This window comes from Pseudorasbora parva, chromosome 1 (genome assembly GCF_024679245.1).
Source record: "Pseudorasbora parva isolate DD20220531a chromosome 1, ASM2467924v1, whole genome shotgun sequence".
NCBI classification, from domain to species: domain Eukaryota; kingdom Metazoa; phylum Chordata; class Actinopteri; order Cypriniformes; family Gobionidae; genus Pseudorasbora; species Pseudorasbora parva.
The window spans coordinates 68,625,584-68,732,338 of NC_090172.1; the positions used below are offsets into that span (position 1 = coordinate 68,625,584).

The window sequence follows — 106,755 nt, forward strand, 5'->3', positions numbered from 1 at the left end:
GCTAAAATAAATGATTTGGTTGGTTTAGCAAGAAATTCTCACGCATAATACAATATGTTGTAAGTCCACATTAAAGGATGAGGAGTATAAACTAAACTACAAACAGAGTAACATTTCTGACCAAAAGAAATCCTTGCAGAAACCCCTGAATCTAGTCAAATAGCAGATGCGTGTGTGTTGTACTTTACCCAGTAAGATCCACAGGCACTTGAAGAGGCTCATCATGGCTGAATAAAGGCGTCTGTCTTTCTTTTAGGGATGGAGAGCGAGAGTTTTATATATGTTTTATGGAGGATAATCCATTTAAATGTGCATCACATGATCAGCTGTCTCTCCTCCCTTCCATCATTCACTCTCTCTCTCTCTCTCTCTCTCTCTCTCTCTCTCTCTCTCTCTCTCTCTCTCTCTCTCTCTCTCTCTCTCTCTCTCTCTCTCTCTCTCTCTGTCTCTCTCTCTGCCTCTCTCTCTGCCTTTTTAAAAAGAACACTTAATTTGATGTACTAAAATATATAATAACTTATAATGACAATAAAAATGACAATAAAAATGACAAAAACACAGACAATTACTCAAATTAAAATGTAAACATAAAAAACTAGTACAAAATATTAATACAAATGATAAATAATTAATATTGAACCAACTTCATTAAATTGTAACAATATTGACTATGAGTCTAATGTCTCGGGGAATAATTAACTCAAAAGGGATTCAATATTAATGAATTTATGAATATAATTAGCTAGTCGTTCGTTACGTTATTTAAATTTTCCGATAAGGAAAATGTTTAATTAAATACAAGTAACCTTTACGGAATTGCTTGAAATTATCTTACTAAGTTTGTCCTGCAAATTAGTTATAGACTTTCAAATCAATTCTCAATAAGGGATTACTGCTTTACGAGCGCATAAGAAACATTAACTTTACTGATCAGGACAAATTAATATTTTAATATGTTCGTACAGTTTATGTTACTAAAATAGTAGCATAAGGCAGCTTTAGGTAACGTTAGGATCTTAAGTTTCATTGACTTTGTGTATGTGGAAGAGTAACAGATTCAATTCAAAAATGTCTTTTGGAAGTTTAATAAACACAGACTAAAGATAACACTACAATTCACACAGAAAGTACATACTAAATATGCATAAAGAGAGTAGAAATATAGATAGTAAACGAAAAGAATATGGTACCTAAACGAAAAGAATGAAAGGAAACAAAAAAAAGAGAGAGAGAGAGAAGAGAGGAGAGAGAGAGAGAGAAGAGAGAGAGAGAGAGAGAGAGAGAGAGAGAGAGAGAGAGAGAGAGAGAGAGAGAGAGAGAGAGAGAGAGAGAGAGAGAGAGAGAGAGAGAGAGAGACAGCGTTCACTTCAGTTCGTTACACAGAGCCCTCACGGAGTTAAACTCGTCCCAAACGGGAATAACACAACCTTTTTAACAGCAGTTTGGATTGTAGAAATAAGAATACTTGCTTTGGTTTTGGCTTCTCGCGTGTGTGCGTGTATTCTGAGTTCAAATGTCCTGCGTGTCCGGTGGTTCTTTTCGAGGTCGGTTTGGTGTGGCGGGTCTCTTGGAAGTGTGCTGAATTCTCCTCTCTGAAGAATGCCCTCGGGGGCTGGAGAGCGGGTGGCGGATTGCCTGCGGCGGTGGCGATGCAATGCAAAAGGCAACGAAGTGAGGGTCACATTGGTACTTGTAGATCAGGTAGAGTTCCATCCATCCATTTCCTGGATGGTCCAATCGATCTGAGCATTTTCGGCGCAAAACAAAGTTCTTTGTTCGGCTGAGTTCCTCCTCCTGGCTATTATCCGGGGAAGACATGCTCATGCATTTTTCCTTACAACGCTGGTATTTTTGTAATAATGCATGTTCTGTAAATTCTTTTACAAGATTCGGTAGGATCGCATTTTTCTGATTACAAGGATACCATGGATCACAAGTCTGAGATCTGGGAATACACAAATACATAACATCAAACTTTAACAGGTGTTTCCCTTTACTAAAAAATATTAAACAGCTCTTAATTAAAAAAAATTACTCTCCTGATCCATACCTATGCAATGTATGCTGGGAACTGGAAATACACTGCTCAGTTTCAGTCAGTGTGAACATGAACAACAACATGAATAATTTGTGTAGTCCCAAATAGTTTAGGTTAACTTAACATTTTACCAATTGAACTGCATTTTAATGTAAAATTGAGTGCAAATGGAAATTAAGTAAAAGAACTAAAGATTTGTGTTGTTTTAAATAAACTGACCAAACAGCTTGAATTATTAGATTAGATTAGATACAGCTATTACTATAAACATAATTATTAAGAATAGCAGTGTAGCAATTATTTTGTTGATTGTGGTTTTGGCTTTTCTCTTCACTGCTCTACACAGTCCTCAGCTGACTAATCGCTTTCCACTCGATTTCCTACCTGTGGCAGTGAGTTATATAAATGTCTTGAAGTTCACTGGTACTGTTCTACTTTCTGATTAAATGCTAATTAGTATTTTGCATTTCCCCACAAGTTCCAGTGTCACGACATCAGAGTACATTCCCTTCGGCAATGCACCTGTAGAACAATCTCTTATGCAAGTCCTTCTGCCATATTTACATAATTTACATAATCTTAAAGATGGTTTCTTCTGGATACTGGGTGATATTTGTCATCACAAAATGTACGTACAGGGGTTTTGTGTATGGTTCTGATTTGGAGACTAAAACTTCTAGGGCAGCATCGTTTGTTTTGCAAATTGGTCTTAAAACTGACAGAAGGAACACACTTAATGCAAATGATCCAAATATTTTGTTTATTATGATAAAATAAGTAATTTGTTCAATAAATAGGTGTTTAATTTTTTTTAAAGATTCTGAAAGCATTGCTTTATATTATCTTTACAAATGATTAATATGATGCTTTTATTATACAAACATGATCCCAAGTTGGGACATGTTTCAATATATTATTCAGAATACAGCATACATGCCATATCAAATTATTGTGGCGTATAAACTCCAAAATTAATCCAAATGCCGCGGCAGGCTAAGACGTGGGTTAACACTGAAGACGCGTCACGCTGACCCATTGCTCAGGATGTTAAGTCTTTATTGCACTATTACCAATGTTGGGCAGTAGCGTCGCTACAAGTAGTGATGCTACTAGCTTAACTACATTTTTCAGTAGCGTGGTGGTAGCGTCGCTGTTTTCTCAATGAAATAGCTTTTCAGTAGCGAAGCTCTTCTGTTAATCATGTAGTGCGGTAGCGTCCACACAAGCTAACGTTACATTTTCCCAAGCATTTCTGAAGATCAAGCTCAAATTGGAAACACAACTGATAAGAACGCGGATATACTTCACTTTCTATTTTCCTTTCTGCCTCGCGCAGACGCGCACAGATGCGCGCGCGAGCCTTTCAAAGTACTCCTTTGGCAGTGAGCGCGTAAAGACAGGATAGGCGCGTGCACATTCGCACTATCTAGTTGACTTTTTTCCCCCTTAGCGCTCAATTCGCTGTTGCACGCGGATCATCCGCGCGGTGACAAAAGAGAAACGGCAACGATTTAAAATCCATTGTGTCTCTTGAATAAACACCTCTTGTTAAAAGTATCGGGGTCCAGCCTGGCCACCTCTGGATATGAATGAATGAATGAAACTTGTTTCATGTGTGTGGGAGACACACACACACACACACACACACACACACACACACACACACACACACACACACACACACACACACACACACACACACACACACACACACACACACACAGGCTAGGCTACATGTTTTGTTTTTCACCATGTTGGTACTGTTTTGAGCAGGTCTTAATTATTTTGCTACTGTACTTTCTGGACTGGACTTTTTTTGTACAAGTTGAGTTGTAAATTAACTTACAGTTTGTCCTGCAAAAGTGCCCAAATCTAAATCGAGCATAAATGCAAACACACAGTTGTGTATGCATATCATACAGATGAACATACACACACCAGGGGCCTATTGCACAAAACTAGGATAAGGGATTAAGCTGGAATATTTTAGTGATCCTGGCTCAATTTATCCGTTAATATATAGGCTACAGTTATCTTCCATTATCGTTATCGTTCTTGGTATGAGTTTGCCTTCAGGGTATGTTTACATGACAGCTGTGTACTAAATTTTGCATAAAAATGACAATATCACCAAGATATCCCGGCTTAATCCCTTAGTTTTGTGCAATAGGCCCTTGGTTTTGTTAATAATATGGATCACATGTTTTTGTTGCCGAAATTTTTTTTTAACTTTTAAAAAAATGTGTGTCTATATGCTTGACTTTTATTGATCAATGAAATAGCATTGATTGGAATGAAGTGGGTTCAATATAAAATTAAATAAATAAAAAGTAGCTTAGATGTAGTAAACTACTTTTGTGAAGTTGCTGTAGCTTAGCTTGCTACATTTCCCAGGGGGGTAGCTTCAGTGTAGTGAAGCTTAATTTAATGTAGAGTAACTGGTAGCTTAGCTCACTACATTTTCCAAGTAGCTTGCCCAACACTGACTATTTCGCAAGGAACAAACACTTACTTGATAGATGTTCTTCATGTATCACACAAGTATACTTAAGACAGTGCATTCATAAGATGTTGATGAGTAAGGTGACGGTCAACAGAAAGTTTCTCTCCATGCTCACCCCGCCGCCATGATCCAAACCCCCATTTCCTACACAGGTGAGCACACACACTAATAAAGACACCCCGCCCCCAGTGGCTCCCACAGTAACCGATGACATCAATTAGTGCATGCACACACAACAGCATAGAAAAAGAGGAAATTTTATAAAAGAAATCCAACCCAATGTATGGCTCCTACATTCCGGCCCCACATTATTCATGGTAATAATTAACCACCATCATCCCGTGGGAGACAGACATTCAAAATCCAACAATGTCAATAATGTAATGACCACCATATCCAAAGATCTTCACTGCCCCTCTGCTTCCTGCAAAAGGCAGACTTTGGTTATCGGCCTGTCCAGATAGCTGGTTCTAGTTTTAATCCGTACACGTCACACCAACCCATTCTTGTCCGGAACAGTATCCACAATTCTTCCTGTAAGCCAAGCATTATAAACCATATCATCCACTAACACCACAAGATCTCCTGGAGCAAAGTTTCTTTTGGCAGTATTCCACTTCTGGCGCTCTTGAAGTCCAGAGAGGTACTCCTTCACCCAGCACTTCCAGAACAAATCTGACATATACTGCACTTGTTTCCAATGACGACGACTGTAAACATCAAAAAATGGTGGCAACAACAGCTGCGATTTAAGCAAAAGTAAATGGTTTGGGGTTAATGCCCTCATAGACAGAACACCCTTTAGTACTCGAACCTTGACATCTTCCATCTGGACCTGTAGCTCCTTCTCCAGCTACTCAGCACCTAGGTCAGATTCAGAAAGGGTTTCTACAAGCAACTTTCGATGTCGCACCAGAGAAAGAAGCAAAGTCTTAAACTTGAGAAACCAACCAACAGCCCTTTTAAGACGAAGCCAAGAGGAAAAATAACCAATGAGCTTCTCCATCGGACTGACCTGCTCAACTTGTGCAGCGTTCACCATCACAACCTTGACCTCCGGGTCTTCAACAAGAGGGTATTCTAAGGTCTCAGGATTTTCGGGCCACCTGCTCTCAGGCTCATGGAGAAATTCTGGACCACAGAGCCATGCACCAGTCTTAACAATGACTGAACTTTAACACCTCTTGAGGCTAAATCCGCAGGGTTGGTTGACGTTTTTACGTACCTCCACTGAGATATGTTAGACAACTTCAATATTTCAGACACTCTGTTTGCGATAAAGATTTTAAACCTGGATGTCTTATTTTTGATGTATTATAAAACAGAAGTGCTGTCTGTCCAAAAGACTGACTCCAGGAGGTCCATTTGCAGCTCTTTCCGCCACAACTTGTCCATCCTGCTAGCCACCACCGCAGCAGCCAGCTCCATATGGTGAATCGTGACAAGTTTAAGAGGACCTACTCGTGCCTTTCCCATTACAAATGCAGTGTGTTCGCCCACTATCATGATGGATCAGCAGATAAGTCACTGTTCCAAATCCTTCCTCACTTGCATCTGCAAAGTGGTGAAGTTGAGCAGAAACAAGATGACCACAGTCCACAGGTTTTAAACACCTACTGACCTTCCAATTTTCAAGATAACGAAGGTCTTCCAGCCAAGCCATCCAAGCTTCAACGACAGAAGAGGGCAAATGATCGTCCCATCCCAAACGTCTCCTGCAAAGGTTTTGGAGGATTTTCTTGGCGGACAAAACAACAGGTGCCAAAAACCCAAGAGGGTCGTAAATTTAACCAATCACGGACAACATTCCTCTTCTCGTGAGAGGGTGGTTTCTGAGGGTGATTTTAAACTTAAACGAGTCAGATTGAACACACCACTGTACCCCCCAAGACACACTCTACAGGCAAAGCATCGCAATCCAAATCCAAATCTTTCACCCCTTTGGCTTGTTCCTCCTGAAGAATAGTAGTGAGGACGGTGCGTTGATTACTGGTCCATTTAGTGAGCTTAAAGCCACCTTCAGCACACAAAGCCCTAAGCTCTCGACATAGCAACACTGCGTCCTCTTCAGAGCCAACCGATACCAAACAATCGTCAACATAGAAATGGTGCAAGATAGTGTTAACAGCCATGGGACTGAAACACTTTTGATTATCTTCGGCACACTTCCTCAAGGGGAAACAGGCACAACTAGGAGAGGAAGTAGCACCGAACAGATGTGCCGTCATTCTGTACTCCACTAGCTCATGACTGCAATCTCCATCAGGCCACCACAGAAATCTCAAGTCAGAGTCTTCAGCCGGACCCCCGGGCCTGATAAAACATGGCCTCAATATCTGCCATGAGCACCACAGGTTCTTTGCGGAATCTTGTGAGGACTCCCACCAACAAGTTTGTGAGATCTGGCCCTTGAAGAAGCTATGAGTTCAATGACATAACCTGAATTGTGACCCCACAATCAAAAACTACCCGCAGTTTTTTCTTTTTAAAATGATATACCCCATGATGGGGTATATACCACACCCTTCCATCACAATGGGCCAGCGGCTCTGTTGGAACTCTCTCTGCATAGCCGTTAGCCAGCATCCCAGAAATGAATTGTGATGTAATCGGAGTGAAAAGATGGATCTTTACTCAACCGCCTTTTAAAACTTAATGCACGCAGTTCTGCAACTGTTTTCAACTATTTTTGTCTTACCGGCAAAACAATATAATGATGACCATTAACAAGCTTTGTAGACTCTGAGACAGACTCGATGAAGCACTTATCCTCCCTTGACAGAACAGATTGTTCATCCTGCAGATTTTCAGGGAAGCCCACCTTCAGTTGCTTCTCCCAAAGCTCATCAAGCCTCGCCATCGAGATCTGATTGACTGTGATGTCAGGCTGCAAACAATGATCACTAATCTGACAATCTCAAAGCGGGCCATTCACTGTCCAACCCAGGATGGTCTTAATCGCATAAGGGCCCCCATTCACTGCACAAACCACCTCCCACGGCTCCAGAGCTTGAGGAACGCTAGTGTCGATCAGAAGGTCCACATCAGCATAGATCTCTGGTATTTTTATGTGTCTCAAATGTTGCCACCTTTGAAGATCTTTTAAGCGGGAATATTACCTTGATGAACAGGCATACTTCTTTGCGTAAAAATCTCCAGCAGGCGACAAAAGTTGTCTGAATCCAGCCCAGCGACTTCCAAGTCCGACAACTTGTAACTGTCCACCACTTTCTCTTGTCTCATAGTTCTAAGGAGAATTCCCAGCTTCTTTCCTGTAAGATTGAGACGGTTCATGAGTCGCTCTGTACAAAATGAGGCAGTGCTCCCAGGATCCAAAAACGCATACGTGACCAAGATCTCTTGCCCTCTTGAAAATAGAGGGAGTACAGTCCTGCTTACCGGCCCCAGTAAAACGTCTAGACTGAACAGACACCACAGCACCTTCCTCAGCCATTTCCAAGCCAACATTCGAACTATTTTGTTTTGCTTTGGGATAAATATGCAACAATGTAGGATGCTTATAATTGCCTACTCTACACATCAGACGTTTTCTGCAGTCTTTACCCATGTGCCCAACGCACAGATATCCCTGTGATAGCACATACTGTTCTCCTTCAAAAAAGACATTTTTTCATCTTGTCCCTTTATCTAAAAGAAGACAAACATCAAAAGAATGTCCAGCTCCACAAAACAAACAGACCTTCACTGGTGAGTTCTTCTCCCTTCTGTTTCCAGATTCCATCTTACTTACAACAGGTGCTACAGCTGTGGCAAAACTACTGCCTCTAGCCTTTGAAGTTTGAGATTTGACCATTTTGGATTCCCTTCCTCCTGTTACAGGTGCATCTTGTATATTACCAAAAAGTGGGTCACTTGCTAACTTGACATGCCTCTCAACAAACTCCACAATGTCTGAAAAAGCAGCTCTATGGAAAAACTTCTCCTGAATATCGCAGGCCACAATTCTCCATCGATCTCGCAGCTTATACTGCAGCTTTTTCATAATAGTTTGCATATTTGCAGGCACATTCAGGTCACTTACGGCGACTCCCATAGAGTTGCAACAATAGCGCATAGGCCTGTAAAGATTGGATATCTTCAGCTTTAACCATCGGCAATAAAAGCACCTTATCCATATAGGCAGATGATATTTTGAACGGATCGCCAAAATGCTCCTGAAGTAGTGAATTTCCCTAATGTATCCATGGGATGGAGGCAGATGCTGACAACTTCGGATCAAATCCCTAGGCTGACATTTCCTATACTGCTCAAGGTAATACAAACAGTCCTCATGACTTTGTGTTCTCCCTTCAGTATTATGTTTAAATCCCCTTACAAACGTTTGATACTGTAGTGGATCTCCGTCGAAAACTTGTAGGTATCGCTTAGGTAAGAGAAAAACTGATTGTTGTCCAACCAATAAAGACGTAATTCGATTTTGCTTTTCCAAAACTGTGAGAAAACGCTGATCAGGATTACTCACCGTTACAGGTGCAGCTCCATACTGAGAGGGAGTAACTGATGGACGAAAAACACCTTCTGACGGAGTGGGCAGACCAGCTCCATTCACAGCAACAGGCACTGGGCAGAGTGCGCAGATTGGACGGACCAGCCCTAGTCACAGCAACAGCGGGCAGAGTATGCTTGCTTTGTGTCTTGGGCCTCACAGAAGCACCACCTTTAAGCAAAGCTTCACCTGCAACCCCTGCAGCTGGTGGTTGGGTATTGAACTTAGGCACAAATGTCGCAGCGTCATGGCTTAGCTCTGTTCTTTTCCCCTTTTTCAAATAGGAATTCATCCCATCTGAAAGACCAGAAAAACGAGAGACATGAGATCCTTCTGAAGTCTTAAACACACTTACTTTGGCCATAGATGCTGCCAGCTCCATGTCCAGATCCAATTCCTCCTTCTTTCTCCTCAACAGCTCCTGCTGTTCCTCCAGGACATGCTTCTGACTCAGCAAATTCTGACGAGCCAAAAGAGCAGCCATTTCAGCCTCAGCCCTTAATCTGGATGATGATATAGTGGACATAAATTTACTCATCACTGTACTACATTTCTTCGATCTCACTGACACATTGGAAACACTATCACTTGGCATAATGTCATCTTCAACAGCATTTCCCTCATTGTCATTAGGAACAGTAGGTCCTAAACATGGAATAACAACACCCTCTGCTGGTGCATCTAGTGCCTCCAGCAACCATTTATTTGTCTCCTCCACAAAGGCAATTTTATGTTCTGTAACACTTTCAAACCAAGCATTTTGTTTTTCTTGTTCTTCAGGTGGCAGCATAGGAACTACAGCACCATGAAGATGACATGCTTCTTCAAACAAGTTCGATATATTCTCAAGACATGACTGAATTTTTTCAGCATTCCCAGCACTTTGCATTAAGGCCTTAATTTATCTTATTACACCTTTAATCTTTCTTACTTTTACTTGTCGTTCTTCTTGAAGCCTTTCCACTTTGTGTTCAAAAGCCTTGGGTGTAAGTGTTATTTGTCTCTTATTTAATTCTTTTACCACATCCAACCTGGTATCCTTTAACTCCATTTTTCATCTACAAAATAATCCAATAATCACCAAAATATCTGATAATGACATTAAACAGTGTGCCCTTTAATAGTTTATGTTTCCACGTGATCAAGATACTATACGTTGTCTTTTATTCCCTCTAAATTATCCCCAGAGGCTAAGCTAAACTCAACCCTAGTCTTCTGTGCATACTAGTATTTATGTACCTACATACCGATTTTCTCGAACCAGACGGACCGTCTTAGAACCAGAACTACGGCGGCACTCCCAAGCACACATTTGGGTGGCAGTGGCTCAGTGGTTCATGTAGATTGTCTACAAACCGAAAGGTTGGTGGTTCGATCCCTGGTTCCGCCTGACCAAGTGTCGAGGTGTCCTTGAGCAAGACACCTAACCCCAGCTGCTCCCGATGAGCTGGATGGTGCCTTACATGGTTGACATCGCCGTCGGTGTGTGAATGGGTGAATGTGAGGCAATATGTAAAGCGCTTTGGATGGCCATAGGGTCTGTTAAAAGCGCTATATAAATGCAGTCCATTTACCATTTACAATGCTTCACCAACTTGACGTACGAACAAAAAGACTACAAAAAGTCCCAAAAACAAACAATCACCTTATGCAAAAGTACTGCTAAATGCTAAAAGCATTTATTGACAACCAATCCACAAATGTTTATGAAAGTAATGTACCTTTCAATCATCGCAGCAAATTTATGAATGAATGGAGCTGCCCGTGGAGGAGGGGGTACTGTCACAACCTCACAGCCATCAGACACTGCCACGCCCACTCATTCACCATCAACAGAATTCTAAACACCCGTGTCACCACACTTCTAAGTAGGGCTGGGCGATATGGCCCCAAAAAAAAATCCCCGATTTTTTCACCAAAAATTCGATTTACGATTTAAAACGATTTTTTTCCCCTCCTACTTAAAATCAGTCTGCAGATGACAAAGAAATTGTTCAAAACAAGTTTTAACTTTATTTTGTTTAGGTAAAATTAAATATTTGCAGCTTGGTAGAAGTGCCACCTGGGGTGCAAAACTTTCAGCATGTGAATAACCCCCAACTATTCCACAGTATTAATTTTTACAAACCATCACATTAAAAATAACATTACAATCGGATATCTAGAGCTTTGAAGTGCTGGAAATAAGTGTGAAGCTCTTGAAAACCATTGGAAAGTGCTTGAATTTCAATCTCAAAAGGTTGTACGAATCCTGAGATAAATAATGACAACAACAACAACATTAAATCCATGTGGTTTTACTACAGTACAATCGTGGTAAATGTTGGTGTTTTGTGACTGAAACCCCTGACCTTCGCTCAGCTCTGTTTGATCTGATATCTGTGGTTTATAACAGAATTCTGCGCCGACCGCTTCCACTAGATCACAGTAGCGATGGTGTGTTGATTTAAACGGTCTCTCACTGGATCACCAGCGCTGTATGTCGTGTCTGTCACGAGATTGGCCCGTGTGTGAGCTCGCGCTGCGTTCGTGTCAGCGCAGCTTTAAATGAGTATAGCGCCTACCGCGGTTCCGTTCAGACTTTGTCTGTTCACACCGTTCACACTTTGCAGCGGGGTATTGTTAATTGTTCTGTGAAAAACTGAACCAATTACGAATGACACGGTATGTTGTTAGACGCGATCCTTGTTGTTTGTGTACCTCTGTGGCAAACGCGCGCGGGGAGGGCTGAGCCATTACGGGAGCTCAGAGGGGAGCGTCGGCGGATTTGAAAGAGAAAACCGATTTTCATTCACAAAAATCGTCGTAAACTAAAAACTCGAATTAATTCATAAAATCGATTTATCGCCCAGCCCTACTTCTAAGTCTCACCTGTGTCTGTAACCTCTGTTAATAAACTTTGCGCTAACACTTATCCATATGTGTCCTCGTCTGTGTCTGACAGTGCATGTCTCAATTCTTTCAGATTGCATAATTCAGGGAGAAATTAATAAAAATGGCCTATATGACAAAATATTTTGTAAACGTGATAATATATCAATATTTTTCCAAATTTGAGCACTTTTGAACTAAGATCTAAACTGAAAGCTGTTCTTTGCGATTAATAACAAAGATGCTTAGTCAGTCAGTCACTAGTGCCCTCCCCCCCCCCCCACACACACACAAAAAGGCTCATCATCTGTCCAATTACATATTATTGTTATTGCCATTATCATTATTATTTTAATGCCCATTTATGTTCTACTCAGAATTTTTTTTTATAGATGGGGCTATATTTTTGCGGGGGGCCTGGGGGTTTCTTTCCCGAAATATTTTTTTATTTTTATTTCATAGATGTGATTTCCTGCATTATGGTGCGTTTGAGGCCATGTCCCTTGCCTATACCAATAAAAGAACTCAAACCAGTCAATATCAATAGTCTAATAAAAAAGACCATAGAAATCGACAGTTTCACAGGTAATGATAATGAACAAGTTGCATGTTTATTATGCTCCGTGTACAGATAGAAAAAGTGGATTTATGAAGATTTTAATTCATTTCATAAAACTTGATGATGATGATCGTCCATTTGTTATACCTTTCCGACAACGTTAAGTCGTCTCACCCGACAACCGCGACAATCTCCTTCTAGTGCCGTTCGTGCAGGCTCAGCTCAGGTGCCGGTCGCGTGCACAGCCCCGTAAATAGAGTTTGCCCTGCCCGTACTGACTTTCACTTTCGGACGGTTGCCCGAATATGGAAGTGAATGAGGCTTCGCTGATTTTTTAGTTTTGTTTTGTATCTAGGCTTAGGTGAAATTCTGCATCCATTGTATGATTTTTTTATTTTATTTTTTCATCCTCGGAAGGGAAACGTGAGTTGAGAAGGGCATATGGGCAGTTGCCTGGGCAACCTGAGCAACCCCCCTGTGCACGTCCCTGATCTTCACTAGTCTCCCTTTCCTGATATGGCTGTGGATTTATGCAATAAGGTTCTACCTGTGTTTAAGTTTGTAGAACAAAGGAGTTTCTTCTTTATTGGTCAGCTCTGTCATTACAACCCCTAATTTTTATTAAGCTGGCATGGCAGAGATAGAAGATGTGTCCTTCCGCATGTAGGTACCACATTCTAAAAAATGCTGGGTTAAAAAAAAAAAAGTTGGGTTGAAAATGGACAAACCCAGAAATTGGGTTGTTTGAACCCAGTGAATGGACCCATTCGAACAACCCAATTTCTGGGTTTGTCCATTTTCATTCCAACTTGAGTTGTTTTTAACCCAGCATTCTTTAGAGTGCAGGAATTCATTTTATATATATATATATATATATATATATATATATATATATATATATATATATATATATATATATATATATATATATATATATATATATATATATTTGACCATTTCCAGGAATCCGAAGTTTAAATTTTCATCAATATGGTGATGAACCTTGTAGTAATGTAATGTAATGTTTTTATTTTTTTATTGCATTGTAATCAACTATGGTTGTATTAAATGTTATATGCTCTATAAATAAGACTTGACTAGACGGCTTGAAGAACGTATCCAAATGTTTCCCCGTCATCACTTCCTCCCTCCACATTGAGCTGTAAATTAAAAGTTAATTATTATTATAAAGACATAATTTCTCATTTCTTTGTAGTTTATGTTTAATGAACTGACATTGTTGTTCAGTTTTATAGTGTTTCTTTTATGAACACACTCACCGGGTGCAGCTTCCTTCCGCTTCACTTCCTGTTTGGGCAGTTGAGTCCAGCGCAGCTTCACACCAGAAATCCCTCTTCCCGCCAGAACAGATTCCAGCTGAAACAAGTACATCTCTTAAAACCTCTATGAATTCGCTCAGATTTCTCTCTCTCTCTCTCTCTCTCTGTCTCTCTCTCTCTCTCTCTCTCTCTCTCTCTCTCTCTCTCTCTCTCTCTCTCTCTCTCTCTCTCTCTCTCTCTCTCACCTGTGTCAGGAGTCGGGCTCTCGCTGCGGCATCAGACAGACTCGAGCTGGACTTCAGTTTGAGCTTCACAGACGTTTGCTTTAAACAAGGACCTGAAAGGGATAGTTCACCCAAAAATGAAAATTCTTCCATAATTTACTCACCCTCAAGTTGTTCCAAACATGCATGAAGGTATTTCTTTTGCTAAACAGAAAGGAAGATATTTGGAAGAATGTTTCTAACCAAGCAAATCTCGGCAGGCATTGACTATCATAGTGGGGAAAAAAATACTATGGTAGTCAATGGCTGTCGAGATCTGCTTGATTGCAAACATTCTTCCAAATATCTTCCTGTGTTTAGCAGATTAAATAAATGCATACAGGTGAGTAAATCTTCAACAAAACTACACAAATTAAAACAAAATATGACCGAGATGCCATTAAATACAGGTTCACTTGCAGTGAGGATGAACATGGTTTAGTTTCGACCACATATGTTTTTTTGATTGCTTAGATCATGTGTCACCAATAAAGAAATCAGTAATTAATGAAACGTTTGTTTGTTCAGACCTTCTCCATAGACCTGCACCTCACAAAGAGTGAGAATCCTTGAATCTCCAGGAATGATCAGATTCACATATCGACCCTCCATATCATTACAAGTGTAGGTGGACGAATCACCAGCTGGAATACTAGAAATCACAGCACATCTACAGAGAGACAGATAAAACTTTATTTAGACTTTATTCTTTCTTCACTTGTGTTTTCAGCCTTGAGGAATCAGGGATTTCTGTGGATATTAAGCCACTGAAAGAGGGTCTCACACAGGATTGTTGTTGCCGTTGTTATCCAAAGAGTTTCCGATGCGAATCTCTGCTCCATTTATTTGTTCCGGACAGCAATCTTTTCTGTTAGTGACGACCACTCTACTAACTCTGTAAATATGACCCAGATCCAGCCTCCACCACGGGTTAGTCTGAATATTGGTTGACGAGCACGCTAACGATGGTTGTGGGAAAACACCTGGATTAAAATCAATGGCCTGTTCAGCGATCCAGCTGCCAACGGTTGATGATTGTGTAACATTTCCTCCTGCAGCCAAATTACCTGAAAAATAACAGTATCAAGAAATATTTTATTTTATAAGCGTTTATTTTTTTAGGAATGCATTTCTACCAGATCTGTCTGGTTCTACAGTAGACTAGAACTACACTCTATAACTATATTAAAATCAGTCAAAGGCTAACGAGAATGGCTTCAAAAAGTCAAATTCCCCTGAAAATGGGTTTAGACCAGATTGTTATGAATTACCTAGATTAACCACATAGACTTTCACCTCAGCGAGAGTAAGGATCCTAGAAGTTCCATGAATAATCACAAATACATATCGTCCCTCCATCCTATTACACGAGTAGCTGTAGGAAGCTCCTGCTGGGATAGTAGAAATTACAGCACATCTGGAGAAACACAATAGAGTGAGTTTTAATTATGAATCTTTACTTATTATATTTTTTCTAAATTAGTTTTGTATATTGTATGGTTTGATATTTTCCCCAGCTTGTACACCATATATTTGATTTTATACTTTTTTTTTATTTCTTTCTTTGTAGCTTAGCTGCAAATGCAATTGAAACATGCAAGTATTTGCCATAATTAAGTTTGTTAGTTTGCCGACTGGCGGCTACAATGCTCAAGTGGTTCAAGAGTTAATTTCTGGAGCTGAAGTCTCAGCAGGAGTTGTTGGGCTACTTGAAGTTTTGTGCAGGTAAAGGTTTACTTTCAAGAGTATAACCTTGGTCATGCTTTTGTTCCTTCCCTCGTCAGGCCACCACAGAGCAAGGGTGTGTTCGCTTGCAGGGCTCGATATTAAGCATGTTCATGTGCTTGTCTTTTGGACAAATAAATTGTACATTCACTTGTCCCACTCAGCCAATCATCGCATTTTCAATGGTGTCATCTCATCATCCCCACTTCTGATTTCTCCAGGCAGCTGGTGTGTAGTCATGCAAGCCAAAGCCTGATACCTCACACTTCATTCAACCGAATTGTTGTAATGGCCACATTCTAAGTAACGATACAATCGCTGTCTATTTTGTGGTTTCAAGCCAATGTGTACATAGAGACTGTCTTGTTTCTTATGGTCTTTCATTGTTCTTTCTGTGTTCTAGACAGAACTGTTTTGGTGGCATAAGCAGTCCATGGTTGTTCACACCTTGGTCTCAGGCACGGAAGGCTGAGGTGAACAATGGACAACTGGTGATGAAATTAGCCTGTGATCAATAGGACAATGATGTCCTCATTCTTTCCATTACCCTCTGACAATCTAAAAACTAGTTTGTCGTTTTCTTTGTTGAGTGTTTTATCACATGCTTTTGTCTTCTTACGAAGGGATGTGTGGACAAAGATATTTTTGTTGTGAAGTGGGAAATCTAGTTTTAAAACAGGCTGGCTTGGGAACTAGAGTGGTTACATATTTTATAGGTGTGTGGTGGAGAGTATTCTCACCTCATGTGTTACAGTTTGGATAGGTTGGACTGGTCTGTTACAGATAAGAAGGCCCTGCAGCATGTGGTCAAGTTGGCAGAGAAAACTATGGGGTGCAGTTTCCCGGCAATCTGTGACATATACACTCCCCTAAAGGATTATTAGGAACACCATTCTTATACTGTGTTTGACCCCCTTTCTCCTTCAGAACTGCCTTCATACATGGCATCTATTCAAGAAGGTGCTGAAAGCATTCTTTAGATATGTTGGCCCATATTGATAGGAGAGCATCTTGCAGTTGATGGAGATTTGTGGGATGCACATCCAGGGCACGAAGCTCGCGTTCCACCACATCCCAAAGATGCTCTAATGGGTTGAGATCTGGTGACTGTGGCGGCCATTTTAGTACAGTCAACTCATTGTCATGTTCAAGAAACCAATTTGAAAGGATTCAAGCTGTGTGACATGGTGCATTATCCTGCTGGATGTAGCCATCAGAGGATGGGGACATGGTGGTCATAAAGGGATGGACATGGTCAGAAACAATGCTCAGGTAGGCTGTGGCATTTAAACGATGCCCAATTGGCACTAAGGGGCCTAAAGTGTGCCAAGAATACATCCCCCACACCATTACACCACCACCACCAGCCTGCACAGTGGTAACAAGGCATGATGGATCCATGTTCTCATTCTGTTCACGCCAATTCTGACTCTACCATCTGAATGTCTCAACAGAAATCGAGACTCCTCAGAACAGGCAACATTTTTCCAGTCTTCAACTGTATAATTTTGGTGAGTTTGTGCAAATTGTCGCCTCTTTTTCCTATTTCTAGTGGAGATAAGTGGTATCCAGTGGGGTCTTCTGCTGTTGTAGCTCACGGCCTCAAGGCTGTGCGTGTTGTGGCTTCACAAATGTTTGCTTTTCAGTAAAAGTTGCTCTTCTATCAGATTCTCAGACAGGAGGCTGTGAAGCATCAGAACTAGAACAACCAGGTCAAACAACAGCTTCTTTCCAGACGCTGTTAGACTTATCAACTCTGCCACACCACAGAGCTGGAAAACGTAACATTTTTGTGTCATAAATTATGTTGCATTAATTATATTTTTGAGTGTTTTTTAACCGTACCCCAGTTCCAAATTCTGTTCCTGCTTGTACCATGTTTTTGGAATGAAAATTAAAAACCGTATCGATTTGAAGAACGCTTTACATTACTGTCAAAAGTGTTTCAAAGAAGTCCCTTATGCTCACTGAGGCTGCATGTATTTAATCAAATACAACGGAACCAGTAAAATTGCAAAATATTACTTGGTTTTCAAATAACGTATTTCAGTGCAAAAGTAATTTATTCCTATGAATAAAGCTGAATTTTACTTTAGAAATCATTAAAATACTTGAATAATACTTATTTTAATTTTATGAAAAATGTAATAGATGCAAATAAACGCTATTCAGTTTGTCTTTCTATTAAAATAATCATAAAAAAGTATCTTTCCATAAATATCAAGCAGCAAATATGATTTTCAACATAGACAATATTTTTCTTAAGCAGAAAGCCAGAATTTGAGAATGATTTGTGAAGGATCATGTGACACTGAAGACTGGAGAAATTATGATACATTCATCTTTGATCACAGGAATAAATTACACTGTACTATATATTCACATAGAGAACAGATTATTTCCACTGGAGAATATTTCACTGTTTTAAATATGTTATAAATAATCCCAGTAGTGCTGAAAAAACTGACATTGTGAAAACAGAGATAAAAAAAAGTTTGCCAAAGTCTCTGATTCATATCAACATGATGTTTTGTATAACCGGTTAGAGTTATAATCAGTGAACAGTGGAGGCAAACAGTTAAGTGGTTCTAAAGATGCTTTATAATAATCTAAACCAGATTACCAGCCAACTGGACAGCATTTCTGTAAATAAGAATATATCAGAGAGACTCACATGGGGTTGCTGACAACATCTGAAGAAACGTTTCCGACCCGAATCTCTGCCCCGTTTATCCTCTCACTCCAGGTGTTTCTGTTAGTGAGGACCACTCTGTTCACGGTGTACACCTTCAGCAGATCCAGCCTCCACCACGGGTTGGTTTGTATCATTGTATGCATGCAGGTGGAAGGATTCATATCCAGAGCCTTTTGGGGATACCAGTCATAATATAATGACGACTGGCTGGGTGTGCCCCATCCTGCTGCATTCACTGGTAGATGTTCATGGGAAAAACAGTGTGTATTGTGAAAAGTGCTGCACAAATTAAACTGACTTGACTTACAGGTTTAGAGGGTTTTACATTTGCATGTAGTCATTTACTGTAGCAAGCACTATGACAAATAGACCACAAATAAACATTACCTGTCATGTTGGATTGATGGAAGAAATGAAAAATCAGGTTTGCAGTAGTAAAGCATTTTAATGAAAAAATTATTCAGCTTCTCGAAATTCCAGCCCGCCAAGCTCGGCACTCATTTGGGAGCTATTTAGCAGGAGTCTGTCCTATGCTCTTTAGTCTTTTAGGGGATACTCTGGGTTCAGGCCAAATTCCGAGCTCGAAGCCCTCCCCCCAGGACAGCACGCCAAATACGCATTTAAATATACACTCCATAAATTATATTTCAGTGTGAACTTGTGAATCCAAAACAACGAAAAAATAGGGGGGTGTTTCCCTCCTTCCATCACGGGCTTTCTGATGACTCAGTATAAACAGGAAGCGCATTACAGGATACGCAAGGTGTCAGTCAAAGCACCCCCGGTTTTCATTGGTCAGTCAACACCTAGCCAATGCTTTGTCAGCAAAGTTTTGTTTATAATGATTGAATTGTTACTTTTTTTAATCTTTAAATCCGTTGGTATTTAAATTTCCTTTGCATGCACTTTTTAAGTTCATTAGTTTTCATTGCCCTAAAATGTTACACAGGAGCACAAACTTACTATCAGATGTAGTGTTTAATTCAGGAAACTTACCTTCTATTTCATCTGCCTTGATTTGAGCTAAGAAAACCCCTTAAAAAGACAAAAAGAGAATGTTTTAAGTAAAATTTAAGTAAAATCAAGTCACCTTCATTTATATAGAACACTGATTGGTTCAAAGCAGCTTCACAGTAATAAACAGGAAAGTAACAGAATCAATTATGCAAATGTCACCAAATATGAGATAAACTCTAATTCTGCTGTAAATGATTACACATTCTCTTTCTGGATGAGTGAACGCTGGCACAACTTGCTGCCGCTGCTCGCCCTTAGCTCACCTGTTCTGGTTTGTACCTCTTCTGCCGTCTTTACTGGACATCGAAGCTGTTTTAAAATTACAATGTGGGCTTGTAGGACATACATTCTGCTTGTCTGTGTCTGGCTCTTCTTACTACCTGTTCACCTGCTAGTGACGGGTCTGCTTCAATATTCCGCTAGTGATCTGCGCCGGCTGCGCTGTCATCTGCCTGGACCTGTGCCAGAGGCTCTCCACCTTCATCCAGACATCGCCTTCCAGCCTCTCCCGAGATATATCCACAGACGATCCTGCCGGAACTTCCACCACAACAACTCAACAATAATACAATCCATCTGGTCCAGCTTTCATCCCCCTCAAAGTCCCACAAACCAGGCTGTCGACCACAGCGTTAGCCTAAGTAGCTCGGTCGGCTAGCACCACCACCAGCTGTGACAACATTGCACTCAAATTTGCTCTGCTCAACATTCGTTCACTGACAGACAAGGGACATCTTATCCAGGACCGTATCTCTGATAGTAAGCTAGACTTTTTTTGTTTAACTGAAACATGGCAACAGCCAAATGACTTTACACAACTGAATGAATCCACTCCTAGTGGGTTTGTTTACATCTGTCAACCTCGTGGCTCGGGCCAGGGAGGAGGTCTTTCGATAATTTATCATGAGAAGTGGAAAGTCTCGCCGTTGACTGTTCCTGTTTTTAGCTTGTTTGAATCTGCTGTCTGTGTGTTATCTGGCCCCACTCCAACCATCATCGCTACTGTCTACCGCCCCCCCAAATCAAATAGTGAATTCTTAAATGACTTTGCTGCTTTTCTTACTCATCTATCCTCTATCATCAAACATAATACTGCTGGGTGATTTTAATATCCACATGGACAATATCAATCTGCCTCTTACTAAAGACTTCTCCTTCCGCTTAGAGAGCTTTGGATGCCAGCAATACATAACTTTTTCCACACACTCAAAAGGACATATTCTGGCTGTTGAACTTCCCATAACTGACCATTTTCACATCTTATCCACTGTGAAATTCACTGTCTCTATCTCTAAAGTACCACACCTTATCTCATTCAGGAATATAAAGAAAATCAACTCTACCATGCTCACTTTAAGTGTTCACTCCTTCTGCTCGCCTAACACTTACAATTCATTCACCCCTGATGATCTGGTTTCTTATTACAACACTGGACTCCAAAATATTCTTAATTCCCTTGTCCCATTAAAAAACAGATCTGTTTCTTTTTCTGTGTCTGCCCCATGGTTCACCCCCGATCTTCATCTCATGAAAGTTAAAGGTCGCCAACTTGAACGTCTCTACAGGAAAACTGGTCTCACTATTCACAAAGAAATGTACAATAATCACATTTTACGTTATAAGGACTCCATTGCTAGCACTAAAACCCACTACTACTCCAGTATAATCAGGGTTTTCTCCCCCCTCACTTGGATACAACCAATGTTTGCAATTCTATTATGTCGTATTTCACTGAAAAATTCTAAAATATTCACCAGACCCTTGGATTTATCCCCCAACTAAGCAACTCTAAGCAAGATTTTGACCCATCCATACATTCATTATCTTCTTTCCACCTCCCAACTATCTCTGAAATCACTGAACTCATTAAAACATCAAAGGCTTCTCCTTGTCAACTTGACCCATTTCCCACACAACTTCTTAAAGCCTTCTTCTTGTCTTCCGTCGCTGGTTCCCCACATTTCTGCTATCATTCACTCCTCTCTCACCACTGGAATGGTTCCTACATCGTTCTAAACTGCTGTCATTACTCCAATAAAAACACTTAAAGAATATGGTGCCAACCCATCCAAATTCAACAATTTCCGTCCTATATCAAATTTTCCATTCATTAAAAAAATTCTTGAAAAAAACAGTTGCCACTCAAATCCATTTCCATATATCCGTTCAGTCTGTTCCATATATATATATATATATATTTATATAATAACATGTATGAACAGTTCCAGTCTGGTTTTCCCCTCCACAGCACTGAAACAGCACTAATTAAAATCACCAATGATCTCCTAATGACAGCTGATTCTGGACTCCTTATCATTCTCATCAACCTGAGTTCTGCTTTTGATACCATCTGTCACACAATCCTACTCATTAGGTTAGTTTCTATTGGCACCACCCAGAGTCCGTTAGACTGGTTCACATCCTATCTATCTGGCCACACTCTGTTCAGTTTAAGTCTTTTAAATCCAGTCCCTCCATTGTCACTTCAGGTGATCCCCGGGGCTATGTCCTAAGGGGCCCTTACTTTTCATAATTTATCTCCTTCCCCTAGGCAATATTTTTCGCAAATTTAATATGCAATTCCACTGTTATACTGATGACACGAAGCTCTACCTTTCGACCAAACCCTCATCCACTCTCCCACCTACCTCTATTACTGAGAGCATTTCTGAAATATAAACCTGGTTTACACAAAATTTCCTCCAATTAAATAGTGATAAATCAGGTTATACTCATTGGCACAAAATCCACCTTATTGGAAACCAACAGTTTTTCTCTCACTATTGATAACTCCTCAGTTTCACCCTCCCCACAGGTAAAGAGTCTGGGTGTCATCCTTGATGGCACATTATCTTTTCATTCTAGCATCAATAACATTACACGGTCTGAATACTTTCATCAATGAAACATTAATCGCCTCCGCCCCTCCCTTACGCCCCACACAGCTGTCCTTGTCCATAGTCTTGTCGCTTCCCGTTTGGACTACTGCAACTCTCTCCTTTTTGGTCTCCCTCAAAAATCTCTTTATAAACTTCAACTGGTCCAGAATGCAGTTGCTCGCATAATAACCAGAACCCTCTCCATTCACCACATCACTCCTGTTCTCCAACAGCTTCACTGGCTCCCGGTCCAATTCCGTATTCAATAAAAAAAATTATTCTCGTAACATTCAAAGCCACCCACAGCCTATCACCCCCAAATTTGTCTAATCTTTTTCAGGTTCAAACCCCTACCCGCTCTCTTAGATCTTCTTCCTCCTTACACTTGTTTGTTCCCCCTGTCCGTCTCACTACTATGGGGAGCAGAGCTTTCAGCCACTCTGCTCCCCGACTTTGGAATTCACTACCGGCGGAACTCAGAAACATTGATTCATTCATTTCAGTTGTTCTTTTTTATTTACTTATTTATATTCTTAAATGTATTATTGTATCTTTGCACGATGTCCTTGAGTGCCGAGAAAGGCACCTTTAAATAAAATGTATTATCATTATTATTATTGTTATTATTAAAAATAAAATGGAACTTGTCTTATATTTGGCTTTATATATATATATATATATATATATATATATATATATATATATATATATATATATATATATATATATCTGGGTTTCCGTTGTCCGGTAATTACCGGACATTGGCCGGAAAAAAAATTAAATGTCCGACAAAATTAAATATTTTCGGTCAAATTGTCCGATTAAAACTGCCTAATAATCCCGGCCGCGCCCCCGCCCCCCTAACACAATCTGAATCGACCGTTTGAAAGTTTTTAAACAACATCGCATGCTGCATTTCAAAAAAAGCGCACGCCTAACGGCTATAATTAATATAGACAACGAACTATATATAAAGACGTTTCAAATATGGCCAGGCCCAGGCAGACTAGCCTTAAAAGTTTTTTTCAAAGGCCAGACGCGAAGGGGGATACTGAATCAGGAACGCCTGAAGCCTCAGATGTCCAGAGCCAGACAGCTCCGCCACCACTGGAGAAAAAGCCGAAGTGTAGGGCATATCGGTCGGAATGGAGTGAGAAGTTCCCATGGCTAAGATGTGAGGTAGTTGATGGTAACGAAAAAATGTTCTGTTCGCGCTGCGAAAAGGCAGGACGACGCAACGGATTCACAAGAGGGTCAAATAATTTGAGAATGTCTGCTCTCATTGAACATAGTCAGAGCAATGACCATGTTGCGGCGCACAATTTAACGCCACAGCAGGTTGCGATGAAAGGCCACTGTGACAAGGCCACGGAAACATCTAAGAAAAAACTATGCTCTCAGCTCAAAATTGTATTCCACATGGCAAAACACGATCTCCCATCTAACCATTTTGTAGCACAGACTGAGCTACTGCAAGCTCTCGAGGCTCCAGATTTTGTCACCACCGATGGCATTTATTGCCACAGCGACTCTGTTGATGATATGGAAAAGGCATTAGAACACGTCGTGGTGGAACAGATCCGTGAAAAACTGAAAAACAGTGACTTCATTGGAATAATAATTGATGAAACTGTAAATATCACTGTGAACAAAAAGTTAATAATATATCTAAAACTGGAAATAAAAGGAAAGGTGGAGACATGCTTTCTTGGAAATTATGATGTGGACTCCGGGACAGCAAGATGCATTTATGATCGCGTTGTTGCGGTGCTTCGCGAAATGGATATAGCACTGTCCCGTGTCATTGGCCTGGGTTCAGATGGTGCAAGTGTAATGATGGGAAGGCATGGTGGGGTGGGTGCTTTGTTTAAGCAAGCAAATCCCTTTTCTATCCAGGTGCACTGCGTTGCCCACAGGGCTGCACTTGCTGCGCTGGACGCAGAGAAAGCTGTGGAAAACATCAGAGCTTACAAAAACACGATCTCCTCGGTGTACTCCTTCTACAGACACTCTGCCACCAGAACAGCCCGGCTCCGTCAATTAACAGCTGCACTCAGTGATGAGGACATGGTCAGCCTCAAGCAGCCGTGTGCAGTCCGCTGGCTATCCCTACACAGGGCTGTGGAGGCCATGAAGCACAACTGGGCAGCTGTGGCAATGGAAATTAATGAAGAGGCAGTGGGAGGAAATACCCAAGCACAAGGGCTGCTTGGTCAAATCCAGACATACAGCTTCATAGCCCTGACTCACGCACTGGCCGATCTACTACCTGTGATGACAAAACTGAATTTAGTTTTTCAGAAAGACAACGTCAATCTTTCCAGCATCCGACCAATAGTGCAAGCATCTGTCGCGGCCTTTACACACTTACGAGATGTCCCCGGTCCAGAAGAGGAAACATTCCAGGCAGGATTTAAAGACGGCACGTACAAGGATGTCAAAGTGACTAATTCAAGCGACCGCTCCATTCAAGCTTTCAAAAAAGCAAGAGAACGCTATGTTCAACATCTGATAGATGCCTTGCTAGATCGGTTCCCCGAGGATTGCATGGATCTACTTCACTGCCTCGATGCCCTTCTGAACCCCTCTAGATATCCGCAGACACATAGTGGTAAGTAGGAGATGTTGATGTGGGTCATTCTACAGAAATGTCCACTTATGGTATGGCAACTGGCAAGGTGTCTTAAACTGTATTTGTTTTTCTAACATTTAAACTTTCACCACATTATTAGATTAATAAAAATGTAAAATATATAAATAAAAAATTATATTTTTGTGCATTTATTTAAAGACTTTTATTTAAGTAACTTTTGTCACTGGTGTTACCATACTTTGGCATACTTTTAGCTAAAGGTTTTTATTAAATATTATTTTCATTTTTTTCAGCATAATGTAGTCAGAGTTAACGAAAAATAATAATACAACAAATATGGAGAGATAATGTTTTATTTATTTTAATCAGGGTTGTTAAAAGTGTGCTTGAATGAGGTTAGTTCGTTTGCGCAACCATATAACAATAAAACTATTTGAAAATCGGTTCAAATTAATGATGCAATCCTTTAAATCTTAACTTTTGAGTGTAGTAGAATTAAACGGATGTAAAATTATTATGTCGTCACATTAAATACATATTGTATTTAATGTGACAGAAATAAAAAGAATATTTTATAGTTTAAATATGGGATATAATGGGAATTCTATAGAATTAATAAAAATCAAATAGCCTATTGATGGCGCAAGAAGGTGTAATTTTTCAAATAACATTGTTTTATTTTAAAATGTAAAGAAATTGTAACCCTAAAGTGTTTTTAAGTATGATATTTTTGTAAAGGCTAGGGCCAGAAAAATTGACTTTTCCACAGAATGACCCATACAGGCCTATTTATAATAAACGCAGCATTCTTTTGAAGGCCTATAATTTTAATATCGTTCTCACCTATATTATCTTATAGCTCTCCAAGAATATGCAGAACCAGCGATCAGAAGGATTGTTTGCCATTTTACAAGCCTTGAGTCTGCGGACACCGCTCCTCTTATCGATGCCGTAAGCCTGCGACGTGATGCCCTCGCTGTCATGACAGCGCTCCGTGGCTATGGAGGATTGCATTTCTCCACAGCCTGCGAAGTCCTCATATGTGATTTCAGCGAAATATATCCAGAGTGGACCAAGCTCGCCAAGATAGCCTGTGTAATCCCTGTCTCGAGTGTTCCTGCAGAGAGGGGGTTCTCGCTGCAGAATCGGATCAAGACGAAGCAGCGAAGTCGCCTTGCGGAGAACAAGGTTACGCGGCTTATGCGCATTGCAAGTTGTGGAGAGACACTGGGAACTTTTGATTTTAAGTCGGCAGCTGCACAATTCAGCACTGCAAAAAAGCGTAAAAAGTAGCCAAAAAAATGACGCGAGACAATGTTATAGGCCTAGTCATTTGTTTGTTCAAGTTCATTTGACAAGGAGTCATTTCTCACAGTGGCCAATTTAAATGTTACCAACTAAATGAGACACTGATTTTATAATTAAATTTGCTTGACATTGTAAAAACAATGCTATATTCGGATATTTTATGTGGGAAAGGGGGTTGGTTTGTTAAACTATGAAATGTGAAACCATAGTAAAAAAAATATATATGATTTTTTCGTCTATTTGAAAGTTAGGCTAATAAACATGTTGCATATACGGCCTGATTATGTCATTTTTTTAAGTTACATAAACTGCTTTCAGTGTTCTTTCAACGTGACTAATTAAAAGGCGATATTTGATATTTGACCGGCATATCATTAAAATGTCCGGAAAACGAAACCTCTGCCGGTCACTTTGACCGGCACCATTTTTTTCTAGCGGAAACTCTGATATATATATATATATATATATATATATATATATATATATATATATATATATATATATATATATATATAAAGCCAAATATAAGACAAGTTCTATATATATATACAGTCTTGTTTAAAATAATAGCAGTACAATGTGACTAACCAGAATAATCAAGGTTTTTAGTATATTTTTTATTGCTACGTGGCAAACAAGTTACCAGTAGGTTCAGTAGATTCTCAGAAAACAAATGAGACCCAGCATTCATGATATGCACGCTCTTAAGGCTGTGCAATTGGGCAATTAGTTGAAAGGGGTGTGTTCAAAAAAATAACAGTGTCTACCTTTGACTGTACAAACTCAAAACTATTTTGTACAAACATTTTTTTTTCTGGGATTTAGCAATCCTGTGAATCAATAAACTAATATTTAGTTGTATGACCACAGTTTTTTAAAACTGCTTGACATCTGTGTGGCATGGAGTCAACCAACTTGTGGCACCTCTCAGCTGTTATTCCACTCCATGATTCTTTAACAACATTCCACAATTCATTCACATTTCTTGATTTTGCTTCAGAAACAGCATTTTTGATATCACCCCACAAGTTCTCAATTGGATTAAGGTCTGGAGATTGGGCTGGCCACTCCATAACATTAATTTTGTTGGTTTGGAACCAAGACTTTGCCCGTTTACTAGTGTGTTTTGGGTCATTGTCTTGTTGAAACAACCATTTCAAGGGCATGTCCTCTTCAGCATAGGCCAACATGACCTCTTCAAGTATTTTAACATATGCAAACTGATCCATGATCCCTGGTATGCGATAAATAGGCCCAACACCATAGTAGGAGAAACATGCCCATATCATGATGCTTGCACCTCCATGCTTCACTGTCTTCACTGTGTACTGTGGTTTGAATTCAGAGTTTGGGGGTCGTCTCACAAACTGCCTGTGGCCCTTGGACCCAAAAAGAACAATTTTACTCTCATCAGTCCACAAAATGTTCCTCCATTTCTCTTTAGGCCAGTTGATGTGTTCTTTGGCAAATTGTAACCTCTTCTGCACATGCCTTTTTTTTAACAGAGGGACTTTGCGGGGGATTCTTGAAAATAGATTAGCTTCACACAGACGTCTTCTAACTGTCACAGTACTTACAGGTAACTCCAGACTGTCTTTGATCATCCTGGAGGTGATCATTGGCTGAGCCTTTGCCATTCTGGTTATTCTTCTATCCATTTTGATGGTTGTCTTCCGTTTTCTTCCACGTCTCTCTGGTTTTGCTCTCCATTTTAAGGCATTGGAGATCATTTTAGCTGAACAGCCTATCATTTTTTGCACCTCTTTATAGGTTTTCCCCTCTCTAATCAACTTTTTAATCAAAGTACGCTGTTCTTCTGAACAATGTCTTGAAAGACCCATTTTCCTCAGCTTTCAAATGCATGTTCAACAAGTGTTGGCTTCATCCTTAAATAGGGGCCACCTGATTCACACCTGTTTCTTCACAAAATTGATGACCTCAGTGATTGAATGCCACACTGCTATTTTTTTGAACACACCCCTTTCAACTAATTGCCCAATTGCACAGCCTTAAGAGCGTGCATATCATGAATGCTGGGTCTTGTTTGTTTTCTGACAATCTCCTGAACCTACTGGTAACTTGTTTGCCACGTAGCAATAAAAAATATACTAAAAACCTTGATTATTCTGGTTAGTCACATTGTACTGCTATTATTTTGAACAAGACTGTATATATATATGTATTAGGGGTGTAACGGTTCACAAAATTCACGGTTCGGTTCGATACGATACACTGGTGTCACGGTTCGGTAGGGTTCGGTATGAAGGGGGGAGTGGGCCGACACCCTTGCCTCTTCATCATATGCATCTTCATCATATGCATCTTATCCTTTTGAATGATTTTTAATAACCTCATGAATTAAATAATCAATTATCCTTTCAAAATAATGAATTATTGACAATCAATTTTATGTGATCATTAATACATTTAACTATTATTTAATATGATTTTGACTCTATGTCTGCTGTATGGTTTCTAAGTTGCTTTCCAGAGACGGTCTGACAAAGACAGTCTGACCCCTATCTATGTGCCCTGACATAGATAGCCTGACCTCTATCTCTGGGTCCTGACCAACAGGGCCTTGGAGAGAAAGTTAGAACTTCCAAGAGGTGAATCCTGCCTGTTGTTAGTAACCCCAGGACAGGATGGGGTGGGAGGATTTGAGTCTCCCAATTGTGATTTTCTTCCCATCTATATAGTGTGATTTTCCCCATTGATAGAAGTACATTTTTGTCTTTATATTTCTTTATATCTCTTTATAGAATGAGGTAGATGATATTAGTCATACTTTTCTTTCTGGAGATGTGTTTGTCATGTGGTGTTGATATCTTGTCCTGTTGATAAGCTCACTGCTGCGCTAACCTTGGAGGAGAGATGTGCCCTAGAGTCTTGTGTGTGTGTGTTACATGTTCTGTGCAGGTCTATGGAATGTATTAGACCTCTTTTCTCACACCCTAGACCTCTTGGTGTCTTTCTAGGACTCCCCTGAAGTCAACACTACCCCAATCTTGGGATTGTCTGATGTATACATCCTGATTAACAACAACAACATCTCCTATCTATTCTCGTGTGACACATTGTTTAGACTTTATGCCAATCAGTAATATTCCATGTGTTTGTAATTATGTAAATCATGCCCTTGAAATTGGTATAACTGGTGTGGTAATTTTGTGTAGAGTAGAGTCTGGCCTGACACCGCCCTGAGAGACTCTGAAGCTGACTCTACTGATGAAACTGCAAACTATTCTTCAGTAAAGTTCTCTCCGATGATTGAACATCCTGACTCCTGGTCTTCATTTCGCATATCTGGTCTATGGGTCAAAACTGTAACCCCTAACAGGTACGTTTTAGATACAGCAAAAAAAAAAGGCAGATAAATTACCTTTTTTTATTTTTTTAAACTAACAAAGTATGAATATTTTTTTTTTTTTTTTTTTTTTTACATTGAACAAAAATGGAGCTATACTTTACCCATCTTCTATGTAGTTACAGCCCTTGACGTCCAGCCGTCTGTTGTCAGAGCAACCGCTGTTGCTTTGGCCAATTGGTTCCCTATTTGGGCTTTTGTTTTTTAGTACAAAGCAGGGAATTACTGGCTGAAATGGGCTCGTGAAGGAACATCGTTTTGGTTATTGGCTTCCTTGTTGAACGCATATTATATTTTACATACTTTTTTATTTTCCAAATCTAATTAATTAGACCAAGAACCGTTCTTTACATAATCCGTACCGCGTACCGAACGGTTCAATACGAATACGCGTATCGTTACACCCCTAATATATATATATATATATATAAATATGGAGCCCCTAAAGGAACATTGTGATGGAAAAAATATATGTTGACGAAAATGAAGAGATATTGTATCTTAGTTTTTATTTTATGCAAAACATTTTAGTCTTTTTGTCAACAATAATGCATGCTAATTTAGTCTTAGTCAGCGTTTTTGGACATTGGTGCAGTCTCGTCATCGCCTCATCTTAGTCATGGAAAAAATGTTTGTTGATGGACATATTTCGTCTCGTCTGATGAAATTATCACTACATCACTGTTGAATCACACAAAAAGGATTAAAAATACACCAAACACAACTGTTTATCTTACACACTCTTACAGATGTCAGGAAAACCTCTGTACGTCACGAGGGGCGTGTGCTTAATTTTCCAGGAATCAAATGGTTACGCAAACAAAAATACCATGTAATGCACACGAGATTATGCTAATCCACACATGGGCATATTCGTCATTGCAGATGCTACTTGTTAGATGACAACACGAGACTCCTCCCATTGGTGTTTTTTTTACCAAACAGATTTGCCTATGCATAATCATGTGTCACCAGAAGAGCATGTCATCTTTCAATCTTTTCTAAAATTCCGTGGCTAGTTTCCATCAGAAATCTTCTGGGCTGATCTCATTCCAGACACTCTACTAAATACATTGATGTGTCACATTTCATTGAATAATGCGCTAGATGCGGATAGTTCATTGAACAAACAGGACAGCCCCCTCGTGATTAGCAGATTTCAGGATGTACACAACAGATGTTTTATAGCTTTTTACCAGTTTGCTTGTTTCTGGACACACATTTTCTCTGAACATCGTATACTGGACTTTTCCCATGGGAAAAAAAGTGGATTTCACCATTATTCTTGCGAAATATTACATTTCCCTTTGTTCTCGGATCACATTGTTTACCTTCTACAGAATGACAAAAAAAACTGTTGCAAAGTTATCTCGATTGTATAATGCTTATACAGAGATGAATCTGAAGTTTTGTATCTTTCAAACAATGCACTGATTGACCTTATTACTTGACAAAATGATATTGTAAATAAGCGTTCAATGTAAACAATATCAAACGCGAGCCGTATATGATCTTTGACAAGTAAGGAGTTAATATGTGCTAGCAAAGTAAATAGGGTCAATTTTGATTTCATGAGGACGTTAAGAAAGAAAAGGTAAATTGGGTAATATTCAGTGTTCTCTAGAATGAGTTATTTCTGTTAGTGATCTACATTCTGTTTCCAGACTCATCTTTCAGAAACACCCAAGATTTTAGAAAAGATGTTTCACTTACCCAGTAAAAGTGAGAGAGTCCTGAAGAAAACCCTCATATTCACTTCTCGATTCTTTCTGCTTTTATTTGAGCATTGAATGAGAGTTGTTCCTGGGAGAGGGAGAGGGAGAGGGAGAGAGAAGGAGAGAGAGGGAGAGAGAGAGAGAGAGAGAGAGAGAGAGAGAGAGAGAGAGAATGAATAATGCAAACATTCAGCTTTACATACCAGTGTAACTTCAGTCAGTCATGACTGAAAGTCATGACATGATCATATTTCTCCTCCTCCATTCCCACATCTCTCTGTCTCTCTCATTGACTGGAGCTGTAACATTTCTCAGACAAAAAAAACGGTATTATTTTGAAATAAATCATCTTACAAATCCACGTATAAACAATCGAACAAGCTAACATATGAATGCCAAAATAGTCTGTACCAGTACCAATAATTTCTTATCCAAACCAAGTCAGGTTAAAAATGTCACAATGATTTGTCATAAGAGACAACTACTAGTACCATGTATGACCCTAACCCTACCCTTTGTCTATAAGTCATGTAACCTTTATTTACATAGCAATTTTTTTTTATTTTTAAAAAAGCTGCTTTACAGTGGTAACATGAAAATAATGGAACTAAGTTTGTTTTTGCTGTACAAGATTAGATAAGATTAGATCTTTATTGTCATTGTAAATGTTTATACAATGAAATTATGTTGGAACAATCTAATTTGCAGCATAAAAACAATTAATACAAAAATATTCATTCAGTCCATAATATAATACACTAAAAGCACAAGTTATTGCACAAAGATCATGCGTGTCCCGAGCCCATTAGCCAAATTTTAAGACACATTTTTACCCATGCGGATCATTCATTAATGCACATGGTCCAATAATTTCTAATATAGTCCGTTATTGCACATAGCCCAGGTATGACAGCTTTATCTGCATATTTATTTATGTGAATGTTGTATACATTCATATAAATGTGTCTAGGTCTGTCAAAATAACAACGATAAATAAACGATTTTAATAATTAACGATAAATTGGCCAAAAAATGATTGCGATAAACGATAATATTGTCGTTCTGGGACCATTTTCATCTAAAATAATGATAATGGCATAAAAATGCAGGTACACCTTTTCAAAGTTCAGTAAACTTTAATTTCTAAAGACTATTTCACACAAAAAATAAAAAATAAAAAATAACCACAATAAATGAACAAAACAACCAAAAACAATAAAAGCATGGACTCTCAGTCTGTTTAAAAAAATGCATTTAAATAAGTACCAAAAACAATAAATAAAATGGATGAAAACTGCAGCGGATGATTGTGTTTTAGGAGCATATTAGCGGCAGCATGGTTCACAAAACCCAAGGTTCGGTTCGTATCACGGTTTTAGGGTCACGGTTTTCCGTTCTGTACGATTCTTGTTGTTTTTTTTCTTTTAATCCAGAAATGTACTTCAGCATATGATATATTAATTATCCACAATTTAGGATACAGTATTATTATTATTATTATTATTATTATTATTATTATTATTATTTTTATATCATAGCCTAATCATGCACAGACTGAACTTGACCATCTCTGAGGAAAGTGATATTTTGATACAGCGAGAGAGAAGGCATTGATGATGCTTTTCATTTATTTGGCAAAAAAAGGAGAATGTGTATTGCTATATCTACAGGAACTTGTGCCTTTTTATCACACAAAGATTGAACCGAAGAATTAACTTGTGTTGGTATGTGTTCGCGGAGTTCTTAATCTACCTGAGGGGAGGGTAGTGAAAAAGTAGTTTCCAGGGTGTGAGGGGTCCTGCTGGATATTTGTGGCCCGTGTGAGAAGACAGTTTGAATAGATGTCACTTAAATTTGAAAGTGGGGAGCCGACAATCCTTTCGGCGGTCTTTACAACCCGCTGCAGGTCTTTTTTCCGTAATGGTGTAGCTGGAATACCACACAGTACAGCAATAAGTTAGAACACTTTCTATCGTGCAGCGGTAGAAGCTGATCAGCAGCCTCTGGGGAAGTGTGTTGCGTCTCAGGATCCTTAGAAAGGATAGTCTTTACTGGGCTCTCTTAACCATGCAGTTGTGTGTTTAAAGTCTAGGTCAGGTCCTCAGTAATATGAACTCCCAGAAACTTAAAACTTGAGCCTGTCTCTACCTCCTCTCCATTAATACACAGACCACTATGGGATTTTTTTTTGTTACTTTGCCTGAAATCTTTTTTTTTTTTTTTTTTTGTATTATGAGGTCGTTTTCCTTGCACCAAGTAGTTAGTATCTGGACCTCCTCTCTGCATGCAATTTCATTATTGTTGGTTATGAGACCCACTATAGTTGTATCGTCTGCACATTTGATGAGAGTATTTGAATAATGGCAGGAGGTACAGTCGTAGGTGAACAGAGTACAGTGCTGGACTGAGAACACAGCTTTAGGGGACCCCAGTGCTAACAATGATGTTATGAGAGCAGTGGTGGTCCAACCTGATGTGCTGGGGTCTATTAGTGAGAACATTTTCAATCCAGTGGCAGAGAAGGGCTCCCAGACCCAGTCTTTGCAGTTTGTTGACCAGTTTTATTGGATTGATGGTATTAAACGCAGAAGAGTAGTCCACAAACAACATCCTGACGTAGCTGTTGGGATTTTCCAAGTGTGTAAGAGCTGCGTGCAGTGCAATTGAGATAGTATTGTCTGCTGATCTGTTGTTCCTATAAGCAAACTGATTTTTGTCATTATCAGAAGGGATACATGATTTAATGTGAGACAAAACCAGTCTCTCAAAGCATTTCATAATCACCGGGGTAAGAGCCGGGGTACAAACGCTCTGGAGAAAACAGTGATGTTGATGTTCTGCTCAGTTCAGTTCCCGTTTGAAAGGGATCTCTCACTGCGTCCTGAGACACTATGAGGAAACGATTCAGTGTGACTGGTATCTGAAACAACTGTAAAATCACAACAATCATTTGGCTGGCAACAGCCTATGACATCATACTAGTACAAGAAGTATATAAGGGGCAGTTAGAGTACTTTGCTCACAGTGTCTGGTCAGATGGTCAAGGGACTCCCTTAAGACTTCTCTGGTAGATCAGTTTTTCTAGAGCTGTAGGTACTCCCTCGTTTGAGAGGATCGCCCTATTGAGAACCCGCTCGCTGAGTTTGGTCTACAAGGTCGAGAAAACCCTGTGGTAGATCAGCACCTGTTAGAGCTGGAGGTATTCTCATTAGGGACCCAATGTAGAGTACCTATAGTGCTTTAAAAAAGCCTCCCCAGGATGCCCATCTCTTTGTCTGGTGAACTGGTTACTGCATCTTCTGTAGTCAACCTCTTCTGGCTATCTCTCACCTCGAGGCAAGTAATGAAAAGAGGCTCTTCTCAGGAAACAGACAGGTTGTTAGCTAGACTAAGTCACAGTTCTGACTAGGGGGGTCCATGGTTAACCGATTAACCGTTAAAAATTGCGTAACCGAGTGAAACATTTTGCTCGGTTAAGTGGCGTCAATGACGTGCTTTGAATTTAGTTGTAATATATTTTTGCACCACTAGAGACCGCTAGAGCGCTCCCAGACATTTGTAATATCTACAAGAAGAAGTCATGACCAGCTTAGTTTCGAAGCGCGCAAAGAAAAGTACAGCGTGGGAGCACTTTAAAATTGAGAGTGACGGGGCAAAATGTAAGTATTGCAATGCAGTGCTTACCGCATTTTTCAGGCTATAAGTCGCTCCGGACTCTGGAGTATACGTCGCATCAGTCAAAAAATGCGTCATGAAGAGGAAAATAACATAAGTCACACTGGACTATAAGTCGCATTAGGGCCGAAGCAGAGCGGGAGCCGCGCGCACTGTGCATAACGGAGCAGAAGAAAGAAAGTTTGAAGTGAAGGACTAGCGAAAAGCAGACGTTACTTTAACTGTAATGAAGAAAACAAAAAAAAATAATCGCGGACTGAAAGCAAAATGGCCAGAGCTGAAGGAACAAGTCCACAGATGCTTGAACTCTCTGCCGGGAGAGGCTCAGCCGCGCGAGTCAAACGCTGTGGGAATCGTTCTCCGCTGCATATTTTACTACATGCCCTAATCAGGCAGGCCACTTGCATTGTTCGTGAACTGGAGCGCATCTCATCCTAATTTAACGAAACTCAGCGTAGGCCTCACAGACATGAAATATATCTTAAGAAAGCTTGAAATGTCTTTTAACAAATTAAAACGAAAATAAATAGGATACTCTGATTAGGTAATCCATGATGTGCATTTCTCTCTATAGGCGCGTTCACTACGGAGATGGCGGTCGTCAAATTAATAAACTAAAAATAATAACCCTGACGCACACTATGGTTTACCGAGTATTAACCTCTAAGGGCTTCGGTTAACGGTTAATGAAAAACTTGAAAACGTGCAGCCCTAGTTCTGACCGGGTGACTCTGGGTGTTTGGCCTTAGGCCTGTCATGTTGGTAAATTTTCGGCTGGAAAATCTGTTATTTAAAATTGATTAGACTCACTTAGCATGTTTGAAGCATGTTTTGACAATATGCATGCCAAGTCATTTGCTTATGTCAAAAAATCATGAATGTAAATCTACATGTAAATCTTCCCAAATTTCTCTCTGTGCTGGCATCTTTGTGCTGGTTTGGTGTGTAGCAACGTCAGCATTAAGGCCAATGTAATGAGTTTTGAGTGATTTTCAAGATTTATCCAAATTAACCTGGCAAGAATTGTATTTATTATTTATAATGTCTGATTACGGTGTTCTTTTTTTATGCCTTTTTTGTGCCCCAATAGACTTGGCTGTCATTTGCATAGGCAGACAACTGTGATGCCTGTATGTAAATTAAGTTTGCATCATCTTTTCTTTGGAAAGAAGCTAAGGAAATGACTTTATGTAGATTAGATGTTGTGACATGTTGGCGGAACAAAGATCGACAGTGAAGTGGGTGTATCCATTTGGAGCAAAAAGGTTTTTTTTTTTTGGTCAAATTTTTGTCTCTTGGCTTTTATCAAGCTTAATATGTGATCCTCATTAATGTGTGTTTTTCATAATTGTAGATTATTTTAGTTTTTTTGTCTTTGAGATGTAAAGTCAGTAATTGTAAAACAGAATTTGACCTCACTTCAGTCATTCAATATTAGTATATTTAACGTATCTTCTCAATATTAATCGAATACATTCAAATTAGTTTCAATATTTTTTTCACATGCCATCTGTTTTTAATTTTAAATGCTGTTCTGAACAAATTCTTTGTTTTGATTATAGTTTTAGTGTCTTGTGAAATACTATCTTGATATGATGTTTTACAAAAGCAAAATAAAATTCTACATTAAAGAGCTAACCTCATATTACAAACTCAGATGATAGATATCAGTAGCACCAAGTAAATTTTGATAACCAGGTTTCCTCGAGTTCAGTCCTGGAGAGCCCCTGCCCTGCAGAGTTTACTTCCAACCCAATCAAAAACACCTGATCAAGCTAGTCAAGGGCTGTGTCCAAAAACTGGAAAAGGCTGCAATGAGGACACATTTCAAGATAGGAAGGCATCAAGGCAAGTTTGAATCCAATGTTAGCATCATGCTCTGCCTCCTGAGAGACCTTCATCTGATCGATTTTTGAAGGCATCATAAATGTATGCTATCCCACAATCCTATGCGTTCCATTCGGTGACAGTTCGAGAGAAAGGTGTCATCTGAAAGTTGCGGTTACTGGTCAGTTTGTTTGTAAATGTTAAAAAAAGTTTATGACCATTTTCCACTTCTGATGTCATTTATAGTGAGGGATTACTACTGTAGTAATTCAATATTTGTTTAGTTCTCACCAAAGCTTGCTTTTTGCTGTAGAACATTCAACTTAGAAATAAGTTTGTTTTTTTTAGGTAACTTTGTGTGATTTTGCTACCTTACATATAATTGCCTGAGAAGCAGCAAGACAACAAGTGTGGTTTCAGCATCATTTCCCCTAATGGAAAGACAAATAATAGTTTTGAAATGGTCTTAATTTAATGCAGAGGTGGCCCAACGTTGGTCCTGGAGAGCCCCACAGTCCTGTAGAGTTTTGCTCCAACCCTGTTAAAATCTCTCTGGCCTGTAGCTTTCTGGTAACTCTTAAAACCTTGCATTTATTATATTTAGACCAAATATGGTTCATGTTGTCACAAGCAAATTTTTTAAGTTAACTCTTTCTTTTTAACGGTTTGTCAAAAAAAAAAAGAAAGAAAAAAAAAAAGAAGAAATTCATAAAATCAGTCTTGTAAGATTCATGGCAACATGCCGAGTCAAATGATGTCTTATTTTCCCATATTAGCCATTTTGGCTGTCTGCCATTTTCAATTGCGCTAAAATGCTCTATTTTAAGAATGCATTGATGGATTGTTACAAATCTTGGTATGGTTCATCAGCATGATGCACTAAAGGAGCCTGAGAAATTTTGGATCAGCACCACCTTGTGGAAAAATCATAGCTTTGGGTGTGCTCAACTTATTTTCATGGGAGTGAATTGTTTGTCTCCTGAATCTTTGCCAAGTCCAGCGATACCACACATGCCAGGTTTCACCTCATGGTTTGTGTAACGTGTAATTTGTAATTTAGCACTTAAAAACATTTGAGAATATCTTTGAAACCTTTTGAGAATATCTTTGAATCTGTTTGAAATATCTTTGACATCAGGCTTGTGAGTGTTGGTAGTAAAGCCCCATAGGTGCACTCATCCCCTTGTAAGATATCTAGTGCTACGGTCAGGGGCTTTATGACAGTGCAGTACCATATATTGGTTATACATATACTTGTAGTACTGTATTAGTACTATATACTTTTCATTGAGGCATTTGATTCCCAGCTTTACACACAGGGGATTTAGCTCATTCATTGGAATTGTGATGATTCTGGAAATGGCCTCGTATAAGGAATTACACCTTGTGGATGTGGGTACCATTAGTTTCCTGTGGCTGACTTCCTCCACCTGTTCAGAGGCTAATGCTGATCAACTTGCTTTAGAGCAGAGCATTTTGAAATACTACTCCTATATACAGCCTTGGTGTCTGCACAGGAATTTAGATGTTTGTCAACACCGCTTGTTGAAATGAGGTTAATTGTATGGGATGCAAACCTGTGGTGTGGAGGGAGGCTAAACTGATTGTACTAGCTGTTGGATTGCCTCGCAGTAAGTCTTGACACGTTAAGGGTCGATAGGCAATCGCTTCTCTGTACTCCTCAAACTCAGTAGAAGCATCTCTTTGGATGCTTGGAACAGGGGCATGTGCCATTTCCCTAGCAACAGAGTAGCATGCCTGAGAATTCCAGCAACCTTTACCCTCCTTGTCTTTGCTTCTAGGAGCTCTATTGCCTCGTTATCTTGCTTCGATTTCACCACCATTTTGTCACTCTGAAAAGGCAGCACGTCCATCTGCCAAAGTTTCTCAACATTCCTCATCAACTCTTTTGTCTGCGGTGAAACACTGGTAAGGAGACATTGTCATGCGCATGCCATCCACTGGATAAGATGAGTAGTGTTACGTCCACAGGGACGTAGGGATTTATTTTATTTTCTTCATTTGTGTGGATTCTATTTTGTGCTTGTTCTGTTGTTCTTGCTCCTCCCACTGTCTGCTTGACAGGCACATGAGTGTCACCTGAATCCTGTTCCAGATCGTTAAGTGGAGAACAAAGGAACCCAGAGATTTCCAGTCAGGGAGAGAGACTGATGCTGCGTCCCAATTCGCCTACTTATACTACGTCCTAAAAGTATGTACTCTTTTTGTGAAGAAAAAGTATATACTTTTGAGTGTGTAGCAGAAAAGTATGCAAGCTTCGGGACATACTACTTCGCCATCTTTAACGGACTCTGTCGCTTAGTTACGTGCATCCCGTCACCGTTTATCTGCCCTGTCAATCATCGTCAGATTCGTCACAGTTCAAATCCTTCACATTCAGTTTAATCTCCTACCGTATCGGAGAGAAATGTAGCCGCTCGTTGATCTGCCATTTGTGGGTCTTTAATGCAGAGACTCTCCTCATGTATTTACAGTTTAAATATAATGATGCATTTAAAAGTTAATGGCCAAACGTGTCATTTCAAAAGTTCTCAATGCTGCTGCGGGTGAAATATAATGTGACAACACTGAATAAATATATTTTTGTCAGGTTAAATATTGATAGTTGGTCACTCAAACCCCTTTATCTAAACTTCTCTACTTAACCGTCGAACTCGCACATCCGTCATGTTTGTAGTTTTTTTTAACGCTTTTTATCCGCGTTTGTAGTTCTAATCGAATCCTCGTCCAACTCGCAATGGGTTGTGGGCAATATCAGCCGTTAGAGTGCCCATCGATCCATACTGTGAATTCGGACCGGAAATAGTAAACCATCCGGGAATCTTTGGAATACTCTTTTCAACATACTACGATTTGGGACATACTAATTCTATTTTTGAATACTATTTAGGATGGATAGTATGCGAATTGGGACGCAGGGTGAGGTTTTTCCTCTGCGGGAGGGACTGTCATCTTCTGATCCCAGTGCTGTTGTGTGCTTATATGGTGTATAGTGTTTTGCCTGTAGTGTCAGGTAAAGAGCTGTGAAGTGTCTCAGCTAAGTTGTGTATAACCAGTATAGCAAGGTGAGCTGTTATGTGTTACAGCTAAAATTTGCACTCCTAACCCTTAACTCAATCTGAGCAGTGTAAATCAATGTGAGCTGTCTGTGAACATCAGCATTCTATTTTTATTTCCTTAATTTTCTCACTGCAGGGAGGTGGAAGCCTTTTGCTTTAAGACCCACATTTTCTCCTGTTTTTGGTGTAGTAAGGGAGTTAGGTAATTGTTTCTGTATTTTCTTTTATTCCTTTATGGGAGGTAAGTTATCCTTAATCTTGAGTAAGACTGTGTTGTTTTGGCATCTCCCCTCCTGAAGTCTTGTCTGTTAATGCTCATTGTTAATTTAATAAATCTTGTTATTTTGAAACTGGTGTCATTGAGCCATGTGTGTCTGCCCTGGGACCTGGAGATGGCAGTTCTCTCATCCTCTCCCCGCAACTTTTTGTTACCCTCCTCTCCTGCCCCTAGACTAGAAGGGAGGATCGTAACAGTAGGCCCATGGAGCATCCAACTCAGTCATGAATAGATAGCTGCCAGTCCTCCTGGAGGGCCCAACCTCACTTGCTCAACTGGAGTGAGTAGATGGGGTTGATCCGCTCCTATCAATACGAGTGGCTTGCCATGCTCAAGTGGTTTGATAGGTAGTCCTGCCAGGTGCTTCCTCTTCAGCATGGAAACGGGATAGGAATGATCTGCCAAACTAAGACGTGGTGAAGTAAATGCCACTGTAAGCCTAAAGCAGCTTCTGGGATGTGCAAGGGGTGATATGCAGAATGAGACAGATGATCCCTTCAAAGTTTGGACATTTCGTTCTATTGTTGCAAAGGACAAGATCCTCTTCTGATCCATCATCCAATACTGCGTAGGTGTCAAAAGTACAGTCCTTGTTTCGAAGAAGCATTCTCACAACATTTAATAGGACACAATTGGAAGCTGATGGTCGGTCCAGGTAAAGAACCTCTGTACTAGAGTTCACCAAACAACTCTCTTCTTTGGGTGTCTCTGCTGCTAGACAGGTGTTCACATTATGAAGGATTCTCAAGTGCTTTCCCTGGCAAATGAGTCTTTTGAGATCACACTGTGCACATTGATGGGACCTTCCACATCTCCAGCATCTCTTATTTGCCATTGATCCACGCTATAACTTCTTCTCTTGTGAGCTTCTGAATATTTGGGCACTTATTCAGAAAGTGTTCTGAACTCTCACAATATGGGCAGTATGGCTTCATCTTGCCTCTCATTTTGGACTCTGAGGAGCTCTGACTCTCTTGCTACATGGTCTTACCATCCAGGGAGCTTTCTGCCCCATGTACAACAGTAGCTGTTAGTCTAACATGTCGTTTCCCAAATACCTATACCCTTAGACCCGGGTGTTGGATGGGATGTCATAGCCCTGAAACCACAGCTCATACTAGAGCCACTCTGCCATGTCAAGCAGGGTACTAGTAGAGCCAGGTCGATGGAACATTTGGTGGCGGAAATTCGTTCTCAGCTCAGGCAGAAGTTACGCGGGTAACCGTGCAACATGCGAGCCGCATCTTAGCTCATCTTCCTCATTAGGTCCCAGGGTCTTCAAAAGGGTCTGACAGCAGCATGGACATCATCTTCAAGGTTGTGAGATGTGGCTGCCCAAACTTCTCATCCAATGTTATCATTATTTTAATACATTTTCTATGTAAAGCCCTTTGAATTGCCTTTGTTTATGCAATGTGCTATAAGTATATATAAACTTTTCTTGCCTTGCCTTCAAGGCCGTGCGATGAACGCAACAAACCTGTCCAACATCATCTGCTGGTGCAATGGTGTAAACCACCCCACCCTCCTTAGGTGCCTTAACGACCTGATACACCACTGAGCTCCACAGATCCTACATTTTGTTGTGCCATTCTCTCATACATCAACTAGCTGGCCCTCCCCCAGTGGTGAATCATAGACGATGTGCTGGATAGATGCACTTTTATGGACTTCATAAATGAGAAAAAAGATTGTCATATACACCTAAAATGACTTGAGGGTGAGTAAATCATGTACTATTTTTCATTTTTAGGGGGAACTATCCCTTTAAGTTTGTAGAAAAAAAGGAGTATCTTCTTTATTGGTCAGCTCTGTCCTTACAAACCCTAGTTTTAAGCAGGCATGACAGAGACAGGAGATGTCTCCTTCCACATATTTAGGCACCAGGATCCATTTATGAATAAATAGCAACTGCTTTAAATTGTCAAATTAAGTTTAACTTAAATAATATCACTTAATGCAATACAGATTTCTTTAAAGCAAATTCAGTGTTTGGGAATTTTCAGGAATCAGTAGTTCAATTTTCCCCCCCCTCCCCCCCTCTCCCCCTAACCCCCCCCCACCACACACCCACACCACCCCCCCACCCCCCACCCTTCCCCCCCCCCCAGCCGACCAACCCCCCAACAAGTCTCCACTTCTTCACAGACCACCTTCCACCCCCCCCAACACTTTATGTGATCAACATTAAAGGAACAGATAATATTCAAGTAATGTAACGTCTCTCTTTATTTCTCTTTATTTTTATTGTAAAGCACTTTGGATCAACTATGGTTGTATTAAACTTTATATGTTCTATAAATAAGACAAGACTTGATGGCTTGAAGAATTGATCCAAAAGATTTCCCATCATCACTTCCTCCCTCCACATTGAGCTGTAAAGTAAAGGTTCATTACATTATAAAGATGTTGTTTCCCAATTAATTTGTAGCGTATTTTGAATTAACTGTCATTCTTCTGTTTTGATAGTGTTTTTTATTTTTATTTTTTTTGTTTTTTTATATTGAACGCACTCACCGGGTGCCGCTTCCTTTCGCATCACTGCCTGTTTGGGCAGTTGAGACCAGCGCAGCTTCACGCCAGAAATCCCTCTTCCCGCCAGAACAGATTCCAGCTGAAACAGGCGCATCTCTTTAAACCTTTTTGAATTTGCTCAGATTTCGGTGTTCTCTCTCTCTCTCTCTCTCTCTCTCTCTCTCTCTCTCTCTCTCTCTCTCTCTCTCTCTCTCTCTCTCTCTCTCTCTCTCTCTCTCTCTCTCTTTCTCTCTCACCTGTGTCAGGAGCCGGGCTCTCGCTGCGGCATCAGACAGACTCAAGCTGGACTTCAATTTGAGCTTCACAAACCTTTGCTGTAAACAAGGACCTGAAAGGGATAGTTCACCCAAAAATGAACATTCTGTCATCATTTACTCACCCTCAAGTTGTTAAAAACCTGTATGAATTTCTTTCTTCTACTAAATGCAAAAATATATATTTGGAAGATTATGTTTACTATAGGGGTGACCCCTAATAGTCGAAGATTCGATATGCAGGACCGGATTCGATCACTGATCTCATGGTCGAATCTTCGCGGGTGTTATGAAACGAGGATCATACCATTTTGGCAATATGGGGGTGCTCAATATTAGTGTTATAAAGACGTGTCGCGGCGGTGAGCGATCGCCCCTTTAAGGGCACTGAGCTTCGCACCGGACCCGCGCGCCTTTAAAAATCAAACACAAATACACCGACAGCGGCATTCGACACGCTGTTCGCGGCGATTAAATGTATATTTCCCTCAAATCGTGAATGCACATACTGATTTCACCCTGTGCTACAAGATACACTCATCGTGCAGCTCTTCTGTCAGAAGTCGATTCAAAATTGAGCTCACGCGGATATAATGTTCACGTCTGCCTGCATGGTGTGAGAGACGGCGCTGAGCTTCAGTCCGGTGTGCGACCCCCTATAGGCACAATTGGCTTAAGAATGTGCATATAAACGCACTCAAAGTGTTCTTTTCCTCTCTAGGCAGGTATTTTTTTAGGTTTATTTATCAAAATGTTCTTTTATATTTATATATTTGTGTGATGTTCTGTGTTTCGATCGGCATTTAAATGTTATGAGAGAACGGTTCATTTACGAATGTGTAGTGTAGCCTAGTTTTGATCACTTTATTAAAAGTGGTGGCTGTGTGCCGTGTGTAAAGTAAAATAAAAATAGTCTTAGCCTCCTGCTGACTAGTGTCCTGCCCTTCCCAACCCGTTTATACCGTTTATTGTTTTCTGGTCTATGGTTTACACACACCGATGATTCGACTATTGGTCGACCATAGAGAGATTCGAAAATTATGATTCGAATGTGTAAATCCTTAGTCGGAGACACCCCTAGTTTACTATATCATAATAAAAATTGTATTACACACACACACACAGATATATATATCAATCGTAGTTGAGGGGTGGGATACTATGGTAGTCAATGGCTGCCGATATCTGCTTGGTTACAAACATTCTTATAAATATCTTCTTTATTTAGAATAATTTAGAATAAATCCATACAGGTAAGTAAATCATCAACAAAACTACACAAAGTAAAACAAAATATGACCCAGACACCATAAAATACAGGTTCACTTGCAGTGAGGATGAACATGGTTTAGTGTCGACTATGTGTGTTTTATTGACTGCTGAGAGCATGTATAATCATTAAAGAAATCAATAATAAATGAAAAGTTAGTTTGTTCAGACCTTCTCCATAGACCTCCACCTCACACAGAGTGAGAACCCTTGAATCTCCAGGAATGATCAGATTGACATATCGACCCTCCATATCGTTACAAGTGTAGGTGGACGAATCACCAGCTGGAATACTAGAAATCACAGCACATCTACAGAGAGACAGAGAAAATGTCATTTAGACTTTATTCTTTCTGCACTTGTGTTTTCAGCCTTGAGGAATCAGGGATTTCTGTGGATATTAAGCCACTGAAAGAGGGTCTCACACAGGATTGTTGTTGCCGTTGTTCTCCAAAGAGTTTCCGATGCGAATCTCTGCTCCATTTATTTGTTCCGGACAGCAGTCGTTTCGGTTAGTGACAACCACATTACTAACTCTGTAAATATGACGCAGATCCAGTCTCCACCACGGGTTAGTCTGAATATTGGTTGATGAGCACGCTAACGATGGTTGTGTGAAACCTGGTTTGGAATCAATGGCCTTTTCAGCGATCCAGTTGCCAATGGTTGATGACTGTGTAACGTTTCCCCCTGCTGCCAAATTAGCTGTGAAATAAGTACAGTATTAAGATATATTTTATTTTATAAGTTTTTACTTTATTTTAGGGATGCACTTACAGTGGGTACAGAAAGTATTCAGACCCCCCTTACATTTTTCACTGTTATATTGCAGTCATTTGCTAAAATAATTAGTTAAAAATGTATGCAGAGCACCCCATATTGGCAGAAAAACACAAAAGACCTGAAATATTTCAGTTGGTGTGCAATGAATCTAAAATACATGAATGTTTAATTTTTATCATTACATTATGGAAAATAATGAACTTTATCACAATATGCTAATTTTTTGAGAAGGACCTTGTGTGTGTGTGTGTGTGTGTGTGTGTGTGTGTGTGTGTGTGTGTGTGTGTGTGTGTGTATGTATGTATTCATATATGTATATATATATATATATATATATATATATATATATATATATATATATATATATATATATATATATATAAATAATATTATTTATTTATTTATTTATTTTGAAAATTGGAAAAAATCCTGGGATATATTACTTTTAAAATAAAGTTTTTATAGTTTATTATTATTATTACATTAGTGTTACTATTAATATTATTACATAGAGACGTATCTACATTCTACTGTAACAGTATTTATATTCTTTGGAATGAAAAGTGAGTCATAAATAAAATCTATTATTATTATTATTTGTCAAAACAAACCAGACTTTTATTTTAACAGGTTGCCATGAATACCTATGAGTTTCTGTATGTTTATGATATGATGGTAGATTTTCTCAAATTAAACTGTAAAATGAAGTATACTGTATGCTATAATGAAGACTTCGTTTTTATCATGAGATATTAGTTTAGCTTGTCAATGTCTCGTTTTAGTCACAGAAAAAGTGGCCATTGACGAATATTTTTTGCCATCATATGGCATAACAAAATTAACACTGCTATCCGGGCTACCAGATCTGACAGTTGGAAGATATTTTAATAAATGTTATATTAGGAATAAATCAAATATTTGATTAGTTATACAACACATTTTTCCTGTGATAACTATGAAGAAAACCGATTGTAGGCTTACTGTACAAAAATACAGATACAAATAATTTTTTATTTGTTACAGATATTGTCTTCCCTGCACACCTTGTGTAATAAATAATAAAGGGACATATTTTGTTTGTTTGTTCAGACCTTCTCCATAGACCTCCACCTCACACAATGTGAGAAACTTTGAATTTCCAGGAATGATCAGATTCACATATCGACCCTCCATGCCGTTACAAGTGTAGGTGGCCGAAACACCAGCTGGAATACTAGAAATCACAGCACATCTACAGAGAGACAGAGAAAACTTCATTTAGACTTTATTCTTTCTGCACTTGTGTTTTCAGCCTTGAGGAATCAGGGATTTCTGTGGATATTAAGCCACTGAAAGAGGGTCTCACACAGGATTGTTGTTGCCGTTGTTCTCCAAAGAGTTTCCGATCCGAATCTCTGCTCCATTTATTCGTTCTGGACAGCAATCTTTTCTGTTAGTGACGACTACTCTACTAACTCTAAAAGTATTATGAAGATCCAGCCTCCACCACGGGTTAGTCTGAATATTGGTTGACGAGCACGCTAACGATGGTTGTATGAAACCTGGATTTAAATCAATGGCCTGTTCAACGATCCAGCTGCCAATGGTTGATGACTGTGTGACGCTTCCTCCTGCTGCCAAATTACCTGTAAAATAAGAGTATAAGAACTATTTATTTCATAAATATTTAGTTAATTTTACGAATGCATTTCTACCAGATCTGTCTGGTTCTAGACTAGAACTACACTCTATATTAAAAACCACTGGAATGGAATGAGAATGGCTTCAAAAAGTTAAATTCCCATGGAAAAGGGTTTAGACCAGGTTGTTATGAATTACCTGGATAAACCACATAGACTTTCACCTCAGCGAGAGAAAGAATCTTAGAAGTTCCAGGAATATCCACAGATACATATCGTCCCTCCATCCTATTACACGAGTAGCTGTAGGAAGCTCCTGCTGGGATACTAGAAATTATAGCACATCTGGAGAAACACAATAGAGTGAGTTTTAATAATGACTCTTCACTTATCTTTTATCTAAATTAATACTGCATATTGTATAGTTTGATATTTTCCCTAACTTATACACCATACAATCTTATAAGCTAAGATGCAAATCCAATTGAAACGTGCAAGTATTTGCAATAATTAATTCATTTTGTTATAATAGATGGTTGAATTGTTTAAAGATACCAATATTGGTGCCATTATTCATTTGAACAGTTTATCAATATGGTCTCATCAGTGTTTACTATTTAGATTATACTGTAATGAAATACAACACAGAGAATGTATTTCTTTATTCTGAAACAATGTTAGTGTTGTATTTTACTGTAGGTGGCTAAATTAATTATGTAATCATAGAAGGAGTTTCCTTGTGCTGCCGCCTCAGAAAACAAATGCTGTCAACAGTCTGATCTTTACTACATTTTATCAGGTATGTAAACCAGTGTTTTCTGCACTGATTATTGCCATTTAATTAACAACAATTTGCCTGAGCAATGAATTGGTGTTCCCGGTCTGCACTGAATAAAAAGACCCTGTACCACAAAATAATGGCAAGAAAAGGCTTAGTCGTTTTCCTCACATGCTTAGTTGCTTTCCTCACGCAAAGAAAGTGAACAACATGATGAACAAATTACTCTTATGGCCAACTTCATTTTAGTAAATTAAAAACACAGCATTTGTGTAGTCCAACTCATGAACAAATGACACTTTTGAGTTAAGTTTCCAACAGTTGCAGTGCTAAGTGATCCACAGGACCTTTTGGAGGCAGACTGGAGGTTTACAATAATGAGTCAAGCAGGTCAAATGTTGACTTCTGGAGCTAAAGTCTCAGCAGGAGCGGTTGGACTGCTTTAAGGTCTATGCGGGTGAAGGTTTACTTGCAACCATGGTCGTGCTGTTGTTCCTTCCCTTGTCAGGCCAGAAACTCAGAACAAGAGTGTGTTTACTTGGCTTTTATTCCTTCCAGTTTGGGAGGGGATTACTAATTCCCACCTGCCTACTGTAGTGGTGTGATTGGGTAGTAGCATTTCAAGTGTCTGTCCATCACATCCCACCTTTCCATCCTTTAGAGCTTGCTGCATTGTCTGAAAATACACAGTTGAACCTTGGAAAGCTTTATTTATTTTCCAGACCTTTCTCAGAGTCTTTGTAGCAGTGTTCTGAACTCAACAAACTGTTCGAGCTATCACCAACCAATGTCCATTTCTGTGTCAGTAGGAGAGATTACATTGACTGTTATATATGGTTTGATGAGAACAACTTAGAAGTTCAGGAGCTGCTGTCAAGGAAGATATCAGCACACAAGGCCCACCTGGCTAAACAAAAAGCAGACTTCCACCTGGAATGCAGCATCCTCCAGCGTAAGCTTCGGGAGATTCAAAATGAATGGTGGACCAACCTTGCAGTAAGGACTCAGCTTTGTGATGATACTGGTGATTACAGCAGATTATACAAAGCTCTAAAAGCAGTATATGGTCCATTGTTCCAAACCTTGAGCCCCCTAAAGAGTGCAGATGGAAAACAAATGCTCACTGAAAAGCACTCTATCCTGAACCATATCTGTCCGTGACGTTACCCATAGAATTCTGAAGAGCAGTTCTGAAGAAGTAAGTAGAGACGAGCTGGCCATTGCCATCTTGCCAGCACGTCATCACATGTCTCCCCCGGATAACAATCCGGATGACAATGGGCAAAGATCCAGGACATGAGCAGAGCTGAGGTGAGGTGACGCAATGACTAAAATACAGGGGATAAATGGCTATTCACCTGTCACTCAATGTGAACACGCCCTTAATTATGCAGAACTTTAAGGCTTTATATTATGGAAACGAATGAGTTATAAAAAATAAAATAAATCTGCGGTAAAGTTGAGAATTTTTACATTGGGCTCAATTAGATAATGCTCCCTTCTGGAGCCTGTCTCTAGTGGCCAGTCGATGAATTGCAGTTTAAATTACTTCCATATTTACCTCAAGGTAAAACTCCACTGGGCAAGACACGTTTCCTGGATGGAGAACCACCGCCCTTATATTAGTATAATTTCTATAATTTTTGTTTTTTAAGGGTGGGGGTGTTACGTGATTTAATTTGTTTCCCTCCCCTCCTTTTTTATTGGTCACTGTGTTTCACCCCTTTGCTATGGTTTGTTTCTCTCACTTTTCTGTTCTACACTGTCGCTCAGTTCTAGGTGCTGTGATTGGTTGTGTCTTAAGATCATTCATTGTCAAGGACATGGAAATGGACCAATCATTAACTGTGCTTCTTGACAAAGGACACCTGGTGGAACGGAAGAGGGGGGCAGAGCTTGAGGTGTGTTTTTTGGCTTTGCCATTTGATCAATGCTACTGACTTAGTGATGGTTCGCTTGTTGTGTTTTTTTTCTAGAGAACGTCGTACCTATTCGATACTGTGCTGGCCAAGACAGTAGAGAAAAGGAAAGTACACCACATGACTTATATCTAACATACACATAGAGTTCCCTGTTAAGCACATTAGGTAAGGAGCAGACCCCAGAGCCCAGAATAAAAAGAGTGTTTATATTAAATTATGTGCAGCTTCTTCATACCTCTATACCAACATAGCATTCAGGTCATGATCCTCAAGGTACAACTCTGCTGGGTAGGGCATGTTTCCTGGACGGAGAACCACCACCTACCAAAGATCGTGCTGTACAGGGAGTTGTCCACAAGTTACCGCAACATTGTGGCACCACAAAAGCTGTACAAGACTTCCTGAAGAAGTCCCTCTGCTTGCTCCATCGATCCCCTTCAGTGGGCAACACAAGCAGCTGATTGTGACTCCGGGAGGTGCACAGTACTTCAGGCCACCTCCTTCTTTGAAGATACCCATAGGGCCACTATTGAGGACAAAAGGAAATTAAGGAAGAACTGTGTCTCTCAGTACCCATCCTGGACCAGACCTTGACCTGCAGCCGCTGTGGCAGGACCTGCCTGTCCCACATAGGCCTCGTCAGCCACCAGCGTGCCTGTAGAAGATGTGGATGTGCTTCCTAAATCTTCATTCATGAAGCCAAGCCATGATGATGACACGGTTACCTTGATGAATAAGGAGACGTATAGGTCATGTGCTTTACAGTTGCCTGTCCATGTTGCGGTTTCAAGCCAATGTGTGCTTAGAGACTGTCTTTTTCTTTGAGCCTCTCATTGTTCTTACTGTGTTCTAGAAAAAAACTGGTTTGGTGGCCATAGGCTGTCCATGGTGATTTACACATTAGTCTCAGGCATGGAAGGCTCAGGTGAACAATGGACAACTTGTGATGAAATTAGCCTACGATGAGTGGGACAATGATGTCCTCATTCTTCCCAGTACCTTCTGACAATCTTGATCAAAACAAAGAGATGTGTGGACACAGGGATTCTTGTTGTGAAGTGGGACCTCTAGTTTTAAAACAGGCTGGCTTGGGAACTACAGTTCTTAGATATTTTATAGGTGTGTGGTTTATAACCAGTCAGACTTATGATCAGTGAACAGTAGAGGCAAACAATTAACTAGTTCTAAAGATGCTTTATAATCTAAACCGTTACCAGCCAACTGCACAGAATCTCTGGAAATAAGAATATATCAGAGAGACTCACATGGGGTTGCTGAAAACATTTGAAGAAATGTTTCCAATTCTAATCTCTGCCCCGTTAATCCTGTCGCTGGCGACGTCTCTGTTTGTGATGACCACTCTGTTCACGGTATACACCTTCAGCAGATCCAGCTTCCACCATGGATCGCTTTGTAATTGTGTATGCGTGCAAGTGGAGGGATTCATATCCAGAGCGTTTTGGGGATACCAGCTGCTATATAGTGACGACTGGCTGGCTGTGCCCCATCCTGCTGCATTTACTGGAATATGTTCAAGGGAAAAAAACTGTGAATTGTGTAAAGTGCTATACAAATAAAACTGACTTTTTTTACGGGTTTAGAGGGTTTTACATTCTCATGTAATCATTTACTGTAGCAAACACTATGACAATGTCATCAAACAAACAGGGAAAATAGACCACAAATATCATTAACGGTTGGGTTGATGGAAGAAATGAAAGAGCAGATTTGCAGCAGTAAAGTATTTTAACTCTTTCCCGCCAGCGTTTTTAAAAGAAGTTGCCAGCCACCGCCAGGGTTTTTGACAATTTTCACTAAAATGTAATAACCCATAGCATATTTTGTTTAATGAATATCTGAGCATGCATTATATCAAAATAAAGTTAATCTGTTTTATTCTAGCGACATGCATTCCTTTTTTATCAACACTTGAATATGGGTAGGTTTCATAAAAAAAGTCTTACTCGCGTGTGTTTTGATCAGGAGATGCTGTACTCATTCAGAAGATGTGCAATAGTGCCCCCTAGTGTCTAACAGTGAAAACACGGAAAATTCCTTTATTGGCCTGAAAGCGTTTTCTCACAAATAAGGGAAATTTCTGTGTTTGGCGAAGAAAGAGTTAATGACTAAACAAAATAACACTCAAGCTATTTCAGCAATCTTGTAAAACATTAACATAACATCACACTATAGATGAGAACAGACAACCAATATTTGGGAATTTTAAAATATCCAGGTACTTTAGATTTTTTTTCAAAACTACTTTTCAGAACTAGTCATATGTCTTTGGCCCAATCGGTACTAAACCAGTTCAGAAATATTGGTTGCTAAGGGGAGCCAAAATGTTCAATGTGGTTGACTCATTAACGAAATAAGATATTTTCACTAAACTTTGGACAGGTGTATGCGTTCATTCTGATATCACAAGAAAAACGAATTGACGATCGACCACTTCGATCAACAAAAAAAACATGAATATTGCTATAACCACACAACCACTCAGTTATTGTCATGTCTGTTGGACAACACATTTCTAGCATTCCATAGCAACAAGAGGACCATTACTAGTACCATCCAATCCATGCTAGTTTCTGGCTTGCCTGAACACAGAGGTCATTTCTTACTCCTTTGTCATGTCTAATTTCCATACTGTCGTCACTATCGACTATCTCAGAATATCCCCACTCTGATCCACAGGAGTGGGTGTGTTTGTACTTTTATCTACTTTTGTTTTATAAAAAAAATTTCACTTTGCACAGAGCTTTTTAAGTTCATGAGTTTTCATTGTGTCTGAAAATGTAGAGCCCTAAAAATGTTACACAGCAGCACAAACTAACTAACAGAAGATGTTTAATTCATGAAACTCACTTTCTTTTTCATCGGCCTCGATCTGAGCTGAGAAAAACCCTTAAAATGAGAGAAACAGAATGTGCAGTATTAGTAAACTTAAATTTAAGTAAAATCAAGACACCTTCATTTATATAGCACTTTATATACAACACTGACTATTTCAAAGCAGCCTCACAGTAATAAACAGGAAAATAACAGAATCAATGATGCAAATTCACCAAATATAAGACAAACTCAAATTAAAATAAATGAGTTAAATTGGAACTTATATTTGGCTTCATTTTTAAAGGGGTACTTCAGCGCTGGGAAGATGAATCTGTATTTAAACTGGGTCATCAATATAGTAGAAATGTGAAATTATTTTTGAATTTGGTGTCTTCTAGACTGAGAAAAGACAGAAAATGTATTTTTGTCCCATGGGGATGAAAGACTGCAATTCCCAGAATGCTTCGCTGCCCTGTGAGGCCATTTCCAACGCCAACAACTTCATTACTGTGACTGAGTTAGAGACACTACAATTAAAAACTGAACGTATGTGTTCAATATAACGAATGAGTCACCGCGCGAGTCTCACAGCACTGAGCACTAACTGCAGGAGTGATGAGAGCTGAGGTAATCGCGACTACACTCGCGGCATACATTCACAACACGAGTTCAGTCTGGCGCGTTTTCAGTTCATGCCTTTGCAAGCTTAACTTTCATAGAAATGAATTTGAGAAGTTAAAAGACTTACATTGCTCACCATAGCTCCGTTTAAATGATCCTGTCTGCAAGCTGAGCTCTCCCTGCAAGCTGAGTGTAATCTCCCATCCCCCATACGCAGATTCAAAACATGCGGAAATGGCTCCCTCTGCTGGCTGTAGTCTTTAGCCTTTGGGCAAACATTCCTCCTATGATGCAAAAATCGTCATTTTGCATCATAGGAGGAATTTTTCCAGAAATAAAATGCATAAATCTCTCGTCTCGGGGAGATATGAGAGGGGAAAGCACAATAATTTGAATATTCTCCAGGGTTTCTACTGATACAAAGCCATATGCTAATCGCTGAAGTAACCCTTTAACATTGTGATGCAAAAAAAAAAAAAAAAAAATATATATATATATATATATATATATATATATATATATATATATATATATATATAGAATAATATGAATCCCTGTTAAAACAATGCAATCTCATTTCAAACACCCACATGATCTCATTCCTAAATGACAGTGATTCTCCTGTGTCTATTAAACCTTTGACAAAATCACACCGGAATATATTCAGATCTGTGTTTCCAACCTTAGAGTCTCACTTACTCTGTTACAAATATTAAAATGATCACAGAAGAACTGGGATGAAAGTTTATATTTTGAAATTAACACTGATGTATATGGTTGCGATCAAAATAGAGCAAATCAACATTTGAAAGTAGCGTGTTGCTTCAAACAATGATTGTATCGATTACACCATTACATTAGTAGCTGGCGACGGGTGTTAAAAATGTATTTGTCATTGAATCATTCAGTCAGAGATTCGTTCAATAACACTTACTCATCTGGTATAATGAAACAAGTGAAGTCTTTAGGAGTGAAGGAATCATTGAATCATTCATTAAATAGACTTCAACAATTAACATTTTGTTAGAACCCCTTGTAAATGACATGCTTAAGAATGAAAATGTCAATTGGGTATTATTAAGTATTCTCTAGAATAAATTATTTCTTTTAGTGATCTATTGTTTCCAGACTCATCTTTCAGAAATGGCCAACATATTAGAAAAGATGCACTTACCCAGTAAAAGTGACAGAGTCCTATAGAAAACCCTCATGTTCACTTCTCGATTCTTTCTGCTTTTATTTGAGCATTGAATGAAAATTGTTCCTGGGAGACAGAGAGAGAGAGAAAGAGAGAGAGAGAGAATGAATGATGCAAAAGTTTAGCTTTACATACTAGTGTGACTTCAGTCAGTCATGTCACATGATTATATTTCTCCTGCTCTTTTTCCATATTTCCTCCATTCCCATGTCTTTCTCATTGACTGGAGCTGGAATATTTCTCAGTCAAAAAAACTATTATTTTTAAAATAAATAATCTTACAAATCCATGTATAAACAAGCGAACAAGCCATCATATGAATATCAAAATGGTATCAAAGTTTAAACCAAGTCAGGTTAAAAATGGCACCTGGAGACCTAGGTATAAATAGCATTGACCCTAACCCTACCCTTTAAATATAAGTCGTCACCTTTATTTACATAGCGCTTTTTACAATGCAGATTGTTTCAAAGCTACTTCACTATGGAACTACCTTTGTCTCAATAAAACTGAACAAACGTTTTTCAGAAACTATCAAAAATATGCCATTACAAAAGAAGAAAAACACATTGAAAATGAAAGAACTCAGTCGCACAAATGTTACAGGATATTCAGTATGCTTCATTCTTTGTTAATGTTTTTCAAAGATTCGTTTTCGCAAATTGTGGATTGTGAATGCATTGCCAAAGATGTTTCTCATTTTTTCGTTTGCTGTTTTTGACACAAACCTCTCGTGGGGGCGGGCTTAACAGTGATCTACTCTGATTGGATAAAGAGCTTTTGATGGACAGGTGGAATTATTTTGCGGTGCTTTGTAATAGGCTTGTTCATAAAGATGAGCTCTCAGGAGAGACATGGAGCAGCGATGGCTTCATCTTCATCATCATCTTCACCCGCTTGTTCTTCAAGGCAGCAATAAGTTTGTGTTATTGAAGTAACCAATAATATCGATAAAAGTTGTATCAATGTACTGTACAGTGTGCAACAGTTTTTTGCAGGTTATTGATATACTGTAACAACTCAGACCCTGAACAGTTCATCCCTCCACCAGAGGGAGCCATCACCAAGTTCTAGTGACACTTCCTGTCTGTAGCCTCACTTCCTGTTTGTAGCTTTAAAGCCATGTGCTTCAGTGAACTCATTGGGAAGTATTGCCAGTTTATTCTGCCTTACCAAGCGGTTACCATTGTCATTTGTCTTTTCTACTGTTTTGACCTGTTTGCCTGTTCACTGGATTTTCCTTTTGACTAACGTTTGGAGTTTGTTTGCTGTCTGCCTGCCGATTGAGTTTCTGACCCCTGCCTGTACTTTGATCACGTCCTTGCCTGCCGTTTTGAGTTGTGATATCTGTTCCTTACTCTTTGACAATAAAGTCCCTCTGCAACATGGATTCTAATCTGCCTTCAGCTATGGGTTCGTTACATATACATAACTTAGGCGTAATTTGCACCAGGGGGTGTGCGAGAGGAAAAATGTAATGGCGGCCTGTTTTTTTAATAGGATTTTCCATACAATAAAAAAAAAGTCAACGTGATCGCAGAAGATTTGGTTTCAAAGTGAATTGTAAACGTGCCTATTTAACTGAGTTTATCATGGTGTGTTGTTGTGTTTTTTATTAAGAATAATAGGCTAATGAACCCACAGTTCAAGCAACCCGCCCTCGAATCGGCGCTAACTCTAAACCGAAACTAAAATCTGCTAGGCCTCACTGAGCGCGCATTTACTGACGAGCTGCCATTCACAGTGTGCGCGTACGGGCGCGGTTTCAGTTCATGCATATGGAAGCTTAACTTTCATAGGAATTCATTGAAAGTACTCGATTTGCTCCGCTCTATTATTAATACCGGAGCAGCCATGTGCATGTTTCTTTCGGTTAGATAGAATTAGTGATTCAAAAGCCCAGTCGGTGATGCCGGTATTACCGGTGTTGTCACGCGTTGATTAAATAACGTGGGAAAATTTCCACACCGTCACATATCTATGGGTGCCAACTCGTTTCATTCATTCCAAACGTATATATATATATATATATATATATATATATATATATATATATATATATATGCTTAACTGGCTGAAATCAAGGAAACTGTCAAGTGGGACAGTTAGTGACGAAGGAGGAGAGGGACCAAGAGAGAGTGAGGATTTAGAGGCAAAAGAGACGGTGAGAATAGTGGAACATTTTATGTTTGATGTTGCACTTGAAAAGTGTCAGATTGATCCTCGTGTTTATTTATTTTATCTATATTGGACTTATTCTCTTTAATGTTGTGGATTGTTTGTAATAGGGCTGGGCGATATGGAGCAAAAAATATATCTCGATATATTTTGCTATATCTCGATATACGATATATATCTAAATATCTTTACAGGAAAAATAACCCACTAAAAACTACAGCAAAAACAAATATGCCAAATAACACAAATTCTTTTCTTTTTTTATTGAAGTGCAAAGAGGTAGTCAGTTCATGTAGGAACAAAGTGCTTTTGCAACATTTAAAAAAAAACTCCCTGATTACATAAATAATAATAATTTAACTGTAAAAGAAAATAAATAATATTGCCTTCTTTTCATTTATTTCATGCTTTCAAAAGATGAATCAAAGACTCCCTTTTTTACACTTAACAGTAAAACAGTAAGCATTTTGCAGAAAGATGGGGGCATGACTGAGATATAAATAAACTGATTTTGTCATAACACCATTTCCTGTTAAATTTGTATCAAAATTCAAACAGTGATGTTTGTCATGAGTTTGACCAAATTCAAACTCATCATGCGGATCATGTAGGCTACACATGAGCTGAATTTCACTTCTTTTCCAGTTACAGAACGAAATATGAATGTCAGAAGGTAGGCTATATGATAATATGATACAGTACAACTTACAGAAGAGCACTGTGTCTCAGGACACCCGGGATGTCGCGTTTTTCCCTCTTGGTTAAAACGTGAATAGACCTGTTCATCATAATCCCGTGATAAAGCTGACAAAATAATCATAGTAATGATATTGCAATACTTTTTAAATGTTTTCAAATGATATGCAATCATTTTGACATTTTAACTGAAAACCATGCGATCAGTTAGACACAAATCATAAACTGGCATGATTGCGACTGAGAGTGCGTCTCGGTCTCGCACCAGTGTCAATCACCTGACTGTGGGTGAAACTTGCGCTTTGAACTATGATGAACATTAATATTTCTTTATAAATTTTAGCAAGCAGTTGTGTTAGAAGGAAAACATGGTCTCTTAACTGAGTCCTGAACAACGCGCGCGCTTCTCAACATGATAACTAATCCTCACCTGGTTGCGGAAGCAGCCGTGTTCAATGAGACGACACGCGAGGGGACGGGGAACAAAAGCAAGAGGCGGGAGGCGCGTGAGCGGGAGCGAGCACAGCACAGGGAAGGCAAACAAGCAAAGTGGCGGAATCAGAATTAAATATAAAAAATATATCGATATATACGATATGTCCAAATCCATATCGAGTTGAAAAAATATCTCGATATATTTTAAATATCGAGATATCGCCCACCCCTAGTTTGTAACTTCATTGCAATTTAATTCAATGTACTGTCGTTCTTATTTCTATAACCGTTGTGTTATGATGATGATAATGATGATGATGATGACGCTAGCTCCACAGTCATTGAATATGCCTAGCGGTCTGTTGCTGCAATGTTTCTTTTATGCGGCTGAAAATAAATGTGCTTTCTGTTACTGAAGCTGTGTCTTGTCACATCCTCTTAAAAGTGGAAGCTTGTGCATAGCTTTGTTTCATTATATTGAAACGTTTTTGATGTAGTTATTGTCATTCGTGTTCTGGTTATTTGCCCATGATTAAACATGAGTCTTTATATGGCAATTAAACAAATCTTTGTTGTTTTTTTTTTTGTTTTTTTTTGAAGTAGGTATTGGGGGTGCGCGAACCCATTTGGGACATAGAAGGGGGTGCACAGGTAAAAAAGTTTGGGAATCGCTGATTTAGATATTCTAGGTATTATCAACTGGCCAGAAGTTTGAGACCGCAATAGATGTGATGGAGTATAATGTGTTAAGAGTTTGCTTAAGTCCCAGGGAGCTTAACCATTTAGTGCTTTGTAAGTAATAAGTACCATTTTAAAATGTATGCAATGTTTAAAAGGAGCCAATGCAGTGTTGACAGAACTGGGCTAATATGATCATACAGGTCCTTCTAAAAAAATAGCATATTGTGATAAAGTTCATTATTTTCATTTTTTTTAAAAATAGAAATTAAACTTTCATATATTTTAGACTCAGTGCACACCAACTGAAATATTTAAGGTCTTTTATTGTTTTAATACTGATGATTTTGGCATACAGCTCATGAAAATCCTAAATTCCTATCTCAAAAAATTAGCATATCATGAAAAGGTTCTCTAAACAAGCTATTAACCTGATCATCTAACTCAACAAATTAACTCTAAACACCTGCAAAAGATTCCTGAGGCTTTTAAAAACTCCCAGCCTGGTTCGTTAATCAAAACCGCAATCATGGGTAAGACTGCCGACCTGACTGCTGTCCAGAAGGCCATCATTGACACCCTCAAGCGAGAGGGGAAGACACAGAAAGACATTTCTGAACGAATAGGCTGTTCCCAGAGTGCTGTATCAAGGCACCGCAGTGGGAGGTCTGTGGGAAGGAAAAAGTGTGGCAAAAAAACGCTGCACAACGAGAAGAGGTGACCAGACCCTGAGGAAGATTGTGGAGAAGGACAGATTCCAGACCTTGGGGGACCTGCGGAAGCAGTGGACTGAGTCTGGAGTAGAAACATCCAGAGCCACCGTGCACAGGCGTGTTCAGGAAATGGGCTACAGGTGCCGTATTCCCCAGGTCAAGCCACTTTTGAACCAGGAACAGCGGCAGAAGCGCCTGACCTGGGCTACAGAGAAGCAGCACTACAGAGAAGCAGCTGGACTGGTGCTCAGTGGTCCAAAGTACTTTTTTTGGATGAAAGCAAATTTTGCATGTCATTCGGAAATCAAGGTGCCAGAGTCTGGAGGAAGACTGGGGAGAAGGAGATGCCATAATACCTGAAGTCCAGTGTCAAGTCCCCACAGTCAGTGATGGTCTGGGGTGCCATGTCAGCTGCTTGTGTTGGCCCACTGTGTTTTATCAAGGGCAGGGTCAATGCAGCTCGCTATCAGGAGATTTTGGAGCACTTCATGCTTCCATCTGCTGAAAAGCTTTATGGAGAGATTTCGTTTTTCAGCACGACCTGGCACCTGCTCACAGTGCCAAAACCACTGGTAAATGGTTTACTGACCATGGTATTACTGTACTCAATTGGCTTGCCAACTCTCCTGACCTGAACCCCATAGAGAATCTGTGGGATATTGTGAAGAGAAAGTTGAGAGACGCAAGACCCAACACTCTGGATGAGCTTAAGGCCGCTATCGAAGCATCCTGGGCCTCTATAACACCTCAGCAGTGCCGCAGGCTGATCGCCTCCATGCCACGCCGCATTGAAGCAGTCATTTCTGCAAAAGGATTCCCGACCAAGTATTGAGTGCATAACTGAACATAATTATTTGAAGGTTGAGGTTTTTTTAAATATTAAAAACACTTTTCTTTTATTGGTCGGATGAAATATGCAAATTTTTTGAGATTGAGAATTTGGGGTTTTCATGAGCTGTATGCCAAAATCATCAGTATTAAAACAATAAAAGACCTGAAATATTTCAGTTGGTGTGCAATGAATCTAAAATATATGAAAGTTTAATTTTTATCATTACATTATGGAAAATAATGAACTTTATGTTCATAACAGGGCTTTTTTAAAATGAGAAACTGGAATCAAAGAGCACACCCAGGTTCCTCAATGATGACGAAGGCTTCATAGAGCAGTCATCAAGTGTTAGACAGTATTGTAGATTACTACTTGTGGAGTTTTTTCGTCCAATAATTAACAATTATTTTTTTTTGTAATTAAGTTGCAGGAAATTACTATTCATCCATTTTTTATATCAGCTATGCATTCTGTTAATCTTGTGAATTGGTAAGTTTCATCAGTGCATGAAGAAATATAGAGCTGAGTATCGTCAGCTGGTAATGGGAGATATTATTGGTAACCGATAACGGTCAGATGAGTACGATTTAAACCATGCCATTGCAATTCCACTAATGCCAACATCATTTCCGATTCTATTCAAAAGAATATTGTGATCGATAGTATCGAATGCAGTGCTAAGATCGAGTAACACTAATAGAGAGATACAACCACGATCAGATGATAAGAGTAAATCATTTGTAACTCTGATAAGAGCAGTCTCAGTACTATGATACGGTCTAAATCCTGACTGGAAATCCTCACAGATACCAATTCTTTCTAAAGAGGAACATAATTGTGAAGACACAGCCTTTTCTAGTATTTTTGACAGAAACTGTAGATTTGAGATTGGCCTGTAATTGACTAATTCTTTAGGATCAAGTTGTGTTTTTTCAACTTTAAAGTTTTTGGTACATTTCCCTAATGTCAGGGATGAAGCAGAATAACTTGCCTTGTTTGTAAGGGTTTGGAAAGCACTATGTTGAGTCTTGCTCTCCTTCTGTAGTAAACCTCATTTGGGTACCTCTCATGAGGCAAGTAATCGTAAGAGGGGCTCTGGGGGTTTGACTTATTCCCCTTTTCCACCAAGGCAGTGCTGGTGTTAAATCAGAGCCAGAGCCTAGTTTCAAATCAGATCTTTGTGTTTCCACACCCAAAGCACCAGCTCCGAGCCAGGAAAAGTTGTTCTTAAGTAGCACCAAAACATTGCTGGGCTAGAACTAAGAACAGATTACGTCAGGCGCGGGCTCAACAAGATGAACACAAACTTGAGATCCGCTACATTTTAAATAGCAGCTAATGGAGCTAAAAGCTGCTTCTCATTTGTATTCACAGTCTATACAAATTACTGCGAATGCGGTATAATAATGCGGGTTGGTCTGCACAGCGTTGATGGATTAGATAGAACATGCCTGGTGTGTGTGTGTGTGTATTTATGTTTCCCACTACCCCTAGCAGTAGAGTCCTGCAGCCAGCCTGCAATGGGTCGAGTACCCGCAGGCATAAAAGTGGCAAGTCCTCTCATGAGGGAACTCGGAGGCTACACCAATAAAGGACGAGAAGTCACCAGATCTGGATTTGACGTTGAGTTGTGATTGTTTTATTATGTGTGTGTGTGGCTGTGGTCCGTGAGGGGCTCTCTGCGTTACTTTCATTTTGTTTGGTTAAGTCTTTTAAATGTTCGCCGGTTCTTGAAAAACGATCAAAACGATTCGGTCCTCCTTCTTCCCAGCCGAACATACTGTATTACTATTTCTATGTCCAAATCACCATTGCACACACACGCAACAACAATATGCCATTTGACCCATCACGTCACCACTACTGCGACTTCTGTTGATGCCTCTCGTAGCCCAGTTGAAGCGAGCGTTGCAGGAGTAGCAATGGATGAAGTAAAAGTAAAGTTGCTGAGTAGAGTATATAAAATTGTTGACAACGAGTCTATAAAGACACTTTAGTCTGTTTCTTTAACCCATTCAAGACACTGTTGTGATAAAAAAATTAAGCATTTTTATTGGAATGATTTAAGCGTATGATTTATTGGGGGCACAGATCGGGTAACGGGCCAAATATTAACGGGTCTGGGATGGACCCATGCAGGACTCTGGTATGACGTAAGACCTGGCTCTGTTGTGGCTCTTAGCAAACGGTTCTCAGAAAGCTCTCAAGTCGAACCAACTATGAACTGAGTCTAGAACTGGCTCCGAACTAGCACCCAGTTCATTCAGTGGAAAAGAGGTATTAGTGTACCATAAGAGTGACTGGCCAGGGCTCATTTCAGCCCCTAACCATATTCCCTTAAATGAATAACTTCCTAGTAAATATGCTGGTTCCAAGCCTTTGAGCAGCTTTTAACAAGTCCTTCTTTTATTTTACGGAGGCAATTTCTCGTTGAGGCTTGATAGCTCGGGGGGTGACCTTGAGAAACTATGGGGAAATGATAATGCAACAGCAATGCAGGCAAATCGGTAATATAGTTGAATATTTAGTCTATCTGGCTTCTGTGTTGTGTGTCTGTGTGTTCATGTAAATTTGAGATATATATCTTTTTTTTATTATTGATTAGACTCACTTAGCATGTTTGAAGCAAGTTTCGACAACATGCACAGCAAGTTTTCTTGAAGTAATTTGCTTATGTCAAAAAAACCATGAATGTAAATCTGCATGTAAATTTTCCCAAATTTCTCTCTGTGCTGGAATTCTTTGGTTTGGTGTGTAGCGATGCCAGCAGTAAGGCCAGTGTTGATGATTTTTGAAGATTGGTTGATTTTCAAGATCCACCTACATTAATCTGGCAAGAATTTTATTTATTTATAATAATGTCTGATAATGGTGTTCTTTTTTTGTGCCCCGATAGACTTGGTTGTCATTTGAATAGGCAGACAACTGTGATGACTATATGTAAATTAAGTTTGCATCATCTATTCTTTGGAAAAAAGCTAAGGAAATTACTTTATGTAGATGGGGTGTTGTGAAATATTGGTGAAACAAAGATGGGCAGAGAAGTGACTGTTTGCACTCCGACCACAAATAATTTTTAGTTGGTCAAATTTTTGTCTCTTTGCTTTTATCAAGCTCCATGTGTGTTTTAATGATTGAAGATTCTACTTGTTTGTTGTCTTTAAGAAATAAAGTCAGTAATTGTACAAGGAATTTGACCTCACTTCAGTCATTCAGTATTAGTATATTTAGCGTAACTTCTCAAGATTAATTGAAAACATTAAACTTAGTTTGAATACTTTTAAACATGCCATCTGGTTTTAATTTTAAATGCTGTTCTGAACAAGTTCTTTATTTTGATATAGTTTGAGTGTCTTCTGCAATATGTTAAGAACATGTTTTACAAAAGCAAAATAATATTCTACCTAAAAGAACTAACTTCATATTACAAACCCAGATATCAGTAGCAACAAGTCAGTCTTGAAAACCTGGGTTCCTCAAACCCAGTCCTGGAGAGCCACTGCCCTGCAGAGTTTACTTCCTACCCAATCAAACACACCGGAACAAGCTAGACAAGAACTGCGTCCAAAAACTGGAAAATGCTGCCCTGAGGACACATTTCACGATAGGAAGGCATCAAGCCAAGTTCTAGTCCAATGTGAGCTTCACGCTCTGCCTCCTGAGACACCTTCATCTGATTAATTTTTGAAGGGAGCATAGATGTGTTATCCCACAATCCTGTGTTCCATTCGGTGACAGTTACTTGTCAGTTTGTGTGTAAATGTAAGTTTTGGACCAACGTTTTCCACCAATGATGTCATTTATAAATAAAAAAAAGACTACTGTAGTAATTAAAGTAAATTCTTCAGCACTGGTAAGATGAATCTGTATTTAAACTAGGTCATTAATGTAGTAGAAATGTGATTTTTTTTTTTGTGTCTTCTAGACTGAGAAAAGACAGAAAATGTATTTTTATCTCGTGTGGATGAAAGACAACAATTTCCACAATGCTTGGCTGCCCTGTGAGGCCACCGCTACTGGTTTACTATGACTGGATCACTTCCCATCTTGTTTCTTTTCATAAAATCAGTTCAGTTGGAGAACAGACAGTACAATTAAATATTGAACATGTCTGTTCAATATAATGAGTAAGTTGCCAAGCAACTGTCACAGCACTAACGCTGCAGGAGTCAGATTACATTCAGCTTGATAAACGAGCTGAATGAGCTCTCGTGATGAGAGCTGAGGTAATAGCGACCACACCCACGTCAGTAGTACACAGTTCGTGTTCAGTCTACCACTTTTCAGTTCATGTCTTTGGAAGCTTAACTTTCATAGGAATTAATTTGAGAAAATGAAACGCTGACTTTGCTCTGCATAGCTCCATTTACATGAATGCCTGCAGCTGCTAGCTGAGCGGTGAGTGCGATCTCCCATCCCCCATATGCGGGTTGAAAACATTCGGAAATGGCTCCCTCTGCTGTCTGTAGTCTTTAGCCTTTGGCCTAAAATTCCTCAGATGATGCAAATATTGTCAATTGGCACCATCAGAGGAACTTTTCCAGAAATAAAATGCATAAATCTTTTGTCTCAGGGGGATATGAGGTGGGGTAAGTACAATCATTTGAATATACTCCAGGGTTTTTACTGATACAAAGCCATATGCTAATCGCTGAAGTAACCCTTTAAATATTTGTTTAGTTCTCAACAAAGCTCACTTTATTTTGCTGTAGATCATTAAACTATTACGCTGCCTCATGAGTCTGTCCGTAATTTCTCCTGCCTGTAGCTTTCTGGTAACTCTTAACACCTTGATTTATCGTATTTAGACCAAATATGGTACATGTTGTCACAAGCATATTTTTGAAGTTAACTCCTGAATGGTTCTTGAGTTGAATAGTGATGATGATGATTATTATTTTTTTTTCTTTTAATTGAGTTTTAATATATATATATATATATATATATATATATATATATATATATATATATATATATATATATATTAGTGCTGGGCAATGATTAAAATGTTTCATCTTAATTAATCGCATGATTTTCTGTGATTAATCGTGATTAATCATAAATTAATCAAAAATCAATAATGAATACAAAAGTGCTGCTATATGAACAAAAGGGCAATAACATATGGTTTGCAAATGCTTTAAACAAATAAGGTGCTTTTTAAGTAACAGTTACTATATTTCTTGTAAATATCAACTTAAACATAAATTAAATTAAATTAAATTAAATTAAATTAAATTAAATTAAATTAAATTAAATTGGTGGCATACATATATAGATTCTGTAGTAATATTCTCATCAGTGTTCTGTCAGCTTTTACATAGGCCTACTTAAATCTGCATATTTGTAATATTCACCCCAGGGTGTTATTTAATTTTATAAAGGCCATTTTCTAAAATTGTATTAAATCTATGCATCATCTTTCAAGTCTTACATTTGATTAATAAATTCATTTATAATAGTAAAGACACTGTAGACTGTTTCCAATCAAATTAAATAATTTAAACTGCAAACATGCAATCATACTTTTAAACCAATAACCGCCAATAGGGGGCAGCAAGTGATCGTCTTCATAAGTGAGTCATTGAGTCGTTCATTCAAATTATTAATTCAAAACACTGAATCATTTAGTAACAAAACACTGCGCTGAGTTTTGCTTTTGGAACTATTTTCGTCTGTGAAATCATGGGTGAAATGGAACAAAAAAGGTTATTTGGATCTAAATTTGAAATACCATAATATTAATTAGGCTACTTGTTTATTGAAATAGGCTACACCATTCATGCTACACAATTCACGATTGCAAAGTCGACTTGTGTTATTAGCAATATCATAAATCATAAATATCAACACTACAAAAAAACTCAGTTTTACCCCAGTATGTTTCTTCTGTCAGCTTATTTTGCTACTCACTTTTTTGATTTCTCCACGAATGTCTCTAAAAAAGAGACAGGCAGCGTGAGCCTCAACGTGACTTTGTTACCAGAGGCACAGAGGTACTCCATTATCAATCACTGTTTACATTGACTATAATAATAACAACAACAATAACAACATAAAAATCTGCATCATTCTTTCTGCATTTGTTTCTGGTTATTTTAATATTTTATTTGTCCTATTTGTCTACTACTACACTCTTTTAGGTGTAAAAGAGTTTGGATAGTTGTTAATATGGGGCGGCAGTGGTTCAGTGGTTCATGTAGGTTGTCTACAAACCAGAAGGTTGGTGGTTCGATCCCCGGTTCCACCTGACCTGAAGTGTCGAGGTGTCCATGAGCAAGACACCAAACCCCAAACTGCTCCCGACGAGCTGGATGGCGTCTTGCATGGCAGACACCGCCGTCGGCGTATGAATGAGTGTATGGATGGGTGAATGTGAGGCAACATGTAAAGCGCTTTGGATGGCCATAGGGTCTGTTGAAAGCGCTATATAAAAAGCAGTCCATTTACCATTTAATATGGGAATTATTATTATTATTATTATTAGAGAGAGAGAGAGAGAGAGAGAGAGAGAGAGAGAGAGAGAGAGAGAGAGAGAGAAAGAAAGGGAGAGAGACAGAGACTCTGAGGCAACCAGGACTGTACACTGTTTTCATACTACTCACACTAGCTCAGCATAAGATCTGGCTAAAAAATTAAAATTGTTTTCAAATATGACATCAGGCATTATTCTTTTAACTCTATCCTTAGACAGAGATCACATTTTTAATTAATCATAATCCACCTATAATTAATGCACAATTATCATCTGGTGGAATAGATGTAAAGACCTTACTGAAAAAAATGATATTACCAAAGCTAGGGGCATCCATATTAACAAGAATAACTTGCTTGTCGAGCAAAGCGGCCTGTGACGATAACGTAGCGACCAGAAGAGTCACTGATAACCTTTTCACTGGTGAATGAAATGGTCTTCTAGATGAATATAGTCGACCCTCTGCCTTTTGCATTAAAGCTCGAATGGAATACCTTTCCTCCCCAACTCCGTCTGAGTACACATCTGAATAAGGAATATGGGTCTGTCCATATCTGCCATAGGCGAGACAAAACCTTATTTCTTTTAATAGCGTTGTTGATACCTTTCATGTTGGTATCTCCCAGGACGGAGAACTGCAACACACAGGTTGTTGATTCGTGTTTCAACTTTGGGTTTGATGTGCCCTCTCCTCTACAAAACCCGGACGGCCATTTTGAGTCCATCTCGGCACGCCACCGCCCACCAGAGGGTCCGTCTTTTCCGATTGTGTCTGGAACCGAGGCACGGGGAGGACGTACCGTCCGGGGCCCAAAACAAAGCTCAGAAGCCCCTGGAGAAAAAGCCTCCTTGAAAATGTACAGAGTCCAAAAACCGAACTCGGCAAAAATCTCCAGAGCTTTTTGCCGAGTTCGGCTTTCGGACTCTGTCCGTTTTCTATATGGACCCACGCGTTTCTTGCCGGGTCGTTCCTGAAAGTCTCTACCCACAGTGCACCTCTTTCTACGGGCTTTCCGGCAAGTCATTCCCTTGGTGCATTTCCTGGGTCCCACTGTGTTTGGACATCAAGGTTTGCCCTCTCCCTGACAAAACCCTGTCTGACTTTGCTTGCACCCACCCTCCAGTGGGGCCACCGATCTGACCCTGCCCAAGATGAGGCACCCTCCCTGGGCAGGCCGGGGAGGTCTGATAGCATGGAGCCTCTCACTGAGTTCAGCTTTCTTTGTTCATTTTCAAGGAGGCTTTTTCTCCAGGGGCTTCTAAACTATATTTTTCGGTCCCCAGAAGGTACGGCTATAGGAAAATGTATTAGCAGGTAATTCCTGGAAGTCTCAGCCTGTGCACAGCATGACAAATCTGGGCTTTGTTCATGGCCATTCCCTCTGCCTTTTTTATGCATTTCCTCACCTTTTTGTGCCTTTCTTGAATGCGACTACCATTCGATTTCATCTTTGCGACAGGCATATATGGGGGGTCCCAATAAAATCACGCCACTCGGCTGTCTTCCAGTGCCCTGCGTAAATGCGAGTGCCCTGTTGTAAGACCAGCCGAAGGTGGATTTTTAACCCCAGGGTGGCAAGCTTGCCAAGGAAAAGACACCTGTTCAAGGAGGCTTACGGTGGAAATACACATGTGGAGGTTGCGGGGAGGGAATCATGCACATGGAGGCACCTGCCTGGCATGAGGGTCTGAGCGAGTGGGCAGACTTACTAGTGCGGCATGGACAGTGTTGGAGGAGCTCAGGGCATCCGGAAAGCTCACCTGAGAAAAATATCACACATATCCAGTCCGTGGCGTGAAATGGAGAGCAAGCGAAGGCACCTGAGCCTAATCCATTACCAGCCACTAGTAGAGGCGAGTACATAGTCGGACACAGGCTCCACTTGGACATTGTAGAATCTGGCAAATGTGTTTGGTGTCGCCCAGCCTGCAGCTCTGCAGATGTCTGTTAGCAAGGGGCTGTGCGCTAAAGACCAAGAGGAGATCACAATCTGGATGGCAGCACTTGCAGGTTCACATCCAGGTCCATGAGCGGTGTGGTGGGAACCTTGGGCACATATCCAGACCGGGGTCTCAGAATCACGTGAGAGTTAGCTGGCCGGAATATTAGGCACACTTCATCAACTGAAAATGTCTGCAGGTCCCCTCTTGATGGATGCCAACGCGATCAGAAGCACTGTCTTTATTGAATGGGAACTTAAGCTTGACTGACCACAATGGCTCTATGGGAGCCCTCTGAAGAGCATCTAAAACTACTGCGAGATCCCAAGAGCATACGAGGGGAATTCAAGGAGGATTTAGTCTCCTGGCTCCACTCAGGAACCTGATGACCAGGTCGTGTTGACTTACCTTTTTGTTCTGCAAGAGTGTCTGGTGGGCAGATATAGCGGCCACATATACCTTCAGGGTGGACGGAGACTTGTATCATATATATATCCTAATAATTATGTGTAATAATAATTTTAAAGATAAAAGAAGGGAACTTAGAGTGATCATTAGGAAATCTAGGCAACTATATAAAGATAAAATGGAGAAACAGTTTGTAATTGATGATGCTCGTAAAGCATGGAGTAGTTTAAATAATATGATCGGTAGAGACACCCAGAGACAACACAACATAATGGTCTATCTGTGAATGAGTTAAATCAGTTTTAAAGTCGGTTTGATAAAACCATATAAGCCAAGACAAATAACTAGCTATGTTAAGAATACAATTATTCTTACGGAGGAGATGATGTTGTGGCAAATTCTAAGTCCCAGTTGTCTTCAATATGTCAATGACAATCTCACTGAGTCGAAGTTCCAGGTCTCAGGAAGGTAAACTGTATTGTATGAACAACAAAGTGAGATGCCAGCTGAACATCTGACCATCTCATTCTTAGCTCACACTTTTATACAGTTCTAACTCATGAATTCATTGCAGGTGCGTTACTCCCCACATTCTGTCATAGTTGGTCCATTCATAAGCTTATCTAGCCTTCTTTTTAATGGTGGCCGACTGCCATTTGTTTTTCTTTCACATCCAATAGACATCATTCTATTTATCTTTCTTGATAGTCACCTCATAGTTTTTCCACAATTATATACATAAACCATTTTCTTCTAAGGGGCCGCTGGGCAAAGTTACTTTAGTTAATTTCCTCTACAATGGCTGGCTGTTTGGCAAGGGTAAATCCCTACAAGGCACCTAGCCTAGACGGTCTAAGAGGAAGGGCTGTAGTAAGGTGCATTTACCTAATGCATAACTTAAAGGTGTTTTAACTAAATTATTCCAACTCTTGCTTAACACATACCATCCCACTGTCTTGGAAAAAACTACAATCATCCCTGTGCCAAAAAAATAGCAAACCTGTATCATCTAATGATTTTAGACCTATTGCACATACCAGCATTCTATGTAAATGCATGGAGAGGGTAGTGTTGCAGTTTGCTGCAACACTACCCTTTAACCTCTTGTTAAAAATGTACAGAGTCCAAAAGCCGAACTCGGCAAAAATCTCCAGAGCTTTTCGCCGAGTTCGGCTTTCAGACTCTGTCCGTTTTCTTTATGGACCCACGCGTTTCTTGGCGGGTCGTTCCTGAAAGTCTCTACCCACAGTGCACCTCTTTCTACGGGCTTTCCGGCAAGTCATTCCCATGGTCCATTTCCTGGGTCCTGGGTTTGGACATCAAGATTTGCCCTCTCCCTGACAAAACCCTGTCTGTTTTGCAGTTTGCATATAAAGCACAGGATGCCATTTTAACGTCTTAAGGTCTGCGAGGACGTGGACGCACTGAAGCTCTCTTTCTTAAATTAGTTCAAAATTACTATCAAATGTAAGTAATTACCTTGACAAACTATGCACCATTAAAAAGATCTAAGACTTAAGTTTATTTTATTTTTACCTCTGTTTTATTCTCGAAGTCTTATAGTGACCGTAATGTGTTAATATGTGCCAGGAGTTATGAATATGATCATCGGCGTTGGTAACTTTTGATTATAATATGCGCGTCATTTGCTCCCATTCATAAAAAACTCCTCTGTGGTCGCCATGAAGACTCGACAAAACAACATCCCTCAGGGCTTTTACTTCAAATGTGTGCAGATGTGGAGAAATATTGATAGATTCTCATATGTTTAAGTCAAATTTCTATACAGAGAAGTATTATTTATTCAATCTTTATCCAAAATCCACGGATGTATCATTATGAGCGCAGTATACTCTGATGTGTTTTTTCAGCTCTTAGTGGCAGCCGGAGGGAGCTGGCAAGCTGTGCTTGTGAACATTCAGTCCAAATATAGCACATGAAGAACAGACAAACCATGTGACATTCCAGGAAGTTACCTGACATAAACAAAGCTGCCAGAGATTGTCAGATCGCTATTTCATGCAGATAGACACCTTTGAAGACAATAAACACACAATCATGACAATTTTGGTTGTTTGATTTGTTGGTTCTGTGTTCTTTATGCCATTTTAGTGGTTTCATAATAGATTATATTTATAATGCAATGCTATTCCACATAGCTTTTAGCATTGTATATTTTCTGTCAGATTTTTTGACCCGAAGCTAGATGAAATCACAGATTGTTATATAAAACACTCAACTTATAAAGTGATATAAAGTAAGTTTTGAATAAAACATGATTTTAATCTTATAAATTGTTGTTTTGCTGGTGTGCTAAGCTATCATGCTAGCTTGCCCTAGATGCACCTGCCACTGAGCAAATACTTTATTTTATGAACATTTTTTAAATGTAAAACTACTGAAATGCTTATTTGGACGAAATACATTTGATAGAGTCTCAGTGAGGGTAAAGTGAGAGGTTTGATTTAGAAATGAGGTTTGAATAGAACAGTTTGAATAGAGAGTCGTTAGTAAATACAATGCAGACAAAGGAATAATAATTAGAGCCAAAACCATTCCACAGATGTGTGAATGTGTCCTGGGGAGACAAACTGAATGGGGCAGTTTGCACCTCTAAACAATAGAGGCAATACACTGAATAAAAGCTCAGAAAACAGTACTGTATATAAGGGTTAAATACTGTATTTTTGTTTTGGAATACCTGCTCTATCAAACTCTAAAGAGATGCTCCTGTCTAGACCTGCATCTTTTATGTGCCTGGTTATATCTGTACTGTAAACAAAATATAACCTTATTACAAAACTTAACATTATTATTGCAGTACAGTGTAGTATAGTACACTATATACTAGATTAAAGATACATATGTCATACCGCATTTCGGCTGGTGGTTGCTCATTGATCACAGGAGTCATCAGGGATGGCTTTAAAGGATATCCTGAATCACCTAGCAGCCAATCATTTTGTCCACTTTCGTCCAGATATGCATTGATGTCACTGCAGTAAATGCTTTTGTGTTAAGGACTTTGTTAAAATAAGTTCATCATATGATCGTAATAGTATATTGTCAGGACCTGCTGAAAACAACATTTTAACTATTTCAAATAATTGTAATTAATTTAGTAAAGAGTTGATATTGTATATTGAGCATGATTGTAAAAAAAGAAAAGAAAAAAAAGTAAACCCCAGTGTTTATTATTTTAAATTGGCAAGAAATGTTTGGCTTTGGCACCACTAAATTAATGGATAGATTATACTAATTATATTATTGTAATGGAATCTGTAATCACACCCTAACCTAACCTCTATTAAAAATGAAGGCATTGTGTGATGAACCAGGCCACTTTGCCACCAAATGTCTTATAATCATATTGTGACCACCTATGGCCTGGACATTGAGAGCATGATACCCTTATTGGCACACATACGGCACCTAATTTTCTCACTAGGGGCTTTCATTGGAAACAGTGAGGCATCTATTACTTGCCCAGAAAAACACTCACCAGCTCATCTTCCCTTGGAAACCGGATGTTGGTATTCACTAAAACACTAGTTTCCCTGCAGGCCACTTCTGTAAGATTTTTAGATACACCAGGTTGTGATATTTTTGCTATAGGAGTGACCTCACTTTGAAAATTGCCTTTTGCAAAAACACTTAAGGTTAAGTCACCTGAAGAGTGACCGGTAATGCTCTGTGATGGCTCGTTGGCCTCTGTAATGTTGGTCGCAATTTGTCAACTAACTGTCATATCAATTAAATCATCCATAGTTTCAATTTTCACATGCAACTTTATGGTGATCAACATTAAAGAACAGAGAATTTTCAAGCAATGTAATTTTTATTTTATTGTAAAGCACTTTGGATTAACTACGGTTGTATTAAACTTTATATGCTCTATAAATAAGACTTGACGGCTTGAAGAACTGATCCAAAAGATTTCCCGTCATCACTTCCTCCCTCCACATCGAGCTGTAAATTAAAAGTTCATTACATTATAAAGACGTTGTTTCCTGTTTCATTTGTAGTCTATTTTGTATTAATTGACATTCTTGTTCAGTTTTCCAGTGTTTCTTTTATGAACACACTCACTTGGTGCAGCTTCCTTCTGCATCGCTTCCTGTTTGGGCAGTTGAGACCAGCGCAGCTTCACACCAGAAATCCCTCTTCCCGCCAGAACAGATTCCAGCTGAAACAAGCACATCTCTTAAAACCTCCATTAATTTGCTCAGATTTCTATGTGTTTCTCTCTCTCTCTCTCTCTCTCTCTCTTTCTCTCTCTCTCTCTCTCTCTCACCTGCGTCAGGAGCTGGGCTCTCGCTGCAGCATCAGACAGACTCGAGCTGGACTTCAGTTTGAGCTTCACAAACGTTTGCTTTAAACAAGGACCTGAAAGGGATAGTTCACCCAAAATCATATAGTCATCATTTACTCACCCTCAAGTTGTTTCTATCCTCTATGAATTTCTTTCTTCTGCTGAACACAAGGGAAGATATATGGAAGAATGTTCATAACCAAAGAGATTTCAGAGACCGCTATGATGATTTACTGAACCACTTGAAGGTGAGTAAATGATGATGTAATTTTCTGACATATTCCTTGCAAAACACCACACGTTCTCTATAGTTTTGATCACTGGCTCTGATGTGTCACAGACAGCAAATAACGGCATTAAATCATGCATTTTAAGGAATCCTAAAATACATCATTGTATCTTTTTGTTTTTGGCATCAAATGTTGTAAATCTGTAATATCTACATTCTGTCTATATACATATCTTATTCTGGTGCAGATTTACCTATCCCTTATAATTAAACAGATGCTACAATAGTGGGAAAATCATCAACAAAACTACACAAAGGAAAACAAAATATGACCCAGACACCATTAAATACAGGTTCACACAGTGAGAATGAACATGATTTAGTGTCGAACACGTGTTTTATTGACTGCTGAGAGCATGCATATTCAATAATAAATTGTCATATAACAGTTTGTTTGTTCATACCTTCTCCATAGACCTCCACCTCACACAGAGTGAGAATCCTTGAATCTCCAGGAATGATCAGATTCACATATCGACCCTCCATATCGTTACAAGTGTAGTTTGACAAAACACCAGCTGGAATACTAGAAATCACAGCACATCTACAGAGAGACAGAGAAAACTTCATTAAGACTTTATTCTTCCTGCACTTGTGTTGATGAATCAGGTATTTCTATGGATATTAAGCAACTGAAAGAGGGTCTCACACAGGATTGTTGTTGCCATTGTTCTCCAAAGAGTTTCCGATTCGAATCTCTGCTCCATTCATATGTTCTGGACAGCAGTCGTTTCTGTTAGTGACGAGCACGTTACTAACTCTGTAAATATGACGCAGATCCAGCCTCCACCACGGGTCAGTCTGATTAGTAGTTGACGAGCACGCTAACTGTGGTTGTGTGAAACCTGGTTTGGAATCAATGGCCTGTCCTGCGATCCAGCTGCCATAGGTTGATGACTGTGTAACGTTTCCTCCTTTTGCTAGATTATCTGTAAAATATCAGTATGAAGATTTATTTTATAAGTGTTAACTTCATTTTCGGAATGCACCTCTACCAGATTATACCAGACTAGAACCAGACTGTCTGAAATCCACTATAATTTATCGTAACGTCAATTATGTGGATCTATAACTGTTTTCCACAGTACATTTTCCAAGATAAGATACCTACTAACACTTCGGCACTTGACTTCATTTCTACTCTTCTAAGATAAAATAAAGTATATGTGACTGTGTTGATGTTGATGGAAATAATTCAGCAAAGAATTAGGTGGATGGTCTCTCAAATATTCTTTATTGGCCTGGAAAATTCGGAGAAAAACACATGGCCAAAAGGCTGGTTAACCCTTAAAGACCTAGAACATTTTTGGGGCGTCTGACCTGCCTCTACTTTTCTTTGTTTTTCTCACCCATTCTAGCAGTTAGCATCAAGTGCTATTTATTATTTTAAACAGGAGAACATTAAGTTTCCATCTAGCTCATTTGATTTTCCCAATTTTACATTTATTTATTATGAGAATGGATTAAATGAATATAATTTCAAGAAAAACAGCAGCAAAAATTTGGTATAACTCAAACAGAACTTAATGAAGTTTGGATGTTTTCCTTTAGAAAGTTAGACTTTTGTCTACATGTAACAATCCCTCAGCAAGTTATAGCCATTTATCATAACATTATTCTAAGTGTTTCTAGGTTTTTGAGTGAAAACAGGTGTATTTTATTTACTGACAATGTGTCCTAAAAAGTTCAAGTAGTAAATAGAAAGATTGTTATATAATAACAACACTGAAACAAACATTTTTCTTTAGAGAAATATATTAGAATTTGAACATGAAAAACAAATGCAAACAAATTGTGACAACAAACAGAAATAAAATAAAGGTCCCTCTAAAAAAAATAGCCTATTGTGATAAAGTTCATTATTTTCCATAATGTAATGATAAAAAATTAACTTTCATATATTTTAGATGCATTGCACACCAACTGAAATATTTCAGGTCTTTTATTGTTTTAATACTGATGATTTTGGCATACAGCTCATGAAAACCCCAAAAATTTGCATATTTCATCAGACCAATAAAATAAAAGTTTTTTTTAATACAAAAAAGTAAACCTTCAAATAATTATGTTCAGTTCTGCACTCAATACTTGGTGGGGAATCCTTTTGCAGAAATGACTGCTTCAGTGCGGCGTGGCATGTAGGCGATCAGCCTGTGGCACTGCTGAGGTGTTATGGAGGCCCAGGATGCTTCGATAGCGGCCTTAAGCTCATCCAGAGTGTTGGGTCTTGCGTCTCTCAACTTTCTCTTCACAATATCCCACAGATTCTCTATGGGGTTCAGGTCAGGAGAGTTGGCAGGCCAATTGAGCACAGTAATACCATGGTCAGTAAACCATTTACCAGTGGTTTTGGCACTGTGAGCAGGTGCCAGGTCGTGTTGAAAGACGAAATCTTCATCTCCATAAAGCTTTTCAGCAAATGGAAGCATGAAGTGCTCAAAAATCTCCTGATAGCGAGCTGCATTGACCCTGCCCTTGATAAAACACAGTGGGCCAACACCAGCAGCTGACATGGCACCCCAGACCATCACTGACTGTGGGGACTTGACACTGGACTTCAGGTATTTTGGCTTTATTTTTCTTCCCCCCAGTCTTCCTCCAGACTCTGGCACCTTGATTTCTGAATGACATGCAAAATTTGCTTTCATCCGAACAAAGTACTTTGGACCACTGAGCAGCAGTCCAGTGCTGCTTCTCTGCACCTCTTCTCGTTGTGCAGCGGTTTTTGCCACACTTTTTCCTTCCAACAGACTTCCCACTGAGGTGCCTTGATACAGCACTCTGGGAACAGCCTATTCGTTCAGAAATTTCTTTCTGTGTCTTCCCCTCTCGCTTGAGGGTGTCAATGATGGCCTTCTGGAGAGCAGTCAGGTCAGCAGTCTTACCCATGATTGCGGTTTTGAGTAATGAACCAGGCTGGGAGTTGTTAAAAGCCTCAGGAATCTTTTGCAGGTGTTTAGAGTTAATTAGTTGATTCAGATGATTAGGTTAATAGCTCGTTTAGAGAATCTTTTTATGATATGCTAATTTTTTTTAGATTTTGGGTTTTCATGAGCTGTATGCCAAAATCATCAGTATTAAAACAATAAAAGACCTGAAATATTTCAGTTGGTGTGCAATGAATCTAAAATATATGAAAGTTAAATTTTTGTCATTACATTATGGAAAATAATGAACTTTTATCACATATGCTAATTTTTTGAGAAGGGCCTGTATACTGAGGCTAGGTTTACATGTGGGCGGCTGTTTTCATAAATGGACATTCCTACCTCTCCACATAAATGGACATTCCTACCTCTCCACACATAATCTTCTCAAACACAATTTGAGGAAAATATACTGAGTGAAAACAGTGTAAAACACAAACTACATACAAATAGAGAAATATACTGACAGCAGAGCTAGAGAGAACTGCTGTGGCTGAGTCGTTTCTGCTGCAGTTTCATATTAAAAGTTAAAAATAAAAGTGTCATGTTGAATGTTAGATGATGTATGAAGGGGATTGCACACAGTGAACACTAATTGACCTCTAGAGTGTGTTTTCTATTCATATTTTTGTGTATTTAATAGTTTTATTTCTGTTTTAATGAACTCGATCTTTGCATGTGCACCATTTTCCATGTGCTTCCTTACAAGTGAAATATGTTTTGAATAGATGGAGCTGAAGCACTCTTTATCTCTCTTCACTGCTCTAGGTAATTGTTTTTGTGAAATGGTATTTAAGAATTTACTGTTTTGTAGAGCATGTTGTTTTATTATTATATTAATTTTTTATTTTTTATTTCTATTAATTTTACTCTGTTTAATGTAAAGTCGGGACTTGAAGTCAAACCCTCTATCCAGGTCTTCGGATCCGATATTTAGAAGATATTTAATAAATGTTATATTCGTAATATATAAAATATTTTACTAGTTATACAACCCATATTTGTTCAGTGATGACTACGAAGAAAACAGATTCAGATTCAGAACAGGTTGTGGGCTAATTGTACAAAAAACAGATACAAATAATTTTGCAGTTGTTACAAATATTGTATTTGCTGCACACCATCTATAATCAATCTTAAATGTTTGTTTGTGTGATAATACCTTTTCCATAGACCTCCACCTCACAAAGATTGAGATACCTTGAATATCCAGGAATGATCAGATTCACATATCGACCCTCCATTTCGTTACAAGTGTAGGTGGACGGAACACCAGCTGGAATACTAGAAATCACAGCACATCTACAGAGAGACAGAGAAAACTTCATTTAGACTTTATTCTTTCTGCACTTGTGTTTTCAGCCTTGAGGAATCAGGGATTTCTATGGATATTAAGCCACTGAAAGAGGGTCTCACACAGGATTGTTGTTGCCGTTGTTATTCAAAGAGTTTCCGATGCGAATCTCAGCTCCATTTATATGTTCCGGACAGCAGTCTTGTCTGTAAGTGACGATCACTCTACTAACTCTGTAAGTATTACGCAGATCCAGCCTCCACCACGGGTTAGTCTGAGTATGGGTTGATGAGCACGCTAACGATGGTTGTATGAAACCTGGATTGAAATCAATGGCCTGTCCTGCGATCCAGCTGCCATATGTTGATGACTGTATGACGCTTCCTCCTGCTGCCAAATTACCTGTAAAATATCAGTATTAAGATATATTTTATTTTACAAATGTTTACTTCATTTTAGGAACACATTTCTGTCTTCTCATTTTCTCTCTTGTTCAAGACTAGAACTACACTCTATAAATATATTAAAATCAGTTTTAATGCAACGAGAATGGCTTCAAAAAGTCAAATTCCCATGGAAAAGGGTTTAGACCAGGTTGTTATGAATTACCTGGATAAACCACATAGACTTTCACCTCAGCAAGAGCAAGAATCTTAGAAGTTCCAGGAATAACCACGAATACATATCGTCCCTCCATCCTATCACACAAGTAGCTGTAGGAAGCTCCTGCTGAGATATTAGAAATTACAGCACATCTGGAGAAACACAATAGAGTGTTAGTTTGAATTCTGAACACATATTTTTTCTAAATTATTACTGTATACTGAATGGTTTGATATTTTCCCTACATTTCCCTTATATGCCATATGATGTTTTACATTGTGTGTTCTTTTTGCAGCTTTGTTTGTATTTGCCATGCTAAGTAAAGCATTTGCCATGCTAATTAAGTTTGTTACAAATAGAAAATAGTTTTTTTAATCAATCTTGCATGTGTGACTATTCAGAGAGAAAACAGCATTATTGAATTTTGTAATGTTATGAATGTTCTTGTAACCAAGAAAACCACCAATATTGGTGCCATTATTCATGTTAGCAGTTGATCTCAGTATGGTGTCATCAGTGTTTAATCTTTAGAAGGTTAAATTGATAGAGTATAACCTTGGTCGTGTTGTTGTTCCTTTCCGCATCAGGTCAACAGGGTGTGTTTGCTTGGGAAAGCTTTTTCCCCTCGGTGGAGATCACGCTCAGAGCGGGGTGGGAATTGCGTTCATGGGGGCACTGTGGTGCGATCGAATAGGGCACTTTCACTTTCTTCTTTTTACCCTCCATGCATGCCACTGGTCTTATCACATCTTTTTTTCTTCTTACAAAAAGGTTGTGTGGACAAAAGGATTATTGTTGCGAAGTGGGACCTCTAGAACCACCATGCCATTAATTTGATCAAAAATACAAGAGGCCAGTTTGAATCATTCAGATGGATCTTTCATTGAACTGAATCAATGTCGGAAAACACGTACTGAAGTAGGCCTTAAGTATGTTGGTATTCTTTGCTTAACAGAAGAAAACTGCACTGGTATTTAGTTATTTATAAGGCCATTTTGGAGATGTTGCCATCATATCGTTGCCGTCTCATAAAACTTTTTAAAATTCGCTCTCAAAGTTGTTTTCTCTCTGTTTCTTTTGTTTGATCTGAATTAGGCAAAAAGGCTTTTATGTATGCAGCTCCTACTGACTGGAATCTTCTGCAATCGAAATTGAAATTACAAAATTTGCCGTCATTAGATAATTTTAAAACAGTTATTCGACAAATGGACACTGATTTAACGATATTTTGCTATTTGTAGTGTATTTTAGTCTGTGTTATAATATTTTGTGATGAAACTGATATATGCCTGCCGATTTTGGCCAGGACACTCCTGTGAAAGAGATTATTAGAGTCTTTTCTGGTTAAGCAAAGTTAAAAAGGCAATACAATAGGTCATCCAGATCAAGGGGAATGGGAGGGTCATCAGCTAGATTGGCACATCAACTGCCTCGTGTTGATGGCCGCATTTCTGGCCCTGAAATACTTTCTCAACTAATTTGGGGCTGTCATATCGTAGTGCAAGTAGATAATACAGCTATAGTTTCATGTATAAATCACCAGGGAGGTCTGTGCTCTCGCTCTTCTGTTCAGAAAGCAGAAATATTTTTCTCTGGGCCCTGGACAAGCTCCTGTCACTCAAAGCAGTGCACATTCAGGGGCAGTTGAATGTGGGAGCAGATTTACTGGCCAGACAGAATTACAGATGGGAGATGCAGATCTGGACCAGATTTTACAGGCAGAAATGGACCTCATAGGCCTAATATTGCAAATTATATATTGCCAACCGTTTCTATTAGCAATAACATTAAACAATGTGTTAAATTGTTGCTAGTTGAAAACCAAGGGGGGGAGAGAGAGAGAGAGAGAGAGAGAGAGAGAGAGAGAGAGAGAGAGAGAGAGAGAGAGAGAGAGAGAGAGAGAGAGAGAGAGCGCAACATGACAGTCCCTGCTTAACCCTCTGGACCCTATGGCTAATTTGTGGCTCTGAAGAAGTTTGACATATCAAGATTTCTTCAATGAACTCAAGAAGGTGTTTGATCACACTGCTTCAGGCAGAGACGCGGCATGTCTTCTGGCAGAGCCGTGAAAGGGTGAACGAACTGTAACAGACTATTCAATAAAATTTCGTACATTGGCGGCAGAGTGTGGCTGGAATGCCGAAGCTCAGTTGTACATGTTTCTACATGGACTTTCTGAGCAGATAAAGGACGAGATTTACGTTTTGGAATTACCCGCCGGGGTGGATAAACTGAACAATCTGGCTATTCAAAAGACTAAGCTTCGTCAACGTGATCGTTGATCGTTTTTTTCTTGGAGTATTGTTATGCTTCTTGTTTAATGTCTGCTTGTTCTTCTATGTCTTGTTTTGTCTTTCAGGATGAACACGCGGATTTATCTAACGTGCCACGTGAGTATCTTGACCTGAAGGAAGTGTTCAGTAAGTCCCGGGCTGCTTCTCTCCCTCCACATCGTGTGTCTCCAGGTATGTCTCCGCCTAAAGGCAATTTATACTCACTTTCTGTTCCAGAAAGGGAGGCCATGGAGAAATACATTTCTGATTCTCTGGCATCCGGGTTCTCTGCGACCGTGCATTGACTACTGAGGGTTGAACAACATCATGGTAAACAATACCTATCCTTTGCCGTTGATGACTTCAGCCTTCAAGCGGTAACAGGGAGCATCCGTCTTCACAAAATTGGACTTAGGCAATGCTTATCATTTGGTCTGCATAAGGAAGGGGGATGAATGGAATACTGCTTTAAACACCCCTAGGTGGCATTTTGAATATTTGGTCTAACTCCCCTGTCTTCCAGGCACTCATGAATGATGTGCTAAAAGAGATATGGTAGATCAGTTCATATATGTTTACCTGGATGACATATTGATATTTTCTTCTTCTTTTCAGGAACACGTTCAGCACGTCAGGCGAGTTAGAGGCTGTTCGAGAATGGGCTTTTTGTCAAGGCGGAGACATGTTCATGCACAGTCAGTTCCGTTTTTGGGTTACATAGTCTCCTCTGAGGTTATGCGCATGGACCCTGACAAGGTTAAGCCTGACCCGTAAGGCCCTACAGTGATTAGATGCACCCTTTTGCGTTCTTTTCTCATCACTTATCATCTGCTAAGCGTTATTTTGGCATTGCTAACAGAGAGTTACTGGCAGTCAAGTTAGCGTTGGAAGAGTAGCGCCATTGGCTAGAGTATTTGGGGTTACCTTTTATCATCTGGACCGACCGAAGACCTTGGGAGTGTGCTGTGATGTTTGGTCTCTCAGAATCCTTCCTCCTGGAGCCAGAAACTCTCATGGGTGGAGTATGCACACAATTTGTTACCAGTGTCTTCCATGGGCCCATCTCCTTTTGAGTGTAGCATAGGGTACCAGCCACTTAGCCACCAAGTCGCGGTCCCCTCCGTTCACAAATTCGTCCAGAGGTGCTTGGATTAGAGCCTGCGAGACTCTCCTTCAAGTGGGAGTGTGCACGAAGGCTCAGGCCGATCACCACTGGTCTAGGCCTCCCATTTGCGTCGTTGCTTCAAATTTTTGGCTGTGTATAAGCCCTCACATCTAGTCCAAACTAGGGATGGGTATCGTAAAGGTTTCAACGGTATTTCTACTCTTACCGATAGCGCTTATCGATCTTTAACAGTATTCTTATCGGTTCTTTTTTATACTTTTTTATAATAAACAGAAAAATTAAGAACATAAATAACATTTATAATCTGCTTTATAATCTGAAAACATAAAATATCTATAGCAAAATAAACTGTAATGTTTGAACAAAACGAAGCAAAACATCGAACAAGAACAAAGATGCAAAAGTACAAACAAAGGGTCCAATAAATACAATAAATACAGAATAAAACAATGATACAAATTAAATACTGTGATTTAATCTCAGGAAGGTCTAGCATTACTGTTCAGGTAATGGTGTACAAAAGACATTGAATAAAGTAATCAAATATAAAATAACACTGTATCGTTTTCACTGAACAAATTAATAGTTTCATGCTTTATAAAGCTACAAGAATCATTCTCATTGTCTTTTGTTGTTTGATTCACATTAATGGCATAATTGTCAGGGTTTATTAGACGCTACCCCTTTCAGACCGAATGCAGATCTAATAATATACATAATATATTATTCCCAACTATTAATGCCCATTTAAGACATAAACTGTGTTTAAGGGAATATTCTCTAAGCTGTCATTTGACATAGGGTGTTTGTTGTGGGTATTTGATGGATTAGACACGCAAACGAAGCCTTAAGTACTATAATGTGCAAGTTGCGGTCGGTAAAAGCGCACACGCATAAGCCACCTAGAAGTTGAAAACTCTTGCATGGATTATTGTGGTTTTTATAGCCAAATATATATATATATATATATATATATATAAACACATCCAGCAATTTAGCAACACTAGAGACTGTATTTTACAATAATCACTGAAATTTATCTGAGAAGAAGAAAGCACACTCACAGCATTTGCTGTCTGAGAGCATTTGACTGGGAATGTGACTCAGGGGGTTTGTTAGTCTCTCGGCAGTAGCAAAAAGAGTGTACGTGTTGTTTACGTTTCTCTTTATAATATTTGAGAAGAAGTTCTGTCTAACTTTGCCTAGTTCCACATTGAAAGCATGAAGGCTGTCTTTATAGATGTTATTATGGACTACAAGTTTTGTCTTCTGCTTTTGTTTGCCATCATCATAGTAACCCCAAGTGTTATCTTTTATTTTCATGTGTGTCTGAATCAAATTGAAAACATTTTACGTTCCTGTCAAAAGTGTTTCAAAGGAGTCTTTTATGCTCACTGTGGCTGCATGCATTTAATCAAATACAACAAAACCAGTAAAATTGCAAAATATTACTACATTTTCAAATAACTGTTTTCAGTGTAAATGTATTGTAAATATAATTGTGATTATAATTGTGGTATAATTGTAAACCTGTGATTAAAGCTGCACTTTCCTTCAGAAATCATTTAAATACTTTAATAATGCTTTAATTTAATAATAAATGAGATGGAAATAAATGCTGTTCATTTTAACTTTGTATTGAAATAATCCTGAAAAAAGTATCATAATTTCCACAAATATTAAGCAACAAAAACCTTCAACATTGATTTAAATCATATTTTTTTTCTTGAGCAGCTAATTAGAATATGAGAATGATTTCTGAAAGATTATGTGAAGCTGAATAATAGAGGAATAATGTTGAAAATTCAACTTTGATCACAGGAATAAATTACACTTTACTATATATTCACAATGAAAACAGAGATTAAAAAAAACAGTTTGCTGAATTCTCTGATTCATATCAACATGATGTTCTGTACAACTGGTCAGAGTTATGATCAGTGAACAGTGGAGGCAAACAGTTAACTGGTTCTAAATATGATTTATAATAAGCTAGATAGTTATAAGGCAACTGGACAGAATCTCTGTAAATAAGAATGTATTAGAGAGACTCACATGGGGTTGCTGAAAACATCTGGAGAAACGTTTCCGACCCGAATCTCTGCCCAGTTTAATCTCTCGCTGCAGCAGTCTTGTCTGTTGGTGATGACCACTCTGTTCACGGTGTACACCTTCAGCAGATCCAGCTTCCACCATGGGTTGGTTTGTGCCGGTATATACGTAAAGGTGGAGGGATTCAAATCCAGAGCTTTTTGGGGATACCAGTCATAATATACCGCCGACTGACTGGCTGTGCCCCATCCTGCTGCGTTCACTGGAATATTTTCAAAGGGAAAAACAATGTGAATTGTGGAAAGTGCTGTACAAATGAAACTGACTTGACTTACACGTTTATATGTTTTTTACAATCACTTTTACTGTAGCAAACACTGTGACAACATGTCATCAATCAAACAGGTAAAATAGACCAAGAATATCCATTACCTGTCACGCTGGGTTGATGGAATAAATGAAAGAGCAGGTTTTCAGCAGTAAATTGTTTTAATGACAAAACAAAATATCACTCAAGCTATTTCAACAATCCTGAAAATGTAAACATAACCTCACACTAGAGATGAGATCAGATAACCAAGGATATGTCACGGTTCATGGATTCCCTGTCTCACTCTTGGGTGCGTGTTGAATGTAGGTGAGGGCGGAGCCTGGGATTGGCTCATCACGCACCTGTGGCTGATCACCTGCACCAGCTGCAACTCATCCCCTTCACCCTATTTAGTCTCTCTGTTTCTCTCTTGTCTTTGTCAGAGCGTTGTTGGATGTTTCCCCTTGTGTCTCCGTGTTGGTTATCGTTTCCCCCTTCCGTGAAACGCTGGATCCCTTCCCGGATTACCTCTACCGATCTCCCGAGTCACAGCTGCTCACAGCCTGCCCGTGTCACCAACAGAGCCTCTCTCACTGCTCCGTCTTACCCGGACTTCTTCAGTGTTCTGAGTTTTGACTTCTGTGACACTATCTGTCTTATTAAACTGAGTTACTTGCAATTGAATCCTGCCTCTGTGAATCCGTTACAGAACGCTCTGACCAACCATGGATTCAGCGAGTATCAACGCCCTACTGACCAGCAGCAACGAGAGACTGGACCAGCAGGAGGCGAACTTAACTGCCACAGGACAGGCAGTACACACTTTGGTGGCACGGGTGGCCGAGCTGACCCAACAGATGCAACAACTCGTCGGTCCCACTGTGCCCGACCCACCGCCGACCCCCCACACACCATCCGCATCGCGGCAACCGGAACCACGTCTGCCTACCCCTGAGAGTTATGCCGGTGAGAGCAATTATTGCAGAGCCTTCCTTACCAAGTGTTCCTTGTTTTTCGCTCTTCAACCGCAGACTTTCAACACGGAGAGATCCAAGGTGGCATTCGTCCTCACCCTGCTCTCCGGACGAGCCGCACTTTGAGGAACGGCGGTGTGGGAAAATCAACATCCTTGCAGCTCCTCGTTCCAGACGCTGGCGGCGGAGATGAGAAGGGTGTTTGACCGAGCGGTAACCGGAAGAGAAGCGGCACGTCAACTCGCAGAGCTCCGTCAAGGTAACCGCTCGGTCTCGGATTATTCCATCGAGTTCCGCACCCTGGCCGCCGAGTGCAAGTGGAACGAGGAGGCACAGTGGGACATGTTCCTGCATGGGCTGGCTGACCGCATCCAGAAAGAGATTTTCATGATCGACCTTCCGGAGAAGATTGACGGACTGATCGAACTGGCGTTGAGGGTGGACGCTCGTCTGAGTCGGCTGAGATCCAGGATGGAGTTTCAGCACAAGAGTGTCGAATGCCCTCAGGCCAACGCTGCGGATGCGGTCAGCTACACCTTCGACCCGGAGCCCATGCAGGTGGGTCGAGCTCGGCTCTCCCGGGAGGAGAGAGCGAGACGGAGATCCCGTGGTCTTTGCCTCTACTGCGGCGGGACCGGACACCTGCTAGACTCCTGCCCGGTAAGAGGACCACGCCCGGCGGTAAGGAGAAGGCTACTGTCGGGCGGGATCTCCGTGGAAAAGACCTCATCCTCCACTCTCCTTCCGGTGAGATTGCTGTGGGCAGCCCAGGAATTTTCCAGCCCAGCACTCCTCGACTCGGGAGCGGAGGGTAACTTTCTTGACTCTGCCCTTGCACACAAACTCAAAATACCCACCATTGCACTTAAGAACACCATCTCTGTCAACGCACTCAACGGACAAGTTCTCCCTGACATTTCATTCACCACTGAACCACTTACACTGATCACGTCTGGCAACCACACTGAACTCATTTCATTTTTTATCCTGGACTCCCCTTTGGCTCCCATTGTCCTCGGTCACCCTTGGCTGGAGTTACATAACCCAAGGGTTGACTGGGGACAAAACTCTGTGTCTGCGTGGAGTGATAAGTGTTATGAGTCTTGTTTGGTGTCTGCTTGTTCGTCTGTGTCTTGTTCTGTTTTTCAGAGTGAGACGGTGAATCTATCTAACGTGCCTCCGGAGTACCTCGACCTGAAGGAAGTGTTCAGTAAGTCCCGAGCTGCTTCTCTTCCTCCGCATCGTCCCTATGACTGTGCTATAGATTTACTCCCAGGTAAGTCTCCGCCTAAGGGCAAACTATACTCTCTTTCTATTCCAGAGAGGGAGGCCATGGAGAAATATATTTCTGATTCTCTAGCCTCCAAATTCATCCGCCCTTCCTCTTCTCCAGCGGGGGCGGGGTTCTTCTTCGTGGGGAAGAAGGATGGTTCTCTGCGACCTTGCATTGATTACCGAGGGCTGAATAACATCACGGTAAAGAATACCTATCCTTTGCCGTTGATGTCTTCAGCTTTCGAGAGGTTACAGGGAGCATCCGTCTTCACGAAGTTGGACTTACGTAACGCTTATCATTTGGTTCGCATCAGGGAGGGGGATGAATGGAAAACCGCATTTAACACCCCCAGGGGGCATTTTGAATATTTGGTCATGCCTTTCGGCCTTTCCAACTCCCCAGCGGTTTTCCAGGCACTCGTCAATGATGTGTTGAGAGACATGGTCGACCAATTCATATATGTCTACCTGGATGACATTTTGATTTTTTCTTCGTCTCTCCAGGAACATGTTCGACACGTCAGACGAGTGCTTCAGAGGTTGCTAGAGAATGGGCTTTTTGTCAAGGCGGAGAAATGCGCTTTTCATGCACAGTCTGTTCCTTTTTTAGGGTACATCGTGTCATCGGAGGGAATGCGCATGGATCCCGACAAGGTTAAGGCTGTGATGGATTGGCCAAGTCCAGATTCCCGTAAGGCCCTACAGAGGTTTCTGGGGTTCGCCAATTTCTATCGGCGTTTTATTCGCAATTTCAGCCAACTAGCCGCACCTCTGACTGCCTTGACCTCTCCCCGAACGACGTTCAGGTGGTCCGATACAGCCGAGGCTGTATTCGCCAAACTGAAAAGCCGCTTTGTTTCGGCTCCCATCTTAGTCGCCCCTGATTCCACACGTCAGTTCGTGGTAGAGGTCGACGCGTCAGAGGTGGGGGTAGGAGCGGTTCTTTCACAGCGCTCTCCCTCAGATGACAAGATGCACCCGTGCGCGTTTTTCTCCCATCGTCTTTCTCCTGCCGAACGCAATTATGACATTGGTAACAGAGAGTTGTTGGCCGTCAAGTTAGCGTTGGAGGAGTGGCGTCATTGGCTTGAAGGGTCGGGGGTACCTTTTATTGTATGGACGGATCATAAGAACCTTGAATATATTAGATCTGCTAAAAGACTCAACTCCAGGCAGGCTCGGTGGGCACTTTTTTTCGGACGTTTTGACTTTGTTCTCTCGTACCGCCCCGGGTCTAAAAACATCAAACCCGACTCTTTATCTCGTATTTTTGATGCTTCCGAACGCCCGGTTACTCCCGAGTGTATTTTGCCAGAGAAGATAGTTATCTCTACACTCACATGGGAGATCGAATCGAAGGTCAAAGTGGCCTTAGAAGGGGTAACGCCCCCGCCCGGCGGCCCACCGAGTTGTTTGTTCGTTCCGGAGGGGTTAAGATCCGAGGTCCTCAAATGGGGTCACTGCTCCAACATTGCTTGTCATCCAGGGGTAAACCGCACTTGCAGTTTAGTAAAGCAACGATTTTGGTGGCCACTTATGGCTCGCGACATTCGCAGTTTTGTTTTGGCTTGCTCGGTCTGTGCGGTTGGTAAGACATCTAACCAACCTCCCCATGGGTTACTTCAGCCGTTGTCTGTTCCTTCGAGACCCTGGTCCCACATCGCTCTAGATTTTGTTACCGCCCTCCCGCCCTCCCAGGGCAAGACGGTCGTTTTGACCGTCGTGGACCGATTCTCGAAGGCAGCACATTTCATTCCCTTGCCCAAATTACCCTCAGCCAAGGAGACAGCGGTATCTGTAGTAGACCACGTCTTTCGGTTACATGGCCTCCCGATGGACGTGGTCTCTGACAGAGGTTCCCAATTTGTGTCCAAATTTTGGCAGGAGTTTTGTAAATTACTAGGAGCCACGGTTAGTCTGTCTTCGGGTTATCACCCCCAAAGCAACGGTCAGACCGAGAGAGCCAATCAGGATCTGGAAAGAGTGTTGCGATGTTTGGTATCCAAGAATCCTTCATCCTGGAGCCAGCAACTCTCTATGGTTGAGTACGCTCATAACTCGTTACCAGTGTCATCTACGGGCCTTTCGCCATTTGAGTGTAGTGTAGGTTACCAGCCACCTATTTTTCCTAGTCTGGATTCCGAGGTCGCGGTCCCCTCTGTTCACGCCTTTATCCAGAGGTGTCATCGCACATGGACCAGAGCCCATGAGACTCTGCTCCAGGTGGGAGCGCGCACCAAGGCTAAAGCCGATCGCCACCGGTCTAAGCCTCCCGTTTACGTCGTGGGTCAAAAAGTGTGGCTTTCTACCAAGAACATTCCTCTCCGCTCCGTATCTAATAAACTTGCTCCCAAATTTATCGGCCCGTTCACTGTCACCAAGATCATTAGTCCGGTGACAGTCCGCCTCAAACTCCCTCCGGCGTACAGGAGGATTCATCCCGCCTTCCATGTATCCAAAATCAAGCCTGTTTTTCACTCCCACCTTAATCCGCCAGTCCCGGTTCCCCCACCGCCGCGACTCGTAGATGGGGAACCAACGTATTCGGTTAATCGCATTCTGGATTCTAGACGGAGGGGACGCGGTTTCCAGTACTTGGTGGACTGGGAAGGTTACGGTCCGGAGGAGAGAAGTTGGGTTCCTGCTAGGGACATTCTGGATCACTCCCTTATTGATGATTACAATCAACAGGTAAGGTCGGCTGGGAGCGTCAGGGGACGCTCCTAGGGGGAGGGGTACTGTCACGGTTCATGGATTCCCTGTCTCACTCTTGGGTGCGTGTTGAATGTAGGTGAGGGCGGAGCCTGGGATTGGCTCATCACGCACCTGTGGCTGATCACCTGCACCAGCTGCAACTCATCACCTTCACCCTATTTAGTCTCTCTGTTTCTCTCTTGTCTTTGTCAGAGCGTTGTTGGATGTTTCCCCTTGTGTCTCCGTGTTGGTTATCGTTTCCCCCTTCCGTGAAACGCTGGATCCCTTCCCGGATTACCTCTACCGATCTCCCGAGTCACAGCTGCTCACAGCCTGCCCGTGTCACCAACAGAGCCTCTCTCACTGCTCCGTCTTACCCGGACTTCTTCAGTGTTCTGAGTTTTGACTTCTGTGACACTATCTGTCTTATTAAACTGAGTTACTTGCAATTGAATCCTGCCTCTGTGAATCCGTTACAGGATATTTCTGTATTTTCAAATTGTCTGGTATTTTTGGATTGTTGTGAAAAACGTACTTTTGCAAACTAGTCCTATGTGTTTGGCCCAATCGGAACTAAACCGGTGCAGATATATTATCTGGAGAGTGAATAGCAATAATTATAAAAAAAGAGGAAAAAAAAGAAATTCCAATTCATGGTTGCTAAGGAGAGCTAAAATGGTCAATGTGGCTGGGGCCACCTTTACTAAAGAGCTATAACTCATGAACAGAACAATATTTTCACTAAACTTGGGACACGTGTATGGGCTTATGCTGATGTCACAAGAAAGAAATGTGATGACTGACCATTTGGTGGCGCTATAACAGGAAAAAAATGAAAAGGCTATAACTGTCACAACCGCACTTCCTGCACCATCAGACACGGACACTTACGCCATGCCCGCTTTTTCACAATCACCGGAATTATGATCACCTCTGCATCATAACCAGAGCCATATTTAAGCACGCTACACACTATCACTCAGTGTCTGGTCTTGCACCAAACCCCATCTGTTACCAGCGTCTACATACCATTGTTTCTACTTACCTGTTCCTGTCCTCATCTCCTGCTAATCAGTAGGAAACTAATCAGTTATCAGTCATTCTGTGTTCTATGTGTCAAGATATCCTCCTGTGTTCTGCTTGTGTCCGATGCTTCTGTATAATAAACTGTTTCACGTTGTACTTACCTCAGTGTCCTTGTCTGTGTCTGACAGAAGACCAGACCAAATGTCTGTTCATGATCAACTCTTCAACATTCGTCAGGGAAAGAGAGAGACTGCTGGTTCCTACACTTTACGTTTCCGCACTCTGGCATATATTAGCGGTTGGAATGAATCTGCCCTCATCACAGCATTCCGCCAATGCTTTCTAGATTAGGTAAAACAACTAATCGTCATTTATGAAGATTCCATGGGTCTTGAGTTATTAATCCAGAAAACTGTCCGAGTATCACAACGTCTATCAGCCTGTGGTCTCACCGGGCCCGCTGCCAATCATCTGCCTGTCCAAACATCTGTTGCACCTCCAGCACCTGAACCCATGCAGATTGCCATTCACCATCTCACCACTACCAACCCCACATCCACTGGTCTTTAGGAGAAATCCTCAAATGGGGTGAGAATTGTTTCCAGAACTGCATAATGTGTCCAATCAAAGTCAAACCCAAATCCTCTTCAGTCTACCAACAGCTTCCAGTGCTTCTGCTTACCAGGCGGTCCAGGATGTGTTCAGTAAGCGGAAAGACCACATGTCCACCTCATCGGCCATGAGACTGCGCCATCAACCTCCTGCCTGGGGCTACCTTACCCAAAGGCTGCATCTATCCACTGTCCATCCCGCAGCAGCAGGCCATGGGAGGAGTACCTGCACGAAGCGCTACATCAAGGGTTCATAAGACCATCTACCTCCCTGCCGCTTCAAGCTTCTTATTTGTGGTAAAAAAGGACAGGCTTGCGGCCGTGCATTGATTATCGTTATCTCAACTCACAAACCGTTAAATTTAGCTTTCCCTTTCCTCTGGTCCCTGCGGCCCTGGAGCAACTCCGAGGTGCCACCATCTTCTCCAAGCTCGACTTAAGGATCGCCTATATCATCATTCACATCCGGAAGAGTGACAAGTGGAAGACCGCCTTCATCAAATTTATCAAATGTTAAACACACCAGGTAAGCGGTGAGCGCCCTCTTTGTATTTCTTTGTTCTTATTTAGTGTAGGTTTAGTTATGGCGTCGGATACGCTGAAGATTTCGGTTTTACTTTCTACATTTTTCTTTGGTTAGAAGGTTAGTGGGTTTTGGGGAATTTAGTTTAGGAACTCTTTTTGTTTTATTCCTTTCTCTAATTTGGCGCCACCACGTTCCTTTTTCCCCATTAGTTTATTTGTATCTTTACTTTATATTCCATTTAATGCATTGTAAATAGCGCATATACACTAATTAGTGGCTTCGGCTTTTGGAATTAATAAACCAATTGGTACCATCAATTTCTGTGTCTGGTCTCTTCTGCTGCCCGCTCCACTAAATATATTTTAATATTTAAATGTTACGTGCTAACCCTAGACCTTTAAAAGTTCGTAACACCCCTTCTGGGCACTACGAGTACAGGGTAATGCCGTATGGGTTGTCCAACTCACCTTCCGTCTTCTGGAACTTCTGGAACAATCACTGGAATTCCGATCACCTGTGGATCATTACCAGCTCCACATATAAGCACGCCATACACTATCACTCATTGTCTGGTCTTGCAACGTACCCCGCCTGTTACCAGCTTCTACATACCAGTATTTCTACTTACCTGTTCCTGTCCTCATCATCGTCCTCATCTACTATCTCGTCTTCATCGTCAGCATCGTCTTTACCATCTGCAAAGGAAAGTAATCAGTTATCAGTCCTTCTGTGTTCTACGTGTCAAGATATCTTTCTGTGTTCTGCTTGTTTCCGATACCTCTGTTTAATAAACTGTTTCACATTGCACTTACCTCTGTGTCTGACAGTAACCACCCAACCATGAGTCAGAATGACTTGAAGATTGGCTTGCAGTGTCTTTGTCTGGGGTGCCATGATAGTCTACGAGGACATTGGCATATCTAAAAAAAACTTGGTATGCGTAATTGGCACAATACTCTGAAGAAGCCTGGAAAGTTTTAAATCAGCAGAGAACAGTATGATTTAGCACTTAAAAAAACTTTTGTGAATATTTTCAAAACTGTTAGTCTGATTGAGAGGAAGCCACCGCAGACTTTAAAAAACAAAACAAAACAAAAAAACATCGATAGGTTACCAATAATGCCCAAATGTCAAAATGTTGATAGGAAATGACAAAAAAATCCAATCAATGTTGCCCATGGGTAATTTTTATGCTCTAATAAATATAAGTGTCTATAATCTCAAAAATAAATCTGCCCATTTAAAACAAATTTGACACACATATGTATGGGCATACTCTGAGGACATCTATAAAAAGTGGTAGAGATCAGGCAAGAGGTGGTGCTATAACTGTCGACAAATCTTAAAAGACAAAATAATCTTTTTCTTTAGTAACTTGCCTGTATTGGCTGTAAATGGTCTTTTTGATCTATGATCTAATATTATGTTTATTTGGATCCCCATTGGCCACTAACTAGGCATTGGCTGCTCTATCTGGAGTCCTAACAAATACACAACTACATTAAACCAACAACAATAAAAAGTCAAGTCAATGAAATGTACAACCCAAAATTCATTCCACATACCAAAATCAACAATGTACTATATATTGTGCCATTAAATAATCCTTTAAATATTTGTATAACTCTTTTTACTTGTTAATATGTAATATCTGATGGTAAATCATTCCATATTTTCATTCCTCTCTACATTACAGTCTGTTATTTTCCAGTGATTTTCAAAACAGGAAGTAAAAAACATCCCTTTGATTGATGCCTGGTGGTAAAATCATTACTACTATACAAATGTTGACAGTACAGGACATTAGGAACTCTAGACACAGAAATATTTCTTATAAAACAAAGCAAGCAGACACTAGTCATATTCTTCACTGCGGGGAGCAGCAGTGGCTCAGTGGTTCATGTAGGTTGGCTACAAAATGGAAAGTTCAATCCCCGGTTCCACATGACCAAGTTTTGAGGTGTCCATGAGCAAGACCCCTAACCCCAGCTGCTCACAATGGGTGTATGAATGAGGGAATGAATGGGTGAATGTGAGGCAAAATGTAAAGCGCTTTGGTGACCATAGGTTTGTTAAAAGCACTATATAAATGCAGTCCATTTACCATTTTGTCAAAAATTGTAGAACCCTAAAAATGTTATCCAGTGACACACACACAAAAAAACAAACAGAAGAGTAATGGTGTTTAATTCATGAAATCTCACCTTCTTTTTCATATGCCTTGATTTGAGCTGAGAAAAACCCTTAAAATGAGAAACACAGAATGATGGCCAGTATTAGTAGACTTGCGCTTAAATTTAAGTAAAATCAAGTCACCTTCATTTATACAGCATTTTATATACAACACTGTTTGTTTCAAAGCAACTTCACAATAATAAACAGGGAACAAGAAATGTTGTTCCCTAAAGTAATAACAGTATGATCCTTTAGGGGCTCCATACAAAATGAAGCCACTTGTAAGACAAGTTCCAATTTACAGCAGAATTTGAGTGTGTCTCATATTGGGGGACATTTGTATCATTGTTTGTTGTTTTTATTTATTTTTCCTTCATCATGTCTTTTTATTGGCTCTGTATATATTTTTTTTGTATATTTAGAGCTGCAGTATTAGTCAGTAAAACAATGCAATCTCGTTTCAAACACCCACATGATCTAATTCCTAAATGACAGTGATTCTCCTGTGTCTATTAAACCTTTGACAAAATCACACTGGAATATTCAGATCTGTGTTTCCAACCTTAAAGTCTCGCTAACTCTGTTACAAATAGTGCAATAATCACAGAAGAACTGGAATAAAAGTTCATACTTTGATTAACTTGTGTAAGAAACTTCAAACAATGATTCCGGTATCGATTACACCATTACATCAGTAGGTGATGACAAGTGAGTGTTAAAAATGTATTTGTCATTGAATCATTCAGTCAGAGATTTGTTCAATAACACTTACTCATCTGGTATAATGGAACAAGTGAAGTCTTTAGGAGTGAAGGAATCATTGAATCATTCATTTAAGAGATTGCAGAACATTTTGTCAGATCACTTAATAAATTACATGTTATATTGCTCAGTTGTTCGTGAGATAAGTATACTATTTTGTTAGATTTACACTTTAAGAAAGAAAAGGTAAATTGGTTAATATTCAGTGTTCTCTAGAATGAGTTATTTCTGTAAGTGATCTTCATTCTGGTTCCAGCCTCATCTTTCAGAAACGCCCAAGAAAAGATGTTTCACTTACCCAGTAAAAGTGACAGAGTCCTGAAGAAAACCCTCATTTTCACTTCTTGATTCTTTCTGCTTTTATTTGAGCATTGAATGAAAGTTGTTCCTTGGAAAGAGAAAGAGAGCGAGAGAATGAATGATGCAAAAGTTCACCTTTATATACCAGTGTGATTTCTGTCAGTCGTGTCACATGATTATATTTCTCCTCCTCCGTTCCCATATTTCTCTGTCTTTCTCATTGATTGGAGCTGGAACATTTTTCAGACAGGGTATTATTTTTCAAATGAATAATCTTACAAATCCACATATAAACAAGTGTACAAGCTACCATATGAATATCAAAATAGTCTGTACCAATGCAGTACCAATAATCTTATCCAAACCAAGGCAGGTTAAAAATAGCACATTGACTTGTAATGAGACAACTACTAGTACCAGGTATAAAAAGCAATGACCCTTACCCTACCCTTTAACTATAAGTTAAGTCACCCTTATTTACATAGCACTTTTTACAATGCAGATTGTTTCAAAGCTCCTTTACAGTGATAAATGGAAAATAATGCAAAAAAGTTTGTTTCGGCTCTACAGCCACTCTGGAGAAAACAGTGATGTTGTTGTGCTGCTCAGTTCAGTTCCCTTTCGAAAGGGATCTCTCACTGCGTCCTGAGACACTATGAGGAAACGATTCAGCGTGACTGGTATCTAAAGCAACTGTAAAATCACGGCAATCGGATTGGCCAGTAACAGCCTATGACATCATACTAGTGCCACCAGGAAGTATGTAAGGGGCAGTTAGACTACTTTGCTCGCTGCGTCTGTTGAGAAGGTAGAGGCAGGGCTGGACTGGACTGGGGCTAAAATTAGGCCCTGGCAAACCCATCCCAATCGGCCCATGAGTTCCCTGTGAATGTTTTTGCTGGGGTTGGGACCTTAAATTGGAGTAAATAAATAAAACTAGGACAAGGACAAATAATGATAGATATTATCGAATTTGCTGCAAATGCAGATAAACATAATATTGCTTTTTTTGTCACACACTAATGCACTTGACAGTAAAGCACTGATGAATTTGAGCTAGGATACAGTAAAATACATTTACTGCTTTTAAATACTGTCATCATTTACTCACTCTCGTGTAGTTCCAAACCTGCATGACTTCTGTGAAACACAAAAGTAGGCCTAGATATTTTGAAGAATGTTGGCATCCAAGACATTTTGGTTAGGCTACCATTTGAATATTGTATGAACAAAAAACTTTATTTTATTTTATGCTACACAGAAATAAATTCATTTAGGTTTGCAATGACATTAGGGTAAGTAAATTATCACACATTTTTAGTTGAACTACCCCTTTAAAAACAATCATATTTTTCAAGAGTTATCACATAATTTAAATTAGACACTGTGATCTATCTTTCATGAGGCTATCATTGAAATAATTTAATTACATTTCATTAGATCTATTAAAAAAGTTTTGAAGAGGAAAAAAATGCTTTGTCCTTAATTCATGGGATCCAGACTTTTTATAGACTGTAGTTTAACTGTAGACCAGTTTCATTTAAATGTAAGATCATGGTAGTCACAGGGTAAAAAACATCAACCCGATCACACATAAATGCGTATAAATAGTACGAGTGTGCAATGTCGTGGAATGTATACGCCAAAACTCATTTTGGCGTGCATATGATACGCTGTTTTTCGCGTGCATATGATACGCACTTTATGGCGTATATATGACACGCGCTTGGGTAGGTTTAGGGTAGTGGGGTGTATATATGACACACTCTCTTGGGTTCTCTCTTGCAAGGTAAATTGTGGTTGTGGTAAATTGAAATGTTTGTATTGCCTTTACCTCGTCATGAATACATGCTCGTGGCTGTTTTCAGCTGATTCAACAAAGAATCGGTAATGTTTAGTCCATTTAGTGTCTCCAACTAAGCAAGCCAAAAGCCAAAGGCGACAGAGTCGACGTGGCAAGAATCAAAACTTAATCAAGTGACCAAATGGAGAAAAAAAAATGCTGAAATGCTGTTTCATGCATACTTAGCTTTTGACCCTGTTAAAGGCTTAGATTTCCATGCTAAACATGGACAGCATTTCAACAATTAAGTTGGAGGTTTGATGGAGTATTTTGTGCCAAAAATACTCCTTCTGGTTTTTCACAAGTTTCGGAGAGTTTTTTCTTGAGTATGGCTCTGCGTGACGGCTTTAGGGAAGTCGCCAGCTGCGCTGCAGTCACAGAAGGAAGTATGTTTTTGGTTGTCAGGGCAAGATAACCCCGTACAGCTTCCCAAAAACAGCTGAAAATCTGTTATTTAGAATTGATTAGACTCAGATGTTCACTTAGCATGTTTGAAGCATGCTTTGTCAATATGCATGCCAAGTTTTCTTGAACTCATTTGCTTTTGTCCAAAAAATCATGAATGTAAATTATCATGTAAATGTTCCCAAATTTCTCTCTCTGTCAGCATCTTTGGGTTTGGCGTGTAGCCACACCAGCAATTAGGCCAATGTTACGAGTTTAAAGTGATTTTCAAGATCCACCTACATTAAACTGGCAATAATCTTATTTATTTATACTAATGTCTGATTATGTTCTTTTTTGGGCCCTGATAGACCCAAATGATGGTTGTCATTTGAGTAGGCATACCATGAGTCATTTGAATAGGCAGACAACTCTTGTGGCTATATGTAAATAATGTTTGTGTTATCTCTTCTTTGGAAAGAAGCTAAGAAAATTACTTTATGTAGATGAGATGTTGTGACATGTTGGTGAAAAAAGATGGACAGTGGATTGGTTGTTTGCATTCGGACCACAAATTATTTTTAGTTGGTTAGATTTCAGATGTGTGTTTTCATAATTGAAGATTATTTTTGTTTTGTTTTTGTCTTTGAGACGTAAAGTCTGTAATTGTACAATGAATTTGACCTCGCTTCAGTCATTCAATATTAGTATATTTAGTGTGCCTTCTCAAGATGAATTTAATACATTCAACTTAGTTTCAATACTTTTTCACATGCCATCTGATTTTAATTAGATACAAGTTCTCTATTTTGATGTCATTTTAGAGTCTTCTGGAATATGTAAAGAACGTGTTTTACAAATAATATTCTACATTAAAGAAATAACCTTATATTCCAAATTCAGATGTTAGATATCAGTAGCAACAAGTAAATCTTGTAAACCAGGGTTCCTCAAATTCAGTCCTGGAGAGCCACTTTCCTACAGATTTTATTTCCAACTCTTTCAAACACACCTGATCAAGCTAGTCAAGGGCTGCATCCAAAAACTGGAAAATGCTGCCCTTAGGACACATTTCAAGATAGGAAGGCACCAAGGCAAGTTCTAGTCCAATGTTAGCTTCACGTTCTGCCTCCTGAGACACCTTTACCTTTTATCAGTTTTGTGGTGTAGCTTTGTCTACAAGTCATTGCATGAGAAGGCAAGACAAGAATAGTTTTGAAATCGTCTTAATCTAATGCAAGGGTGGCCCAACGTTGGTCCTGGAGAGCCACAGTCCTGCTGAGTTTTGCTCCAACCCTGATAAAATCTCTCCTGTCTGTAGCTTTCTGGTAACTCCTAACACCTTGATTTGTATTCTTGCAGACCTTCCCGCAAGACACTTTACGATTAACGGCCTCCATTGGCATTCACTCACAAGACCCATAAAGGCACTAAAAAACATTGACACAAAGTCCATCTCACTACAGCGGCTGGACAATAATTTTACAATGCGACAAAAAAATGTGCGCACAAAAATCAAAATAACAACTTTATCCACAATTGACGCATGCGCGAGAATATGACGCAGATCTGCCGTTCAGAAACATGACCCAGAAGAGGAGGAGCACTGCTATCGTGTGTGTTCATGTCCGAGACCTACACGGAAGACAATAACTTTGCGGATAAAGTCATTGTTAATTTTATTTTTGCGCACAAAATCTATTCTCGTCTTTTCGAAAAAATTATTGTACAGCCACGGTAGTGAGATGCCTTTATGGGTCTTGTGAGTGGGAATGTACTGAATGCCAATGGAAAATTCACTTTTCAGCATAAGATTTGTCATGGCATATATCACACGTCTATTTGATCTCTCCATGTGTTGGATGAGAGTGAGCATTTGTTTTCCTCTCCAGGTCAGTTCTCTAACAGGAAAAGTTTTATTTTCTTGTCGCTTAAAAAGTTTGTTTCTCTTTCTTCTCAGTCTTCCTGAGCTGTTTGGCGAGCTCCCTCTTGCGTTGTTTCGCTATAAGCTCATCCATACGCAGTTCACTCGTTAATTGGGTAATATTCAGTGTTCTCTAGAATGAGTTATTTCTGTTAGTAATCCTCCTCCTCCTTCGTTCACATATTTCTCTTCCGTTTCCATATTTATACACCTCTGTTCCCATATAATTTTCCTCCTCCATGCGGGCCCACCACACTCAGGGCATGAAGACTAGACATGTATCAAAGGTCACAGATGTTTTTCAAAGAACTAGTTCATGTCTCTTAAGCCTAAGCTTAAAAATTCAGAAAAAGCAGTGATTTATCTCATTTTAAGAATATAAATTAAGGGAGTTTTTACACTTGCAGTAATGTGTAATGTGAAAGCTGTCATGCGGACCTGGGAGTGCACCAGTGCCACACCATACCTGGAGGAGGTCCATATTACATGAGTGGGAATATTAGTGCGGCCCCTTTAAGAGATGCACGTTCCCTATTGAACTGCTGGTATTTTGTGTGTGCGCGCCAAACTGTGCTGCATTTGTGAAAAACATGGACTCGGGAGTCTCTTGTTCAGAAAACTCACCTGTGTATTCGTTTTAGCTGATTGTAATGTATTTAGTTCAATATAACACATGTACTGTGAGTGGTGATGGTGTTAAAGCAATTGCATTTAAGATTGTGGCCAAAACTGGTATTACAATCACTTAATTTGTCCAATTACGGGCCACAGATCAAACAGAAAATGTGCGCTCGTTAATCACGCATTAATAAAGTCAGTGCCGTTAAAATTATATTATATTATATACCCTCTTTTGTAAATTATATTATATATGCGTTAACACGTTATTAAAGTGTTAATTTTGTCAGCCCTAAGTAAAATATATATAAAAAATTTAAAAAATATATATTGTTGAGGCTTACTGGCTCCCCTCAGCTGTTGGCGCCCTATGCCTAGAAACGGCACAGACTGTGTATGAGGTGTGATCTGGCTCATAATCTTCCCTCACCAATATTTGTATTAACTTTGAAAGACACCCCCCCCCCCCCCCCAAAAAAAAACAAAAAAAAAACTAGTGTGCTAAGCTAAATGCTATCACATCGTCACCATGCGTCAGAGAGATTAAGTGCACGCACTCAGACGAGAGAGGTGTGTGTCAACTCGTTTTAGTTAAGGGAATAACATAGTTTAATATGAAAAATCTGTGAAGTATCCCTTTAAGCTTATTAGCGTTAGGCTATACAGAAAGGTCTAACTGTTACTTGCAACAGTCATTCGTTGCAAGTTCAGTTTGTGATTTTAATGTTGTTTTTTGTGGCAGACTAAAGACTAACAGACTGTTGATCTTTGAATAAAAATATGTTTGGTTGAGGTTTGAAATTCATAATCTTTTATTATTGGCTACGCAGTCCAATATCATAGAAGCCCCCCATCCCTTCATCACAGACCCCCCCCCCCCCCCTTTCATTAAATGTGAAATGTTAAAACATTAATAACTTGCATCCTAATATTTTTTATGAATAATGATACTTATCTAAACAGACACAAGTGAATATTAATGAATGCAAGCACATATAATTTGACCCAAGAAATGTTCAAAATAGTGCTTCAGCTGCCTTTTCAGATTGGAATTCATTGAGAGACAGAAGGAAGAATGCACTTCCTGTTGGTTTTCTTTATTTAGCAAATAGCACATTTAGTTTTTATTGTGAGTGCACACAAATAAATGTAGATATTTATTGTATATGTATTTAAAAATACATATGAAATGCCTACATATTAAAAAAAAGCATTCTGTGGTGCAAGTCTTAGGCCAATCTTGCATTTGTTCAGTTTGAATGTTTATGCTTCACAGATTCTCTAACATATCTCTCAGTCTACTGCCATGTGATTCTTCCAGATGCTGAGACGAACACCTTAAGAAAACTTCTTGACCTGATGAAATCCCGAAAGGAATCCTTCTAAAACTGTACTTCCCTACCGGTGTGTACAAGGTACAGAGTTTAGAACTGTCACCATAATCCCTGATTTGCATTCACCAACAGAGTATATCTTGGCTCTAGGCATTTCTGCAACAGATGCCTATTTTAAGAGGATAGTGTTCCCTTTGTGTTGCTCTGTTTAGATCTTGAGGGACTATGCAGATCCTAATATTGTTGGGTTCTACAATTGTTGGGTCCTAATATTGTTGGGTTCTAATATTGTTGGGTTCTACACCATACTTTTCAAGGGCGACATATTGTGTCCTGAATGCACAAGATGTTTACATCAAGATGTTTACATCTCTTGTAATTTCTGTAGATCTTTAACTCATCCGCTTCTCTCACTGATATGACAATCTGCACCTGTGTCAAACTTTACGATCAGCTTCTGGTTGTTTACCTCGAGGGTTTCAGTCCACTGTTCCACTCCAGTTTGCAGTTCTTTCTTTGTCACTTTTTTTGATACAGTTAATTATCCTTCATCTCAATGGTTCCAATAAACATTTCATCGCCTTGACCATTTCCATTAATTCTACATGGTTTATCTGTTTGTGCGTGACTCATGCACTTCTTTGCATAATTTTTAGCTCGTATATCCACATCTATCTTTGTCTACAGTTTTCCAGTGTTTTCTGCAGTTTTCCAGTGTTGTGTTTATGAACACACTCACCAGGCCCTGCGTCCTTCTGAATCACTTCCTGTTGGGCTGTTGAGACCAGGGCAATGTGACGTTAGACATCCCTCTTCCTGCCAGATTCCAGCTGAAACAAGTATATCTCTTAAAACCTCTATGAATTGTTTCGCAATCTGTTAGAGTTACGATTTCTAACATGTCCCCATTTATTTTAAATAGTGACATTGAAAAGGAATTGATGAGGTTTGGAAAAATGGCCAGTGAGGTGAAAATGATTCCCTTGAGATGGAGGAATGAAGCATTGAAACACGTGTTGTCCTTTCAGCGTCAGGTATTTATGTTTCTTTATCAACAAACGCTAGATATCGCTTTCAGAATCAAACGAATGTAAATCATTCATGATTTACCCACGTACCGGAAATTTGAAATGCTTCAAATGCGGAGACGTTGGACATAAAACGATTGCTTGCCACATAATAAAGCACAGCTAGAAAATAATAGTGCTGAAGTTATTTCTAGTGTGCATAATAGTGAAAATGTTGAGATCAGTGAGGAGCCAAACAGAATGACAATTGATGGAGAAAATAAAGACAAAAATGCAAATGAAGGGACAAGCAATCAGACGCAAGGAAACTCAAATGGCAGTTTAGTTGGTAGGTCTACTGAAAAGAGAGGTAATCTGTGTGTAGATGGTAATTATGGGGATAATAAAGACAAAATTCGTTCTAAATTACCAATTTTTTTTTTTACAAATGATTAACAATATACTGGGCAGATATGTTTGTCCCAGTTAACCGGTGCTGAGGAGCAAGTTGTCTGTGACAAACTTGGCTCTCTCCGATCGCCACCACAAGGCTTCCTCACTGGAGTACTAACGTTGCTGGACTACATTTCCCATTACCCTTTACCCGAGCTTATCACACATACATCTGTTTCCTATTACCCAGATTATTTATGCCGCTGCACTCAAACACTCATTATTTTATTCTTCTTGTGACAATGCACTGGAAATTGTTGCCCCTTTCAGGACTATGTGTGCAAAGCATAAATCTGAACCATGGCTGAACGACATTACCCGTGCAGCAAGGCAAGAGTGCAGGAGAGCTGAACGCCAATGGAAAAAAGATAGGCTGCGGGTTTCATCTGATATCTTGAAAAACTGCTTGTCTAAATATCAAACATCTGTAAAAAATTGAAAAGTCAAGGTATTTTTCTAATGTCATCGCAAATAGTTCTCATAAACCTCGTGTTCTGTTCAACACTATTAATTCTGTTTTAAATACGTCTCAACAAATAAGTTTGGAATTTTCAAAAGAAACATGAAAAATGTTTTTGCAGTTTTTCAACGACAAGATTGTGACCGTTAGAGCCAATATTCACACTTTGGCGGATAAGTCTTCTTTTTCTGTGTGCTTCTCTGTTTTTAATCAGTTTGAGACAGTGTCTAAAAAGATATCATTGATAAAATTACTCCATCTGGTTGTCCCACAGACATTATTTCCCCAGATTTTCTAAAGAAGGTTTTTGATACCCTTGGCCCTAACATAGTGACGATTGTAAATAGTAGTCTCACTAATGGAGTTGTACCCCTACATTTTAAACACGCTGTTGTGGAACCACTGATGAAAAACCTAACCTAGATTCATCAGTTCTTGCTACCCTCAGACCCTTTTCAAAACTTCCGTTTCTTTCCAAAATATTTGAAAAAGTTGTTTTTAATCAATTATTACCCTATCTAGACTTGAATGGCTTGCAAGAACTGTATCAATCAGGTTTTAAATCAATCCACAATCCGGAAACGGCCCTGCTGAAAGTTTATAATGATTTATTATTGGCCACTGACGCAGGTAACTATGCTGTTCTTATGCTCTTAGATCTTACTGGTGCGTTTGACACCATAGATCACAACATACTGATCTCTCGCCTTGAGCATTGTGTTGGTATAAAAGGTGCTGCGCTACAAATGTTTAAATCTTATCTCGGTGAAAGAACTTTCTTTGTACGTCTTGGGGAATTGGTGTCTTCTACTACATCTCTTGTATGTGGAGTCCCTCAGGGTTCCATTCTTGGACCGATTTTATTCTCTTTATATATAAATTACATTTAGGGTCCATTTTTAGGAAACATGTCATCTCATTTCACTGTTATGCTTATGATTTGAAACTCTATCTGCCTTTGAAACGTAATGATGCAAACTCTGTGGCACCTTTGTTGAGATGTCTTGAAGATATTAAAGCCTGGATAGCCTCTAACTTCTTAAAGTTTAATGAAGAGAAAACTGAAATAATTTTATTTCGACCTGGTGGTACCGTTAATACCCTTGATGTAGACCTGGGTGACTTAAAGTCATTTGAGAAGCCTGTTGTAAAAAACTTGGGGGTTTTAATGGACAGTGAGGGTCATCCATGCTTTTATATCATCCCGCTTTGATTATTGTAACAGTCTCTATGTAGGTATTGGTGAGGCATCTCTAAAACGTTTGCAGAGGGTAAAAAAATGTGGCTGCACGTTTATTAACAGGGACACGTAAACGAGAACACATTATACCAATATTGGCTTTACTTCATTTGTTACCCATTCAGTTTAGAATTGATTTCAAAATTTTACTTTTAGTTTTGAAATCATTAAATAACATTGCTCCTAAATATCTCTCAGAGCTATTAAAGCCATATGCTCCATCAAGAGCACTTAGGTCTGCTAGGCAACTGCTTCTTGTATGCCCTAATGCAGACTAAAGAGCAGAGGTGACCATGCCTTTGCAGTAGCGGCCCCCAAACTCTGGAATAACTCAGCAACTGAGTTATTCCAGAGTTATGAAACATAACTCAGACCTGTTTCTCTCCTACCATTCATAGCTGGATTGTTCCTGATCGATTGCTCCTGTCTGCCTGCTGCTACTGCCTGCCTCAGCGTTTGTAGCTCTGTATAGATGCGTTTGAATCTCTATTTGATATATTTTCTTTGTTATCTATAAGTTACTAATCACCATATATTGTTTATATCGCCTATCAAGTTAACTCCTTACCAGTCAAAGATTGTATACGGCCTCAGATTACTGATGTCAACATTCAATGCATGTTAATCGGCTGGCGGTGAACATGTCAAACTAATGATCAAAGACTTCAGATTTTAGCCTAGGATCAGAGGAGTCTTTTAGAATTCGCTAAATTTGTCTCAGACGGCAAAATCGTGGCAAAAAGCGCAAATTGTGTAACCGGCTTTAGATGGTTTGTTAGTTGTAAAATGGCCACCTTGGAGACTGAGACAGAGGTGGATGTTCCTTTAAGCCCAGACTACCAGATACAAATTCATTTATATCTGGAAAATGAACAGGAAAACTTAGAAAATGAATGTGATTTTGATGACTCCACCTCCACAAAGTGATGAAGATGAAAGCTTGTTAATGATGATAATGGCTTTAAGAATGCATACAGTAGAATGTAGAATAGATGGGTTGGAAAATTAATCTGGTATTCATTTTAAAGCTACACAACACCAGTTGGATGTGCAAAGTAATCGGATCTGCCATTGAAAGTCAGCTGCAACACTTGTTAAATGAGCATAAAGACCATCACACAGAGATACAATGTTAAGAAAACTCACTAACCGCCAAGCTCAAGGCTGAATGTGGCCAAGTAAAAGACACCTTGGAAAATAAAGTCCAGGAGTTTGGACAAGCGGTTATGGATTGCCTGAAATGGAGATGGCCTAAGCTGAGATCTAATCCACACATTGCTGTCTTTTCAGAGAACAAGGGCTAGCCACTAGAGGACAGTAATTTTCCCTTGCTAATGGATATGTACAGTCAGCCTCTGGGAAGATAGCTTGGAAGGGTACAATCCATGGTCACAGCTACCCTTTAGCGTATGTGATGAGACACTGTGATTTGACTTTCTCGGTTGTACTGGGTCTTGAATTTCTCAAGAATCCCAAAGAGGTACAAAGATGTGTAGGTCTTGCAAGTTGGTACCATTGTTCAGGTACACAGGACCTACAATTCCCACACTTTTATTAGCCCCGGGTGTAATTAATATTTTAATATTAAAATATTAATCGTATAATTTTTCTACCATACCAATGGTTAAGCTTCTTCTAATGTTTGTGTATACCTAAAGGAAAATTAATAGCATTTAATGAGGAAATAGTTGGTTTAAAGTGGAACGATATATTAGTTTCTAGGGATATAGATTATGGTTGCAATACTTTTTTTTAAATAAAATTTATTCTGTAAGAGAGCAATTTACTATTGGAGTTAAGAAAAAATAAAGCATAAGAATTAGGGATGCACCGATCCGATACTCGGGATCGGTATCGGCTCCGATCTGCCATTATTTGCCGGATCGGGTATCGGACAGACAGGACCGATCCAAATTTGATACTGTGCGCATAATATTCTGTGTTATTGTTAAGCCCCAGCGCCCCACAAAAGGCACAAAAACCTTATAAAGCATCAACGATTCGTGCACTATATTATAAGTGTTTTGAAGCCATTCCATCGTTTAATGCGAGTACAGATTAGTTCACGTCAATGCTTCCCTCCACTGCGGCTGTCAGTCACTCTCCATTCAGCTTTAAACTGTCGCGTTCGGTTACGACACTCAACACGATGAAACTTTCCAAGATTATTTATTGTTTCTGTTATTATGCTTGATCTGTAGATAACGCTCTAACGTTATGGTTTCTCAAAAAAATGTCTATCTGCTGGCGTTTATTGCTGTAAACCGTGTTACTTTCTACCGGGTGTCAGTTAGATCACAACACTGGACTAGTTATTATATTGTTTTTCACACACAGTAACTGAAATGTTAAACTGTTAAAATAAACGGCTTATAAGAATACTGCATAGATATACTACGCATCTATATCTTGTTTTAAACTTCTCGATGCGGATGGAGCGCGGCGCGCTGTGAGCGTCTATGACTGTGGCTGTGAGCATGTGACTCCGTGTTGCTTCAAGCGCATCATCCTGCGCACGGGATGCGCATAAGCGCTTTGTGCCGCTCTGTATTATGCTACTGTTGCGTTATGAAAGCGTTATTAATAGCCTTTCTTGTTCATCTATATGTTGCTGCCTCATTAAAAATATGCATTATACATTTAAAATAAATGCAATTTCTTAGTATATAGGCCCTATTTCTATAAATATATTTACTTGTTTTTCATGAATATATTTTGTGTAACATATTTTACCAGATTTACAGCTACAGTTATTCACTTTTGTTTAGATTTTATACAATTATTGTGCACTCGTGATTTTATAACTTTTGCTGCTGTATTATTCACTAATCTAATTTATTCAATTCTACACACTAAGGCTTAGAAATTCTATATAGACAAAACTGCATTGGTATCGGATCGGTTTAGTATCGGTATCGACCGATATTCAACATTTTTAATATCGGATCGGATCGGTTCTGGAAAAATGGTATCGGTGCATCCCTAATAAGAATAATTTACTGTGGTTTAATGAGACATGGAGGGAGGTGCAACATGGTGAACGGCATTCGAACCCCTCACCCGTATGTATTTTCAATGGCATATTATAAACTTACCAGAATACTTTATTACTTGAAAGAAGTAAATATACATTAATGAGCACATACAAATTTGAAAGAACTAAGTGTTTTTAGCTAAGAATAAACTAAAAAAAATTACACAGCGTAGCTTTAAGTCTAGTAATATACAATGGGTGTACCACAAGGATCAGTGTTGGGTCCCTTATTATTCAGTATCTATGTAAATTATCTGTTTGATGGGATACAAGCGCAAATGTATGCTGATGACACTGTTATTTTTATGCATCCAACAACCGCAGAGCTAGCAGCTGAAAAGCTACATGTTGCCATGGAAAGAATTACACATTGACTGGAGAATTCATGTCTGACCTCGAATATTGGTAAAACTAAAGGAATGGGTTTTTTTTTTCCAAAAACAAAGGTTCAATCACCTGTGGATATTTTTATAAATGGTGAAAAGATAGAAATAGTCAATGAGTTAAATTATCTTGGTGTAATATTGGATCCATATCTTAGTTTTAAAAAACATGTAAAGAAAATTGTGAGGAATATTAA

At 39.6% G+C, this 106,755-nt stretch overlaps 4 protein-coding genes across 4 annotated transcripts; 1 reads left to right on the forward strand and 3 right to left on the reverse strand.

Moving 5' to 3' along the window:
* Positions 1-13,559: 13,559 nt before the first annotated feature.
* LOC137075776 (uncharacterized) lies at positions 13,560-19,762 on the reverse strand. Its single transcript, XM_067444758.1, has 9 exons — positions 19,738-19,762; positions 19,438-19,476; positions 18,421-18,676; positions 15,293-15,438; positions 14,806-15,088; positions 14,552-14,691; positions 14,004-14,095; positions 13,759-13,855; positions 13,560-13,638 (listed from the first exon to the last, which is right to left on the reverse strand). Exons 1-9 carry the CDS (start codon positions 19,760-19,762, stop codon positions 13,616-13,618), a joined length of 1,101 nt encoding a protein of 366 aa, XP_067300859.1. The 3' UTR covers positions 13,560-13,615.
* A 3,562-nt stretch (positions 19,763-23,324) lies between these two features.
* On the forward strand, positions 23,325-26,223 carry LOC137075866 (zinc finger protein 862-like). The gene is made up of 2 exons (XM_067444849.1): positions 23,325-24,948; positions 25,790-26,223. Exons 1-2 carry the CDS (start codon positions 23,325-23,327, stop codon positions 26,221-26,223), a joined length of 2,058 nt encoding a protein of 685 aa, XP_067300950.1.
* Positions 26,224-30,278: 4,055 nt separating this feature from the next.
* LOC137075964 (uncharacterized) lies at positions 30,279-71,227 on the reverse strand. The gene is made up of 12 exons (XM_067444934.1): positions 71,223-71,227; positions 71,051-71,121; positions 67,863-68,047; positions 67,672-67,761; positions 50,605-50,885; positions 46,839-46,984; positions 46,366-46,645; positions 46,112-46,251; positions 42,951-43,042; positions 42,697-42,793; positions 33,073-33,249; positions 30,279-30,286 (listed from the first exon to the last, which is right to left on the reverse strand). Exons 1-12 carry the CDS (start codon positions 71,225-71,227, stop codon positions 30,279-30,281), a joined length of 1,572 nt encoding a protein of 523 aa, XP_067301035.1.
* A 1,005-nt stretch (positions 71,228-72,232) lies between these two features.
* Positions 72,233-84,662, reverse strand: LOC137076054 (uncharacterized). The gene is made up of 10 exons (XM_067445019.1): positions 84,608-84,662; positions 83,229-83,487; positions 77,781-77,926; positions 77,294-77,573; positions 77,040-77,179; positions 73,600-73,879; positions 73,355-73,494; positions 72,644-72,735; positions 72,439-72,535; positions 72,233-72,318 (listed from the first exon to the last, which is right to left on the reverse strand). The coding sequence occupies exons 1-10, from the start codon at positions 84,660-84,662 to the stop codon at positions 72,296-72,298; spliced, it is 1,512 nt and encodes a 503-aa protein (XP_067301120.1). The 3' UTR covers positions 72,233-72,295.
* Positions 84,663-106,755: the final 22,093 nt, after the last annotated feature.

Excerpts from the sequence above, each read along its gene's own strand:
- LOC137075776 (XM_067444758.1), bottom strand. The coding sequence starts at position 19,762 with ATGTCCAGTAAAGACGGCAGAAGAG. Across the intron at positions 19,477-19,737 it reads CAGTAAAGACGGCAGAAGAG|GGGTTTTCTTAGCTCAAATC; the intron begins GTACAAACCAGA and ends TGTCTTTTTAAG. Across the intron at positions 15,089-15,292 it reads AGTCTATGTGGTTAATCTAG|GTAATTTGGCTGCAGGAGGA; the intron begins GTAATTCATAAC and ends GTTATTTTTCAG.
- LOC137075866 (XM_067444849.1), top strand. The coding sequence starts at position 23,325 with ATGGCCAGGCCCAGGCAGACTAGCCTTAAAAGTTTTTTTCAAAGGCCA. Across the intron at positions 24,949-25,789 it reads ATATCCGCAGACACATAGTG|CTCTCCAAGAATATGCAGAA; the intron begins GTAAGTAGGAGA and ends ATTATCTTATAG.
- LOC137075964 (XM_067444934.1), bottom strand. Across the intron at positions 46,646-46,838 it reads AGTCTATGTGGTTTATCCAG|GTAATTTGGCAGCAGGAGGA; the intron begins GTAATTCATAAC and ends CTTATTTTACAG. Across the intron at positions 42,794-42,950 it reads GAGCCCGGCTCCTGACACAG|CTGGAATCTGTTCTGGCGGG; the intron begins GTGAGAGAGAAA and ends CGCCTGTTTCAG.
- LOC137076054 (XM_067445019.1), bottom strand. The coding sequence starts at position 84,662 with ATGTTGATTTTCCCACACCGCCGTTCCTCAAAGTGCGGCTCGTCCGGA. Across the intron at positions 72,736-73,354 it reads GGTGGAGGTCTATGGAGAAG|GTCCTTGTTTAAAGCAAACG; the intron begins GTATGAACAAAC and ends TATCCCTTTCAG. Across the intron at positions 72,536-72,643 it reads GAGCCCAGCTCCTGACGCAG|CTGGAATCTGTTCTGGCGGG; the intron begins GTGAGAGAGAGA and ends TGCTTGTTTCAG.